The 144,179-nt window shown below is 40.1% G+C and overlaps 3 protein-coding genes and 1 long non-coding RNA gene across 4 annotated transcripts in view; 2 read left to right on the top strand and 2 right to left on the bottom strand.

Moving 5' to 3' along the window:
- ATP6V1B2 (ATPase H+ transporting V1 subunit B2) overlaps positions 1 to 11,199 on the bottom strand; it is a 19,690-nt gene extending 8,491 nt beyond the window's left edge. The window contains exons 1-8 of the mRNA XM_037496251.2: positions 11,038 to 11,199; positions 6,088 to 6,143; positions 4,099 to 4,197; positions 2,623 to 2,716; positions 2,416 to 2,493; positions 1,506 to 1,645; positions 1,067 to 1,168; positions 622 to 719 (exon numbers count right to left, since the gene is read on the bottom strand). Of these exons, the coding sequence (XP_037352148.1) occupies positions 622 to 719; positions 1,067 to 1,168; positions 1,506 to 1,645; positions 2,416 to 2,493; positions 2,623 to 2,716; positions 4,099 to 4,197; positions 6,088 to 6,143; positions 11,038 to 11,173 (803 nt within the window). The 5' untranslated portion in view covers positions 11,174 to 11,199. The remainder of the gene's footprint in view (positions 1 to 621; positions 720 to 1,066; positions 1,169 to 1,505; positions 1,646 to 2,415; positions 2,494 to 2,622; positions 2,717 to 4,098; positions 4,198 to 6,087; positions 6,144 to 11,037) is intronic.
- Positions 11,200 to 32,770: 21,571 nt separating this feature from the next.
- SLC18A1 (solute carrier family 18 member A1) lies at positions 32,771 to 53,288 on the top strand. The gene is made up of 18 exons (XM_037495976.2): positions 32,771 to 32,878; positions 33,628 to 33,792; positions 34,639 to 34,856; positions 36,874 to 37,084; positions 38,647 to 39,010; positions 39,582 to 39,640; positions 41,104 to 41,187; positions 42,049 to 42,141; positions 43,037 to 43,126; positions 43,647 to 43,690; positions 44,417 to 44,477; positions 44,560 to 44,655; positions 48,893 to 48,971; positions 49,475 to 49,526; positions 50,903 to 50,966; positions 51,231 to 51,350; positions 51,569 to 51,702; positions 52,484 to 53,288. Exons 4-18 carry the CDS (start codon positions 36,961 to 36,963, stop codon positions 52,595 to 52,597), a joined length of 1,578 nt encoding a protein of 525 aa, XP_037351873.1. The 5' UTR covers positions 32,771 to 32,878; positions 33,628 to 33,792; positions 34,639 to 34,856; positions 36,874 to 36,960; the 3' UTR covers positions 52,598 to 53,288.
- Positions 53,289 to 61,360: 8,072 nt separating this feature from the next.
- Positions 61,361 to 103,510, top strand: LOC129144995 (uncharacterized). Its single transcript, XR_008549943.1, has 3 exons — positions 61,361 to 61,462; positions 91,915 to 92,075; positions 102,882 to 103,510. It is a non-coding gene; the product is annotated as an uncharacterized LOC129144995 (long non-coding RNA).
- Positions 103,511 to 137,247: 33,737 nt separating this feature from the next.
- Positions 137,248 to 137,731, bottom strand: LOC119233978 (cytochrome c oxidase subunit NDUFA4). Its single transcript, XM_037496716.2, has one exon. It carries the CDS (start codon positions 137,652 to 137,654, stop codon positions 137,406 to 137,408), a length of 249 nt encoding a protein of 82 aa, XP_037352613.1. The 5' UTR covers positions 137,655 to 137,731; the 3' UTR covers positions 137,248 to 137,405.
- Between the last annotated feature and the right edge of the window lie 6,448 nt (positions 137,732 to 144,179).

Genomic DNA, 144,179 nt, shown 5'->3' with positions numbered 1-144,179 from the left:
AAAAAGGGACAGGGAGGGAGGGATAGAATAGGGGCTCAATTTCTCATGAGAGAAAAAAGATCATTTATTGAGTATCCACTGTGTTAGGTATTTTATACATAGCAGCTTATTAAATAAATATGCACAACAACCTATGAGACAAGTATTATTTGTCACATTAAAGAGTAAATGATTTGCCCAAAGCCAAATTAACTATTAGGAAGAAGTAGGGGGCACCTCCCTGGTGGTGCAAGGGGTTAAGCCTCAGCACTACGAAGCTTCCCGCAGCCACTGCAGCATGAGTTCGATTCCCAGGCAGGGAGGTGACCCACATGGCCCAGCAGACCTCTCCTGACACACCTGCTGCTTCCCTTAGCAGTGTATTTCAGTAGATACACCTGATCTGGTCCCCACTGTTTCTGGTGAATCCTCTCACCCAGTGTTCCTCTGGCCTGCACCTCAGCTCTTGTATGCATAAATAAATCTTTAAAAAAAAAAAAGTAGTAGTAGGTGTGGAATTTAAACAAAGAGTTACAGTACTCCTGGGACCATGTTGCTTTCACTAATGCATTTTTACATCCCTATCTTAGGTGACATTTTTGAGCAGAAGCCTGGGTGAAAAAAAAGAAATTATTTACTTACGTTGGGTCATTAGCCAAGTTCAAAAAGAGGCAGACATTGTCCATTGAGCCATTTTCTTCAAAGTCAGATTTGAAGAACCGAGCAGTTTCCATGTTTACCTAAATAGTAATGAGTTCATCAGCGTTGGGAAAAGAAAAATTCTCAATATTCATATTGAGAAAGGCAAGTTATGGATCTACATAGTTCCTTCTCTTAAAGTTTGAAATGCCCCGAATTTTTTCACAAAAGCCAACAGAGAAAATAGCTTACTTTGGGCACAAAAGAGAACTGTTCTAAAATTTCAGTCAAATAACAAATCCTTAGTTTGCCCAAAATGCCAAACTGCAACTACTCTACCTAGAGATAAATTCAACAATACACATGTATTTTTCAACACTGTTCTAGTAACATACACAATTATTAAGTGTCATTATTTTTAAAACAACAACAAAAAAAATATACTTACACCCATAGCAGCAAAAACAATTGCAAAATTTTCCTCACTATAGTCCACTACATCTTTGGATTTCTTTACCAAACCAGCCTGGCGACAGATTTGAGCTGCAATCTGATGAATAATACAAAAGAATCGCAATGAAATCTAAAATAACATTTCTATAACAAAGTAACTTTTATTCTATACTTTTTGGAATTGCAATTACAAATGAAACGGGGATGTTTTAGAGGATTTTATTCAACAAAACTATTCTGTACTTTTTGCAAAGCTTTTTAAGAGTAAATAAAAAGACACATCATGCATGACAAAGATTCAATGTAACTGGATTACAGAAACAATAATATTGCATAGAGAATAACACTGGGTATCTATTTTGAAAGCCCTTGACTGATACAAAGCATTTAGGAAATCTTGTTAAATTTTACACCAAACAGATCCTAGTCCTTACCTCGTTGTGTGGTAAGCCAGCAGCAGAGAAGATTGGAATTTTCTGCCCCCTAGCAATACTGTTCATGCCATCTATGGCTGAAATGCCGGTCTGAATCATCTCCTCTGGGTAGATTCGACACTGAGGATTGATTGGCTGGCCTAATGCATTTCCAAAAGGGTAAATTTTAGTATGTCTGTATATATAAAGTAATTCTTTCTACTCTAAAAAAAATCAGTTATTTTTGAAAGCTGAAATTGCTTAAACTTTCCATTTATCTTGCATAGATTCATGAAATACAGGGTAGCAGAATTCAAGTTCTAAAGTGAAATAAATATATAGCAAATAAGAGAGAAATCCTAATTTCAAGGCTGTGGCTTTACTATTTACATTTCAGATAAACACTAGTGATATTTTATAATGCTCAAAGATATTTTGGGGCTCCCTGGTGGTGCAAGGGGTTAAGATGCAGCCCTATGAAGCTATGCGCAGTCACTGCAGCACAAGTTCAATACCCAGCCAGGGAGGTGACCCACATGGCCCAGCAGACCTCTCCTGACACACCCAATGCTCCCCTCAGCAGTGTATTTCAGTCAGTCTGCCTGTTCTGTTCCCCACTCTGTCTCTGGTGAATCCTCTCACCACTCCCCCACACCCCTGACCCGTACCCCAGTTCCTGTATGCATAAATAAATCTTTAAAAAAATTACTTAAGATATTTTATGTAAATTTTAGGATAACCTGTATAAAAATAATTTTATTAAATTATAATTACTGCTCACTTCGGCAGCATGCATACTAAATGATAATTAACTAAATATGGATAATGTTGGTTATCTACTTAAACCATCAAAACATCACTATCTGGTAGAGGTATAGGACAAACAGATGCTATTTTCCCTCAAACAAACAAATCCATTTACTGCCCTTACCCATGATATCAAGGAAGTCTTCAGCCAGTACAACAGGGCCTCTATCAATGGGTTTTCCTGATCCATTGAATACTCGACCTATGAAACAGTAACAAGATATGAGTGTAGATAGTAACTTTTAAATATTTGAAGTTTTTAAAAAAATTATGGGAATACATTAAAAAGAAAACAGATTTCTGTTAAGAATGAATAACAAAATCTATTTACCAAGCATATCTTCAGACACTGGCGTTCGGAGAATATCTCCAGTAAACTCACAGGATGTTTTCTTGGCATCTATACCTGAGGTTCCTTCAAATACCTATTGTGGAAGAGAAGTAATGACAAAGGTAAAAGGAATTTTAATAAATATGCACTGAAATTCTGTCTGTTAAGAGCTTATAAAAAGTAAAATATACAAGGGTATGCTATTTCTAACATAAAAAAATGTTCACAGTGACAAACCAAATCCTCAATCTCTAGACCAAAGGTTATTCACACTTGCAAGCTAAATCCATCAAGCAAGCTAAAATATTTTATCCCTTTTTTCCCCCCAAAAAGAAAGGAAACAAAGGAAGAAGAATATGCCTCAGAGCCCTTAGGTGGCCCCACAAAGCCAAAAAAAGAATTTACCATAAGAATTTACCTTTATGGAAGTTTTGCTGACTCTTTTAGGGGAATGTTTTGATTGAGAAAAATGGCATTTACCATAATCAGTGACATTAAAAACCAGAATTTATAAGAGAAAATTTAAAGGAACTGACTTAGATGTAGTTTGGGTTTCATTCCATAATTGGTGAATTCTGCTTTCCATTTCTCTATGTGACTGGCTCCCTCATTTTTATTCATAAAAAAAAAAAAAAAAAAAAGGCAGCTATTTTACTAGCAACACTATTGGGCTAGAATGGCTTTTTTAAAATATTTATTTATTTATATATATTTTAAAGCATATTTATATATATTTTAAATCATAGTTCATTTCTGTATAATGTTTGTATAATGTTTGCTTTCTCTTCTCAGGTGTAGTCGCCTTAAAATTCCCACCACCAATTCACCCGTGCACCATCTCCATAGTCCCTTGTGCTCTTCCCTCCCCTATTTCTATCTTTTCCCCTTCCCTTTCACTAAAGAATGTCTCTGATTTATAGCTGCCTGTTAATTTTGGTTTTTTACTTCTTCTTATGATTTCCCTGACCCCTTATTTGGTTGCCCTATATTCCTCCTATAAGTGAAACCATCTGATATTAGAGTGGCTTTATAAATGGCTCACATTTGGCAAAATAACATGCAAAAATAAATTTTCCCCTCACTGACAATACTCAATCTCCAAATACATACTTATCCAACGATCCAATGTTCCTTGTATTTTTTTTTTTGATTTATTTTTATTTATTTATACAAGCACTGGGTACAGTCAGAAGCGTGGGAGGGTGAGAGAATTCACCAGAGCCAGAGCGGGGAGCAGAGCAGGCAGACTGAAGTACACTGCTGAGGGGAGCAGTGGGCGGCAGGAGAGGTCTGTGCGCCATGTGGGACCCTCCTCCGGTGGCCTGGGAGCAGCTGGGGATCGAACCGGCACTGCAGAGGCTGTAGGCAGCCTCGCAACCCAGTGCTCAACCGCTGCGCCACCAGGGAGGCCCAGTTCCTTGTATTTTTGTGATAAGGAAAAACTTTAGCTGGCCAGGTTTTGAAAGTGATACTTACTTGAACCACTGCTTTGGATCCACTCACTTCGAGAACTTGCCCACTTCTCTTTGTGCCATCTGGTAATGTCAAATGGACAATCTCAGCATATCTGGGAAACTAAGTAGGAAAAAATTAATGGTTCAACATTAATTAAAAGTTTACCCCAAATACTGTACATGCTCTAACTCTATCATAGAATAGATGCATAAGCAATGCCCCACCTCCCCAACAGAGGTTGCAAGCACAAAGACAAATACATAGTGGTAATGACTATAAGTATCCTCATCTTGTTTTGATTTAAATGGAAAAGTTTCTACAGTCTCTTTTTTAGTTATATTATTTGCTACAGACTGCAGTAGACAGGCTTTAAGAGGAAAAATTTTATTCTATTCCTTTTCAAGAGGCCTTTTTTTTTAAAAGAAATGAGTACATTTAAATTAAAAAAATTTTAAATATAGTACTGAAAACAGTTAAAAATATTTGTTTCAATTATGTAAAGTACTAAGCTCAGCACAGAAAATGTGATAGTGAACAGTGGGTGGACCCACCCTTCATGGAGCCTTTTGAGGTGTAGAAGCAGGTACAGTACAGTAATAAGTGAAGGATAAATGCAAGATGCGATGAAAGGCAAAACAGGAAAGACTTAGTAAATATATGAGGAAGTAATTTAACAGAGCTAAAATATTTCACTGAATGTTTAGAGTACAGCTTCAATTGAGAAAAACCCATTTTAGTGTGTTTTTTTTTTTTAGTTTTTGACTTTTAAAATTTTTAAAATTTTAAGATGAGTACAAAAATGTTATAGTTATAAAGAATATAATTAATATTTACAATTAATAGTTATAAAGAATATAGAAAAAAGGGAAGATATACACAATAATGAAGCTAAAAAAGCATCCTGTATTTTCCTCAAAAAATAAAAGAGTAGACTCCATTCATTCACAAAACACTGGTGGGCCACCTTCCTAAACCTTGTATACGGTTTCAGTTCTATACATAGAGGCTTAAATGAAATGAGACTAGTACGAAATTGTGGCCAGAATGTAAGCCTGCTATGCTTATTCCCCATATTAGTTTAAACATGCACTTTGTCATATACAAAAATATTAGTGATAACGGTGAAGAGACAATGCACTTTGTCCTTTTTATGAAATGTTTTCAACTTATTTTTTGCTTCCTGGGGGGGTCACATGCCAAACATACTTCTGCCATTACTTCTACCAACAAATTATAGTTATTGTGTGCTTCCCCCCATTCCCCTCACCCCAGCTCCACCCCAACACTAACCAACTAATGTAGAATTACTGTTCTAGAAAGCATATTATAAAAATTATTTTCTCTGATGTATTCTGATCATACATAAGTCTCAGGAAGGAGACTTAGCCTAGTGTATTCAATTGCAGAATATATTCTACACATTCTTTTGTAAGGTAACACTAATAGTTTTATAATTCTTCTGCACAGATATATTAAAAACATATAACTAAAGATTTTTATAACAAACTGAATATGTAAAAACTAATCTTTAGTTACCACTGGGATAATTACTTCGTTATTCATTATTTGAACCAGTGGCAGGCCGTCAAAGATATAAGCAACATTGTCTCACTCAGAAATCCTTAAACTTAAGTAAAGAATACAAATATTAACACATAGCAGTCTACAGTATGAGTTATAAGATACCATATATTTATGATACCTGACAGATTATAAAAGTCACAAATATTATTGCTTCATTTTGTTCCTAATAAACCCGTGGCTAGAGTTGACTTTTTTTTTTCTGTAGACAAGGGATTCTAGGCCAAAAACAGAATTCAACAGTATATCTAGTACTAAAATCCTGTCTTAAAGACTATTGATCTAAAACTCTTGTATCCTACATAGCACTGATATTCAGGCGAAAGAATGCTTAAAAAATCAAAATGTAAAATTAAAGTATAATAAATAGAATTTAGTGTCACATTTTCAATTTCATAAATGTTTAAAACATAATGGCAGTTGTATTACCTTCACATGATCTAAGATCACTAGTGGACCATTGACTCCTGAAACTGTCTTGTATGCTGGAAAAAAACATAGAAGAGTCAGTTTTAGTCAAATAGGACATCGGCCTAAATTATCTCTGGTATTATCAAAAAACTTCTCTCTGCTCTATCATACTTATTACATTATGCAACAAACAACTATAAACTTTTTCATGGAATTAAGTAACTTGCTGTATATCTCACTTCATAATCCACCCTTATCCAAGCAAAACATTTTGAATCATTAACATAAGTCGCATTGTTTTAAGAATCCAGGATATAAAAACAATTAAGGCACAGAGAGACAAAGCCCGCCTTCAAGAGCTCAGTTTTACAAGGAGAAGCTGGAGGGCTCTAACAGAAGTATACAGAGGGCTTGTGAAAGCACAGGAGAAACCTACCTCAAAGAGAAAGGAGGGAGTGAGATCAAAGCAAGGGCGGGTGGGAATTGCATGGAGACTATAACCAAGATGAAAATGCATACATTGTGCAAAAATGAAAAATGATGTAAAAATATATAATATTTAAAAAAAATAAACATAAAAAAGATTGTTTGATTTTCTGCTTTTCTGAAAATCCTCCCCACTGTTTTAACATAATCTCATACTTTTGAAAATTTCTACTCTTAAAAATTTTCCTCACTGTACTCTTTGAAAGAAAGAATCCAAACATTCTGTTTTACAATGACTCTCTAAAATTATCATTTGTAAATGCAAAATGAGTTACATTGGAAATGTTTTCTTAGAACCCAGATTTTAAAAACAGAAACATGGACCTTTACAAAAAAATTAAACTGCTGTGGATGGGAGGGAGCAGGTCGGAGGACATGGAGGGGGAACTAGACTTGAGATTTACAGGTAACTCATTTTTTGAATAAAATGTCATATCAATAATATCCCTCAGGTTCTCAAAATTCCATTTACTTTTTCACAAGACTTGTATCTCCTTTGAACCTCTAACCATTACAACCACAATGTTTCAGAATCTCGTGTTTAATTTCAAGCTCATTCAAAATTAGGAAGTTCAGTCAGTCACAAGCAAAACGGCATGACCCAGAAAAAAACATTAGTCACTGCTTTTCCAGGAAACAAGAAATAAAACTAATTTCTGTAACAGAAGACAAGATTCTACATCCCATCAAAAGCGTATCTTTTTTTAAAAAAAAAAAATGCAGGCCTCTCTCTTAGCAAACCTATCCCTTTCAGGGAAGCCCTTTCTGCCCCTTTGTGTCTATGCAAGTGTCCTTTATTCTTCTCTCCCTTTTATAATAAACTTGCCCCTTTGGATGTAACTAACATCTCTGTATGGTGGAGAAACTCACCTGAGAACCTTCCCTCCTGCTGCTGAAAGGGAGCTCTGCTGAAACCTTTCCCAGAGTGAACCCAAGGACCCTGCCCTCTGAACCCAACAACTCCAAAAAATGACAGCACAAACACCACTTGTGCAGTTAATAAGATTGGTTTGTTGGTTTCCCGCTTCCCACTCCTAATTCTAAGGCTGGTACTCTAGAACCCTGTATTTCTGCAAGCAGTCTCCAGAATAATTAAAAGATATGACAGTGGGCCTCCCTGGTGGCACAGGTGGTTGAGTGCCGCACTGTGAATATGTCCGCAGCCTCTGCAGCGTGGGTTCAATCCTGGCCGGCTGGCGAGAATCCCACATGGCAAAGAAGACCTATCCTATCTCGCGCGCTGCTCCCCTCAGCAGTGTATTTCATCAGTCTGCCTGTTCTGTTCCCCGCTCTGTCTCTGCTGAATCCTTTCACCCTCCCGCGAATCTGGCCTGTACCCCGGTTCTTGCATAAAAATAAATAAATCTTTAAAAAAAAGATATGACAGAGTTCCTAGAAGTTGGATTACATATAGGTACTAGAGGACAGTTTAAATACAAACTGGAACTCTTTTCCATGATAGTAAAACTATTTGAGGAAAAAAAAAAAGGCAGAAAAAATGATATCAACAACCACCTTTCATCTGTCAGCAATATTTCTCAGTCGTCCTCACCATAACCATTAACAGCCCAAAGCAGATACCAGTTTGTATTACGGCAGCCAAAGACATTAAGATGTGCATTTAAAAAAAAAAAAAAGTCAAAATCCATTCACAAATTACATAAACAGTTTTATTTACCAAAACAATGGCCACTCTAAACAAGAACCTGAATGCAAGAATTCACCTGACAAGAACTTGAATCTGCAGGTGATGAGCAAGCACTTTTCACAACAGAGCAGATGCGTGTTTACATTACACACTGAACACATATTACAACCAAAAGTCATATCTTTGATTCTGGTCTACGAAACAGGCAATAAATACAGAGCAACATTTAAAAACCAAGATCTGCAAAGATTTTAAGCAGCACATATTTAGATGACATCCTCTTCCTCCTGCAGGATATGAGATTGTTCAACACTAGAATGGCACTTCGCGATTGTGAAATTTTCAAAGAAAAAATTTGACAGCCATTGCACAACAAGGGATCTATTCCTTTAGCCTCCACCTTATGTTGTGTAAGAATAGTAGAGACCCACACCCTGAACAGTGAGTGGTTACTCGGGTTCTATAAAACGGCAGGCCAGTGATTCCTTTGACTTCTTTGTTGGACTAGTTCTGCTTTATAAGAAGTCAGTTGATCCAGCTGCTCTAGAACAATGGACACTATGTAATTCAAAATGTTTAGCACATAAAATTCTATGTATATTATTGAACTTTGCTTAAAGTTTAAAAGAAAGTCAAGTATTCTTTTCTGTGACTTTAAAAGTTCAACTAAAGTGCACTCAAGATTATTTCAAACCTACATATTTCAGTTTTCAAGTCTTATTAATGGCTCTATAATTCTGTTTTAAAACTGGATTCAACTTATACAGAGGAACTGCCAATATTACTCCATCCTTTTGTTCAAAAAAAGCACACACTAAGCAACTATGATAACAGATAATACCTAAATGGTATTATCAGCCTTCAACTAGACCAATATTTATTCAGAAGCATTTAAAATTATTTACTGGAGTCTAGATGTGGCAAAATAGGAAAAAGATGATACTCAAATGTAATCATTATAAGAAGTATGGCATCATCGATGCCTTTTAGAATAACCAAAATACTGAAAGGAAACTCAGTCAAGTATCCCAATTCCCTACTCTGATTTCACCCATTTTAAGAATCTATGTTATTAAAACAAGGGGCTTAAACACAAGTTATAAAACAATTACAAGACACCCTCTGGGTTCAGCACTAAGGATACAAAAAAGGATTCCTCCTCTAAAGTTTGCACACCTCAGTTTTAAGCATTATGTTGCAACAATTCTGTCAGAAGGAACCTCATCTGGAGTTCTACACTCACAGGCTAAGCACACACAGAGCATTAAGAAATCATACCCATTTCCCTTAAGGGTTTACAACCTTAACTGTGGAGTGCCGTGTAAACTGTTATTATTTCAGTGGATACTCTCTGAATTGACAATGAATGAAAACATGAAAACCCACTATTAAACTCATATACTATTTTCTTAGAAGCACCATTAATGTTTGTATTCTACCCAAAGAAAAGCACACAAGTGTGATTCATGAAAGAGAATCTGTAATTGTTAGGTATAAAGTTATTATCAAAATCTATAAGAATGCAACATCTATTCATTTCCTATGAGATTTACTTCAGTGGGTAAAAATGCCCAACAGGAGTAAAGTCAGATGACTTCTAGTAAAAAAGCACCAACTCTGGTTCAAACATTCTCCTTTGCTCTCACCCTGCATTGCTATCACATGACCCAGTGACAGATTAGGATAGGATTAGTCAGACTGGAGAGCACCCAGACATTTCATCTGAAATTCTTTTTAACCAATGAGCCACCCACAAGCAGGCTCTCTGGCAATTAACCAGTGCAAATATAGTGCCGCCACCCAGAGAAATATAGGTTGCTTTCCCAAGTTTCAAAGAGTGTCTATTTTCAAACCTCACACCCAATTGCCAAGAATGCTGTGAAGCGGTCTGATGCTACACAATGATACTGTGTAGTATCAAGAACCTTTTCAGAACTGCTGAGCAGTGACTTAAACCTGGATTTTTAAGGCCCTTTATAAAATCACACATATGCATATATGTTTTGAATATACACTTATAATATGGTGAAAGATGCTTGGTTTCGTCCAAGGTAGTCTTCCATTCAGACAACTTAGGTTAACTGGTCAGTAAAAGAGTAATGGCAGAATAAGCCCAATGAGAATTAAGAACCCTGGAATTTCAGTTTTTCCTCTGCTAATAATAATTAGGTGCCTAAAGCCTTCACAAGTCCTGTCCCTCCCAGAACCTTAGGCTTCTCAGTGTAAAATGAGAGGGTTAGACTAGATGATCTAAAGGGTACTTTTCAGTCCCAGCGTTCTTTGATATCTGGGTGTCGTTCTGCAGAGCAGCCCCCCCAGGAAAGAAGTCGCATCTCCCCCTGGCTGCTGGCCTGACCTCCATGCACCATAGGCCTCACACGTCAGCGATGGCACTACCTGGGGGAGTGGCAGACCGGCCCAGAGGTCCACAGCAGGAGGAGGGGATGGGAAGGGGCGTTCCCTCGCCCCCTGGATAACCAAATGCGATCAGAAGAAGGCTAACATCGGGGTGACAAGGGGTGGCTCTCCCGCAGGGACAGGCATCAAGTGCTCGAGATGGCTCCAGTCTAGCCAAGTTGGAGGCCGCACTGTAGTCAGGAGCCCCCCAAGCCCTGGGAAACGTTTCGGTGGGTGCTTTCGCCCTCGGCCCACATATGTCCCGGAAATGAAAAGGACACGTACATCCCTTTCTCCAGAGCGCTATGTGGGCAAAGGACAGACAGCGAGACGACCGCAGCCCTCCCCCCACCAACCCGCAGGCTAAGCAGGTGAGTGGGAGCAAAGGGCTGCACTAATCAGCAGAGACAGGCTACGTCTCGCCCCCTGATACTCACTGAGGCGAGGCTGGGAGAGGTAGTTGCGGCTCACTGCCAGCGCCTGCTCCCGAGACCCCGCCACAGGCCCGCTGGAGGGCACGGGGAGCTCGGGCGCGGCCCCGTTCACGATCCCTCGCATCGCTCGCAGCGCCATCTTGTCTCCTCCGTCCCGACCGGCCCCGCAGCAGCGGCGCCGCGCAGGCGCAGATATAACAGGGATGGCCCGCGCACGCGGCCCCACCCATTGGCGCAGCGGAGACCCCGCCCCTCGCCGCGGAGACCCCGCCCCTCGCCGCGGAGACCCCGCCCCTCGCCCGGCGCGCCGCCCGCTGTCTCGTGACCCGGCTCCGCGGGGCGGGCGGAGCCGGCGCGCGGCCGGAGGAGCTGACCAGCGTGCTGGGAGGGAGGGCTGGGGCTCCAGAGAGGGAGATGCCAAAGAGGAACGATAAATAAAGGCAAGATGTAAGGCAGAAAGACAAGAAAGGAGGGGGCAGGGACGCAGATAAAGGGAGGAAAGGGGGCGAGGGCTCTCTGGTGGCGCAAGGGGTTAAGCAACGCACTATGAAGCAAGCCACAGCCTCTGCAGCACGAGTTCGATCCCAGGCCACGGAGCTGACCCACGTGGTGCGGCAGACCTCTCCTGTTTCTCCCTCTGCTCCCCTCAGCAGTGTGTTTCAGTCAGTCTGCTTGTTCTGCTCCCCGCTCTGTCTCTGGTGAATCCACTCACCCCCGCATCTCTGGCCCGTACCCCAGCTCTTGTATGCATAAATACATAAATCTTTAAAAAAAGGGTGGGGGGAGGAAAGGGGAAGAAACAAGACATGCACAAGGACAGGTGAACTAATGGCCACTTCATAGTGGCATTTGTTTGCTTCATTTCACTGTCTTTTATCCAATTCAACCACTCATGTTGCCATTAAAAAATATATTGGACTATTTAGGGGGATGGGAGTCATGTGAAAGACAAATTGGAACCTATCTGAAAACTATTTAAGAGTTGGAGTTAGGGCCTCCGTGGTGGAGCAAGGGTTAAGACGCAGCCCATGAAGCAATCCGGAGCCACTGCAGCATGAGTTCGATTCCTGGCCAGCCAGGGAACAACCCACATGGCACAGCAGACCTCTCCTGTCTCTCCTGCTGCTCCCTTCAGCAGTGTATTTCAGTAGATCTGCCTGTTCTGCTCCCCACTCTGTCTCTTGTGAATCCTCTCACTCCACCCCACAAATGTGGCCTGTACCCCAGCTCTTGTATGCATAAATAGTGCATAAATAGATAATTTTTTTTTAAAGATTTATTTATTTATTTATACAAGCACTGGGTACAGTCAGAAGCACGGGAGGGTGAGAGAATTCACCAGAGCCAGAGCGGAGAACAGAACAGGCAGACCGACAAAATACACTGCTGAGGGGAGCAGCGGGCTGCAGGAGAGGTCTGCGTGCCATGTGGGACCCTCGCCGGTGGCCGGGGATTGAACTGGTGCTGCAGAGGCTGCGGGCAGCTCTGCAGCCCAGCGCTCAACCGCTGCGCCACCAGGGGAGGCCCTAGATAAATCTTTTTTTTTTTAAAAAAAGAGTTGGAGTTAATACATGAATGAATGACCGGAAGCGAATAGCCCAGCCCTGGGCCTAAAATTGAATTTATTGTCGTGCTATTTACAGGGTATAGAATAGAAAAGGAAAACTTTTGCTAGTGGTGGAGGAGGAAAAGAGAAAAACTACTGGCTGAGTTTTAGTCTAGTCTTCTATCTGTTGTGCCTAGTAAGGTAACTTGCACATAGTACTTAATATCTATTAGATAAATAAAAATGTGCTGCTCTGATCCTAAGGATGAAACGTTCCTCCAATCCATCTGGAAGATGTTTTCCTAAGGAACACCTACCCTACCCTTCACACAATTTGTTCAACTCTTGTCTTTACTCCCAAAGAATGCAAGACTTACCAGTCCCAGCAAAAGGGAACGTGTTTGGAACATGAGACTAGGAATCGCCAGCCTCAGTCTCAGGACTGATGGTCTCCTTATGCACACTGTGACTTTGGACCAGTCCTTAATCCCTTCTGCCTCTGTCAGTCAGGAAGATTTCTTTTCATAGTTCTCAAGGATTTAAAATAAGACTTCCAGAAATCAATAGCTCAGACAGAAACGAAAAATGCTTATTCTTTTATTACAAATGATAATTGGGGAAGAAAATTAGAAAAGGGAAGGGGGAAGAATGGCTCATTCCAGTGACCTCATTTTCCCCATGTAATGTGCATTTTTCTTAATTTGCTGGAAAATCTTGATGAAGGAAAAGTATAAGAAAAACCATAGCAGATTAACTAAATAGATCTGTATATGTCTATATGGCAAGGCATAAACCTGTATAAAATCATTAATATAAAAATTTCAGCATGAAATGGGAGAAAAGCAAATTAATTCACATGTATATATATATCACATGTATACACATGTATACACATATATGTGATATCACATGTATCACATATATACATTCACATGTATATATATCTTTGTTGTTATGTTGATTATTTTCTAATTCTATTCATCACAAGCAGGCAGAACATTGCACTTTGGCCTCCTGAAAATGGAGATCTCTGGTTCAATTTCATATTATTTTCCTTAACGTCAGTAAGATCACTAATGTGTTACAGAAAGAGAGGGAACAGCAGAGGGCCCCCGATGATCAGGGCAGTTGGCTACTAAGTGAATAGTGCAGATGTTTAAACATGCAAACCCTGATATCTACTGTAAAGTTGCCTGGTAGTGAAGAAGTGAGAAAACGTAGTTGAAATTCCAGGTACCCTTTATCAAAGATTTTCTTTTGTTGCCAGGTTAAGACAAACCTCTCTCTTTCCAGATGTTCTAAGCAAAAGGAAATCAGTTGGATAAGATGCATCAACTAATGCATTTATTTTAGAGAATATTATTCAGCCACTAAGACAGTCAGAAAAGAATGTTAAACAACTAAAATTTATCACAATACAGTATTAAGTAAAAATTCTGTATGATATGGCACACAAAGTATAATCTCTATTATCTATATGTGTCCAGATATTCTCTGAGAAAATATTGGAAAGGAATATATGCTACTGTTTGCAGTAACTATCTGGAAACTATTACTCTAAATGTACTGCATGTAAAATAAGTGGGATAGTCTCATGAGTGAGTGGTAATGAAAACTAAAATACGCAAGAGATGCTTTTTCTTGAGTGATGTGGCTGCTCGGCTCAGAAAATGTAGCCCCAACTATAATTACCAGCCAGCATCATACCTCCTCAGTGCCCATTTGGGATTTAGCTATGCAGGAGTTGGTTAAGACCAAAATGAGCCAAAAGCCAGAATCATAGATATAATATTGGATGACTTGTAGCACTTCCTTGAATTATAGTTTCTGCTTCTGACTATAAGTTGCTTAAAGCTGGGGCTTTTATCTCGCTCATCTTTGTACACCACACAGCACCTGGGATTTGAGCCAGCAGAGGCACAAATACCTACTTGTTGTTGTTGTTGTTGGTGGTGGTGGTGACTGTCTGAGGACAACATGAGACTCACAAAGGCATTGGAAGCCCTCATTGAAACTTGTACTTTCCCAGAATCTCATTGCTTAAGAATGTGAATAAGGAACTTTTACCTTCTATTTGGAATTTAGTTCCCAAGGCCGTACATCCTTGACTGTGAGCAGAATTCCACAAACAGAACTGAGTGTTTTGAAATCTGCCGTTGGGATCTGAGTCTCAGCCCTGGCTCCTTCTTAGCTTTAGTAAAGGACCAGAGATGGAAATCTACATTCCACAATTCATTGCTCTGGTCAGTGAGACTGGAAATACTCATGACTTCAATAGGGTATGAAATGTCAGTCGTATTATCTTTTTGGAACAAAGGCCATGTTTTCTAAAAACATTGCTCTACAAATACCAGAAAATAGATGTAAGACACCTGAATTAGTAGGGTTTGGGTCCTGGTCTGCTACTTACTAGCTGTGAGACTTTGGACAAACTATTTCTCTATGCTTCAGTTTGCTGACTTAAACAGTTCTTGCAAAGAGTCAACGATTAAATTAATAATATGCTCCTAGAAGAGTGCCTTGTACATAGTAGGTACATAATATTGGAACCTGCCATTCTGGAAAAAAAAAAAACTGTCTAATGGCTGGCATTTTGTCCTCTTTAGATTGGCAGCCTTGCCCCAGTTCCAAACATGTTAGTTCCTAGATTCTATCGAGAAAAGTGTAAAAGTTAAGTAAGAACTTACTATTAAGGAACGTTAATAAAAACATGCTCTTCTATAATGAGAGACTTTTCTAAGCTCAAAATGACCCTCTGAAAGTTGTTTATTCTTTTTTGTTTTGTTTTGTTTTGTTTTGTTTTTTTAATAGAGGCATGTTTATTTATTTGTTTGTTTGTTTGTTTGTTTGTTCTGTTTACACATGCACTGGGTACAGTCAGAAGCACTGGAGGGTGAGAGAATTCACCAGAGCCAGAGCGGGGAGCAGAGCAGGCAGAAGGACTGAAGTACACTGCTGAGGGGAGCAGCGGGCGGCAGGAGAGGTCTGCGCGCCTAAAAGTTGTTTATTCTTTACAAGCGAACTAGTCCCATTAATAGATGGCCTGTCACTACCACTGCCATTTCATGAGAAGTCTTTTGGTTTGTTACACCGCACAAGTCTATCTGCAAACTCCCAGAACTTCTAGCAATGGAAACTTCAACCAAAAGGACACCACGAACCTGCATTATTCAAGGGGATATCTGCCTGCATTATTTACAAATCGCTTTGCTATCACCGTTGACATCATAAAGAGGGGTGTGGAGGAAATATCTATCAGCCAAGAGTTTCTCTTGATTTAAATGATTTCTTATAAGTGGATTCTTTTAGCTTTGCATGCTCAGTGTAATTAGTGCATATGGTCCAGCTGTGAAGAAATAGCTGCAGACCCCTAACTTATTATTAATTAGGCTCATTAAAATGCAAGTAAGAGAACGTTGGCTAGGTAAACAATACCTTATCTCAAAAAGTCATTACTTGACAAGAGCTAGTCTTCCTAACTAAAGTCATTACTGATTTGTTGTGGAGGGTTTTTTTCAAGCACTGTGGGTGCCAGTTAACTACTTTTGGCTGACATCAAGGACAGACATGCCGCACGGGAAGGAGCCCCTGGTACAACACAGCAATTCTATTCACATCATTTCAAAATACTTCTGGGGGAGGTTAAAGGTTGACAGCCCAATGACAGGCCTTCTTCAATTGCTGCGGGGTCGCAGCAGGAGCACATCAGGAAAATTTCCTCGGCCCCTCTGAATTTCTTTTATGTTCACATTTCTTTTCCTATCTCACAAGTAGGGAGGGATTGGCAGCTTGGTGACAAACACCTGGGAAAGAGAAATGTGCATTGTCCCTCTTAGGACCTAGGGGGGCAAGGAGGGGAAAAGGCACCTGTGTTCAAGGGGGACGCTCTCCTGATATCTGACCAAATCAGAGGGCAGGGCCAGCTGGACGGGACTAGGGATGTACGGTGACGGCCCCATCTCCTCTAGTTTGGGAACTTTCCCAAGGGGGTGCGTAAGTTAGCTGCAGCCTTTGATCCCTAGAAATGTGGCTCCATAACCTGGTAACTCACGAGTTAGTTCAGGTAACTTGGTGGAGGGCTACCCTGTCTGAGGGGGGCCAGAGCACAGGTCACAGAAGATCAAGGAATGGCCGCTGGGGAGAACCATCCTCAGGTCCCGGAGAGCTCACAGCTTCAGGGTCAGGTGCTGCAGTGTGATCTTTGAGGGTCCTGGGTATTAGTCTCCAGGCACACTCTCTCTGGCACTCATTGCTTGAGAGCAGTAGAAAGAGCAGTACCTCGCCAGCTGCTTTCCAGAGTTCTAGAAATGCTTTCCTGTCTTTGTAAGTCTGTGCACGCTTCGGTATAAATCACGACGGGGATGCAGGCTCTGGTCTAAATGGATCAAAAGAGGCTATTGACAGATGCTGAAATGAGTGTCTACCTTTAACACCAGGTCAATTGATAAGTGTCTGCCCTAGACTTTTGACTGACATGAAGAGCTGTCAAAGGAACCGTCTTTCCCGGGGATGACAATGAGGCAGGAGGAAAGAAGAGAGGAAAGGGAAACCCAGCGCAGGACCTGGCTCCCAGGTGACCCTCTCATGTCCTCGCTGGTGCACCCCTGCAGCTGCAGGTTGGAGATGACATTCAGCACCTGGGCTGGCTCAAGGATTAGAGACAGACATTTACATCTGAGAGTTCCAGGGGTGGGACTTAGGAGAAATTAAAATTGGTCTCTAACCAATAGAACCTTATCACTAATTTATTTTTAATCCTATTTCAAAATGATTGAAAGATAAACCTAAAATGGAAAACAACAAACAACTTTTCCCCCCATGTGATCCTATAGGGAAATGTGTACCTTAATAGAATTAGGCACAAGAAGGGCGTCAAGGGGAATACTGTGGAGTGTATCTTATTTTTGCAATTTCATTTGTTCCATATTTTCATCTGATGAGTATCTGCAGAGTTATTTCATTGAGGTGCTTTCATTTGTCCGGAAGCTGGAATTATAAAGTTCAGAATTTCACTTCTGACAGGCAGTAGATTCAATTGTTAAAGCTCAACTCTGCCCCAACCCGGCCTGCATTTGCCTTAGGGGCCACAGCCACTGCTCCACGGAGATGCCTCTTCCCTTACTGGAACCCATGCTCCCTGACTTTCTCACAGGAAGACCCCCGGTCCTCGCCACTACCTTTTGAGGTGGATATTGTCACCCCTGCAGACGAGGAGACTGTGGCTCACAGGTTCTCAGTAACTGGCTCAAGGGCAATGGAACACTTGTTTTTTAATATAATTGGAATGAAAGAAACTATGCTAAAAGGAGTGATTTGGAAAGAAATTTACCAAAATGCCAAGGACATTTGTTGCTTACTATACTTCATTCAAGATGATTTTGAAAGTCTGTCATACTTTTCACCTAAAAGACACCTAAACATCCAGGCAGGACTGGATGTTTACATGCAGTGATAGATGCTTAATTTTGATAATAATGATGATGAAGACTGTGGTTGTGAAACTACTTTTAAAACTGTAGTCAGTTTATGCACCATAGCCGTGAAATAGCTACTTTCCTAATAGGATACTAGTAGATGATTGACAGCTCCTTATAGACATCTGCAGGATATTCAGAAAATTGAAGTGTTGTATGGATGAATTATTTAGAAATATTTCCATTAATAGATTAGTTTTTACTGCCATTTGTCTGGGGTTGGAAAGGAGGGTTCCAGAGACTGACATCAGCAAGAAATATTCTTTTTTTTTTTTCTTTATTGTCTCTTTTGCTTTATTAGAGTCTATACCATACTTACAGATAGATGAAGTGTCTTTTTTTATTTTTTATATAAATTTTTTTTTATTTTTATATTCCCCATACAATTGCGACCCCCTTATTTTGACCCAATCACTCCCCTCCCCGCCCCCCACCCCCCCTGGAGTGTCTCTGGCTCATAGTTGTTTGTTGATTTTGATTTTTACCTTCTTATAGTTATTCATTTTCCTGGTCCCTTATTTAGGTTTTCTAGATTCCTGCTATGAGTGAGACCATCCGGTATTTTTCTTTTTCTTTCTGGCTTATTTTGCTGAACATGATCCCTTCCAGCTCCATCCATGTTGCTGCAAATTGCATGAGTTTATCTTTTTTGAATGCTGAATATTCCATGGTGCATATATACCACATCTTCTTGATCCAGTCATCTATTTTTGGGCATTTGGGCTGTTCCCAAAGCTTAGCTATTGTAAATAGTGCTGCTATAAACATAGGGGTGCAGGTGCTCTTTGGAATTGATGTTTCTGTGTCCTTTGGGTAAATACCTAGGAGTGGAATTGCTGGATCATATGGAAGCTCTATGTTTAGTAGGTCCAGAAATCTCCACACAGCTCTCCATAGTGGTCAGCAAGAAATATTCTATTTGCCCAATGTGTGTTACTGCTTGAATGTATTTTAAAATTTTTTTAATTGTATTATTTCTTATCACGGTCATGTTGGTTTAAAACACTGTGTGTGATTCAGGGGTATAGGATCCCACCTCTTCAGATGTAGGTTATCACACCACACCCACCACCGTGGCAGCCACAATCCTCCAACATAGTCCATCGGCCTCCCTACTCCCTTTCCTGCCCACCTTCCACTTTCCCTTTCTATGAGCCTCAATCCTGCAGCAGATTTCTAGAATTTGCTTAGCTTAGTGTGTTCCTTTGATTGTTTCTTTATATTGCACATGTGCATAAAATCCTCCACTATTTGCCTGTCTTCTGCCTAATTTCATAATCCCCTCCTGTTCTATTCATGCTGTCACAAATGGCAAGCTTTCATCTGTTTTTGCTTTTAATAGCTGAGTAGATTTCCCCTGTGTATATACATCCCATCTTCCCAGGTCACTTATCAGCATTGGACGCTTAGGTTGTTTTCATAACTTGGCTATTGTAAATGAACACAGGAGTGCATGTATCCCTTTGAATTAGTCATTTTGATTTCTTTGGGTAAACACCTGGGAGTGGAATTGCTGGATCCTGTGGTAGATCTCCTTTTTAGTATCTTGAGGAATCTCCATACTGTTTTCTATAGGGCCTGGACCATCAACAGTGCACAGGTGTTCCTTTTTCTCCACACCCTTGCCGAAACTGGCGGCTTCTGGTCTGCTTGATATGGGCAAGTATAATTTGATCCTCAATCTGATTCATGTTCTTCATTTGCTCCCCCATTTAAGACCAAGAGAGTAAAGCTACTGTCAAGATATTCAGATTCTGAGTAGCCACAGAGGCAAATTTTAATGAAAATCAACCCTGAGAAGCTTATTAACCAAAATTGAATGGTGGGGGGAGGGAAGGAGGATAATGGAGAAGGAGCAGGGTGTCTGAGGAGGACTTATTCCAGATTTCAGTTTCTTTTCCTTTTATTTCAAGACTCTGATGATCTGTGCACATTTGGGAACATAGAAGTGAAATTACTAGTAAGATTCACCGAAAGGGAAACTTGCAAGGAGAGTACTTAGAAAAGCCAAGCTGGCAGCACCTGCAGGAGGTCATGGGTGAGCTGGGAGCAGCAGCAGAGTAAGGGTGGGGCAGGGAAATCCTGTCTCATTAAGCTCTTGAAAAGCTCTCCTTTTCAAAACCTGATGTTCTAGGAAAGGAAGTTTCAAATCACAATATAAAGATGCACAAAAAATGCCAGACTATTTCCTAGTCAAAGATATATCTTTTTTTCATGCCCATATTATAGCTGAAGAAATGAGACTAAAGTTAACAATTTTCCCGAAGTTGCATAGTGGCAGAAATTGAAAGTAGCAAGGGACCATGGGCCTGAAGCTTCAGGGTGAACCTGGCAGCCCATGACAGTGGCAGGGGCAGGCAGCACGCACACGGCAGACCTCTTCTCGGTGTCTCTGCCTGCCCTCTCTTCTCACGAGGGGCCAGTCACTGGATGCAGGGCCCACCCGACTCCAGTATAGCCTGGTCTATATACACATATAAAGAGTCTGCATATTTGCCTCAGGGAAGATAGCTAGTTAATTAGTTTTAAAATGTGAAGTCGAGGGGCCTCCCTGGTGGCGCAAGTGGTCAAGGTGCAACCTATGAAGCTGTCTGTAGCCTCTGCAGCATGAGTTCAATCCCTGACCAGCCAGGGAGCAACCCACATGGCGCAGCAGACCTCTCCTGTCTCACCTGCTGCTCCCCTCAGCAGTGTATTTCAGTCAGTCTGCCTGCTCTGTTCCCCACTCTGTCTCTGGTGAATTCTCTCACCCCCCACACCTCTGGCCTGTACCCCAGCTCTTGTGTGCATAAATAAATAAATCTTAAAATAAAATAAAATAAAATAAAATGTGAAGTCGAGAGATGCCAAGTTTAAGAACCATTTACCAAAGCAGTAACCAAACCATCATGACAACGGGGAAACTCTTGCTCTATTTGGAGTTAAAAGGGTTCAAATGAGAATGTAGAGACAAGAACAGTTTGCTTCAGGCCTGCACAGAGAGCCAGTCACCAGAGCTACCTGATTTCCTGGCCGAGGCGCCTCAACCAATGTGCTCATTTTCAGACAATAAGTGTTCAGTAATTGAGAATTGCTTCCACTTTAGCTGACATCTTTCTCTGTTTGTGCATAAACTGTTTGTGATTTTATCCCAGAGAAAGGAAAGTACCTTCAAAAGGCCTCACCTAACTTTCCTCTGAGCTAAAAAGGTACAATTTTCACCAGGCTAAAAGCTACTTCTCCACTCAAATCTGCTATCTTTCCCCTTGTGTTTCAGGGCCGCCAAGTGTTATCAAAATGCCTCCCTGACCTTCTCCTTCCCTTTCCACCGCACTCTGACACATCCAGCCTAAATCTGCGTCTTGTATCACCTCAGGAAACTCATGGCTAATTTCATTATTTGGGAGAACAAAAATGCAAATGAATCCAGACAACTGGTGATTTCCTCGAGGCGGAGAGTGATGGAGGGCTGAGGCCCACCTCGTCACAGGCCTCACACCCTCCTGCTCAGACAGGCCCTGGCAAGAGGAGGGCAGAGAGGCTGCAGGAGCAGCGGGAACAGATGGCTGGGAGGGGAACAAGATGGAGGAGCCCAACTTGTGGGAGAGACCAGGGAAATGGGTGTCAGTTGTGTGGCCAGTCAGAGGGGGCACGCAGAACAGGGACTGTGCCCTTACCAGCATCCCAAAACACCAGGCACATCTAGGCACACGCACCTGGGCCACCTCACACACAGGCAACCCATGTTCCTCTGCTCTGGCCCACAGGGCTGGGTCTCTCCATTTTCTGTTTCTGTGAAATCAACATCTGCTTTCCCCACAAAAGTAGATATCTATCTATCTATCTATCTATCTATCTATCTATCTATCTATCTATCTATCTATCATCTATCTATCTATCTATCTATCTATCTATCTATCTATCTATCTATCTATCTATCTTCTTAGAGAGAGAAAAGCTGGGAAAGTTCACTTCTTTTACCCTGAATGATTCTCAGTTTGCAGCCCAAGGGAGTAAGACTTCAACTTTATTTGTCCATAACGGATCTTTTGTTTCCTGGTCCTACTTTGCCAGCTGGATGGAAACTCTCTCATCTGTACCCTCCCTTCCTCTAGAGCATCACTGAAAGCGAGAGAATGTAGAAAGTCCCAGAGTGGGGCTTTAGTGCCCTTCTGTCCACATTGCTCTCCACTGAGGCAGCCATCTTTCCTGTCAGTCCTTGACCTTTGGGCCAACTTTACAGCTGAAAAGGTCATTTCTTCTTCTCCCTCCATGTCCTTCCAGCACACATGGCGCTAAGTCTAGTGTTCCCTGGGCCATGCCAGGTTGGGAAAGCCTCGTGCATCATCTCAAGCTAGGTTAGCATTTTGACACTGAGTTCATGGGGGTCATGTGTTGCTGCCTCTTTTTCTTAAAAGCCTGTCAGGGGGCAGGTTCCTACAGCTCCCTCATACCCTTCACTTCCCTGCTAAGCCTCCTTAGAGAACCTTCACCTACTCTGGGCCAGAAACCTGCCTCTTTCCCACTCTGGATTCTCCTAAGATTTCAACCAAGAGCTGAGACTAAGGAAAAAGCAAGACAGCCCCACCTTCCACTAACAAAACAACAGTAGCTAGAATTTCTAAGACATCGACTTATCACTCAGAAGGGAAGAAAATATGGGTGTGCCAATGGAAGCCTCCAGTTAAATCTCATTGGGATGGATTAGGGACTCAACATCTCCTTGAGTTATTCCATTAGCTGACAGATATTTTAGGTTAGGTGAGGCCACCCTAGTGGCCTTCACTCCAGTCTTCTGTGTCATCAATTACCTCTGAGACTGTTTGGTCCTGGAAATTCGAATGACGTTCTGGTCAGAAGATCAGGGTGGGTTTCCGGTGTCTCATGTTCACTGACACAGGCACCTAAAGTCCTAGAAATGTGGACGGGGTCTGAACTGTGGAGAGGACAGTGTTGGGAAGGTAGAGAGAGGGACGGTGGAGGAGCTTGATGCTCAGATTTAATCATGACCTTCAAATCAGCCCATTGATTACAGCAAGCCTGAGAGGGCTTGCTGGCAACTCATAATCATTCCTCTCTCGAGTACGGGGCTTGTCACATTTCCTAACACTCCTGCTTTATTCTCTTGCTTTGAGCTCACAAAATCTTTGCAAAATTGGATTATATTATTTTCACTCTCTGTCCGAGTCCACAGGTCACTGTCCCAAAGCTTCCTGGCTCCTAAGGACACAGCCACAGTCCAAGCAGGGCTTATGTAGGCTCTGCCGGTGCCACCACAGTGGCTCTCTGTGGAGTTAGAGCCAGAGGCCACAGCCACCTGCAGAGGGAAACCCCAGTGGTTTTTCAGCTTTAACTAGAAAGCTACTGCCAAGAGGTGTGTTTATAGGACTTACTAGAGATCGAAATGTACCCAGTTAACGACAACCCGTAGAATGCTCGAGAGGCCGTGTCATTTGTACTGAGAAATCCTGTCCCAGGTTTTGGCTTTTCAAGATCTCCCCATACTGTCACTGCCTTAGTCTCTGATGCGTCCCAAAATGACAGGACACCATCAACTGACATCATAAACGACACAACGTCGTGAGCATGAGACTCAACACAGTCCGTTCTTCGCATCCTAACATTGAAAACTCTCTGGGACATGGTTTCCCTCCATTTTTGCCCGTGAGCTGAGCGTGCCCATGGGCCACGTCACAGGCCAGAGGCAGGGGCGGCTGTGGCAGGCGGGCAGATGCAGTAAAGCTCGGCCAGTGGGGTCCCTCTTCCCTGTGTCTGCTGCTCTCCTGTCTTGCCTGCTAGTGCCAGGGCACAGCCCCTCCCTCCCTGTCAAGAGTGTGGCCAGCAGCACGACACGGGGTGTGTGTCCGTCACGCGGTGCTGCCTGCCACGGTGGCCCATGCGGTGGGGACACCCTCTGACCTGACTCAGCTGGGGCTGGGGGCAGCTGGGGGTGGTCAGCTCCCACTGAGATTTCTGGCTTAGAAATATCTGCTGCTTGCTCCAGCTGGGGGTTGGGGGGGCGGGTTGGTTGGCAAAGGACGGGTCCAGGCGCTGTGACCCTGAGCCCTGCCAGGAATTACCTGGCATCTGGAAGTGGTGGGTTCAGGTGAACAATGGGGGTTCTGTTGCCACTCAGGCTGCAGGTTCCTTTCACCCTCCAAGCCTACTCTGCTCACTCCCAGTATCAGCTGAGGACCGAGTCTCTCCTGAGCAGCCTGGAGCACAATCAGAGCCCCAAAGCTCAGCAGCATTGGCTCAGGGGTGTGGGGACTGATATTGCTCCAGGGCCTCTTTTCCCAGGTCTGGAGGGCGGAGGGTTTGATTTGGCTCAGGGCGTGAGGACACACAGGGCAGGCTTCCCTCTGGTCCGTCTGCCCGTGGGGAGCCTGACCCATCAATGGCTTTGAGAGGTTGTGCTGCTCCCTCTGCTGAGCTGCCTTGGAGAGCGAGTTATGGCCACCCATCCCCTCCCCAACTTGGTGCTTCAGTTCTATAGTCAGCTCTCAGGGTTAGTTTGTTTTTTTTTTTTAAAGATTTATTTATTTTTATATAACAACCGGGGTACAGGCCAGATGTGCGTGGGAGGGTGAGAGGATTCGCCAGAGACAGAGTGGGGAACAGAACAGGCATACTGACTGAAATACACTGCTGAGGGGAGCAGCAGGCGAGACAGGAGAGGTCTGCTTTGCCATGTGGGGTCTTGCCAGCTGGCTGTGATCGAACCTGCGCTGCAGAAGCTAAGGACAGATTCACAGTGCGGTGCTCAACCGCCTGTGCCACCAAGGAGGCCCTCTCAGGGTTAGTTTTTAAGCTTGTCTTGACGTGATTATTAATTTAGTTACTTTATATTCCACATATTAGTGGCACCATTCAATATTTATTTTTTTATCCTTCCGTTTATTTCACTTAGCATTATCCCTTCAAGCTCCATCCATGTTGCCAAAAATGGTATAAGTTTATCTTTTTTGATTGCTGAGTAATATTCCTTTGTTTATATGTATCACATCTTCTTGAACCGCTTATCTGTCCTGGTGCATTTAGATTGTTTCCATATCTTGGCTAGTATTGATAGTGCTGCTATAAACACAGTTGTGCGGGTTTCCTTTAGAACTAGTATTTTTGTGCTCTTTGGATAAATATCTCGGAATGGAATTGCTGGGCCATATGGTAAATTCACTTTTAGTCTCTTGAGGAATCTCCACGCTTTTTTTCCATAGAAGTTGGATTACTACATTCCCACCAACAATGTAATAGGGTTCCTTTCTCTGCATATCTTCAGCAGCACTTGTTGTTTGTGTTGTTGTTGTTTTTAATATGGGTCAATCTTACAGGTGTGAAGTATTATTATTATTTTTTTAAGATTTTATTTATTTATTTATTTATTTATTTATTTATTTATTTATTTATTTATTTATTTATTTATACAAGCACTGGGTACAGTCAGAAGCGCAGGAGGGTGAGAGAATTCACCAGAGCCAGAGCGGGGAGCAGAGCAGGCAGAAGGACCGAAGTACACTGCTGAGGGGAGCAGCGGGCGGCAGGAGAGGTCTGCGTGCCATGTGGGACCCTCCTCCGGTGGCTGGGGAGCAGCCAGGGATCAAACCAGTGCTGCAGAGGCTTCGGGCAGCTTCGCAACCCAGTGCTCAACCGCTGCGCCACCGGGGAGGCCCATGTGAAGTATTATTTTATTGTAAGTGCACCAGTCTGTTCGGGTACTGGTGTGGATCTTGAGGGAAGTCACAAGACCTCTGTTGTTCCAGGCAGGCACTGGCGGGGTCCCCTAGAAGGTCACAAGTCCTCTCACTCCTCTGGCATCCTTCTATTTTGCATCTGGTGTCTCACTGGTTTGGGGGCTGGAAGGAGCTGCCAGGATGTAAGTTAATATTTTAAATATGTATTGTTCATTAAATTTCCCTCTGCCCGTATTAATAGCACATCACTTATTTGTTCCAAGTTATACTGGAAACTGACTCTTTTATCCAAGAATATGTCATAAGAATAAGAAAGAAATGCTAATACTCCCACTGACTGTCAATAAAGGTATGTCGATGTTATTAATTTCATAATTAATAACTTCACTAGTTTATGTTTCATAGTTAATTTCAGATGACCTGAGCTAAGATAACATAAATACAAAGAAAGCTGACATTTTGGCCAAGTGGTAGCCTTATAAAATGTGACATGATTTCCAAATCCTGGAAAGACACTTCGTCTCCAAACTTGTACATTATTTACTAAATTCCTTTTCCCAGCTTCCTCACTTTATGAAATTTCAAGTTGACAATCTTTCATCTCTTCCATATTTCCTGAATTTCATTCTTCAGGATCTTCCAAACTCTCTTATTCCAACATTTATTCCAAAACATATAAAATGCAAATAGCTTCAGGGAGAAATAACAGCCACTGACACTTTGGTTTATTTGGTTTTCTTTTGGTTTATTTATTTTTTTACTTATTTAGTTATTTGTTTTTGTTCAAAAATGGTTAATTTTTATTTAGAGTTCCAAGGCATCCTGCAGAGGAGGAGGAGGGAGAGGGATCAGAGGGAGGGAGGGAGGAGCCCAGGGGACTGAGGTGATGGTGCACGGGTGCATTGGGGAAGGAAACTCTATGGGGACTACACCTGAGGGGGTGGGGGGAAGCAAATATTGTTTAAAAATGAGCAATGGATGATGTAAAAAAATAATATATAAAAAATAGAAATAAAAAAAAGAAAAAAATGGTTAATTTTTATTTAGAGTTCCAAGGCATTGTACCAACAGAGGTTCACTTATGTCTTACTCAATTATAAGACTGAATAAGATTTCTATCTCTTGTTGAAAGATTTTGATAAGTGACAATAGATAAAAAACTGCACATTAAAGGGAGGAAGACCTGGAAGTATGTCTGGAGTGAGAACATTGGAAGAATAAGCTAACAATTCAAAAGTATTTGAGCCATGGAATAATGCATGGTATAAATACCCAGAAACACCAAACAAGTTGGATTTATTATTAAGGTTGTAAATCTAGTAGAATTCTTTTTCAGGTAACTTAGCTACATATGTGATATAAATTTTTCAAAATTTCCCATTAAATCTAATAAATAAATTTTGATTTGCAATATCATTTAACCATTGATTTTTTTTTTCTTATTTTCATGGGAATAGGCTAAAAGAATTTCATTGCATTTTCACAGGAAAAGAAATTTTTCAGAGATCTTTTAAATGTAATTAAGAGCTCTGGTCAAAGCCTTGGGAAAGGTTTACCAAGACTGTCACTGCAAGTTTCTGAGGTAATCATCTGTATCATCTTGTTCTGCTACAATCCTCACAGATCTTAAAATAGTGACTATGCCTAAGAGAATGGAGACCAAGCTGGGGTCATCCCAATGGTCTACAGGTGATGCACTTGGTTTTCTTTTGGTTTATTTATTTTTTTTTACTTATTTAGCTATTTGTTTTAGCTATTTATTTTAGTTATTTTATTTTTATTTCTTTGTTTTTTCTTATTTTCCTTTATTGTTTTTATTTGCTTATTTTTTCTGCTTTTTCTTTCTTTTTTATTTTCCTTTATTGTTTTATTATTTGCTTATTTTTTCATTTTCTTTTTATTCTTTCAATTTTCAAATTTTTTATTTCCAATCTTTTCCTCATATTTTATCACAACTATGTTTAAGAATGCCATAATCTTTCCAGTATCAACTGAAAGGAAATATTTTTGTGGATATGTCTTTCAAATTTATATATACTCAAGCATCCATTTCTATATAGTATTGGAGCACCACACCCCCCCCCCCCCCCCCCCCCGCCGTCTCTGGCCTGTAACCCAGCTCTTGTATGCATAAATAAGTAGATCTTTAACAATAAAATAAAATAGAAGAACCACACAGTGGTGGAAGTCTAGTCACCAGTCCTCCTTTGTGGCTCAGCTTGGCTCCTGGGTCTCCTGGTTCCCAGACAGGATCCTCTTTTTGTCTCCACCCTCCCAGCGCACACTGACCATGTTCCCTTAGTATCATTATACTAGTTTGTACGGGAATGCTTTGGCATGACCTTGTAATCTCCTACAACAGCCAACCAAATCCTTCTGGCCCCTGGTCCTGCCCCGTAGGTGCTGATAGTACTTTGCCTCTGTTAAATCCTTGAGTGCTTTCAGTTCTTCCTGTTCATTAAATATAATGCAAGTGACTCTGGTCTTTGAGAAACTGAGCTGGACACCGAGAGACAGTGCCCTTCTGTCTTTTGAGGAAACAAAGTGGAAATGATCCTGTTAATTGACTCTTTTCAGAACCCAGTCTGAGTAAAATATAAATGCTTGCAGGCGTCTTCATATGCAAACTGCAGTTTCTCCAAAATGACCTCCCATTCAAAAATCGAATGCTTTTGAGCTGTATTAATCCTGACAATATCCAGGAGGGAGAAACTGAGGCCCACCAGATGCTTTGGCTGAAAGTCTTAAGTCTTGGAAAAAGCCAGAACTCTCAAATTCATTTGTCTTAGTTTACAGAGATGCTGTTTTGCTTTTAAATACTTTTCCCTTTCATATGCATCCTTTGGCCTGATGGCTGACCAGGGATTGTATTACCATGACTTGCTTTCTCCAGGGGAGGACAGGGAGGCTCTGAAAGATGAAGGAGGTACCAGCCTGCAGGGGCTCCCCAGTGCACTCTCACCCCATGCAGGAGCAGCATCAGGGCCCATTTCTGAGCTGTGCTCAGTGGGCCGATGCCTCCTTTTCAGGGAAGAGCAGCTGCAGCGAAGTTCTGCAAATACTGTAATAGAATTTGTTAACCACTTCCACAGGATTTTTAAAGTAAATGTCACACTGCATTGTAACAGGGAGCTAACAACACATTCGTGCTTCTCATTCTCATTTAATTCATTTTCCAAATACTGAAGTCTCTGCGATGCCTGTGAGAGGGCCGCATTCAGTGAATTACTCGGCAGCTGGGCCATTAATTTCTTCCCTTCTCCCCGGCTGCCTCCCTGGGTAGCTTGTGAAGTTTAGTTATTGCTAGGCTGCCTCTCACGTTGCTCTCCTAGAGACAGTGCAGCCATGGGGCTACAGACTGCTAGGTCTGTGTCCGGGCCACTGGAGTAGAAAGTGACCCCACTTTGGCCTGGACTCTCTAGGCCCCCCACCACCTTTGCCTGTGGCCATAGGCAGAGCTGGGCATGTAGGATGCAGGGGGCTCTCCCCTTGCTATATCCGAGGCAGTTATCGGTTGAATGTGTGTTCCCAAAATGCCAGGGCTGAAGGTTTAGCTCCCAGGACCTCAGAATGTGATCTCATTTGGAAACAGGGTCATCGCGGATGTAATTAGTCAGATGAGTTCATGCTGAAGTTGTGTGAGCATAAACCCACTGAGAGAGTGGACTAGAAACAGAGTTTTTGACACATTCTATGATCTGACCCACACTTCTCTCCATTTCTCCCACCCATAGCACAGACTTCAAGGGTGGGCTTTCTGCTTGCTTAGCCCATGCCCAGCACTGGAGACTCTCCAAAGGGGGTAAACTCTGGGATTCTTTTGGGTAGGAAAGAAGGTCTTAGAGGAGCACATGTTTACCAAGTTATGTCTATGTCTACACAGCCTGCACTGCCCAGTATAGACACTTAAGACAACAAGGGACTTGAGGGGATTCCATAGATACCCCATCTGTGCTCTGGAAACCCTTGCATAGTCAGGCAATAGATTCTGCTCTGTCTCCAGACTCCCAGTTAGGAGTGTGCAGTAGTGATGGTACCTAGGTAGTATTTCACTGGGTTTGTCCCAATAACAATAACAACAACAACAACAATGATAGTAATAATGATGATGTCAACAACCACTACTGTGACTCAGTACACACCCAAACCAGACTTGATCCCTTACCTTGTGATCCTGGGCAGTTCATTTAATCTCTCTATTCCTCAGAGTTTGATAATTTGTAAAAGAGGGCAATAATATTGAAACCATTAAAAGTGTTATTCTTCCTTATTACTAATATCACAGACAAGCTAGGTAAAATCATGCTACTTCAAAGGTGTAGAAGTTGAGGCTAGGGAAGGGTGAGCAACGTGTCTAAGTTCACCAATGAGCAAGTGACACCTGTTGCCACCTCCAAAAGTGACATCACCCCTTGTGAAGCAGAGCGAAGGGCTTAACAAGGCTATCACCAGGAACAGTAGCCGCAGAATGTCACCATACTGCATGGTTGGCAGGTTCCCAAGAAAGATATGACTTACGAGGCACTGAATGGAGCACGTTCACTCATGTAGAAAAGAGACAGAGCAAGGTCAGTGTCAGTGGAAATGGAAATGTATAAAAAGAACCTAATAGATCAGATTAAATATTTGCAGGAGTAATAAGATCATAGGCTTAGGGGCATTTGCGGAACACACACTGTGTGAGCAATCTCACATCAGGTGAGACTGAGAGGTGTTTTCTGAGGAGACACAGGCAGGTAGGTTTGGGGAAATCATCAACTCACTTGTAAATACACACACACGCACAGAGTATAACACAAATGTGCACAGTCGTTTTCACATATATTTGGCAGCTGAACTGACAGCAAGTTAGAGAGATGTACACACATGCGGCTGCCACAGAAACAAAATGCTTGCTTTGTCATAAGAGATGTAGCCTTGTTTTTCCTTCTTAATTAATTGAAGACAATCAAGGAGGACAATAGACTTTAGAAGCATGTACCTCTGAGTTTGCATGAGTTTTACCATTTGCTATTTGCATGTGGCTGGATTAATTAATTTCTCTAAGTCTCAGTCTCCTTATCTGTAAAATGGGATCATATTTATTCAAGGGATTATTATCAGGGTTAGATATGTCCATAGTAAAATTTTCAACAAATAACATTTTATGCATCCTTTCGAATAGCTGCTGTATTACATAATATGTGATGTGTATTGCTGGTTATAAATGTAGCACATACTCAATACAAACAATTTAAAAAATGGTTGGATCCTATGCATTAATTTATCAGAAAAATAAACCTGTGAAACATTAACACTGCTCTTACTGAACTGCTCTATTTGTTGGTAGGAATTTCCAAGCACTAATTTAGATACAAGGTACACACCTGATAGAGATGATACACCCAGATAATCAGGGAAGATGACCAAGCTGAAACTTGATAGTAAAGGAGCATTTTTGAAAAGACATACTGAGAGGCAAGAAAAAACTAGAAGGAAGGGAGGAAAATCACTGGGGCAGAAGAGATTAAACAAGTTGAAATCAGGGAGAAAGTATGAGACAGGAGTGTGAACATGAGGCTTAGACATCCCCCCAACCCCACCCAGAGTAAACCTTACCAGGGCAACCTACTGTCAGTTATGTGGTTTAATGGGACAGACTTCCCCTGGTAGCCCTGGCTGAAGGATAGGCAGACTGAATTTGAAGGGACCTGACTCAGGATAAGGAAGCTAGTTTCATAGAAGTTTCGTTTTGGGATTTAAATATGTTTGGGTCTGGTATCTCCCTAGGCAAGGCTATCTCCTTCAGAGGACTGGGGCTGCTGAAAGGATGCTGATTAGGGATCAGGCTGAATTTCCCAGTCTACATATGTATTGCTGAATTTGCCACCATGTGGCATCGCGATCATTCAGTGGGGTTCTAACTTATTATGTGTTTGGTTTTGAATATGCCTCATCTCTCTGGATCTGAAGCAAATTCTCCCCTCACTTTACCAGGCATGGCAATTCTCTACATTAGTGGACACCCATTCATTCCTGCAGGGTTCACAAAGCCAGGTAGATCACAGGCATTAAGTTGCATACTCCTAGCCTTCTTTTCAGAAACCTGCGACAGAAACTAAACCTCTCCAGACCAGAGCTAAACACTGACATATGCTTGATACGTGAGGGAGTCTGAACTGATTGTTAAATATTTGAACAGTGAAAGAAACAGGAAGTAATGAGAAACAAAAGCACTCTCCAGGTCTGAGTCACAGACCTGTTTACCCCAGCAGACCATGCCAGCCATAGCCAGAGCTGGGCCTAATTAGTTATACATATTTTTGGGTTTGGGGGAAAAAACTGTCTGCTAAGATCCATGTGCCAGCTGCTGAAACTAGTGTGGTAACAGACCACTGTCAAGGAGTCTCTAACTTCCACTTCAGTCTCCGATTGCTCTCAACAGGCTTTTCTGGGTAGAGATTACTAGTCCTTATCAAGAGCTCAGAGTCCACCAAGCTGTATACTTGTTTGTTGAGCTGTTACTTTTTACTGGTAACTTTTTATTTAATTTTTTTTCTGCTGGAATTTGGATAATTCAAAAATATGCATAATTTAGCATAGCCATTAACATAAGTTAGGTATATCGGTAATATGTATCTGGAGTTTTGACAGGCATATAATTTCATAGTACAGAATTAGAAAATTGCAGTACAATGTACCTAACATAAAACTTATTCCCTCAACCATTTTTTAAGTGTGCAGTTCATTAGTATTAAGTATAGTCAACCAATCTCCACAAGTTTTTTGGTTTGTAAAACTGAAACTGTATAACCATTAAGCAGCAACTCCTTACTTCCTCCTCACTCAGACCATGGAAACCTCAGTTTACGTTCTGTTTCTATGAATTATGTACTTCATTTAAGTGGAATCAAACAATATTCGTCCATTTGCGACAGACTTATTTTGCTTAGAATAATGTCTTTATAGTTCATCCATGTTGTACCCAGAATTTCTTTCCTTTTTTATTTCTTTTCTTTTAAAAAAGATTTATTTATTTATTTATACAAGCACTGGGTACAGTCAGAAGCGCAGGAGGGTGAGAGGATTCACCAGAACCAGAGCCAGAGCGGGGAGCAGAACAGACAGACTGACGAAACACTTTGCTGAGGGGAGCAGCGGGCGCTGCAGGAAAGGTATGCTGCTCCATGTGGGACCCTTGCCGGAGGCTGGGGATCAAACTGGTGCTGCAGAGGCTGCAGACAGCTTTGCAGCCCAGTGCTCAACCGCTGCACCACCAGGGGAGGCCCTTCTATCCTTTTTAAAAGCTGGATAATATCCATTGCATATACAGTCATGCCTGGCTTAATGACAAGTCAGTCTGTGATAGACTCATTTATGTCAGTGGTCCCAATAGATTTTTCCATATAAGCTAGGTGTGTAATAGTCTATAACATCTAGGTCTGTTTAATTATAATGCATAAATTTGCACACAGTGAAATCACCTAATGGCACAATTCTCAGAATGTACAGAAAGTATCCCCATCAGTGAGCAACCCATGTTTGTGTGTGTGTGTGTGTGTGAGCTTTTGTTTATCTATTCATCCACCATGAATATTTGGGTTGTTTCCATATTTTGGCAATTAATATATAATGCTGCTATGAATGTACATAAAGTTTTATATCCATCTTTTCATTTTCCATTAACATCTCTGTGTATGCATATTCAATTTTTTCAAGGTTGGTATGTCTCTAGAAGGATCACAGCTGTGTTGACACCTTGATTTTTAGTTCAGTATTATACCTATTTGGGTTTCTGGCCTCCAGAATGCTAAATAATAAGGCTGTGTTAAGTCATTTAGTTTATGGCAAATGTTACAACAGCAATAAGAAATGCATGCACTCCTCTCATGTCCTTGTCCCCTACTCCCATTTCTCTTTCTAGGCTTCCTTGCAAGTGCCAAATTGAAAGTTTGGCCAGAGAGCTCTGAGGAACCACAGCTGGAGCCAGCCTCAGTGGACCTGGAGGCACACTGCACCTCAGCGGAGCTAGTTTGTCAATTCAGGGGGCCTGCAGCACTGCTGGGACACTGGTTCCTGTAACTGCAGGGTGGGCTGCTATTAGGACTCTGCCATATTTTCCCGGGTCCCATGGGCCTCTCTCCCTGTAACTTCCAGCTGCAAAACCAGGCTAACCTAGCAAGGCCCAATCCTCTTCTTGGTGGCCCCAAACCAGGAGCCACAGGATTGAGGGGCAACCTCTACTGCTGGAGCCCTGTTGTTAGCCTGGGAGCAGCTGTTATGCAGCCCGGGCCTAAATCCGTCACCCAAGGGCCAGTCATTGTCATCAGAGCAGTCTGGGTGCTGCTTGCAGGCAATAGGCTGAGGCAGCTGGGCACCTCAGAGCCAACAAAGCCACTGTCATGGCCTGCAGGCTCTGGCACTGCGGGGATCTGGATTCACATTCGTTCATCAGTACAAGAAATATTTACTAGAGGCTACTATGTACTAGGCATTAAACAAGTATTGGCATGCAAAGATGGCAGTGCATAATCTATGCACAATCAAAGGCCATCTCTGTGGCACTTTTATATGTGAGAACAACATATAAATATATAAATACATATATACATATACACACACACTATATATATATATATATATATATATATATATACACACACACACGTATACACACACACACATACACATGTATGTCCTGTGGGTATTCTACGACTGGTTTCTGTCCAGAAAGCAGCAGTTGGGTTACATTCTGACTCTTGGCTAAGCAGCAAGGGACAGGAACAACAGGCATGGATTCTATTTTGTCCTTCAATTTATATTCAGAACCAGGCAAGAGTTAAAGAGTTTGATGATAGATAAGCACAAATGGAAAACATTGCAGTGAGTGCCTCTTTGCTTAGGATAATGTCCACCCTCTCTTTATTCCCTCCAGTTCTGCTTTTCTGCCTCTGACGCAGGGAGCTCAGGGTCTAAACGAAACCCGTTGGAGGTACCAATTAAATCTTTATGGACAAAGAGTACACATGCCATCCTCAGATAACAGGTGGCAATAAATCCATCAGCACATCCACTTTCAGAGAACAGAATCCCTGCTGAACAGTTAACGACTGCCAGGGCCCCGCGGAGTACCCCACGCAGATGGGCTATAAGGTAAGCTGCTTCTCTCTGGGCAAATTTAATCCTTTCTTCTAATTTGTGGTTTTCAACTAAAATTTGCTGTTAGTTTTGGCAAATTCATGATTTGTTTTGCCTTTTTTTTTGTCTGTTGTTATAGTATACTTATTTCATTCCATTTTACATATTAGTTTTCCATTGCTGGCTTATTTTCTTTTATATACATTTCTTATGGGTCCTAAGTAAATTTGTCATTAGAAATGCCTTATTTACACAGGAAATGAAGGATGTTAAATTATTGCATGTATTTTCTGTTTAGAGCTTGTCTGGAGATTTGGTTCAATGGAGACCCCATAGCCAGGTGGACTTTCAGTATGAGTGTCTTCCCCTAACCCTGGCCTTACAACAGAGTAGCTCAGTATTTGGGGTATTTCCAACATTTCAGGCTGGCTATTAAATATTGAACCCTAGTGTAATTATTTGAAATTGTTTACTCCTTTTATTATGAAAGTAGTTAGCTATAGAATATTTAAGAATTACAGAAAAGGAAAAAAAGATACTTTAAGTCACTGATTATAAAAAATGGCATTTTGGCATGTATCTGTCAAGTCTTTTAAAATAAAAATGTGCACATATATTTAGTTTTTATACCACTGAGGTCAGCTATAAGCACAATTGAATAAACTTTTTAAACACTTAACATTATTTTAAGACTATTTTAAGTCCTTGAAATTATTTGAAAATATTATTTTTGAAAACTACTTTTATTTCACCATTGAAATGTTTCATTTTTGTACTAATATAAGTAATTTGGCAATTAATAGTTTTGAACATAAATCTTTGGCTGTACTTCTGATCAGTTCTTTATATTAGGTTCTTAGAAGTAGAGTTATCAAATCAAAGAGTATACAATTTTTAGATCCTGATACATTTTATGACTGTAAACTGTTTGAAAATTTATATGATTGGTATTGTTGATACCACCACAGAAACCACAAAAAAGAAAGTGAAGTTCTTTCTCGAAACAACTCTTGCTTGAAATTTAACAAGCTACAGAGACTGCAGGCTGACTAGTGTCATGAAATCTTAGGTAGAAACTAATCCTGAAAGTCAGTGATTAATTTACACCAAGTAACATCTTTTTGAGCAGGGGTTTATAGCTTACACAAAAGGAAAGAAGTGCTTCCAGGACTACAGTGCACAGGAATATGGTGGCATATGACCCTGCAAGTTAGAAAAACTTAGGATTTTGTTCTAATTTGATACTAATTGTGTGATCCAGACAATATCTCTGCCTCCTGAGTTCAGATATCTCATCTATGAGATGAAAGGGATGATCTAAGTTAGTGTTTCTCAGTGGGCAGATGAGAAACACTTGCAGTACATGAGTTATTTTTGGGTGGCACATGGACATAGACCATAATTTTTTCAGACACCACACATAAACAGCAGTATTCCAATTTTTAAAAAGAGTGGTTCTTGAGGATAAACAAAGTAAATGATAGTACAAGTAGACCTCAGAGATGATGTAAATCATCAAGGTCATAGACAAAGGTCTGACATTTGAGAAACATGAGTTCCAGATATAAAAAAACTGGTAAGCTCGGGTTTTCAAAAGGCGATCTTGGAATCAGGTAGAGTTATTGGGTACTGAGATGTGTAAGAAATGAATAGACACAGACATGGAAAGGTTCCAAACACCATCCTACTACTTGCAACTTTCTACACTTTCATTTCATTTTATTTTTAAAAAATATTTATTTATTTATGCATACAAGAACTGGGGTATAGGCCAGAGGTGCAGGGTGAGGTGAGAGGATTCACCAGAGATAGAGTGGGGAACAGAATAGGCGGATTGACTGAAATACACTGCTCAGTGGAGCAGCAGGCAAGGCAGGAGAGGTCTGCGCACCATGTGGGTAGTTTCCTGGCCAGGGATCGAACTCGTGCTGCAGTGGATGACAATAGCCTCATAGTGCTGTGACTTAACCCCTAGGCCACCAGGGAGGCCCCTGCTTTTCATTTTAATAGTGAGTTTCACCTTTCTGGGCAGACTTTCTTCCCCCTTCTATAACGGCTGAGAAGACCTGAGGCTGTAACAAGACTATCCCAAAGAACTTGGAGAAGACCAGCTCTCGCCATGCTCAGAGCAGTTTGGGGTGCTCCCCAGTGGCTGCTGAGGGAGGGGAGAGAGTCCCGGAAACTGGTGCTGGTGGTGGTGTTTGTTGCTCTGCTCCTGGACAACATGCTGCTTACTGTGGTGGGTACGTTTGCGGGTCTTTTTGTTGAGGGCTAATTTTCTCTGGTCCCTGGATGGCAGCGCACATCTAGCTAGGTTTCAGCAGTGAACTACCTTGAGGGGTTTTTTTTCCCTATGCTTGCAAATATGCAGAGGTTGTTGGGAGTTCAAGGAAACAGCAAGAAATGGAGTCCTAAACTTGCTAACCATTGCAAAGATGCCAGAGGTACAAAGAGAAGGAGGCTCAGGGAGTGTCTGAGTGACCACTGGGACAGTAGACATATTCCCAAAGTGGTGCCTTTCCAGCCTCTGCACCACTAAAGTAACATGCTCTATATGTCTTACCAAAGCCTTCTTTTCTTTTGGTTCATTCCTTCAGTCCTGATTTTTCTAGTTGACAGTCTATTAATCTTTGCATTCAGTTATGCCAGTACATAAAATGGGTGCTAACATATTGCCCCTCTGGGTAAAATGAAAGAAATATAAGAAATCTTTTTTAAAAGAACTTTTAAATAAGAGCCTTCTTGAGACAAATTGTTATTACAATTTGTCAATTCTCATTATTCATTGCATCTATGTTCTATAAAGTTGCTGCAAACAATGAATTTAGCCAATACTGAATCATTGCTCTTATGGGAAATATGCAAAACACACACCCACCCACCCACCCACCACACACACACACACAATATAGAGTATAATTTTAAATCCTGAAAACATCTCACCCTGGTAGATTCTATTTTTTTCTTTTCTATTTTTTCACAAAAGAGAAAATGGGCTTCAGTGTGTTGTGTGATTACCTTGAGGCCACCCCACTGACTGGTACCAGGAGTTGAGATTCAAGCTCTGTCCAACTAGACCCAGAACTGAAGCTCTTGCAGGACACTGTCCTGCCCCTGCTGTCTCCAGGTTCTGCCATCTCTGTATGAAAGCTGAAGGAACTGGGAACATGAGCATACAGTAACTCAAAATTTTCCCTGCTGGGCATATGTTCAAGAAAAATTGCAGCAGCTCCATGAGCATTGATATTGTAGTTTAAGTAAATTTTACTGAATAGGCCAATAAATAAAAAATGTCTGTGAGTAAAAAGGACCAATTGTATAATGGTTGGAGTTTAGGTATTTTAGCTAATAGGATAATTGGGCAGGCTCAGCCTTTTTTTTTTTTTTTTTGAGATTTATTTATTTATGCATACAAGAACTGGGGTACAGGCCAGAGGTGCAGAGGGTGAGATGATTCACCAGACACAGAATGGGGAGCAGGCCCGGTAGACTGACTGAAATACATGGCTGAGGGAAGCAGTGGTGAGACAGGAGAGGTCTGCTGAGCCAGGAGAGGTCTGGTAGCTCTCTGGCTGGCTGGGATCGATCTCATGCTGCAGTGGCTGCAGATAGCTTCATAGTGCTGTGCTAAACCCCTTGTGCCCTTGTGCCACCAGGGGACCCAGGCTCAGTCTCTTAGTAGACTTCAAATCATGTTATTTAGACACCTTCCTCAAGCATGAATCTCATAATAATGCCCCTGAGCTCACTAGAGGTAAAATACAACCTGTCTTTAGCCCTCATCATTCATCTTCTTGGCTTTCAGTGCCCATTGTGCCCACCTTCCTATATGACACGGAGTTCAAAGAAATCAACACTTCTCTTCACCTGGGCCCCACCATGACTTTCCAGCATGCCCTCACTTCTCCTGCCTTTTCAACCATCTTGTCCTTTTTTGATAACACCACCATGGCTGTTGAAGAAAGCGCACCCAATGGCACAGCTTGGACAAATGCTACTTCTGGCACCATCCCTTCTCCAGTCCCTGATGGCATCTCAGCACATAAAAACAACTGCTTGCAAGGCACAGAGTTCTTGGAGGAAGAGAACATATGGGTTGGGCTACTATTTGCTTCAAAGGCTCTGATGCAACTTCTGGTCAATCCATTTGTGGGGCCTCTCACCAACAGGTATTTCAAAAGATTCCTGGCCTTACCAGGTACTCAGGAGCCCAGGAATAGGAGGAAAATTCACTTGGTTGGATCCCAGGGTAATAGTCTTCTTGGAAAGTTGGTTACCCCAAAGTATCACAGAAAGCTGGTGAAATGTCAAGGGCTTCAGATTTTCTTAGTAATGTATGACTACTGAGTACCAATAAGAAATCCGATGAATAGTACACTGTTGATGTTATTTCAGTGCCCTGGAACTACATCTGTGATGGAATGAGGGTGGGAATGAGACCTAATGCAATCTAGAGCACTGGCTTCTTAGTAATTGTGTTTGGTTTATATAGCCAGATTACCCTTTCTGGTAAAGTGGATTACCCTTTCTGGTAAAGTGGATTCCGGTGCTGCCTTGTAGGTAAATTTGCATGCTGGCTTACTTGCTTTCATGTGACATGTCCTATCTTTATACCTGCATTGAGAGATGTTTTACCATGTACACAGATAACTACATTTCTGTTCCCAGTTAAATGAAAAACATATAATTCAAGTATAAGAATGTCTGCTAGAGATTTATCTTTTTTAAATTCACTTTTAGGATTGGATATCACATTCCTATGTTTGCTGGTTTTGTTATCCTGTTTATCTCCACAGTTAGTAAGTAATTTGCTTCTGCTTTTCTTTCTTTCACTCCTTACCTTTACTTCTATCACATGCCTAAGTAATTAGGCATCAGACTGAGTAGTATATGATAATGATTTAAATACTTTGCACTAGTGCAGTTGTGGTAACTGAAGTCTAGTTGGAAGTTGTATCTCCTGCTATAGAGAATAAATACGTTCAATCAGCTGGAGATAAGTTTGAGGGCTGTTTTAATACACATATAGTTGTAGGTGTGTTTGTATGTATGTATCTGTAATCCCTAAGGGGATTTAGTACAGATGTTCCACCTCTGGGAAGAGGTCATCTTATTTTGATATGCAAAAGGGGATCTAATAAAAAATCCTAACAAGAATCAAATTTGGACAATAACAACTGGAAAATTTTAAAATGTCTACTGCCTTAAGTAATGACATTAAAGGATATAGCTTAGGAAAGCAAATTTACTAAAGAAATAAGAAAGAGAAAGAGAAATAGTCTTTCCAATATCACATAAATGTTGCCAAGAAAATGAAGATGAACTAAAAACAGTAAGTGAAAAAAAGGCTGAGAGAGGGCAGTGGAGGCCCAGCAAGGAAATACCAAGAATATGCATGTTTAGGAGACAGTGTGATTATCTCAGGAAATAATGGGAGGAGATTATAAGCACAACCCAAGACATCTATAATAAATAGGCAAAGGAATTCATATTCTCCTGACTCAAATACTTAGGTAGGGAGTCTTCTCTGTTTGGGGTCATTGTCTTGGAATTGGAGGTGAGACATGTCTGTACTTACCAACACTCTGTAATTTAGTTTTTGATGACATATGCCTGTTTGGTTCTCAGTTTTTTGTATGTGAGTCTCTAGCAGGCTGAACTTCTTGAAGGGCAGGAACTGGATATTTGCTGTCTATTTCAATCGGGTACAGAAACTAGCATAGCTCCATGTTGAACATTACTTAGTAAATACTCACAGATTTGTCTCAAAAGCTTCTAATATAAGTGAAGGGGAAGAATTTGACTAGATCACAAGGTCTTATTTTCTATTGATTGCCTACTGTCCTTGAAATGCATGACTTTTGTTTCCATTATACAGGTGACTCCATGATTAAATTGAATGTTGCATAGGGAAGAGTCATAAATAGGGTTTAAGGATAGAATATTACACTTCATAGAAAATCCTGAATCCAGTGAGCAGGATGTAGGACTTTTGGTGGGAAGTAGGAAACCCACAATCCCATCCACTGTGTGGTGAATAGATTTTTGCTTCTGTGGTTTCTCAGTCTTCATGATAATGAAAATGCAGCCCCATTAAGGGGTGAGAGATTAGAAAGAGCACTAAAAAGAGTTATCTGTAATCATGCTTTATTAAAACATATGCACAATGGATCATATCTGCTATACTGTGTACATTTTCTGGTGGCTGGGGAACAAAAAGCAATTTGTGAACTGAATGATTCTCGCTATTCTCTTTGTTCAGTGTTTGCATTTTCTGGCACCTACACCCTGCTCTTTTTGGCCCGCACCCTTCAAGGCATTGGATCTTCATTTTCATCCGTTGCAGGTAACACTGAGGTCTCCAGCATACAAATACACAAGCACACTTCTCTTACCATATTTTACTAATGTCATACCCTATAAGATTTATACGAAGAGCTTAAGAAAAGTATCATCCTAAAAGGCAGAATTTGTGTTTCAGAAACTAGATAAATGTATATTTCTTAGCAGGGTCTGTAAATGCCTAAGCGTAAGAGAACGTCTTCTGCTTGTATTTAGATGCAGCCAGCTCATATCAGAGCAAGCCCAAGTTGAAACCATGATGTTTGGATTTTATTTAGTGCTACTCTATGGTACTTTTGTCTATTCCTCTCAACATTTTCTAGGAACAGTGATGTTAATAATGCTAGTAGCATTCTCACTCTTTGCAAAATATTGTCAAGTACAAGATTTAGAGCAATCCTATAAAGTATATATTTTATGCCATTTTCCACATGAGTAAATAGAGACGAGATCACAGCCCACAATTTCTTCCAGGTGTCCTGCCTTCCATACTCTCTCAGGCAAGCCCCTTGAGTAGAACAGGCCTTTGTGTTCATAGATTTTCCTTTACTTCACCTACTCCATATCCCATCATTTAGGAAAAAGTGCTAAGAAGTGATGCAATGATATGAAATATAGTATCATTGGTATTCTGTGCCTCCTTTCCCAGAGATATTTTCTCCTCCAACAATATTCTGAATAGAGAGCCTGACTAATGTGGGACTTTGGGGTACCTGTAGGGGCAGTATTTGTAAAATACTGTAGTTTAGGTTTTAAAATCCCCTCAAACTAAAACTAAGATCCTTGAAGATAAAATAGACATAGATAGAGACCATGGACCTTTGCAGAAATTTCCAGTATGCTAACTCCATCTGTCACTGTTCAGGTCTTGGGATGCTAGCCAGTGTCTACACTGATGACTATGAGAGAGGACGTGCCATGGGAATTGCGCTGGGAGGCTTAGCTTTAGGAGTGTTGGGTAAGTGGCACCTGGCCTCATATTTGGGTTCATGAAGCTGGGGTACCACACACTCTCCAAAGATGGCTCCAGGAGAAAGGTGTTCCTGAGGTCATGGGAAAAAAGTATTTTCCTTCTGTCTCTGCTCAACATATTTTGAATACTCCTGGAAATTTTTCCAGGAAAAGACAAAAACTTCTTTCTCCTTAAGAAGCTGACCAGATCATAAGGGGGCAGGGGAAGGTCCAGAAACCTATTCTATTCGAGAGAAGCTCCCCATGTCTGCAGCACTGATTACCTCTGCTTCTGTCTATGGTCAGGGCTCTTAGCAAGAGAACTTGCTCTTTGTCAGACTCTGTGCTAAACACATGATAGACATAATGTCCTTTAATCCTCCTTACCACTTTATAAAAAAGGAGTGATTGCCTCAGTGATAGAGATGAGGATAAGAAAGTTTAAGTATAAGTTGTCATAGACCTGGCCAAGGTCATACTGCCAGGAAATGACAGAAACCAGGATGCTTAGACTTTCTGAGTTTAAATCCCAAGCTCCAAACTATAAGGTTGTATTCTCATTGAGATCCATCTCTCACATGTCTTCACTAACTACCCCTGCAGCTTCCTGAACTTTCTGACTCTCTCTGCTGTGCGTGAATAGCACTTTTTAGATAGAAATTTTACTGTTGAACTTGACATTTTGCCATGTTCTAATAATTTGTGCCTCCTCCTCTCCATTTCCTTCAGTAGAAAGTGAGCCCCTTGGATCCAGGTCTTCTCTGTCTCTGAATCACCATAATCATGTGGAGCTCAGTCCTTAGTAGACATCAGTAAATACTCTTTGGGTAAATGTGGAAAAATTGCACTGGTTGGGGATCAGGCCTTGCCTCTGGAATCTGAGCCTGCCTTGCCTTTCCCAGTGGGAGCTCCCTTTGGAAGTGTGATGTATGGATTTGTTGGGAAGTCTGCACCCTTCCTCATCTTGGCCTTCCTGGCACTCCTGGATGGAGGTAAGTCTCTGTGAGAGGGCCTCACTTGTGGCTCAAGGGGTTAAGCACAGCTCTTTGAAGCAATCTGCAGCCTCTGCAGCACGAGTTCGAACCCTGGCTGGCCAGGGAGCAGCCCACATGGTGCAGCAGACCTCTCCTGTCTTGCCCGCTGCTCCCTTCAGCAGTATATTTCCGTCAGTCTGCCTGTTGTGTTCCCTAGTCTGTCTCTGGTGAATCCTTTCACCCCCCCACCCCACGCCTCTGGCCTATACCCCAGTTCTTGTGTGCATAAATAAATAAATCTTAAAAAAAAGGTCTCTGTGAGACCACCAGACAGGCAACGGTCTAGGGCAAGCTGAGAATAATTATTCTGTGGTGTCAGTCTTGACATTCTTGAATGAATTAAGGACTGTCCCATCTTAAGAAAGAAGGAGGAAACGTAGAGTCAGATCGGTGGTAGCAGGGAAGGAGCAATGTGCCTGTTACTGAGGCTGTAGCTGGTCAGTGGACAAATGGAACGGTTTCTCTCTCTCTATCTTAGCACTCCAACTTTGCATCCTACAACCTTCCAAAGTCTCTCCTGAGGTAAGTAGACACCAAGCTCCTTTGCCAAGAGATACACAGAATGTCTAAATGCAGGGGCCCCGCTGTCACTAGATCCTCCCCGTCAAACCATAAGAAGAAAGTGCAGGGGAGCAGAGTGAGGGGGAATGAGGACTACACTTGGATTATTAGGTAAGATCCTATCTAGGGTGGTGTGGGGCATGTCCAGGGAGTCTGACTTGATGTAGGACAATCATGAAGGAAGGGTCTCCATCTTTGAAGAATCAAAGAAACCTCAGAGAAGGTATACATGTCAATCAAAATCAGAAGACAGTCCAGTAAGACCCAACATGGTCAGAACAAAGAATTCAGGAGGCTTGAGCTGTCCTCACCTTTGAGCACTGCCTGTGGTTCTGTCAGGATGAGCATTACTGCCAGTGAGATCTATCAGAAGGCCTGAGACAGGAGTCCAGACACCTGTGCTCAATGCAGGCCTCTCTCACAATCCACTCTGATCTGGCTCACAGTTGTTTGAAGGCAAGAATCTGGAATACATTGTTCCAGTCTTTGTATGTCCTACAGCGCCTGCCTTGCACACAGGTGTTCACTCTCTCTGTGATACCGAGCAAATCACTCTTGGCTGGGGTGTTAGTCTCTATAGTAAAGAAGCTGACATAGATGGTCTCCAATGTCCTATCAGCACATTTTCAGAATCTACAAAAATAGTAGAAAGGTATATATTGTACAGTGGGAGTTTGTTGTTCTCAGAGTGCCAAGGGGACTCCACTGCTCATACTTCTCAAAGACCCTTATATTCTGGTGGCTGCAGGTAAGCTGGTAATGCCTCCCTTTGTGCTGAGAAGGTTTGGGCTTCTGGGCAATCACAGTGACTCACAGAACTTTCTCCCCAGGCTCCATCTGCTTTGCCAACATGGGAGTGGCCATGCTGGAACCCACGCTGCCCATCTGGATGATGAAGACCATGTGCTCCCCTGAGTGGCAGCTCGGTAAGTGACTTCGGTCCCCAGCTCAGGCTTGGACATGTGTGCCATGGCCTTTTTCAGGTAACTGAGATGCATCATCCAGTCCTGGTTTTCAGGGTCACAGAGGAAAAATATGTGTCCTTCATAGAATTACTTTCCAGGCCTGTACATGTAAATCAAACCCAGTTGAGAAGCTGCCCCAAAAGGACAGCGTGGGAGGGGGTAAACACAGCTGTGGTGTGGCCACATACCTGGCTGTGTGGTAAGATGATTAAGGATTTGTAGTCAAAAGACAGGTTTTTGTTTTGGCTTCACTGACTGTCTGTGCAAGCTTGGGCAAATCATATAAACTTTCTTTTTTTAAAAATTTTTTTTTAATTTAAGATTTATTTGTTTATGCATATAAGAGCTGGGGTACAGGCCAGAGATGCGGGGGGTGAGAGGGGAGCAGAACAGGCAGACTGACTGAAATACACTGCTGAGGGGAGCAGCGGGTGAGACAGGAGAGGTCTGCTTCGCCATGTGGGTTGCTCCCTGCCTGGCCAGGGATTGAACTCATGCTGCAGAGGCCTCGGATTGCTTCATAGTGTGGTGCTTAACCCTTTGCGCCACCAGGGAGGCCCATATAAACTTTCTGAGCCTGACTTTCCTCACCTCTAAACTGGGCAATCAGAAAACTATCTAGTCCTAAGATTAAATTAAAGAATTAGTGATATAACATGAGGAAATGCTCTGTATTTGTGGAATATTAAATTGCCATCCACACTTTTTTCTCTTCCATCCCCTTTCCCCAAGCTACTATTGTGCTAGTTTTTTGCCTCTAAAAAGGAGCTGGTGGAGTGTGTTGTTCTGAGAAGGGCTTCCAGCCTTCTGTGCCCTGAAGAGCGGTCACCATGACTGATCTGAGCTTAGAAAGGAGACTCCTGCTCTTTCCAGAAAGCCTGAGGAAAAGGGACAGGGAAGGCTACCTGCCAATTGCTCAGTTATCACAGGGAAGAGAGGTTTATGGGACCAGAAGGGACGCTGATAAGGACCTAATATAACTCAGCATGCAATAAAATTAGCACTAAATCTAATTTTTTAGAGAACAGTTCTAAGCAAGGCTCCCAGGCGCACTCCAACTCCCAAATTTAATTTTTTTCTGGGCTGCAGCTGCCTCTGACCATGACAGTTAATTGAATTAGTTGGCGCTTGCTGCAAATGAGGCCCCCCGCCCCAAGGCTGGGCCATACAAAGCTCCTGATGCAGCTGGATACCTACCCAGCTGTCTTTTCCCAGCCCTTCTTTATCAACAGGAGAGAATATTGTTAACTTTGGCTTTGTTTGGAATTCCCAGGTTCCTATCAGGCAACACCGTTTCCTCTAGGCATGGAGAGGCAGAGAGAAACTATTGAGACCCAAAGATAGTCGGTAGGCCGATTGCAGGAAGCCCCTTTAATGGATCAGGGTCAGTAGAAAGTCCTCAGGAGAGGAAGCCAGAGCATGGAGAAGGTTTTATCTCCTGCTGGCTCTTAGAACTTTCCTCAGTGCTGTCTGCATCTTCAGAGGTTCTCTGTCACCTGGAGAGCTTCTTAAAACTCAGATTGCTGGACTCCACCCAGTAGGTACAAGTTTGCATTGCTCTAAGTTTCCCGATGATGTGATAGCAACCAACCACACTTTGAAAATCAGTGTTCTAAATGCAGAACTCCTCCCAAGGGTGTTGGGAGGAGCAAGGAGAGCACTTTGGAGTCTGTGATCCAGCACTTTCTAAGTGGCTCATAGTCTGTCCAGTATTCTCCAGACTAGAGGAAACAGGCCCCCTAGATTTGGATCCTCACTGACTAATTGTGACCTTGGATAGGTCATTTAACCTCTCTGAACTCTACTGTTTTCATTTGTAAATAAGAAGATACTTGTAAATGCAGAGATAATTTTCAGCATTGTTTTGAGGATTTGATAGATCTATGTATGATAAAGAGAATAGCACGTGCATGGAATACAGGATATAATCAGTAAATAAAAATTATTGCTATTTTCATTAATTGTTTTGCTTAAACCGTATTGACAGTCACAGTGATGCGCAATCCCTCACTCCTTGAAGATATACTGTAAAAAATATGTGTCCGTAAACATATAGTCTAGAACACCTATTTTGCACAAAATATCTCTGAAATTCAAGCTATAATATGTTCTAAAGGACCAGGCACATTCACTGAAGAAAATCTCATTCAAGAAATTCTACATCATTTAAAATGTCACGGAGATGTATCTAGGAAGCTAGTGGATTTCCTCAAGGTGCGGCTTCTCCCTATCAGGTACACCATTGAGTAGCTATAACTTCTAAATGTTTAAAGCAGTTAAGCATAAACAAATTGGTACAGTTTGAAATAGATTGCTACCTCATACAGACAGGCTAGGCAAATACACAGAGGTGTGCTTCTCTTTCATCCCATAGATGAGAATATTAAAAGCAAACAAGCTGTCACCCAGTAACTGATGAATTGTTGACTTTGGGTTTAACTGGAATCTTCATTACAGTTTCTATTAGGTAGTACTGTTTATTTTGGAAACAGAAGCAGGGAAGCTGGTGAGACCCCAAGAACTACGTGGATTGTGCCTACGTAGTCCCTTGTACCAGCAGAGCCATCTGTGCTGCCACATTGGTGGTGTGGAAAAGTGGGGACACCTGGAGGCAGATTGAGAAGGCGTGTGTTCAAGTCCTGCCCTGCTACTCACTGGTTGTAATGATAATAGTTAAGGTTGCTACTCAGGACTTTTAATCTGTGCCAAGCACTGTGCAAAATGGTTGATCTGTGATATCTCATATAGCCTCACAACCAGCCTATCTGGTGAAATTATTTGTATTATAATAAATAGGAATATTAGATTATTTTTATTACAATAAATAGGAATACAAGTGGTCATTATTAACATTTCAGAGATTTCTTATTCTGACCCAATTTCCAATTGCCCAAATCCTGGGCCTCATGGAACTCTCTGATCCTTGTCAAGTGAGCCTATGTCCTCAGCCTCTTCTTTGAACATTTCCTGTGAACACAGTTTTCCTACAGTCTTCTTGATGGAAGTACATGTTTTTTCAGACTTTTCTATTCTCACCTACTTCAGCCTGATTTCTTCTTCATTCTACAAGGAGCCCCAACTCCTTTGAGACTCAATCCCTTTTCATTGCAGTCATCTGCCCACTTCCAAGTTATGAATTTTCTATCATTTTACTTTACTAATTGTGTTTTATCCACACAGACATCTTTTCTATTGCTCAACAGACTGTTTTTTTTTAAATGTCTTTGTATTTGCATTAGATTTTATTTAATTAATCAAATTTAATTTAGTTAAATAAATGTATTTATTTAATTTAGGTGTCAGCTTAAATATCACCTCATCAAAGATGCCTTCCCTATCCCTTACATCTAAATTAGCCCCTATTCTTGGTCCTTCTGCCAAATCGCCACAACTTATCACTGTAATTTTTTTCATCTTTTTCATTTATTTATTTGTTTTTTACCTGTCACCTCTCCTGACATTTAAACTCCAAAGAGCTAGGATTTTGTCTATTCTATTCATCCCTTATTACTAGCTGCTAGAGTACCTGTACCTAGCAAAAGTGCATGGAAAGTACTGAATGAATAATTGACACGCAGGGTAAGTAAATTTCCCATGGTCATAGAGCTAACAAACGGCCAAGCCATAAGTGTGTGGATCCAAAACCCATGATCCAGAACATATGACTCAACTGTCACAGAAAGCAACATGACCAGGCCTTCAGTTTACAAATACTTTTACACATGTTATCTAGTTTGCTCCTTAGAGTAAGCCTGTATGATAGAATCATACTTTATTTATCCCAGATGTGAACACCAAAGCTCAGAAATGATTAGTGCCTTAGCCAAGGTCACCACCAGATCAATGGAGATCAGTAGAAAACAAAAGTAGAAAACAAAAATGTCTTTCTTTAAAGCTCATGTCCTTATGTTGATTTAATATTTTATATGTGAGAATGGCTCATCAGAGCCAGTTGTCAGGAAGCCTAGGGGAAGCTGGAAGCACATGAAACACATTGAAGCTAAACCAAGCTCTGCTCCTGAGGAAAGCAGAGTTGTGGGGCCCAACATCATCTGCTGTGGGTTTACACAAAGCTCTCTAGGCCACAATGTGCTTTGGGATCCTTGAAGGTAGCAGGGGCACTTTACTGTCTTGTGGAAAACATGACATTTAGAGTAAGCTGGACATGTCCAAGGTGAGGTCCTCTGTCTCTCCACAGGTCTGGCCTTCTTGCCTGCCAGTATGTCCTACCTCATTGGCACCAACCTCTTTGGTGTGTTGGCCAACAAGATGGGTCGGTAGGTAACCTGGAGATCTGGAAAGAGCAATGGGAATGTAAGATGGGCAGGCCTTGAAGGATGTTGCTGGACTCAGGACATTCTAGATATCTTTACCATCCTAGATTCTTTAGCACTCAAAGTTTAGGACAAGTACACACTGATACAATCTGCCCATGGGGAGGATGGGGCGGTGAGTGATGAGGGCAGCAGTGAGTGTGGTAAAATGATGGCCCTGACCTGATCACTGAGCCAGCTTTTTCCTATTTCTAAGGGTAGGAAGGATATGTCCTACTGCACCTTCCTGTCTTTACTCTGGAAATGGGTACAGAGCCAGGGAAGAAGATAAAGGACAAGGAAAGGGCAAGGACAGGACTGATTCGTGCAGAAATACCTTCATCTTCTCCCATACCAATGGGTTCCTGGAATTAGGGGCAGTAGGACAGGCCAGTGTGGTGGTGATGGCCTCACAGGTGGAAGGATCTCTCCTCTGAGCCATATTTATAACAACTGTTTCCTCCCAGGTGGCTGTGCTCTCTGATTGGGATGTTGGTCATAGGTACCAGCTTGCTCTGTGTAAGTATTCTTGGTTCTAGGAGAGAGAGAGAGAGAGAGAGAGAGAGAGACTTTAAAATGAGCAGAAGGTTGACTCGGCAAGGACTGTCTGGCCATTTCTGCATAGGAAGGAATTTAGCCTTGTGGGAGATGCTATCGGTCACCCTACTAAACAGAGGTGAGGAAGGAGAAGAGAGCAATGGAGCAGCTGGAATCAGCAGTCTCAGACTGCTAGGCATATGAAGCAATACATATCTCTTGGTATCTATTTCTGGGGTCAGCAAAATGGTGCATTTTATTTTATTTATTCATCCTTCCTGACAGGACCCCATAAACCAATAGAGGAATCACCCCCTATGTCTCAGTCTCTGGCATCAGAATGTTTGGACAGGGAAAGAAAGAGCTCACTAAATTCTCATTTTCTCCCTGTCCTGGGAGTCTTAAGCACCCTTGCCTCCCAAGCTTGTGGGAGAGGCAGACAGGGCTGTGAAGCCTTGAGCACAGGGCTCAAGAAAGTCCCGAGGCCCTGACGAGGAGAAACAGCTCCAGTTTCAGTCCCAGCTTTGCCATTTGCTGCTCATGTGACTTTGAGCTCATTCCATCACCACCTCTGTCCATGCACTCATCTGTGTAGAGAGGCTTCTGAGAGTGTCTGCATTGTCAAGATAATTCACATAAACCCCAGCAGCATCTGGCACATAATGGGTCTGCAGTAAATCTTGGTCAACGTTATTGACAAAATACAAATACCCCTTGAGGAATCAGCCCTAAAATGGTAATTGACCACCAGCATCTATATGGTATGTTGAACTTCGGAGGGTGAGTGTTGGGGTGGCAGGCTTGGGCACCATGCCCAGGGAGGGAGAGAAGGAACAAGCAAAAGTGAAGCTTTCGGCGAAGGATTTGGAAGGATAATGAGAATTCATTTCTTGTTTGCTGACGTGGCGCCCCAAACCATGCCCCTTCTCATCCCCCTGCCCCCATCCCTTCCACATCGTGGGTGATTGATTGTCCTTGTCTCCTCTATGTCTTCTTCCCTCAGTGGCTACTTAGGGTTTAAGTAAAACCTTTAGATGATGTTGCTAGTGAAAAAGAAAAGAAACCGTATTCAGTAAAGAATGAGGACAGAAGTGTGTGTTCAGGTGGGGGAAGGGTATAGAGTTCATGCAACAGAAAAGGATCATTTTTATGGAATAATGGAGTCAAATCTGAGGTTCAGACATGATCTTGCTACTTATTAGCTCTGTAACTTTTGCTAGAATATCATAAAGGGAATTCCAGATAATCTATCAGTAGCACGTGGTTAATTAATGCATTCCATATGAAAATTCTTTGTTTTTCTGCTGCCCTCACTTGATCCAGCTGGATATTTGATGAGCTCTTTCTCCCTGCTGCAGGTTCCTCTGGCTCATACTATTTTTGGTCTCATTGGCCCCAATGCAGGTCTTGGCTTTGCCATAGGTAAGAAGTGCCCTTAAGGGAAATAGGAAGTCCCCGAATGTTGCTTTGGGTCAGTTAAGAGGAGGTGTATGGAAAAGCAGAAGGTGGCTCCCAGGCATATGCAAACTTGAGCTCATAGTTTCTACCTGAAATGTGTGTTGGTGCTGAGTGGGAAGACAGTAAGCAAAAGTTGTAGAGCAAGGGGAGGAAGAGGAAGAAGGTGCCACAGACTGTGTGAAGGGGACTGTGCATAGAACTGACAGGCTGTGTTTGCTCTCGCCTCAGGCATGGTGGATTCTGCTATGATGCCAATCATGGGCTACCTGGTTGACCTGCGCCACACCTCGGTGTATGGGAGTGTCTATTCCATCGCTGATGTGGCTTTCTGCATGGGCTTTGCTATAGGTATGTTAATGAGGGGAGATGGGAACAGCCAGGACCTGGTGTCCCATTCTCTCTTACCTACTGTTTGCCACCTGAAAGTGGAGCCAGGAGGCTGACGCTCCTAGAGTTCTGGAGATATTTGTCCCTGGGACAACCTCTGGATAACCCATGGCCCCTGGCATGATGTCTTAAGTCTGAGCAAGGTTTAATAAACACTGTATTTGATTTATTTCTCACAGGCCCATCCACTGGAGGTGCCATTGTGCATGCCATCGGCTTCCCCTGGCTCATGGTCATCATTGGGGTCATCAACATCTGCTATGCCCCTCTCTGCTACTCCCTGAGGAACCCCCCAGCCAAGGAGGAGAAGCTTGTGAGGGCTCTTATTACCGTCACAGAAAAAAAAGTCTTCTGTTTCTTTCTGTGTTTCTCTCATTCTTTCTTATTTTGTGATTTTCTTTCCCTCTCTTTGGTAGTCTCTGTGCTTTGCCATGCTTTCTGATCTCCATTTCATCTGTATCTTTCATTTGTATCTTTATCTTCCCTTCTCTGTATAACCACATTCCCTCTTACCCTGGGTTGTTGGGAGCGGTCCCCTGTAAAGAAGGGCAGTTGGTATAGAGTCACCAAAGGTATCCTGTAGGTCCTGTAGTTACTAGTAAAGTGTAAGTCACTTGACTGTTTCCCCCAAATTGTCAGAATTTCACTGCACCAATTCATTCATTCAACTTGTCTGCCATTATCTTTACCAGGTCATCTCTTAAAGTACAGAATGCAGGGGTAAGATAACTCTAACACACTAGTCAATAAGGCACTTTCCTCTTACTGCATCATGAACACCCTGAGGATGTGGGTGCATTCGGGGCAGATGTGAAGTCTGTTCAGGGGAACAAAAGAAGGCAGGAAGGTCTGACAGGGGAGGGTGCTGATTTCAGCAGGTCCCCAGCTACAGCTTGCACTACCACTGTTAGTATTCAGTTAAAACCATACCAGATGTTTGTTTGGACTGGCTCCTAACCTAGGTGCCCCGTGAGCCAGAAGCAGAGAGGGTCTGTGCTTATTTCTTGAGCCCGTCCTGAACACTAGACATGGAGGAAAGGACAGGAGTCTAGTAAAAGATGTGCAGTGATTTCTCTTCCTCTCTCTTACTGCAGGCAATTCTAAGCCAGGACTGTCCCATGGAGACCCGGATGTATGTAACTCAGAAGCCCAGGAGGGACTTTCCTCTAAGTGGGGACAGTGATGAAGAGGCTGGTAGTGAGGAGTAGCAGCAGAAGGTGTCCCCGAGCCTTGTCACAGATGGACCCACGAGGCTTGGACTTCAGCCACCACCTCTTGCCCTGGAACCAGATCACCTTTGGCTTCACTGCCCCCTCCCCTGGGAATCTCCTTCCTTCCCTTCTCACAGGACCCACCCCCTATTCTCTCCTTCCGCTGTGTAACCTGTGCCTCTCCCTCTACACCCAGATGCCTCAGGCAGCCCCTCTGTGGGAGGACAGAGTGATGCTTCCTCCTAGGTTTCCACAAGACGAATTAAACTTGAGCTGTGATGGGTTCTGCAGGGGGTGACTCATTTCATGGGAGAGGCAGCGAATGCAATCTGCCTCTGATACCAGCGGGGCTACTGGCAACCCCCATTTCATCTGTTATCTGATTTTCCTTGGCCTATTCCCAGCAGACCATAGGAGCTGTGTCCTCTGTTCCCCACTCAGCCCTCCTGCATTCTCCTACCTGTGTAGAGATGAAACCCTCAGTGTTGCACTGCTGCCAATGGCCAATCTGGGATATGTTTTGCCTCTTTTTTATAAACTAAGTGGCTTTTCTTTCACAAAGCCTACAGCTGCTAACATGACTTGGCATCAGTGAGTGGAGGGTTCCTATTTTCTTCATTAGCAGACAGGAAAAGAAAGAGTCTGGTTCTCTTACGCTTGACTTAGTGACTTTCTCACTATTTCCCCTTTGGACTTCTACTTTTTTTTTTTTAATTTTTAAACTCTTAGAAATAAAAGAAGGAGGAAAGAAGGGCAGTGTAGTAACACCAGATATGCTGTGTTCAAGCATGAAGAAGCAGGGAAGATTCTGGTTTGGGTGAGGATAAGGGCAAAGATGGAGGCAGAGGCAGGAATGGAATGACCTCCAGGTGCAGGCTGTGAGTTGCCGCGATGTAAGATTGGGGTGTTCAGACTTTGCTGTGTAATGATGCTGGCTCTGATCATTGTGGTCTTCTTTGGGAATTTGGTGGGTTCAGCACAAGCCCCCAATCATCAGAATATATTCAGCTGAACCTCAATGAACCCTTACCACTTGGATAATGCATGTCTGATTTATCAATATGTTTTTAAAGGATTGCCTGATTTTCAAAGTCAGATGTATTTATATTGCCTTTTAGTGAGGATGGTTTTTTGTCTCAGATTTTGAAGGAGCCCAAGATAAAATTTGAAAATAATTTTATCTGACTCTCACATCCAAGAATTTTTTTAAAGAAAAAAGAAGAAATTTTTTTAAAAGTTACTTGTCTTTGAGGGCCTCCCTCAAAGATGAGGTTAAGCATCTCATGAGGCGCAGGAGGTTAAGCACCACACTATGAAGCAATCCGCAGCCTCTGCAGCATGAGTTCGATCCCCGGCAGGCCAGGAAGCTACCCACATGACGAAGCAGACCTCTCCTGTCTCGCCCGCTGCTCCCCTCAGCAGTGTATTTCAGTCACTCTGCCTGTTCTGTTCCCTGCTCTGTCTCTGGTGAATCCTCTCACCCCCCACACCTCTGGCCTGTACCCCAGTTCTTGTATGCATAAATAAATACATCTTTTAAAAAAAAAGTAGACAGGCCTAGTCTCAATGTTCTAGTTCTAGCCCTGCCACTGACAGTTGTGTGGCCTGGGACAGCTCATTTCACATCTCTGGGGTTTAGCATCGCTCTCTCTCTAGGTCTGGCTTTCTGTGCTTCCATCCCACCGCCATCTCATTCTGGAGCAGCCTTCAGGGAGAGTCAGATGCAGGACGTGTGTGAGGAGCCAAAGTCAAAGCTGATAGGTCAGTCCAATGCTCCATCATCACCTCTGAAACACAAATGTAACTAGGGGTTTGCTTTCTTGTTGCTTCTCCTCCCTCCTCCTCCTCCTTTGCTCCCCTTCTTTTATGCTCTTTCTCATTACTTTTCTCTTTTTGCAGAGCGAAGAGCACAATTTAGCAGAGGGGAGAGGAGTGGTCTAGGTCTATCTGCATTTATCCTTCAAAGTGATCCATTATACAGTCTCCTGAAGTCAGAGGAGAGTGAGGTTTTTGGGTCAAATCTTGCTTGCTTTGGTAGCTCACACTTGCCCCAGGTCAATAACTGACACTGCTTTTATTTTTTATTTATTTTTTTTAGAAGATGAAAATAGTTTCAATTATAACTTTTAGGCCAAGGCTTTGTCATGATCAAAAGTTATTTGATGTAGATTTTATCACTCCAAACTCATCACTTTTAATTCACATGATTTGAAGTGCACAAATAACTTATTTTACATAAGACTTTGGTTTTGAAAGTTGTCATTTAAATAAATAGATCATTTCAAGATGTGAACAGAATCTTAGAATAGCCAGTCCATGAACACATCTATCAAATCTTGTCAAATGTGAAGAGCTGGCTGAACAGAACAGAAGCAGATCTTATTTTAATTGCTGCCATATAACCATTATTAATTACATCTCACTTATTTACAGCAAGAGATAATTATCAGGCAAAAGCAAAAGTAGATTTAAAAAGATGCTTTGGTTTTATGTCAATAATTAGATTAGAAAAAATAAATAGAAAGGTTCACTTCTTGTGATTGTTGTTGGTTGAGATAAGATAATTCACAGCTCTTACCACTGGGAAATCATAAGTAAGCAAAATAATTATATTCATTAAAATAAACAAAAATCTTTTATATTTAAGTAATCGTTGCCAAACCGGTATGCAAATCTCGATACTAGACTTGATTAAGAATCCTTTGTTAAGTTTACATATCTTCATTTCTAATGTTCTGGAAATTTCTGTATTTATAAAAATAATCTGGTGTTTGCTTGAATATTTGTTTTATCTGACACTGTTTTTAAAGGGAGAATTGAAATGTCTCGGATGTACTGAGGGGAAGCCAGATGGTCGGAGTTAAGAACAGGTTGCCAAGCAGATCTTCACAGGACAACAAGAATCTTTGTGTGTAGAGGTGTAGCACAATATGGTAGTGTGACAATGTTAGGTAGTGTTCAACCTAGATCTACCATGGAATCATGAAATGTTTGGGATCTGGGAGAGGGTAGCAAAGCAGATGGCAGAACTCCACCACATGCAAACAGTCGGGCAATGAAAACTTCCTTATTTGTAAAATGGAAATAATAGTAATACCAGGACTGTAATAAAGAGTAAATGAAAGTAAATAAATAAGAATACATTTGACAAACAACAAAGTCCTATCCAAATGTAACTTTCCATTATCACACAACTATAATGGGGCACATCCTGTGTACACATCTGTTACCAGGTAGATGATATGCAAATATTTTCTTGCCTTTTGTGGGTTCTTTCACCCTCTTGGTGGTGGCCTTCAGCACACAAAGGATTGCTATTTTGATGACAACTGTGTATATATTTTTTTTGCTTCTGGTTTTGGCCTCAAAACTATCAAACCATTGCCTACTGCATGGCTGTGAAGATCTATACCTCTTGTCTTCTAATAGCTTTAGGTTTTGCTCTTATGTTTAGGTCGTTAACCCATTTGAATTCATTTTTGTCTGTGGTTGAGGCAGAGGTCTCCCTTAGTCTTTCATGTGTGAATATTCAGTTGTCCCAGAACCACTTATTGAAAGGATTGTTCTTCCCTTATTGAAATTTCTCAGCACCCCCTTTGAATGTCAACTGAATGTAAATGGGAAGATTACAGTTAGTAATCACTACCTGCTCTATTTTAATCTATACGTTAACCCATATGCCAGTATCTCTCTATCTTGGTTAATATAACTGTATATTAAGTTATAAAATCAGATAGTTAAATAATCCCTCATGTGTATGAGAAAAAAAGCAACAACCTTTGAAAACTATCATCCACTTTCAAATTTTTATTCATTTTTCTTCAGAAAAAAGTTTTGCAGATCGCATCATTAAAAGGTTGCAGAGAGACCCACAACATGGCAGAAGACAGAGGGTGGGGTCACCCTTTCCCTTAAAAATAACTATAAAAAGCATTTGCTCATCCATTCTTTTTTATAGGAGTCATCCTCTCAGGGGTGAGGTGGTATCTCAGTGTGGTTTTAATTTGCCTTTTTCTTATAGTAAGTGATTTGAACTTTTTTTGATAAGTCTGTAGGGTATCTGAATGTCTTATATAAAGAAGGGTTTATCAAGGTCCTTCGCCCACGTTTTAATTGGGTTGTTTGTTTCTTTGTTGTTGGATTGTGTGGATTTTGGAGATCAATCCACCAGCAGAACCTACCTTGGCATGAGGCTGAATCACAGAAACATATGCATTCAAATATATGCCCTGTTGAATAGCTTTGTTTATTATTATGAGTGCTATGAATTTGTACAAATCTTAACAAATCTAATATGGAACAGTATCTTATACTTGATTACATTGCTCCACATCATTTTTGTACCATTACAAAATTTATTTTTTTTGTTGTTGGTGAGATATTCAATACTAAAGGCTTAGAAAATCATTAAAAGATGCAAGGGACAGAGATTATTCCTTAAAAGCACTGGGCACACATTGTGGATATTAAAAACCTAAACTATGTAGTTCTGGTGTGTGCAGTGAGTCTCTTGATAGACATGCCTCAAACACCACAGACATTGGGAAGATTTCCCACTTTTCCAGAATATCGTTGGTTTTCTGGAGACTAGATTTGAACCCAGAGGTGGAATGAATGGTGGGGAGAAGGAGATACCCTGAGAACAGAGTGGGTTCGTTTATCAACAGCACCTGGCATTGAGTGAGCTGCAGAGAACTGATGATCTGAATCTTGCTTTAGGATACAAGGACAGGGAAGGAGGAAAAGTCACAAATTCAAAGGCTGACCTAATCACATAAACCATTTGATAAGTCACTTGATAAGTCATTTGATAAGTCCCCTTGGGACAGGGGACGCTGGCTCCACCTGACCCTTCTGATGGATGTGTTGGTAGAAGGCAGGACACAGGAGCAGCATACACCAGTGCACATTTCCAAGCCTTAGCGTCCTTGTGCTGTTGTGAAGTCAGGACTCACTTGGTACACTCCACTCGGCGTCCACGCGGACACTGCATGCTTGCACTTGCACAGGCCGCCTGGAGAACCCAAGGAGAGCATGAGTCACATGCAAGTATCATGCAGCTGCTGTATTAACCAAAGACGGTGAAGAGGATGCAGGACAAGAACCAGCCTTTGTCCTGAGATACCTCAGAGTCCAGTTGAGACCATCAGGCCACAGCAAATAAAATTCAGAAGAATAATTCAGACAACTTTCTGTTTACTCTGGTGAAACCAATCCCCTCAGAGTGGACTGTAAGGTGAGAATGGTATATTCGCCACTGCTGCCTAAGCAGTGGGAACTGTTGGAAAAACGTGGTGGTTTTCCCGCAGGCCCAAAAAGGTGCTGCCTGTGGGCTGCCCCGCCCCAGGCGCCCACCAGTCTCTCCAATTGGTCACTTAGAATTAAATTTGGTCCAATCAGGTGTGTGGGGGGGGGCGGGGACCCTGAAAGAGGCTATAAGGCCGTGCAGGCGCCAGCCGGTCACTCCTGGTCACTTCTGTTTCTGGCCACGGCTGCTGCCGGCCTGTGGTGCGGGACAGAGCTCCTGGCCAGGTGACGGCTGTAGGCCCGGCACCGCCTCCGCACGGCCGCCTGTGCTGCCGTCGGGTCCAGCGTCCGTGCCGTCCACCCCGCCCTTCGGGCGGTGGCCGCTGCGGCGTCATCTCAGGGGCCCGCTGGGAGCTGCCCCAGCTGCGGCCGGGTGGTTCCCGCCCTGCTTGCCCGAGGCCGCGCACGGCAGGTGCTCGTGGACAGGAGGGCGCCATCTTGGGTAAGTGACCTTTGGGGGGGACTTCTGGACACCCTGGACGCTAGCTGAGGTGCGAGACGGGCCATCGGTGGCCTTGGAAACTCTGTTTGCTGTTTGTTAAGTAAACCTTGTTATTGTTTCCCTGAGCCCGACTGGGTTGCAGTTGTGCGCGTGGGTGAAGAGTCCACGGTGACCTGTCCTGTACCTGGGCTCTGTCCCGGCATGGCTCTAGCCGCCCTGTGGAGAGGGGACGCTGGTCCGCCTGACCCTTCTGATGAACGTGTTGGTAGAAGGCAGGACGCGGGAGCAGCATACACCATGCACATTTGCAAGCCTTAGAGTCCTTGTGCTGTTGTGAAGTCAGGACCCACTTCACACACGCCCCTCGGTGTCCACGCGGACACTGCATGCTTGTGGACACTGCATGCTATAGCTGCCCTGTGTGTGGCTCATTTTCACTAGGACAAATCATGTAACCTTTCAGGGCCTGTGGTTGTTTTATAATCATCATCATCATCATCATCATAAAATCAATAATAATAATTATGAATAATATTATAATAGTAATATAATTATCAATAATATAATAATATTGTATTATTATATTAATATCATCATATCAATATTATTAATATGTATTATTAATAATATATTATAATATATTATATAAATATAATAATATATAATTATATATTATGCTATTAAAGTATATAATAAATATTATATAATAAATATTATATTACATATTATACATTAATATATAATAATCATTATAATAATATATAAATTATTAATAATACATAATTGTCATGTATTATTAATAATTTATATAATTATATCATTTATATAAAATTTATATAAAATTTATATATAATATATATATAATTTATTATATAATTTATATATGATTTATATATTATTATTATTGAAGTGTCATAGTTTTACACCTTTGTCAGTGTTTTGACAGCACAGGATTCCCCCCCTCCGGTGTAGACACCTGGCACTCCTACCATGTCCTCCCACAGGCCACTGTGGTCTCTCCCTCCCTCCACCCCCTCTTCTCTCTCCTTCCCTCTCCTCTCCCTCTGGATGCCCCTGGGGAACTTCTACTTTCCACAACGAGTCACAAGCACTGGCAGAGACCTGAGGGGTCTGTTAGGCCAACCTCCCCCTCCTTCAACCTCCTTTCTACCAGGGTCTAGACAAGTGGTCCTCCCACTTCTGCTTACATCCCTCCTTTCCTAGAACCCTCACCACCTCTTCGGCTTCCCATTCTCATGTGGGGCAGCTCTAATAATTAACATGCCATTTCTTATGTTAGGAAGAGGATTTAATATTCAGGAAGATCAGGCAAAGCTGGGCACTAAATCCAGGGAAACAGGGTGTCCCTAGCTGGCATCCCTCTGTGCTGATGGCTCATGCTAGGGAAGAAGCTGCAGTGGCAGCGTCAGTTCCCTCCCTAGAGCTATGAGCGAGCTGAGTGTCCTCGCTTCGTGGTTTATCCCCAGTGGCTATGCTATTTCTTCAGACTGGAATGAATTTCCCCTAACATCAGATAGACAATTTATCATACTTTAAGGTCTCACTCAAATGTCCTCTTTTTCATGAAGTTTTCCTTGAATTATCCAGGCTGAGTCACTCTTCTCTGCGTAAACTGAACACTAAGCATTTGCCTCTGTGGTAGCAGGTGAACATAAAGCAATAGTGCTGCAGACTGTTGTAATCCATGCAATTTGAAATAAACCAAATATGAAAGAGACCTTCTTGACAATTTGTTGTGAATTAATTTCTGGTCATCGCTTTAAGTTTGGGGGCTAGAAAGAGCTTATATTTCATCACCTGTGGTTCATGCCTTGTTCCACGAAATCCAGAGAGGGTTTTGGCAATCCAGCCAGCAGGGGGCACCCCGACCTCATCACAGTTCAGAAGAGGCTATGTACCCAAGAAAACCTAGGGCTCAATCAGAGCAGAGCCCTATTTTCCTACTAATATGGTCTATATCCTGCTCTCACCTTTCTGTAAAGGTGAAGAATCTTGCACTTCTCTGGAGTTCCAGTTAGGGTAACCTTACTAATCTCTACCAGTGGGGATCTCATGGACATCCTGCCACCACTATTTAACAGTACTATTTGGAATTACATTCTCTGTTCTTTTCTTTTCAGTGTAATTACACCAGGGATAACATATCTCCCTGGTCCAGCCCCAAAATGAGCACCAACTTTCAATGTAAAATAACCATGCATGTTAACAGTGTTTACTCTCTGAGTCTCGGTTTGCATCTTTGCTTGATTTAAGTCAGGGATTGTCACTTGTCTACACCTGTCCAGGTGTTTCACCTGCACCTTTTTAGTGCAGAAAGTTCATGGATTTGGATGGCAAAGTTTGGGGTTACTCAAAAGTATTCACCTAAAACCTATTGTAAATAAAGCATTCTGTTTAAACATGCATGAAGTTGGGAAACACTGTGCTTGATGATCTCTGGATTCCCCCGTGAGCCTCTTGCTTTGAAGGATAGATAACCCCCATAATTTCCAATAGACCCTTCCAAGATGTTCAGAACAGGACTTCCCAAGAGTACCATTTTGACATGTGGAATTTTTTGAGCTGAAGTTAATTGAGGCCCTGCAGGCTCATGAGAAACTTGTACCATTTGCTTAACTACTTAGAAGAATGAAAATCGGGGCTGTTATCCAAAATTAGGATTTTTAGAATACATAACCTGTCTAGTGCAGAAACCCATCTAAATGGCAGGGTAAACATCTAACTATATCTCATCATCATGAGTCACCTTCTCCCGATCATGTAAATTCCACTCCTGTCTTTTGGAAGCCCCAGGCCCCTGTACCATTTCTTAGCTCATGCTATATAACCCCATTTTGCCTCCTTGACTTTAGAATCTATATCCATGTAGATTATCCTTATTTTTATAATTAAACATGTTCTTTTCTGCTACTAACCTTCCTGATATAAATTGATTTACTAGACCAAGAAAACCCAGAGGGATAAGGGGTTCCTCTCCTCCTGGACATTTGGACAACCATGAAGGGATCTGCTTTATCAGCTGGACACTGCTCACCCCTGGATAGGTGCTGCACAGGAAGACCCTGGGACTCCTGACAATAATGAGACAAAAGGTAAACATTTTTACCATGTCAGCCTCTGGGATCACTAGCTGTGGAATCTGATCTTTTTCTTTCTTCTAAAATCAAAATTAGCAGGAGAAAATGCTGATAGAACTAGTTTTGTAAGGCTGGTGAGGTTGATTTTATTTTTATTTTATATATTTTTTTACATCATTTTAAATTTTTGTACAATGTATGCATTTTCATCTTGGTTATATTCCCTGTAAAATTCCCACCACCCTTGTTTTGATCCTACTCCCTTCTCCCCCCACCCACCCCCCGCCCCTGGTGAGGTTGATTTTGGTAATTTTGGTTTGAGTACTTGGTTTTGAACCTCTTCCTCCCAGAAAAGGTCTTTGATTTTCTTGTCTCCATTTTCTGTGATGTTTGTATATTGGGGGGAGGGGTTATGAACCCCTCATTGTTCTTTTCTTTCTTGGGCTAAAACTCCAAGATCAGAGTTTATTGATCTATGAGATCTGAGATCTATGTTTATTGGATTGGGTAATAAATTATTGAAATAAATAAATATCTATATTTGAAGTCATTTTAGAGAATTCATCATCAATTTCTATCATATCGGTACCTATAGGAAGATTTAATCAGAAAAGAAGAATATAAAGTATATTGTTTAGTCTCATAGAATCTCTTAATAAGATGAAAGAATAGAAATCAGACTTAAAAGAAAAATAAAAATTACATCATCTAACATAATTACCCCCTTCTAACAAAAACTATAGCCCATTCTCTTGAAAAATCTTGTCTTGCTGGGCAGGCAACACCAAAGATTGTTTTAAATTACAGTTGTGTTTATCTTGTAGCTGCTGTGTCAGGGCATGGGGTAGAGGCCTGGAGTGGTCCAGACCCTGGTGGGAGTGTGGTCAGGAGACTGGCTTGTGCCTGTGGCACCACTGATATTCCCTGACTTTGGAATTACATTTCTGAGTCTCTGTGGACTGCAAGTTGTTAGTGAATTCCACAAGCAATCAGTGGCTCAGAAACAGAAGGAGGCCCCAGTCGGGGTCACCCCTCCCAGGTGCTCCCCGGTCACCCTCAGGAGGTACCCTTAACCTCTGTCTCAGACACTAGCACCTTGGGAGCAGATGCAGGACCCAGGCCACAGAGAGAACTGCTCTTCAGCCATGGCCTTTAGCATTGGGGATGGCACACACTACAGTCCGGGCCACACAGGTCTCAACTGATATCAGTAACCCTCAGCTGTCCTTTAGGAAGCACCACCAACCTCAGAATGACCCACTAGCACCTTGGGAATTGGTATAAACCCTGGTCAGGGCCACATAGGGCCCTGCCTGACAGCAGCAACCCTCAGCTGCCCTCTAGTTAGTTCCCTGACCCAGTGTGGGAAGGGTGGGGTATGCCTAGCAGAGGAAAACTCACAGCAGTGAGGGCCTCAAAAAAAAAGGGGGGCAGGGGAAACAGAATAACAGAACTAATGGCATCAGAAATCTGAAGGGGATTTAGCACCAATGTTGAGAACATATTCCAGTCACAGAAACATGGATGATCTGTTCCTTCTATAGATACAGAATTTAAGTTTGCCATCAACTAGACCATCTCACATCATACAACTCAAAAATGGATAAAATACATGGATGCAAGACCTAAAGCTGTAAAATACATAAAAGAAAACAGGCAAAACACTCCATGACATAAACTTTAGAAAAATATTTGTGGATTTGTTCCCAGCAGCAAGGAAAACAAGGGAGAATATAAACAACTGGGACTACACCTGAGAAGCTTCTATTCAGCAAAAAAGTCAGTAACTAAGACAAAGACACCCACTGAATGGGAAAAATATTTGCACACCATACATCTGACAATGGATTGATATTGAAGATCTACAAAGAGCTCATACAGCTCAACAAAAAGAAACCAAACAATCCAATCAAAAATGGGCAGAAGAACCAAATAGGCATTTCTCCAATGAAGACATACAGATGGCCAACAGACACATGAAAAAATATTCATCATCACTTATCATCAGGGGAATGCAAATCAAAACAATGAAATACCACCTCATACCTGTGAGAATGGCCCATATTAAAAATCCAGGAACAAAAAGTGCTGGTGAGGGTGTAGAGGAAAAGGTACCCTCTTACACTGTTGGTGGGATTATAGATTGGTTCCAGCCCCTACGGAACTCTGTGTGGAGGTTCCTTAAAAGACTAAAATGGAACTACCATATGACCCAGGTGTTTCACTCCTAGGTATCCAAAGGACACAAAAACACTAATTCAAAAGGAAACCTGCACTCCTATATTTATTTCAGCACTATTCACAGTAGCCAATACTATGGAAACTAAATGCTGAAAAACAGATGCTTGAACCAAGAAGATGTGGCATATAACACAATGGGATACTGCCCAATGGCCACAAATGATGAACTCATGCCATTTGCAGCAAATGGAGCTGGAAGAGAGACTGCTAAGTGAAATAAGTCAGAAGGAGAAAGATAAATACCAGATCATGTCACTTACATGTGAAATATAGAGAAACCAAACAGAGAGGACCAAATAAAGACACACTTTAAAACTGACCCTTGAAAACTGACGATTGGTCTGAGGCATCCAAGAGGGAAGAGAGTGGGGGAAGATAAGAATGTGGGAGACGGGAATATACAACAGACTATGGTGGAGGCCTATGGGTGCTCTGATGTTGGCAAAGCTGGGGTGACCACACAGATTTCTAGGGCTCGTTACAGGTTTGGCAGTGTGCGACTCTGAAACCACCACATGAGGGCAGTCATCATGCATCCTTAGGTGGCACGAAGTTCTCCCGTTGAACTTGGCTAGAATCACACAGGACCATCAGAATGATTGTTGACTGCTCCCTCTTGTACATCTCCACCCCAACTCTTCCCTTTCCATTCAGTTTTGAGTCCCAGCTGAGAAGGAGCTTAGGAATCCCTGCTTATGTGCAACACCATTTCATGGCTCCTCCTGGTCCTAACCATCGTTTCCTGACTCTGTTTTGAGCTGGCGGTATTTCGTCCATGCACGAGCTCTCTTCTGTTCAATAGTGATGTGAGAAGTGCTGGAAGAACACTGTGGGGCCCCACATGGTTCCCCGCCCACGCTCCTGTTTGCTAATGTTTCAGAGTCCTTAGCAAAAGATAAAGCTTCTGTCCAGGAAACAGAGATATGGAGGAGGCAATGAAAAAATAACAATGAGTTTGGAAAACTTGGGTTTTAGTCCTCGTTCCCAGCTTTGCTGTTTATCACTTGCCCTCCAGAGTTCTTTAATGCTCACAGTGACAGGTTTTGCTTGTTTAAAGAAGGGATAGCAATATTTGCTGTGGATGTCAAAGGGCCTGCTTTGATTGTTTAATGACCAAACATGTAAGCCATGTGTACGTGAGGTTGTGTTGTTGTCACAAAAGCTGATGGCCAAAAGTACTCATTTCTGGGAAAGGGAAATGATTCAAATTAAACAATCAGGAATTATTTTTATTATGAAGCAATATTTATATATATCATGGATACCACCTACAAAAAGCGCAATATGATTGGTCCTTTCTTTTGCATTCCATGAAACTTAGATGACAGACCAAGCAAAGAAGAATACATTTCCCTTTGGCCCTGACTTCATTGCTCTCTTGTTTATGATTATGGAGTGCCAGGTAATTTTCAGATATTAATTCCTGTACTGGTCAGGGACCAACCAGGGAACAGATATTTCACAGTCAGGTGCACAGAGAAAGTTTAATAAAAAGAGTTATTGACTATAGCAGAGCATTGAAAATATTGTGAAATGGTTAGTGAGGAGGAGAGTTCTAAAGAATATAGGATTTGTACATAGGAAAAATAGTCACTATCTATAAGATTGAGCACTAGACTTTCTTGAGAGCTCACTAGGTGGCCATGAAGTTGCTTAGGTAATATGTTGACAGAATTTGCTGAAAACCTATTTTCTGGGATCCCAGGGAGAGCTGTTCACAGGGAAGTGCCTGCCTCTGTAAATGCTGTAAAGCTTCCCAAGGAGGTTCAGAGGGGACTGTTGGCCCAAGGTGGGACTGTTGGCCACTGAGTCCTGTAGGCGCTAAACACTAAAGAGGCTACTCACTGCAGGCATCAGGTGTTGGGTAGACCATGCACTGCTAGACTTGGAGAAAGGGGCACTCTGGGACCAGGAAGAGAAAATCCCTCCAGCACTCCATGTAACAAAGTTTAACATTGTGCCAGTTTTTAAAATATATTTATTTATAGAATCCACTTATAGTTGCACATGATAGATGGATTTTAAGGCAAGGGGAAATACATTGATAATTAAAAAGGACTGTGATGTATTACAAGAAGCATCAGGCAATAGAGCCCACCCTGTGACTCACTGTACATAGGACCTCAGACAGGTCCCACATCATGAGTACAGAATGGGAGCCTAGATGCTTATCCCTCAAGGTCATTTCCACAATACCATAAGATAGAGATTAGGAAATGTGTGCCTTTTTTTTTTTTTAAAGATTTATTTATTAATGCATACAAGAACTGGGCTGTAAGCCAGAGGTGCAGGGGGTGAGAGGATTCACAGAGTGGGGAACAGAACAGGCGAATCTACTGAAATACACTGCTGAGGGGAACAGTGGGTGAGACAGGAGAGGTCTGCTATGCCTTGTGGGCTGCCCCCTGGCCAGCCAGGGATTGAACTCGTGCTGCAGTGGCTGGCGATAGCTTGATAGCACTGTCTTCAACCTTGCGCCACCAGGGAGGCCCAAGTGTGTGTCTGTATTAAGAGGAACAGCAGTCTCAATATAGCCTAGTGTTTAAAATGATGGGTTCTGGTGACAGATCGCCAGAGTCCCTGCTCTTCCCTGACTGGGTAAATGGGCAGAGGAGTTATCCACTGACCCTCTGACCTTATCCCCTAATGTGTAATGATGGCCTCTACCTATCACCTTATTTTCATGAGGAGTCAATGAGATAATGCCCTTAGTGTATCCACACGTTTAGTGTTAGTTGTTTTTCACTGATATTGTTGTATTACTTCAAACAAAATATCAATAGCTATATGTTCACTTTTCCCTTACTATATACTCAAGCTCCTTTATGATTTCCGTATTTGTATGTGTTATGATAAATATTGCTTTCGAGGTACAGGAACAGAGGACACTTTAAGAAGTGGGTAGAATAACAATTTCAGTAATGTGATTCTTTTTTTTTTAAAGATTTATTTATTTATACAAGAACCGGGGTACAGGCCAGATGCTCAAAAGGGTGAGAGGATTCACCAGAGACAGAGTGGGGAACAGAACAAGCAGACTGAAGAAATACACTGCTGAGGGGAGCAGCGGGCGAGACAGGAGAGGTCTGCTGGCCATCTGGGAATCTAACTGGCTGGCCGGAATCAAACCCACACTGCAGAGGCTGCGGACAGCCTCACAGTGCAGCGCTCAACCACCAGCGCCACCAGGGAGGCCCAGTAATGTGATTCTTTAGAAGGAAATACTTTTCATTTTTCTCAGACTGTGGACTTCTAGTGAGTCCTGACCCGCGACGGTAAAGGAAATCAGACATGGGGGACTGTCATGTCCAGCATGCAGCAAACCTTTATTGTCTTAGTGCTTATTATATACTATTTTAATGGTAGCAGGTGTAACATCAAAGCATACCACATAATGATAACACGTATGAATGATTAGTCTATTTTCTTACTATTATCTATTTACTTCAGACAGTAGGATACAGGCGGTTAGTTCTCACACACATAATCTTATCGCCTCCTAGCCTGAGCCTGGGAAGTTCGCTCATTATTTTGTTGTTGTCAATCTGTGGAGATGCACGCAGTTCACTTGCAGGCTCTCAACACCAAGTCCTGTCACCCAGAGGTTTTCCTCCGAGACACATGTGTTTTCACATGCCTTAGGGACTCAGGTCAAGGCCCTTCTGCTTACTGCGCAGGATCTCTTCATTTTATTATTCTCAGGCTGTGGAGATGTACAAGCCCGACTCCACGCAGGTCACTTTCCAGGCTCTCAACACCAAGTCCTGTCACTCAGAGGTTTTCCTCCGAGACGCATGTGTTTTCACATGCCTTAGAGACTCGGGTCAAGGCCCTTCCGCTTACTACGCAGGGTGGCCGCCTCCAACATCTCCCCCTTTTGTCTTTAATAATTTAAGAATCAATTTAGCTGAGTCGAACCGGAGGCTTGTCCATCGTCGGAGGCAGTAGTACCCTATTCCAAACAACAAAGTACATATTATTATCGCTATAATTCCACTCCCAATACTATGAGTCAGACTTTGATTAAATGAACGAGGGTCCATACCCTTTAGAGCATTGGCAATACCCTCAGCCAATCCATCAATAGAATTTGTAGGCAATTTTTTAGAAAAGTATTGAAGTACTTGATTTTGCAAAGACTTTACATCCAAAGACAAATTACCGTGAACACAGTTAAGGTGATGCTGAATTTGAGACCATGAAGTAGAAACATTATTAAATTGCACAGGAGTTACACAATAAGTACTAACATTCCAATCACAATGTAACAATTTGTTATTGCAAAGTTATAAATTGATCACCCAATTATTGAATAGTTTGTTGTAACTCTCCCACTCGTTTTTGTAAATCTTCATCAATGTGGACTTGTTGTTGCCAGAGGAGTCGAGAGTCATGAGGCCAATTAGCAACAAAATCATGAGTCCGTACTGCAGTATGAAGTGCCCCTCCTGCAACCGCTGCCATAGTTGTGATTGCAATCAGTCCACTTATGGCAAGCACAAGCCATTCCACAAAACATCTAGTGCGGCGGAGGAGTTTCCCAATCACCTTAAGTAATGTCCCAGTCACTGGAGACTCCTCTCAGGGTCGAGTCAGGTTCACAGGCAGCCACAAATGTGTTCTAGCTTTTAACACAATGAGAGTGTCGGCTAAGATGAGTTAACACAGGAGTATAAAGAGCAGTCATTACATGTTACAGTTTTAAATTTTTCATCAAAGGAAACAGTGCCAATAGCTATTACATAAGGGAATCGAACACAGGCTTCTATATAGAAACTGGTATTATATATAAAGTGATAATGAGACACAGAATGTGATGTTCCCGAGAAGTTGCCTTTCCAAAATTGCATAAGGGTGGTGGCGACTATTAGCTTCCAAAAGTCCCATTGTTCAGGTCCCCACCATCCAGAAGCAAGCGACAAGCGAGGTCTCGGGGGTGCCATACCTCCATCATGCCAAGTCATGAGTCCATATTGGTGAAGACGACAGGCCCAATGTGTCCCCATTCCACCACCTGTAGCAATGGGGGGTGTGGAATGTATGCCCAATATACATATGTATAGTTGGCACCTACCACAGAGGTGCATGTGATAACTGCCACCATAGCAAGGAACATATTTTCCGGGTTAATTGGAGCTCCCTGGTTGCGGAGAACTTGTTCACCGTGATTGCTGAGTGCTTTGACACTGCCCCATGTAATGGGTGCAACAGGACTATTGGTGGCCTTCCTTTTTCTTTTCATTGAAAGACGGGCCATGCCTTGGATCAATGGCTTCTGTGTCTCCCATTGTAGTGGCTGAGAAGTGGCCGGAGGGTCTCTCATGGTATTGTCATCCAGAGTCTGGGGTGGTCTCTTGGATGGCCGGGATCCGGGACCGGACAAGCCAAAGAGGTGTCCAAATTGTTTCACAGGATCCATCTAAAATGACAGAAGCATAGCCTTTTCCCTTTAAAATCATCACCCCTGCCTCCCACTCATTTGTTTCTGGGGTTTTTAACCATACTGGTTCTTGCACACTGCGTGCTGGTTGAGCGGCAAAATGCTTACTGCTGTGTGTTACAGGGTCCCCCTGTGGTAAATTCAGTAAGCTTAAAGTAAAAAGAGCTGATAACAGGGTTTCTTGTATCCAGTGATGTCATCCTCCCTGTGCTCCCCCTTTTCTGTTTATAATTAAAGAGGAAAGCAATGTTTTTAAAGTACGATGAGAACGTTAAACAACGGCTTGGCCACGAGGATTGTAAGGAATGCCTGTAAGATGAAGAATCTGCCATTCCCTGCAAAAATCAAAGAAACGACGCGAAGTGTAAGAAGGACCATTGTCTGTTTTGAGTTTCGTGGGAAGGCCCATAACAGCAAAGCAAGAAAATAAATGAGTTTGAACATGAACAAAGGCTTCCCCTGACTGGACTGTTGCCCACAAAAACCCTGAAAAGGTATCAACAGTAACATGTAAATATGATAAAGGGCGAAAAGCAGGGAAATGGGTGACATCCATCTGCCAGATCTGATTAGGGCACAAACTGCATGGGTTACTTCCAGCTGGAGAGGTCCGGCATAGATATGGTGCACAGGCAGAACATCTCTGGAGGATACAAAGAGCTTGATGTAAAGGAATATGATAGGCAGAAGGTAACCGAAAAGCATTGGAGTGTAGAACAGCATGCTCTTTTTCTGGGGAAGAAAACACGGGAAAAATTTGTGTGGTTAATGCATCAGCTGTTTCATTGCCTCAAGATAGAGGTCCAGGGAGGCCAGAATGTGCACGAATATGTGCAATATGGAGAGGATAATCGTAAGATCGCAGCGCTGATCGAAGCTGCTGTAACAAAGAGGCAAGAACAGGGTGTTTAGAATGTAAAGTACCTGTAACAAGACGAGGAACCAATTGGGCAACATATAAAGAGTCAGTAATAATGTTAGCTGGGCCAGGAGGCAGTTGCTGCAAAAAATGAAATATAGCAATTAATTCAACTTGTTGAGCCGATGAATAAGGGTGTGGACTGAAAATTAAATTTGTGGTCCCACAGCAGCTGCAATACCGGAAGAAGAGCCATCTACAAAATAAACAGGAGCTCCAGGTATAGGCTCAAGAACAACAGTATCAGAAATTATCCATTTGGTAGACTTGAGAAAATCCCATAATTTTCCAGCAGGGTAGTGACATCCAATGTCATTAGGATAATCAGCCAATGCAAGCTGCAGTGTATCTGACAAGGGAAAAAATTCGTTGAAACCAAGAGGAAGAAAATGGCAAAATAATAACAGAGGGGTCAAAGCCCCATATAGATTTAACACGGAGCCTTCCTTTAACAATAATTTCAGCAATGAGTTCAATATATGGAGTTACAGTTTGATAATTTGAATTTTTAATATATATCCATTCTAGTGGCTTGTCCTGTTGTGCAGTTATTGCTGTAGGACTTTTAGGAGTGCCAAAAATCAATAAATTAAGTGGCAAATCAGGCTGGTATCGATAAACAAACTGTTTTTTAATTTGTTGCTCCACAAAAGAAAGTTGTGCTTGGGCCTCAGGGGTTAAATGCCTAGGGCTTTGTAAATCTGAATCGCCCTCTATCTTTTGAAAAAGATGGGTTAAAGCATAATTAGGGATGCCCAATGTAGGGTGTAACCAGTTAAAATCTCCAAGTAACTTTTGAAAATCATTTAAGGTTTTTAAATGCTTTTGTTGCAGTTTCATGCATTGAGGTCGCACAGTCTGCCGGTCAACAAGGCTACCGAGATATTTAAAAGGTGATAAGGTTTGAATTTTCTCGGAAGCTATTAAAAGACCAAACTTTGGAAGTCCCATTAATAAAAACTGTACAACTTGAGAAAGGACAGAGTTACTGTCAGCAGCTATTAAAATATCATCCATATAATGTAAAATGCGAGCATCTGGAAATCGCTGCCGTGAACTAACTAGAGCCTTGTCAACATAAAACTGACACATAGTAGGAGAATTTGCCATGCCCTGAGGCAGCACCTTCCATTGATATCACTGGGCAGGCTGTTCATTATTTAAAGAGGGCACCTTAAAGGCAAATCAAACAGTGTCCTGTAGAAAAATACAAGCATAGCCTCTCCCACAAGTTAAATGAATTAAAAAATTTTTTGAAGGCAAAGGAGGTGTAATCAGGTGCATTATTTGTCTTAATAGTTTATGCTTTTCTGCACAAGCAAAGCAAAACATTAAATCTTGAGACACATTTTTAAAGGCTTTTCCGGTGTTCGCTGTAGCCATAATCAAATGAGAAAAGGTGTCTACAGAAACATGTACATAACTTAATTTTTTTAAAGCTGGGAACATAAGGTTTCAGGAGGAGCTGCAGCATTAGGAGAATTCGTTTCTCTAGAAGCGATTTCTGATTTCCGAGGGGAATTTACTGAAATGGCCTGTGTGGCCACATGAAAGCAGGCTTCAGTAATAATTAGTCCTTTTCTATCCAATGAATAAATTGATCAAATAATGCAATACAGTTAAATTTTCAACACATATCATTGTTTCTCTTCAAGCCCATTATTTGGGTTTTATAAACCAAGGCAAATAAAATTAACTTTCCCTCAAACCTTTTACCACTTACTACATACCCTTAATTTTAGCTTTTTCTCTGTTTTTTACATTCAACAAATTATGATGGTGGTTTCTTTTCAGTAGTTCAGAACACAAGAAGGTGCTTTGTGTGTTTGTCACCCCAAAATGCTACTTTAAACATTGCAGATTTTTAAAATTGACTTAAAAACAGTATAGCTGAGTTTCACTTGGTAAAGTTAATATGACAAAAAATTTATATATGTAAGTATATACACACACACACACACACACCTTTTTTCAGTCAAGAAAAGAAAAGCACTTTAAAGATACATTTAAGCAGTAAATTATTAATATTTAACATAACCTTAATGCATATATACTTGGAATTATATTATAAAATTTGAACTAGTTTTTGTATATCAAAAATTTTGGATCATGATCTCAAAATTTGTTTTTATGAGAACTTACATAGGCGCCATTTATGATTAGTCCTCCGGAGGTAAAAAACAAAACAAAACAAAACAAAAACACAAAAGCAGACACAAACAGACACAGAGATCTTTTGATATACATTTAAAATTTTGGCCATGTGTATATGTTTTAAAACATAGTTATTTTACCAATATGTGTGAAGATACTGAGGTTTTTAATGAGTTAACAGCTAAAATCTGTACACAGAATAAGTATCTAATCTTAATTATTACCAAAGACCTTGGGCTCGAGACCACAGCAGTCACGGCAGTTTTTACTAACTTTTTTGATGAGAAAATATTTTGGGAGTTTATATTTTTAAGAAATGATTTTTTGGCTTTAGGTTGTTAACACATTATCTCGCTGGGAACGGGCATATTTTAAAACATAAAAGAACACTGTTATCTTGAGAACAGGAGAAGAGGTAAAGTTTTACAGTCTGCCTGTTTGTAGGCTTTTATCAAAATTTGAGGTTTAGAATTTAGCTCAAAAATGTCTGTATTAATACTGTATATTTTACCAGGTTCATTAGTTTTAACAAGAAACATAACCTTTTATAGGTCTAATAAGTAAATTTAAAAGCTTTTTTTACCAATAAACATTTTGTATAGTTTGTTTGCAAGTCCAAAGTTACTCCACAGTTTTTACCTTAAACAATGTAGACTTTAAAATGAGAAACACCCAGGGAAATAGAACTTTCTTTTTCTAGAATGAACCAAAATAGTTTGTTAAGGTGGACAAAAGGAAAGTCCAGTCCTCCACAATGGGAAGGCAGTAGAGACCTGCCAGTGATCCCAACACTGGAAAAAAAAATCCAGGCAGCTGCTTGTTGAGACCAGGGGCAGCCCCCACCTGCCTGCCGCAGTGGGCTTATACTATTTTAATAAAAACCTTTTAGTCATATTATAGTCATATAGTCTCATATAGTCAAATTTAACCGTTTTCTTTCACTTTAACAATTGTGAATGAACTTTGAATACTATTATTTAGAAAGACCTTTTTTCTTTTTCTTTTTTCTTAAAAGGAGCAAATGGCAAAACTCTAGTGGGGGGAACCTAGCCTCCTCCCCAGTGTCAGGTAAAGACACATCCTCAGGCCGAATTTCATGAGACCTTGTTGTTTTTATTTCCTCCTCCTCATGAAGAAGGACGGGAGACCTGATTTGAAGTCCCTGAGAAGTTGAACCCCCTAAAGTAAACTCTCATAAATTCTCCACAGCTGATTTGAGACCTGAGCACTGTCTTCGACCCTGTTTAAGGGAAGGCTGCAACATTGAACACCACTCCTCTGGTGACATATTTGAAAAAGGTTTGGCAGAATTATTAGCAGGAGCTACAACAAAAGGCTGAGCCCCTTGATCACCCTTATTGGATTCTTGCAAAGGAACATCATCACCACAATCTTCTAGAGATTGCTGAACAGCTTGAGCTGCCTTAGCCAGAGTGTCATCATCAAGGTCATACTTATGTAAAGATTCCTGTGCCGTTTGAACCAAAACGGCTGCGTCAGGACGGAGTTTTCCATCGACAGCTAACATAGCTACTCTAAGTATAGCCCATGTGGACCAAAACTTTACAGGGATCTGCTCCCCCTGCTTATGTTTCCGGACCATTGTCTCTTGGACCTGGTCCCTTGTTTCAATATCAAAAGTACCAGTATCAGGAAACCAAAAATTAAATTCAGTCACAACATTCAAATATTCAAGAATTTGAGAGAGTGGGACTTTTGCCCCATTTTCAGCCAATAAATATTTCAACAGAGAAGCAAAAGTAGGAAGATGAGAAGAAGAATACCCCATTCTGTTATTTTCCCCTTGTTTACTCACCACCTTTTGTAAACTATCACCCGCCGCTGCCACCACCTCGTCACTCTGGGTGGGAGGTATTAACTTCAGGCCACCTCGTCACTCCGGGTGGGAGGTATTAACTTCAGGCCACCTTGTCACTCTAGGTGGGAGGTATTAACTTCATGCCACCTCGTCACTCCAGGTGGGAGGTATTAACTTCAAGCCACCTTGTCACTCTCGGTGGGAGGTATTAACTTCAGGTCCCTGTATTCGGGCGCCACTTGTGGACTTCTAGTGAGTCCTGACCCGCGACGGTGAAGGAAATCAGACATGGGGGACTGTCATGTCCAGCATGCAGCAAATCTTTATTGTCTTAGTGCTTATAATATACTATTTTAATGGTAGCAGGTGTAACATCAAAGCATACCACATAATGATAACACGTATGAATGATTAGTCTATTTTCTTACTATTATCTATTTACTTCAGACAGTAGGATACAGGCGGTTAGTTCTCACACACATAATCTTATCGCCTCCTAGCCTGAGCCTGGGAAGTTCGCTCATTATTTTGTTGTTGTCAATCTGTGGAGATGTACGCAGTTCACTTGCAGGCTCTCAACACCAAGTCCTGTCACCCAGAGGTTTTCCTCCGAGACACATGTGTTTTCACATGCCTTAGGGACTCAGGTCAAGGCCCTTCTGCTTACTGCGCAGGATCTCTCCATTTTATTATTCTCAGGCTGTGGAGATGTACAAGCCCGACTCCACGCAGGTCACTTTCCAGGCTCTCAACACCAAGTCCTGTCACTCAGAGGTTTTCCTCCGAGACGCATGTGTTTTCACATGCCTTAGAGACTCGGGTCAAGGCCCTTCTGCTTACTACACAGGGTGGCCGCCTCCAACATCAGACCTGAGAAGCCATCCATATTCACTTGCATTTTGATTCTTCTAAAATTAGCCCAGCGTGATTTCCCTTATCCTGAGCACTTAAGCTAAAGAAGTATGCACTCTCTCTGTCTCTCTATACATGTAAATATTGATATGCCATATATATGGTGCATCTGTTTATTTTTTTCTTTATTGAGGCAATCTTGTTTTATAAGACTGCATATAACTTAGGGGCATCCATTCACAGCTCCTGAGATGTATATTACCACACTGCACCCACTATCAAATCTTTTATTTTTTAGACAGTTTTGCAGCATGAATTTCTTAAAACATTTTCTGAATGAAATGATTCTTTCTATGTGTTTTACTTAATGTAGCTAAGTATGAAGTATGCAAGCCACTGAAATCAATTCTTTTGCAAGGAGTGGGAATAAGAGGCAAATCAGGACCCTCTGGGCTTTGCTGGCTCCATGCAGCTTTTGCACAACAGTGCTGAGAGCAAGGGGTCAACGGGAATTTCATCAAGGCCTGAGCAGAGCTGGCTGTACTTACTCTGGCTTTTTAAATTGTTATTTTGATTGTGGTCTCTTTATGCTTCAGTTCTTCTAGTGAAGGAATTCTTAACCCCGGCACCAGAGATATTTTGGGTTAGATAATCCTGTATTGAGGGGAGCTGTCCTCTATATTGTAGGGTGCTTAGCATTCCAGGGCAGTATCACTCGATACCATCTAGAAGAGCTAGAAGATACTAGATCGCTAGTATCTTTTCCTCCACTCTGACAAACAAAAATGTCTCCAGAAGTTGTCAAATGCTTTCTTGGAACAAATCATCCCTGTTTGAGAACCACTAGTTCCCCTAAAGAAACTTTCTGGAGCGGGCCTTCCTGGTGGCTCAAGGGGTTAAGCACAGCACTAAGAAGCAATCTGAAGCCACTGCAGCACAAGTTTGATCCCAAGCCAGGGAGCTAATCACATGGCACAGCAGGCCTCTCCTGTCTCTCCTTCTTCTCCCCTCTGCAGTGCATTTCATTCAGTCTACCTGATCTGTTCTCCACTCTGTCTCTGGTGAATCCTCTCACCCCCCACACCTCTGGCCTGTACTCCAGTTCTTGGATGCATAAATAAATAAATCTTTTTTTTTTTTTAAAGAAACTTTCTGGAACTAGCCTGTTACCAGCTTGAATCAAGTCTACATGTTTTAAAGTGGTGTTAGGGTGGGTGTCTTCAACAACCTACCTCCTTCTCTACCTTCCAGTCTTGTTTACTCTCTTTTTAGCTCTAAACAATAGATCTGCTAGGGATCCCAGAGTGTTTCTACAGCAAGTACTTCACTCTGACTGTTCTTTCCTTACATTTTCATTTCAATCCTATGTGACATTCAAGGAAGATTTGAATAAACAGAAAGGTATAACCTGTTTTGGGATAGAAAAATCAAATATTGTAAACAGTTTAGATCTTCTTAAAACAACTTATAATTAATATGATCCAAGTAAAATGCAAAAAAAAAAACCTGTTTTCAGAAAATAGACTGATATTTCTTCAAAATTTTAATATAGAAATAAGTATGTGGGAATTACTAGAAAAATGCTGAAGAGGTATAGAGAGTATTTAGTTACTAAAATATATAATAAAGATATAGCAATTGAACAGTGTCATACCATATCATTATAACTGAATTGGTAAGATGAAATATTTCAGATATATGACCTAATGCACATATGAATTTAATGCATTATAAAGCATCTCAAATCACTAGAGGGATGAGTTATACATAAACAACTTGTAGATAGTAAGCTAACCACATAGAAAAAGAAATCCCTACCTTTTAATACTATTTCCTGATAAATCATAAATATAAACTATACATAAAAATACATAAAACATAAAAAAAAGAAACCACAAACATCTAAGAGAAGATGGAAATATTTTGCTGGTAATGTCTAAGTAAGATACAAAGTTCATATATAATTGTTCACAGATTTCTGTTCTCCCCGTTTTAATTGTCAATTTTTTAAAACTTCTGTGCAGTCCCTATGACACCAGCATAAAGTCTTTAAAATAATGTTCTCAAATGTTATGTTTCATGGATTATGATCACTAATTAATAAAATAATAAGGTTAAGCTCTGAAATAATCAAATACTTCATAATATTAGGTACTTAGAGACTAGAAATTGAAAGAAAATGATGGTAGGAAAAATAAAATACCAGAAATGGAAACCATATAATCACTTTGCAGAGAAGAAAGTAAGGTCCAAAGAGATGAAACAAGTTCCCCAGATTACCCAATCAGTTTATGGCAGGGTTGAAATTCAGGTCTCAAATCACAAGAGCAAAAACAATAATAAGAACAGCAAAACAATCTCTATTCTGAGAAGGCAAACTTGTAAAGGACAAATTTGTAAAATAATTCTAAAGGGAATATTTTGTACAATTTTAAAGTACTATCAGGTGAACAAGTATCTTATATTTCTGCAGTCTTCTCCCTCTTATAAAGTACATCTCCTATTACCATTTCCCAAATTTATCTAAGAATTACTTAATTTTCTGAAAATTTCAGGAATATGGGTAATTGGTATTTTTTTAAAAATAAGCATTTTAAGTAAATTTTATATAATTTTAAAAAAGATTTATTTATTTATGCATACAAGAGTTGGGGTACAGGCCAGAGGTACAGGGGGTGAGAAGATTCACCAGAGACAGAGTGGGGAACAGAACAGGGAGATTAACTGAAATATGCTGCTGAGGGGAGCAGCAGGTGAGTCAGGAGAGGTCTGCTGCACCATGTGGGTAGCTCCCTGCCCGGGGATCAAACTGGTGCTCAGTGGCTGCAGATAGCTTCATAGGTTGCATCTTAACCCTTTGCACCATCAGGGAGGCCCGTGAATCTTATATAATTAATCCACCTATGAAACACTGCTCATTTCACCCTCCATATAAACCTGTAAGATAGATTAAAAAGTATTTATTTCAGCTCCATTTTACAGGTAAGGAAACTGAGACTCACTGAGTTTAAGTGACTTTCCTTTAACTATAGAGTAACTTCTCTGAGTTCCAACATTTCTTTTTTGGTGAATATATCTTTTTTTCTGTTTTATAATCTAAGTTACTTTCAGCTATTAAAGGGAAAATATAGTGTGAATGCTAAAATATCAATATCCTAATTAAAGTTGGCACTCATCGGGTACCATTGGATGAAACCAGGTCAAGAGGAATTGAAATTGTATGGGGGTGGACATGAACCAAAGTTGAAATGCTTACATAAATTCCACCTAACTCTTCCTATTCTAGGATATAAACAGAATGAAAAGGAGAAGGGAGAATTTTGCAAGTCAATAAGTAACCAGAGCCTGCCACTAAATTGCTGTAGGAAGCACTTTTTTTTTTTCCATTTAGAAGGCTTTTTTAAAAGATATTGTGGGTGGAAGAAGTAATTGTATGAATCATGCTGCTTCTTGCTTAAAAGTCAAAAATAATTTAAGGGGAAGTAATGCCTTGAACTTACATATATTCACCAGAAAGTGAGTCAGAGGTTACAGGTGACACTTGTTCAGGGTACCTACCCAGGAGAAAGCTCCCTCTTGTGGAGTCATTCAATTTTTAATGCTCAGGACCCTAAGTAATTAGCTGTCTGAGGGCCAATTTGTAGTTTAATATCTGACAGTCTAGTTCTCTGTGCAGCAAAACATGAACATATTCTAGCCTTTTTGGATATATATCAACTTACAATATGCTATTGCTGCATTTTGAACAGACTAAACTACCTTTTTCATATTACAAAGGGAGATCAGGAGAAGTATCAATTCTGGTAGGTTCTGTGACAATAGTGATTCACTCTGGGTCTAAGAAATATATTTGAAATTATAGAGATGATCCTTTTATCCCTAAAATTATTGATTGATTTTAAGTTAATATGCCTAATTTTTAAAATTTTTTTTAGGGGCCTCCCCGGTGGCACAGCGGTTGAGCGCTGGGTTGCGAAGCTGCCAGCAGCCTCTGCAGCGCCGGTTCGATCCCCGGCTGCTCCCCAGCCACCGGAGGAGGGTCCCACATGGCGCGCAGACCTCTCCTGGCGCCCGCTGCTCCCCTCAGCAGTGTACTTCGGTCCTTCTGCCTGCTCTGCTCCCCGCTCTGGCTCTGGTGAATTCTCTCACCCTCCCGCGCTTCTGACTGTACCCAGTGCATGTATAAACAAAAACAAACAAATGAATAAATAAATAAATAAATAAAAACATGCCTCTATTTAAAAAAAAAAAAAAAATTTTTTTTAAAGATTTATTTATTTATGCATACAAGAGCTGGGGCACAGGCCAGAGATGCGGGGTCGGGTGGGGGGTGAGAGGATCCACCAGAGACAGAGTGGGGAACAGAACAGGCAGACTGACTGAAATACATTGCTGAGGGGAGCAGCGGGTGAGACAGGAGACGTCTGCCGTGCCATGTGGGTCAGCTCCCTGGCTGGCCGGGGATCAAACTCATGCTGCAGAGGCTGCGGATTGCTTCATAGTACTTAACCCCTTGCGCCGCCAGGGAGGCCAATATGCCTAATTTTTAAGTATTTTTAAAGTTTTTAGTATAATGTTGTGAATTGTTAGCAATATTTGTAACTTGTTATGATGTCATTTTAGAACTTTGAAAATTAAAAAAAATAACATGATTAAAATTTTATTATATTCTAAAAGTGCAAATCTGTCACATAATGCATTCATTTTTGGTTCTGGTCTATTTTGTTTTGTGTTTAGTTTTTCCTATATTTCTGAATACCTAGTTTTTAAAGAAGTATTTATTTAATTTTTTAATTGAGGATATATAGGCTTATATTGGTATTGGTATTTGAAGTACAAGATCCCCCATTCAGGTGTAGTTACCATAGTGCACCTGCCAACAAAGCACCCATAGTCCACCCCATAGTTCATTTGTTCCCTCTTCCTCCCCTTCTGGATGTTTCAATTCTATAGTCAGATTTTAAGGATTTTTTTGTTGTTTTATTTTTCAATGATTTATTTTATTTTATTTTATTTTTTTGCATTATTTTTCATTTTTGTACAATGTATGCATTTTCACCTTGGTTATATTCCCCATGCAATTCCCATCCCCCTTATTTTGACCCTAATCCCTCCTCCCCGCCCCATACCCTGTAGTGTGTCTCTGGTTTATAGTTGCTTGTTGATTTTGATTTTTACTTTATTATAATTAGTCTTTTTCCTGGTCCCTTATTTAGGTTTTCTAAATCCCTGCTATGAGTTGAGACCATCCAGTATTTTTCTTTTTCTTCCTGGCTTATTTCTCTGAGCATGATCCCTTCCAGCTCCATCCACGTTGCTGCAAATTGCATGAGTTTATCTTTTTTGATTGCTGAGAAATAGTCCATTGTGTATATGTACCACATCTTCTTGATCCACTCATCTATTTTTGGGCATTTGGGTTGTTTCCATAGCTTACCTATTGTAAATAGCACTGCTATAAACATAGGGGTGCAGGCGCCCTTTTGAATTAGTGTTTCTGTGTCCTTTGGGTAAATACCTAGGAGTGGAATTGCTGGATCATAAAGAAGCTCCATCTTTAGCAGGTTGAGGAATCTCCACACAGCTTTCCATAGTGGACCATTTTGCACTCCCACCAGCAGTGTAGGAGAGTTCCTTTTTCTCCACATCCTCGCCAACATTTGTTGTAGCTATTTTTTTTAATATGTGCCATTCTCACTGGTGTAAGATGGTATCTCATTGTAGTTTTGATTTGCATTCCCCTGATTACAAGTGATGCTGAACATTTTTTCATATGCCTGTTGGCCATTTGCATTTCCTCTTTGAAGACGTTCTCAAGGGTTAGTTTTTAAGCTTGTCTTTATGCAACCATTTGTTTGGCTTCTCTATATTATGCATATAAGTGACATAATCTACTATTGTCTTTCTCCTTCTGGCTTGTTTCACTTAGCATAATCCCTTCCAGTTCCATCATGTTGCTGCAAAAGGCATGATTTTCTTTTTGATTGCTAAATAATTTTCCACTGTGTGGAAATACAGATATATATATATATATATATATATATATATATATATATATATATATATATATAGTATAGATGGATGGATGGATGAATGAATAGATAGATAGATAGATAGATAGATCACATCTTCTTGATACACTCCTGTGTTGGGGCACTTAGGTTATTTTGATAGTTTAAATATTAATCCTGTCAACTCATCCCTGAAAGAATACTTATATAATTGAACCTCTTTTATTTTTGTTTAAAATGTTTTAAAGGCTAAAAGACATGTTCTAGAGAATAAGTAGAATATATTCTTGACTTGGTAGCAAGTATAATTTTTACCAAGGAGGCAAAATTGCTCCTGTACGGGGGCGTGAATATTTATGCATATGTGCATGTGTGATCCCTTAAATTCCAGGGTACTCCATTTGCAGTTGATTTCTGGTTACATGATATTTCTAAATTGGGTTCTCCTTAGAAGTGATGCAGTATAGACTGATCTATAGCAGAGGCATCCCTAAAAGGCCTCAGGATCTCAAAGTCATCATTAGAAAATGTGGTTACAAAAAACATATTGGGGTCATCTACTGTTATTATTCAGATGAAATATGAACAATAAAATTATGAAAACTTTAGAAAGTATATGACTCAGTGGTTATGTGAGTCTAAATTCATTCACATTCTCATTCAGCTAATTTTGAACAGTTCTAGGCACTTGGGATATAGCAAGAACACAACACAGAAAGATCCCTGCCATGTAGGGCTTATAGTACAACGGGAGGTAAAGAATTATAAGAGAAGTCCAGAAGGAAAGAACTATAATAAATGAGCCAACTCTTGTAAGTTGATGATAAGGGCCTTGAAAAAATTTGGCTGGGTAAAAGAACAAAGAGAGATGTTATTTTAGGAAGTGTGATCAAGGAAGTATTTTTTAAGATGTATCTGAATAGAGAACATGGTAAAGGCAAGGAGTAGCCAAGCTGATGTCCAGGGAATGGCATCAGGGCAGAGAGAAGAGCGTGTAGAAAGACTCCAAAGTGGGAGCTTGCTTGGAATGGCCAGTGATTCTGCTAATATAATTATATTCCCTTTCCCCCAATAATCCCCATTAAAAGTGTAACATGTATCTGTGGTAAGTGACCAGTCATAGTGATTGTTTCTGAGTGGAGTAAGATGAACAGAAGGTGGAGACATGGAAATGAGGTTAGCAAGACGGTGGGGACAAGATCATGGAAAGGTGCGTCTTGTTTTATTTAAAGTGAAGTGGGAGACCTCTGGGGACTCTTGTGATGAAGTGATATCTTTTGACTAATGTATTATAAAGTTTGAATGTTCGCTTTTAGTCTATGGGAAGGATAAACTAAAGGTGCAAGCAGGGAGGCCATTAGAAGGGTATTGAAATAATTTAGTTCGAGTTAATGGTGGTTTGTACTAGGATGTTGGAGTGAGAATAGAGAGAATGATTTGAATTTATTCTGGATGTATTCAAAAATAGAACAAAAAAGATGTTGGTTGAATGAATGCAGGATATGAAAAAGAAAAATCAAGCTTGATTTTAAGGTTTTTAGATTGAGTGGCTTGCAGAATAGTGTTGCTATTTTCTGTGACTGGGAAGATGAGAATGGAAATGTAATGGGGAGGTTATTTTAAACTTCAATTAGTGGATGTTGCTTTAGATGTCAGATGTCTAAATGCATGTCAAGTGGAAAGTTGCTATAGGTGTCTGGAGTTTGGTGGAGAGGTCAAGATTATGAAGCTGGAAATCATCAACATATAGATGGTATTTGAAACTACTGAATAGAATAATATCACTGGGAAGTGAGTGTAAAGAGAAGTCATTTGAAGACAGCATACCATGGAGATTTCAGTTCTTTTATTCAGATCTTGAATCAACTTTGAATTAACTTTTGTGCATGGAGTTAAATATGGATCTAGTTTCATTTTTTTTTTTTTTTGCATATGGCTATCCATGTTTCCCAATATCATCTGTTAAAAAGGCTTTCCTTTTTCCATTGTATGGCCTTGGATCTTTTGTCAAAGATGAACTGTCCATATTTATGTGGGTTTATCTCCGGGCTTTCTTTTCTATTGTAGTCTATTGTATTCTATTCTATTGGTGTTATTATCGGTTTTGTTCCCAGTATCACACTGTTTGATTACTATTTCTGCGGGGTTAGTAATAGACTCAGGTTTATTACCAAAAAAACTATTGTGTGGGATAAAGATGTCAATATGATAGGGCAAACATTTAATTACAGACCATCTGGTCATCATCAGATGAGTCACCCTGACCTTGTCATGCGAGTCCCTTCCTCTCTCTTTGAAACCCCAGACCTTTATCCATTTCTTAGCTAATGATAGATACCCTCATGTCCCTTGCTATATTTAAAATCTTCATTTTCTATGTAGATTTCCCATGCATAAATAATTAAATTATTTGTTTCTCCTTCTACTCAGTCTGATGCTGTTTTGATTACTCAACAGCCTGAGAAAAACCTAGAGGGTTAGGGGGAAATGTCTCCTCTACCCAAACAACTCTGTGGATTTTCCCCTATGCTATTCAGATGGTTGTGCACTTAGCAAGGCAGGCACAGGAAGCTTAAAGAGTGCTTGCCGTTAGATCAACTAACAGAGAGTATGAGGAAAGTGGAAGCATGTCATCTTTTTCCTCTGTTAATAATGGAAAAGGAAATGTAGTCATAGAAACTGACATGATCAAATTTACATGATGAATATTTTAATACATTTAAAGTCCTTAAAATAGTCCCTAGGTGCTTAGTAAAAAGTTCATAAAAATTAGGGGGGAAATAAAAAGATATCTCTAAAAACACTTTTTACTTCAGTGTATCAGTGTGAAAAAATATCTTGCAAAGATGAGAGGTAGTTGAAAAAACTACTTTGTTTACCCACCAGATATTTTTTCCTGGATCTCTTGGGATGATGAACAAATTCTGTGATTTAGAGTGTTCTCAGGATAGCTGTTTATATATATAAAAATATTCCCACAAATATGTTTAGAAAGATCTGTGATCCAGAGAATATTTCCAGAACTCTGCTTAGCTGAAAACACAAACAGAACACACAAAGAGATGTGCCACTGAGCTCAGATCCTTTCAACTTGCCCGAGTTAGGGCTTTACTGGTTTGTGTTGTGGTATCATTTAATAGAGTTAAAACTCGATCTCTGCACTTTGCTCAGCTAAACAAATGCTGGAAGACGTAAAGTATATAAGAAAGGGAAGCCAACAGAATTGCCATGGGAATCTGGCTGTGGGTCCTCATGTCCAATAAAGGACTATAGAGAATTCTGAGAAATGCATAATCAGGGCAAACAGAACTTGGTGGAAGGCCCACAGAAATCTGATGCCCCAGCAGATGGCAACTGGCAGAGACTGACTTCCATTCATTAAAAAGCCCACAAAACAGGCTATAAATGATTGCCCCAAATCCTTCTTCCCAAAGACAATCCTTCCCAGCTCACCCCCTGCTACCTTGCAAGATATTCAATAAATCTGCCTTTTCTGTTCTCCATTCATGAATCCTTTTATCTCTGAACCTCTAACCCTCAGCCCAATATTAGACCACTCACTCCAGTTCAGAACTTCTCTCTCTCAGGTTTTCTCTTTTTCTTTATCCTTCTTCATGATTGATCCCAGCAGAATTCTGTGAAAGGATCACTTCATGGGAAGGAGACCCAAGAAAAGGCACCTCATGTGTTGAAGTTTCTTGTTGAATGCAATGAGGTAAAATAAAGTTTATGTTTGCTTTGGAAATAATCTGGGCTATACATTGAGAAATTAGTGTTTACTCTGTGGGGAGTACTGTGCTTGACCCTTTCACGTATAATGTTATTTTTATGACAATTCTGTGGGGTAGATCACGTGAGTATAAAGATTTTATAGATGAGGATGAATTTAGGAAGTGACTTAATCTAAGGCCTCAGAGTTGGTGGCAGAGGTGGGATTTAAAGTCACCTTGTCTCCAACAGAATCTTCCTCTCACTTAAATGCTGTGACCTCTATCCTTTCTTCCATTCAGAGTAGGCAGTAAGTTTCTGTGAACAGGAAATGTCCCAAGTATCCTCCTAAGTGCTTGCTTCCTCTTAAATCTGTCATCAAGGGAGGGGGAAGGGACCTTTAGTTAAATATACTCTCAGCAGCTCATCAGCCACATCATCATCTATGTCCCAGCACTCAAATGTCGCAAGAGTTGGAAGTCCAAAGAGATGCTTTCTTCCCAAATGGATTTGCCCCATGTACCCAAACTCTGCTGTTTCTGTGTTTCTCATCTTCCTTTGTTTACTTCAGGAGCAGGAAGTAGGGAAATCACTGACCTTAGAAAAAGGGTCTTTGTGGAAGTAATTAAAGATCTTGAGATAAGGAGATCCATCCTGGATTACCTGGGTGGACCCTGAATACAGTCATAAGTATTCTTGTAAAAGATATGCAGAAATTTTACCCACAATAAAGGCTTTTGCCCACAATTTCCACATACCTTTTGCCTTCAGACCAACCTCATGCTTATTACCCTTGTTTTGTCTCCCAGTCTCCAGCATGGTTGTACCCCGAGGGATCTGTGAGTACAAAAACCTGTATTTTTAATGACAGTCATTTACTAATCTGTTGGACTTGTTGTACTAAAATAATAACCAAAACTATATTTAAAATATTGGTGCAGTGAGCAGGGTAGTTTGGCTGAGCTCAGGATAGAATGGCGTAGCTTAGACTGTTCATGGCCTACTAATTGGTTCCACTGGATGGCAGCAGCAGCCTGGGAAGGTGTCCTGTATGGTCTGAACTTGTGCTGCAGCTAGAATGCTCTTTGTTGCACTTGCCAGGTGTTCCCTTTGACTCTCATTCCAAACTTGAAGCTCAAAAGCAGAGTCTTCCCCAGCAGTCCTGCCTGAGCTTCTTACTTACCTAAATGCCTGGGTGATGCCCTGCCCTGTCCTGCTTCCCTTCTTATTGACTAGCTGGACTTACCACAGGGCCCTCTGAAGAGAACCAGCGATGACTTCTTCCAAGTGCCAGGGGAAGGAGTGATCAACCAGGCAGCATTTGTATACAGTGAGGCAAAGTAAGTTGTTATCTTCCCCTACACTTCAGCCTGCGCTGCCTACAGGGAGCGTGCCCTTCATATTGGGGCAGCTGGTGTGAGGACATCCACCTGAGAAAACATGGCACACTGTGGACGATATTGTTTTGGGCTGAAACTTTGTGTTATTGCCTGTATTATTGTTGTTGCAATTTATTCCTTTACCACAGTGTGAATAACACATCATTTGAGACAGGTGGTAAAATGCTTAATAAAAAAAAGGAATTGGGAATACTTTACTCTTGTCCCAAATGAGACCGTGAGGAGATCATACAGTTGATCTGGGCATATAAAATAACAACTAGGATAATGGACTCCTGTGGGCCAGTACACCTTATGCTCAAAAATACTGGTAAGGTCACGGTCACTCTCCTTGGAAATAGATCTATACCCACCTGAGGTCATGGGGACACCTAGTAAAAACAGTCGGGCAGAGATAGGAGACCACAGAGAATGCAAGGAAAAGGGACTTTGGACAGGGTGATTGATGTGCCGTCCCAGGGGAAAACTGCTATTGCTCTTTCCGAGCAGGCACCAGGGACTGGTGAAGTCCAGGGGAGAGGGGCTGCTGCCTGTAAGGAAGGCTTCAGGTTGCTTCACACTCCCTATTTCCTCTAGCTGGTTAAAAACCCACACCAAGTCATTCTTCTGATAGCAAAAAGCAGAAATAAAACAAAAGATAAAAGACAGACCCCAACAAAAAAACCAAAATATATGTATATACATATTTAATGATCCAATTGGAAATCTAAAATTTTGTCCTAAAATTTATATACTAAAAATGTATATAAAAACAATTATATTTGTTATTTGTATATAAAAATTATATTTGTATATAAAAACAATTATATTTGTTATAAATAACAAATATACATGCTAACTAAATTTGTATAACAGGGAAAAAATGGTGCTTGTTCACATTTGTGACTCTATAGCCCAGTGTCTCATTATGACGTGTGGCGGCGGGACAAAAATGGATTACTCGGAGTCCATGTCCAGAACAATGAGAAACCTAAAGGGACTGCACCAAGAAAGTGCAGCCCAGCTCCAAGGGCTGTCTCATTTTTATTTAGAATCAGAAAAAGAAAAGATCAAAGAAGCGAGCAGGCAAATGCACAAGTATATGGGGGATGCATAACCAGTTGTACCAGCCAAGGTTGAGAAGTAAGGAGAAAGCCAAGGAAAGTCTCAGTGCTTGTGCTACTCCATAACACCTACTTCTGTTTCTGGACATGCTGTTTTCAGCATGTATAGACCTTCATACCAGGACTTTTGCCCTGAGAGAATCCTTATCAACTTTCCCTGTTTCTACACACTGAGGGGCACAGAACAGTCAAAGCAAAGGATAATCAAGGCAAAGACACAGAATAGTTGAGGCACTTAATAATACAAGTTCCTCCAAGACTGACTTAATTCTAGCACTGGCTAAAATGAGCTCAATTGACGCAGCTTCATAGATTAATCCATGCTGGGCCACAAGTTGTATCTGGAGAGGCCACTAAATTTAAAAGTATACCCTTTAAGATCTTTTTCATGGTTTTTTTTTTTTTTTTAAGGATTTATTTATTTATTTATTTTATTTATTTATACAAGCACTGGGTACAGTCAGAAGCGCGGGAGGGTGAGAGGATTCACCAGAGCCAGAGCGGGGAGAGCAGAGCAGGCAGAAGGACCGAAGTACACTGCTGAGGGGAGCAGCGGGTGGCAGGAGAGGTCTGCGCACCATGTGGGACCCTCCTCTGGTGGCCGGGGATCGAACCGGCGCTGCAGAGGCTGCGGGCAGCTTTGCAGCCCAGCGCTCAACCGCTGTGCCACCGGGGAGGCCCTACCCTTTAAGATCTTAAGCGTGTAACTAAGTAACTAAAAGCAAAACAATGGAAAAATATATATTTCTCACTTTAACAGTAGCTTTGCCTACATTTTCCACAGGATTAGTACCTATTGCTCTGAAATGTCCCATAGTGGGCATAGAGGTTTTAACACAGTGAAATTAAATCAAGTCATTGGTACCTACATGTTGACTTGATAAAGTGAAACCCCATGGATTCCCACTTAAAATAGTTAATATGGACTATATAACTTAAAACATAGCACCCAAAAATTAAAATTTACTATATAAAATCTATTTGATAAAAGGGTGTTTACTCCCACTAGTTCATTTAAAAATTCAGCTTTTCTGGATCTTAAGCCTGGAAAAGAATGGTACCTGTTGGTGAATTATAACCTTAATACTGTGGTTCCATACCTTAATTTCCTATACCATACTCATATTGTTAAAATTACTGACCCCATGTAATCAAATGCTAAATATTTTTGCTATCGTAGATTTGGTTAATATGGCTGCTCCGTGCCTATTTTAACAACCTCTCAGTTGCAATTCGCCTTCTTCTCCATAACCTTCATCTCTAATCGCCTACATCTCTATAACAATGCACTTTTCTAGGCAACCCGTAAGATGCTTCAACATTTGCCAGGGCACATAATCTCTCCAGAAAAGATCTGAACTGTGTTCTGCAGTGATGTTGCACTGCCAACACTGGCCCCCAAGGATATTTATTTGACCAACTCATTAAGGACATACAAGTTCAACATCTTTCAGTTTTTTCTTTCTGGTGACAACATATTTCTTATTTACAAATTTTACTTAATTTCACTGTTGCTACTTTATCAGTGCACTTTAAATGGGGCTTCCTCAAAAAAAGTGCTGTAAAATCTGTCCAAATAAGATCATCAGGTACCCCTGTTCGTGCCTCAGAGATTCTTTTACAGCAGAGGTTTTGACAACTTTTTCTTACTGGAATCCTTGGACTACCTCTGATGGCCATAAATTGACCAAAGCCTTCTCATGCAAGAAGCAACCCCCTTGTTATACACCAGTAAAAGAACAAATGATGGACTATTGAGCAGTTCTGGAAACAGAGGCTATCATAGGCCCTGACCTCTAACCCAGTTGCCCATTATGCTGTGCATCATGGAAACAGCACCCCTCACCGGCTCAGCATGTCTGTCAAGGGCTTTTTAATAAATAATGGAGCTAAACATGGACCCTGTGTCATATTCCACCTGCAGCAGGATTCGCCGCTCAGTCCCTTTCCGTATATCACAGTCCTGGAGGAGGTCACCACTGCCCTAGACCCCCTTGGGATTAACTGAGTGAATATCAATGGGTGTTTGTTTACTACATAAATGGCACTGCTGTCAGGAACAGTGGAGCTCAGTGGCCCTTGCTGATGGGACAACACTATCTTGAATAACTGACATTTTTGGGTGGGGGGGACTTCTGGACACTGTGGACACTGACTTGAGAGAGCTGGCCACTTGTGGCCTTAGAAATTATTTGCTTCCCCAAATCTCCTGTTTGTTAAATAAACCCTGTTGTTATTGTACCCTGAGCCTGATGGTCTTGCAATTGTGTGCATAGGTGAGAACCCATTGACATTGACATGTTCCCGCACTTTGGACACTTATAGGTGGAGCATAGAAAATCAAAACAGAGGGTCAGGAAAAAGACTCCCTGTGTTCTTGACCAACCCTGCTGCTGTTGTTTCCATATCTTAGCTATTGTAAATAGTGCTGCAATAAGCATGGGTGGGCAGGTTACCTTTTGAATTAGTGTTTTTGTGTCCTTTGGGTAAATTCCTAGTAGTGGTATCACTGGATCATAAGTTAGGTCCATTTTTAGTGTTTTGATAGACTTGAGGCAAACAGCAAGAGGGAAAGAGTCAAAAGGGAGGAAGAGCACAAGGGACTATGGAGATGTGTGCTATGGTAGTGCAGAACTACAGGGACTACACTGGAGGGGAGAACAATGATGTAAGAAAATAAATAAATAAATATATAAATAAATAAATAAATAATATATATATATATTTAAAAAAGAACACAGCAAGTGGGGTAAAATATGGACAAGAGACTTTATTGTGATTTCCATTGGATGTAATATGCGAGTCACTATAAATGGTCTTTATTGACTGGATTGAATGATTTAAGTGGGCTGTGGGGCATAAAGGGCTGTCTGGAGTTGTCCAGTACCTGGTTCTGGGGTGGAGTGGAGTGTGAGAAGTTTATAAAAGAGACAATTGCAGGTGTGGTCTCTGGATTGGTTAGCTTGTATTTACAAAATTTGCTTGAGGCCCACTGCCTCCTTGTATGACCCACTTTGACATAATATGCCCTCTTCTGTTGGGCTCTGTAAGTATAACAAACTGTCTTTTTAATGGTACTGATATTTTGGTCTTAATGTACCTTCAAAATAAAACCTATTTTTTAAAATATCCCAGTCATAAATATCTGGCTACCTTACTTGTCATCAAATGGAGAAGAGCCACATATGGCTCTGTTCAAGACGGTTATGAGCCATCTGTACTATGCTGAGGTCCACTGATGGTTTTTCTGCCTTTTCTCAGACCCCGTGTATCCTTCTCTTCTACCTCAGTAACACCACACTACCTGGAGTACAATATACCGGCCTAGGAAGTGTTCCTTCCTCCTACTGTTCTGAAGATGGTTTCAAGATGGATTCAACTGTGTGTTGTTCACAGTGAGCTCATTTGTCTAGTTTCTCTTTTGTAAAAGAGAAAGTTGAATTGGAGGAAAGGGATTCTTTTCACTTATGGTTTAATCTTTAAACAAATGAATACACTGGCACTGTATGTCTCATCTCTTCCAATTTAGAAGTCCTGGTTAGCAGGATTGGTTAGTGGCAGAGGCTGACATTTTTTGTTGTCATTACTATTTCTGCCAATCATGGTGCTAATTTTTTTTTAATTAAATTTTTTTCTTTCTGTCTGTAGCTTTTTTTCTTATTGAGGTAACAATAGCTTATAATAGTGTATGTGATTTAGGGGAACAAGTTCAGACCTCCTTAGATGTTTGTTACCACATCACCTCTACCACCAAAGCACCCATAATCTTCCACCATAGTCCATTGGGTCTCTTTCTCTCTTAGAAATGCGCCCTCTCCCCCTTTACTAGTTTCTTCTTACTCTCTATTAACCTCAAGTATGCACTCATACTTCTAGGGTTTGTTAAATACTCCTTTATTGTTTATTTATTCTCTTGAGATATCTAATGGCAATGTGAAGAAAGTACTGATGATGCAAAGAATCCATCTTCCCATGGGGCAACCAGTACATCTGTCAGGACCTTATAGCTACATTCTTCACCCCTAGTAGGAGATAAAAATAATGTGCATGCGTGTATGTGCCTGTTTTACTCACTCAGTCTTGCCTGCTTGTTAATGGAATGAGACAACTTTGTTTCTGGTCAAGGGAAAACTAAGTTAGGCAAAGTGTGAAAATTAGAGGGATGACCACCACATGCCTACAACTGCAAGATGGAAAGGCAGGAGGTCTCTCCATCCCTAATGATGTGAATTCACCACAGCAGACAATGGTGGGAAACAGTTAAATTCCTGGTCAGACTATTCCTGTCCTTGCAATTGGGTTGTGGTCTTTGAAAATGACTAAAAATTTAGGTTTTTATCATTTTAACAATATCCCAGATTATCTCTAATTATCTTATTATAAAAACTCTAAAAGTATCAACACTAAATTAATTTTAGCCCTTTGGAATTTTAGTGTGGATTGGACCAACTCAAAATTATTCCTGTCTTACACTGGTCATCATGGGTCCTTCAGTACTGGAGTACTGATTTTATATTCATTATTGACAGAAGTTCCTCTTTTTCCTTTATGTATGCTCAAATATTATGTGCCCAATAATGTTTAAATTTATATGAGGTATTGGCTCTTATCAATTCAAATAAATGTAACTGGTTATAACATCTGATGTAGCTTCAGGTTAAAATCATATAATAAAGTCAATGGGTCAAGGATTTCTCAATTCAGTTAAGAAATTGGGTTTATGCCAAAAAATGTTGATGTAAAAAACAAAAACAAAAACACAATCAGGCATACGTTCATTTTACACATTTGTATCCTTATGAATGTTATCATTGTTTTAGGGCTGATCTCCTAATGCCTCTGCTCAGAATGGCCTGAGCAAGAAATGGCAAGAGACAGGCTCTCCTGTTTCTCAACCCACAACTGATGCAAACTTTCTGTTAGGCAACCAAATTGGAAAACCAGCCACAGATGATCCAAAAGAAAATCCATTAACCCAGAGGTAAGTGTGAACAAGTTTTCTGATGATTTTTGTTCACTGGTTTTACTCACATCTTTACCACTTGGTCTCCAGATTCATGCTGTTCAGAGTATAATCAATGAACTAGCAGCCTTGACCTCCTCTAGAATGTTGTTGGAAATGCAGTCTTTCAGATCTCCTAACCCCAGACCCACAGAGTCAAAATCTGAAGCTTAGTAAGATCCCAAAATTCTATATATACTGATTAAGTTAGAGGAGCTCTGCATTAGGAAAACTAAAATGAAGACTCCATTTTCACCTCGTGTGGGTTTTGTTGTTTAGGGATTTTTTTCCCTCCCAACAAATTTTGGAAAAGATATAGTTTTTCAGCACTGGAAAAAAAAGTAACTCATTTGAGTTGTTGATTCTAATCAGAGGTAAGTCAAGAGTAGCTTTCTGGTATGCACTTTTCCCTGCAAAGACTGAGAAAAATAAAAAAGATTGGGTCTGTATTTCAACAAACACCAATAACGTGGAAAAAGAAAATATAAAATCAAATGATGAAGGATCCCAATATCCAAGAAGATACTTCCCTTTTCTGTTGGATCAGCAGACCTTTATTGAGAATGTTAAGTTCTGCAAGTGTAAAAATAAATAAAATGTCTTCCAAGACTTGAAAGCTGACCATCTAGTTGAAATTCAAATAAATAATATGAGACAGAGTGTGTGTCAGCTATTTCAAGACTAGGAAGAGCCTATCAGTTCTTCTTTTTTTTTTTTTTTTGTGGGACCCTCACCTGTGGCCGGGGATTGAACTGGCACTGCAGGCAGCCTCGCAACCCAGCGCTCAACCACTGCGCCACCCAGGGGAGGCCCAAGAGCCTGTCTGTTCTGACCAGTAATATCTCACAGAGGGGCTGTCTCTGGGGTGAGTAGAATGCATCTCTCAGTTGGGGAGATGATGACAGAAGAAGCATAGGGGTGTGAGAACTCATACCTCACTGGTATGAATGGTAGCGTTTGTCATGCTAGAAGCAGTTGGGTAATGAATAATAAGGGAAGAGCTAGTTTTGGGATAAATTAATGCTACTTTTCACTAGTGTGTGCATTTTCATCCTGTGCAGATTTTGTTGTTTAGGGATTTTTTTCTCCTCCCCAAAACATTGAATTACTAATGAGGATGAAGTCAGACAAATTTTGTTCAAATTTTCTGATTTTATAATGTAATATATATAAGACATCTGAGTTACTGGGAGGGAATGGTATATTGTGCCCTCCCATCTGATATTTAATTATTTGAGGGCCTAAGACATCTTTGCTTTTTTTTTTTTTTTTTTTTTGATGGGAACATTAATTTATTTGAATGGACATGACTTGACAATGCCATAAAGAGGTATTGGTATAGCTTTTTTTTTTTTAATAATAAATTTTATTTTTATATTCCCCATACAATTGCAGCCCCCCCCCCATTCTGACCCCAATCCCTCCCCTCCCGTCCCCGCCCCCCTAAAAGTGTCTCTGGTTCATAGTTTTTTGTTGATTTTGATTTTCACTTTCTTATAGTTATTCATTTTCCTGATCCCTTATTTAAGTTTTCTAGATTCTTGCTATGAGTGAGACCATCCGGTATTTTTCTTTTTCTTTCTGGCTTATTTCGCTGAGCATGATCCCTTCCAGCGCCATCCATGTTGCTGCAAATTGCATGTGTTTATCTTTTTTGAATGCTGAGTAATATTCCATGGTATATATGTACCACATCTTCTTGATCCAGTCATCTATTTTTGGGCATTTGGGTTGTTTCCAAAGCTTAGCTATTGTAAACAGTGCTGCTATAAACATAGGGGTGCAGGTGTTCTTTGGAATTGATGTTTCTGTGTCCTTTGGGTAAATACCTAGGAGTGGAATTGCTGGATCATATGGAAGCTCTATGTTTAGTAGGTCCAGAAATCTCCACACAGCTCTCCACAGTGGTTGGACCAGTTTGCACTCCCACCAACAGTGCAGAAGAGTTCCTTTTTCTCCACACCCTCGCCAACATTTGTTGTTGCTAGTTTTTTTAATATGTGCCATTCTCACTGGTGAAAGATGGTATCTCATGGTAGTTTTGATTTGCATTTCCCTGATGACAAGTGATGTTGAACATTTTTTCATATGCCTGTTGGCCATTTGCATTTCCTCTTCAGAGAAGTTTCTTTTTAGCTCTTCTGCCCATTTTTTGACTGGGTTATTTTCTTTGTTGTTGTTGAGTTTCATCAGCTCTTTGCAGATTTTTGTGATCAGTCCTTTATCATTAGTGTTGGGTGCAAAAATGTTCTCCCAGTTGGTGGGGTTTCTCTTTGTTTTTGTTATTGTCTCTTTTGCTGTGCAGAAGCTCTTTAATTTGATGTAGTCCCAGCTGTTTATCTTTGCCTTCACTATCACTGCTTTGGGTGATGTGTCTGTAAAGAAGACATCTTTGCTTTCTAATTCTTAATTTCCTCATCTGTAAAATGGTTATAGTGGTATACACTATAGTAATTATACCAGTATAACTATATATGTTATGATTGTATATACTATGTATACTATACTATCCTCTATTACATACTTGTCTTATTGGTCACTGAGTATGTGTTCCCCTTTCTTCAGGAAATCACCCATTTATATTTAGTCTTAATTGAATGATTAATCCACATTCTCTGCTATCTCTTAAACAAGGGCACATAGTTGAAAGAAACTGTGATTTAAGTTAGGCCAATCTAACAGTATCTCTCTATTGATGTATAACAGACCATTTCCAAATTTAGTGATTAAACAACAATACTTTGTCATTTCTTACACTTCTGGGATGAATGGAGTATTTCTGCTGATTTCATCAGAGTTCACTCGTGACAAAATTTAACTGTTGGGTTGGAAAAGAATGAGATTTTGTTGGCAGCTTAGCTCAAGCATCAGGACCTCAGCAGACAGAGTTGACCTTCTTTCTTTTGAGATCTCTTTCCTTCTATGGGATTTGTTATATTCAAGACCATCCTGGGCCTTGTCTCAGTACAGCGATATCAGGTTTCAAAAGGGTAAAGGCTGAAGTTGCAAGGCCTCTTGAAGCCTTGCCCTGGTATTTGCACAATACTACCTTGGCCACATCCTCTCACTAAAATCAGTCACAGTTCAGTTTCCCAGAGTGAGGAAATAAGCTCTAACTTTTGATGGGAAGGATTCCAAATAATTTGTGGCGATGTGTAATCTATCACATCCATCTCTTCTCTTGTGGGACTCGGAATCTGGAATAGAATGATATTTAAAAAAAAAATGATGGAACAAAGCTGGAGTCAATTCATCTCATAGGGTAAATTCCAGCAAGAAAGCCTATTAATTAGTTACTCCCCAGACCTTACATGTTCTTTCCTATCCTTACTAAACTTCTTTCTTCATCAATTTGTTGCATTTGGTGAACTACCACAACTTTGTTATAAATTCTCTTTATGCTTGGCTTTCATAGAGTTAGTGTCTATTACCTACCTTTAAAGAATGCTAATATGACTAGCTCTGTCATGGAGTTCCTTCAAATGAGATAATGTAAATGAAACACTTAGCAAAGTGTAGGCTCATGAAAACAACTCTCAATATGTTTAATTATTATAATTAAAGTGATTTAAATTTGGAGGGGTTATTAGAGAGAAAACGGACAAGAAAGGATGAATAATATTAAAAAGATTCTTGTCCTTTTCCCAGGAATGCCAGGAGGTTTGAAATAGGCAACATTTGGCTCCATGCATGGGTGGGGCTCAGAACTCTTTCTACAACTGCTATAAACAGGTACAAAGGGTCTCAGTCATTGAAAGATTTTAAAGTTATTTTTTATGTGATTTCATAATGAAATTACTCTCTAAAAACAGAATTATACCTGCACAGAGACTGCCACTTTCTTTTATCTCAGTTTCTCCAGAACACTAAATAGAAATTAAAGAAAAAGCGTCAGGAATAGGGAGCAGAATCATATTTATGATACTGATTTTGACAAGTTATCATGCTCTTCTTGCTACCCCTTTAATAATGCACTTTCTGGTGGATTTGCTTTTTGAAAGTTCTGGTTATCAAAGATCTGGCATAGTCTCCCGGCATCTCAAAGTCAATGGAGAAAAGTACTGAGTGATCATTTAGTAGTAAAAGTGCTAGATCTATGCCTTAATCACACTCTCATAAAAATTCCAGATTAACCCAATGTTGAAATGCAAAAATAAAAAGAAATTTATTAAAGGATAATTTATGTCTTTGGAATGGAAAAGTCTTTCTAACCATGACTCAAAAGTGATAAAACATAAAATGTTGATAAATTTGGCAACATAAAAATTTAAAGAATTCTGGATGCTAAAGCATACACACATGTATACCACAGACAAATTCAAAAGACAAATGGCAAATTGAAAAAAAAATTCAAATATTTTAAATATATATCACATGATTTATATATATATGAGATTAAACTTAGATCTATTTAAACTTAGGTTTAATATATATATAAAACCTTATATATATCATGTATATAAACCTCTAGAAATTAATAAGAAATAAAAATAATGACTTACTGGAAAAATAAGATAATTTAGTAAAAAGAAAATGATAAGTGATTCAGTGACAGCATTCATTTAGTAACATATTTGTTAAATACATACACATACAACTTAAAACTATACTGAGATAGCATTTTTACCTCTCAGATTGGCAAAACTTCTAAGATTTGATAACATGCTTGGTTGACAAAGGTGTTGTAGGGAAATGGGTACTCTCATATTTCTCCATGCAGAAATTATACTTTTAGGAAATTGTCTTACACTTACATATGAAATAGTTTGTAATAGCAAATTTTCATCAGACAACTGTCCTATTTATACAATAGAGCTCATTCAAAAAGAAGAATTGAAGAAAGAAATGAGAGAGCTTTTTGTGTGCTTATGTAGTATTTCTCCAAGATTTATTAAAGGATAAAAGCAAAGTAGAGAACATGGGTATAGTGTGTCACCATTTGTGGTTAAACAGGGAGAAGGTAGAGGAGAGTGGATTTTGGTTGTGTAAATGTCTTTGATTGCATTCATTCCAAAGCTCTGAGAGTTTACACACAAAAGAAGGAAGGAAGGAAGGAAGGAAGCAGAATCTTCTAATAGGAAAGGGTAGAAATTTGAAGATGAGGAAGGAAAATCGTTCACTATTATGCTTTCGTATGTTTTTTTTTTAATTTTGAATTACTTTAATTCATTGTTTAGTAATGATTAAAACAACAACATCACGTCTCCCTGGTGGTGCAGGGGTTAAGTCTCAGCGCTGTCAAGCTATCTCCAGCCACTGCCACATGAGTTTGATCCCTGGCCAGGGAGCAGCCCACATGGCACAGGAGACCGCTCCTGTCTCGCCCTCTGCTCCTCTCAGCAGTGTATTTCAGTGGATCCGCCTGTTCTGCTCCCCACTCTGTCTCTGGTGAATCCTCTCACCCTCTCCCCTGCACCTCTGGCCTACACCCCAGTTCTTGTATACATAAATAAAATAAACCTTAAAAAATTTTTAAAAAGTTAATGAAGTTGATGTATATTGGAGAAGACTCAGGAATTTAAGGCCTTTCTTATGTTGAAGTTCTAATAAGAAGAAATGCTTGACTAACAATTATAGAACTTGTAAGCTTTACAAAGTACTTTCCTCCTTACTCTTTTATATTGTACTGGATCTCCCCACTCTGTAACTGATCTCTCAATACTGTATTTGCCTCCTTAATTCTTTTTTTTTCATTGCCCCCTTAATTTTTTTTTTAAAGATTTATTTATTTATACAAGCACTGGGTACAGTCAGAAGCGTGGGAGGGTGAGAGAATTCACCAGAGTCAGAGTGGAGAGCAGAACAGGCAGAAGGACCAAAGTACACTGCTGAGGGGAGCAGCAGGAGGCAGGAGAGGTCTGCGTGCCATGTGGGACCCTCGCGCGCAGCCGGTGGCCGGGGATTGAACCGTCACTGCAGAGGCTGCAGGCAGCTTCGCAGCCCGGCGCTCAACTGCTGCACCACCAGGGGAGGCCCGCCCCCTTAATTCTTAAAACACTATGGATTTGGTTTTGTTATCTCTACTTAGTAGCTAAGAAAACTGAACCTCCAGGATTCACCAATGCCCAGATCTCACATACAACACAGAGTTGGAACATAAACCCAAGTCTCTTCCCTCCAGGCTGACTGCTTTCTACCATGCCATCATGGCTTGAGGCACTTGCCTTGACTGTTGGCATGGGTCGCTGCACTGAAAATGTGGCCATTTCCTGTGGAATACACAGTCCAAACTGTTTCTGTGAGATAGCACAGATGCTGTGTTGGCCCTGCTCAAAACTAAGACTCATGGATTCTTCTTTCTCTGTAAAAGCACGATGTCTTCACAGACATACTAATATTGTGGCATGATAAACCCCTGGTTTCAAAACCAAACTCCTAGCAAAGAGCAGCTAATTGAGATAGCCATGTACACTTGGACAGGTCCATAATTTCTGCCAAGAGCGAAGTCATAAAACCTGAAAAATGAAGTGGGAGAATGGGTGGTCACAAAGGAATAGAGCCAGTAGTGGGAAACTGTCACATGGGGAGTGTCCTAAAAGATTCACAAGGTATTAATTCTGGAAAGAATTTGGAGATGGTCTATTTTACCAAGGGTAATGGGGAGTTTTTAATAGGCCTATGTTAATCTAATTAAATTAAATTAATTGAGGTCTCCCTGGGGGCACAGTGGGTTGAGCGCAGCACTGTGAAGCTGTCTGCAGCCTCTGCAGTGCGAGTTTGATTCCCAGCGAGCTAGGGAGATACCCACATGGTGTGGCAGACCTCTCCTGTCTCGCCCGCTGCTCCCCTCAGCAGTGTTTTCCATCCATCTGCCTGTTCTGCTTCCTGCTTTATCTCTGGTGAATCCTCTCATCCTCCTGTGCATCTGACCTGTACCCCAGCTCTTGTATAAATAAATAAATCATTAAAATATAAACTAATTTAATACTCATATCAACCTTATGCAGTAGATACTATTGTTTATGTCTTTTTTAAACATATGGATAAACTGAGGCATAGAAAATTTAAGTATCTCATTAAGATCAAATGGTAGAGCAGGCTAGTCCAGTCAGAGAAATTGGTTCTGAGTATACTTTCTTAACTATTACACACTGAGGTATAATGATTTGTACAACTGAACTAGTGAGTGAGCCAAACTTGTGCTAGTGCATAGGTTTTTTACAGTGAGCTCCAGAGAACATCCATTGTCGACCCACATAGGAATTGTGTGGCGAGGATAGCCCTGATAGATAAGGAAGGAGAGGAGGGGAGGGAGCAAGAAAGGATCGTGTTCTTGTTCTCAGCTTCCGTAGTCCAAGTTCCATAGGTTTCCGTCTGTTCATCTGCAGACCAAAAGCTTGGGTGGTCCAGTCTAAAATGCTCTAAAAAGGGTTCCAAATAGTGATGATATTTTGTTGCTTTTTCCAAAGTTTCACCCTGTGACTATTATAACCCTAACTGCACCCTCTTCCTGATTATTATTGTTTCTCTCATAAATTATGGGGAAATTGCCATAGTTAACAAATTTTTGGAAGCATAAGAACTCTTTGCAAGCACATTCTGTTGACTTCCTTATGCACATTTTCTTATTTTATTGTTATTCCCACTTTAACAATAAGAAAATTGATATTCAAGTAAGTTTTCTCAAAGCTATACAGCTGATGAGTAGAAGGATTACATTTTGGATGCAAGATTGATTTTTTTCTTAGAAGAAATTGAATGCTTTTCTAGTGCTCTTGTATTACTTTGATTTGCCATTCTGAGTTTTCTTTGATCTCTTTGTGCTTACTTATTATATCACTTCTGAATTTTCTGTCTTATAGGGAAATATAATCTATCTTGTGGGTTTCAATTCTGGGAGTTGTTCACCTTGTAATGTCATGATCCCTTGAGTTCTCATAGTTCCATGTGTTATATTATTTGTCTATCCATTTTGTTACTTGAAGTCTCCCTGCTTTATTTTTGTTTTTAATACTTTTAGCAGAAACTTATGGGGTTAAACTCCTTTACAGTGCAAAATGATTTGCACCAACATATTGGCAAATAACTGGTCCAAACCTAGCCTCATCTCGAGATCTTGTCTGGCATCATATGCCCAATGGGCATATTAGTCTTTATTGTTCCCTTCTATCCCTCATTCCCATGCTCAGAGAGAGATAGAAACAAGTTCCTTTCTTCGACCATTTATTTAGCCTTGAGAAAATCATCTCACCCCTTTAGACTGTTAGTATTTATCTTTGATTCTTGTATTCATTTCAAACTTCACCAATTTCTGAATGTAAGTTTTTTTCTTTAAGCTAGGCAGGGTCTTTGACAGGCTTTTTCACAAATCACTAAGCCTGAGCCAATTTGATGAATGGAGTCTTCAGAAATGGACACTCATTAAACAAACACATCAGCTAAGTTAATAAACTTTGTTATGAGCTAAGCAAATTTCTTCTTATGTAATCTTCACTCATGGTGGTTAACTATGCTGCAGAGGAAAGAAGTTGCTTTCTCAGAGGGCTTTGTGTCCTCTGTCATAGCCACAATTTACAGAGAAATGACCACAACCACATACTTTCCCACGCCCACCTCTTATCTTCTTGGTTTGCACAATGTGAAAATTCTGTAGAAGAGAGAGGCCTCTGGAAATAGATTGCTTCTGTGTCTTCAGTCATCATGAAATCTTGTTTCTGAAAATGCATCTTAAGTCTCCAATGAAGACTTCAATTAAGTCTCTAATCATCCAGTCCTGAATTCCTTTTGATCATATTTTTCTCTTTACCTAGAGCCAGTAAGCTTCCTTGGTTACCTGAGAAAGTACTGTGACTACTTATTTGGGGGTTAATTCTAAAAAAGTTAATTCTAAAAAAGATTATAGGAGAACGTAAAAGAGTTTAGTATTCACTTATTAATATCAATAACAAAAGTTAAAAAAAAAGCTATAACAATAAAACAATAGGATAGTAGCAAAGTATCAGGCAATAGAAAGATGGAACATAATGGAAAACCCCAAAATCTTACCTTCACCTGTGTTGGAATATGATAATCAGTAGAGAAAAACACAAATATAATTACAATCCTGAGGGAAAAAAAACTTTAAGAAATGGTAAGAAAATTATTTATTTATGTAAAAAATCCTATTTCATATTACCATATTAAAAAATACTTGCTTTAGATGGACTGAAGACATAAAATGCATAGCAAAACTGAGACGAAAATATTTATGACATAATGTATGAATGTTTTAAGAATATCAGTAGGTTTAACTTATATTCATATTTAAGATTTCTATGAAAATATAAACAAAGTGTAAAAGATAATTGTACATATGGAGGCTACAAAGGGTTCTTATTTTCATTAATAAAGAATGTTTTTAAATTAGGAGGAAAAAGACAAACAGCTCAAGTATGGAAGGAAATTTCACTGAAAAGAAAATCTTAAGAGAGAATAAATCTACAAAGGGGCTCAACTTCATTAATAACCAGGGAAATGTAAACTTATACCATAATGAGATATCATTTCACATCCATCAGATTTGTGAGACTATAGAAGTCTGGAGCAAGTAAGCACTTCTGAGTGTATGAATAAAAGGAATCACTCATACACTACTGGTTAACTCAAAGTACAAATTGGATTTCAAGTCCAGTAATCCAAGATGATCTCATCTCAAGATCTTTAACTTAATTACACGTGTAAGACCCATCATCCAATAAAGTCACATTCATAGGACACAGGGATTTGACATGGACATTTCTTTCCCTTTAGAGTGATACTATGTTCATCACTCACTGCATTCTCATATATATGTTTTTTTGTTTTTGTTTTTAACTTGGGAGCTAAAGTGATCCCTTGACCTTAAAGTTATATTTAAAAAATAATCGCCCAAGGAAAATAAAAACAGGATTTTTGAAGTGATATATGCGATACATGTTTATTATAACATTACTCACCATAGGCAAGATATTGAAACAACCTATGTGCCCATCTTACTGGATGAATGATACACAATGAGATATTATTCAGCCTTGAGAAAGGAGGGCATTTGGTCATTTGTGACAACAAGGCCGAAACTTGAGGCCTTTATGCAAAGTAAGTTAAGTGAGACAGACAAGGACAGGTGCTGAATTATATCACTTATATGTGGAATTTTAAAAAGTCTAACTTATAAAACAGAATAAAGTGATGATTACTAGGACAGGGCAGGAAAGATATGAAGGGTGTAAACTTATTATGAGTAGAAAACAAATCCTAGAGATCTAATAACAGTTTAATAAAAATAGACAACAAAATTGTATCATAGTAATCAACCTTGCTAAGAGGATAGAATTTAATTATTTTAAGGGCCTCCCCGGTGGCGCAGCGGGTTGAGCACAGTGCTGTGAAGCTATCCACAGCCTCTGCAATGCAGGTTCGATTCCCGGCAGGTCAGGGAGATTCCCACATGGTGCAGCAGACCTCTCCTGTCTTGCCCGCTGCTCCCCTCAGCAGTGTATTTCAGTGGATCTGCCTGTTCTGTTCCCCACTCTGTCTCTGGTGAATCCTCTCACCCTCCCGCACATCTGGCCTGGTCCCCTGCCTTCTATACATAAATAAAGAAATGTTTTTTAAAAAGAATTTAATTATTTAAATTGCTAAAAGTAAAGGATAATTCTGTAACATGGTAAAGGGCCAATTATCACTACAGTGACAAGCAGAACAATACATAAATGTGGCAAATTACCATGTTGCACAACTTCACAGTTTATACAATGTTATATGTCAAATATATTTCAATAAAACAAATAAATAGACAAACTTACATCCTTTTGTCTCTATTCAAAGGACCTTATTTCCCAGAGCCCATATAAGTCCCAAGCTGGAGTGAAGAAAGAAAAATGTGTTACGGAAGAGCTTTTGGATGCCAAGGGAGAGCAAAGCTGCTCTTATCCAACTATTGAGAAAAACTCCACATTATATCATCTGTTTCATCATTGTCATGGCTTCATGAGGATTTGTGGAAGCGGGTATGAAGAGATTATAAAATTTTATGGAACTTTTCCCTTCCCAGCAGGCCAGAGAGCAAAGTCCTCTTCTCAGATTATACCCTGTAGGCAGGAATCTATTGTCTGAAGATAATGCCAGTCTTTTCACACTCATTGCTGACCAAGGATCTAGACAAAAATTTAATAATTGGTATCCTGCCTTTGATTCTCTGCAGTGCACTCTTGTAGGGTAAGGAAAAATGTCAGGCTTTTCTGCCCTCCCGCCATCAGGATAGATGATGGATCCTTGTGGTCCTGAATGCATGCCTGATGGCAGGCACCTGGAGTAGGGTGTGGGCATAGGTAGATGGGATTCACCTGGGCTGAGATGGGGCTTTTAAGGGTGGCATCATGGGGACGCCAGGAGAAGCCGAGGAGAAGCCGAAAGAGAAGCAAAGAAGCAGAAGTAGAGATCACCGGAGAGCCCAGATAGAGTGAGGATTTGCTGGGGGCTGGGAGGACTGCCAGGCTCCGGGCCCCTCAGCACCCCTGCCTGCTGTGTACCGGGTAAATCCCAATAAAAAAACCTGCAAAAAGCCACTAAGGACTCTGACTCCTCCTTCACCCGGTCTGCATGGGATCAGAAAACCTGCTCAGTGGTCATTCCTGCATCTACAATTCCCGCCTCTACAATTCCTGCCTCTACATTCCTGCCTCAGTCCACCACTGAGGACCCTGACTCCTCCTTTACCCTGTCTGCTGGATATTAGAAAACCTGCACTGTGTCCCTTCCTGACCTCTACAACTCTTAAAAATTTTTTTTATTTTAATTTGTTTATACATACAAGAACTGGGGTGTAGGCCAGAGGTGCAGGGGTGAGAGGGGTGGTGAGAGGATTCACCAGAGGCAGAGTGAAGCAGAACAGGTGGATCCACTGAAATACACTGCTGAGAGGAGCAGCAGACAAGACAGGAAAGGTCTGCTGTGCCATGTGGGTTAGCTCCCTGGCCCGGGATCTAACTCAGGCCAAAGTGGCAATAGCGTGCTAGTGCTGAGACTTAATCCCTGCGACACCAGGAGGCCCTGCAATAAATTCTTTAGGAAGGAAGAAATGAAATTCTACATTGCCTTCCTCTAGTGTCAGCATATATTTATGTCAGGACGTCTTAGAACTAAAAAATCCCTTCTATCAAGAATTTATATTCTTAATATCAATGATTTGCTGTTCCTACCTATATAAATTAAATTTAAATGCATGTTTATTGGAACAGCTCTCAGTAAAATCTATTAGATTGTTCCCTCGGTTTTTTAAAAAAACATTTATTTATTTATGCATACAAGAGTTGGGGTACAGGCCAGAGATGGGGGGGGGTGAGAGGATTCACCAGAGACAGATTGGGGAACATAACAGGCAGGCTGACTGAGGTGCACTGCTGAGGGGAGCAGCAGGCAAGTCAGGGGTGGTCTGCTGTGCCATGTGGGTTGCTCCCTGGCCTGCCAGGGATGGAACTCGTGCTGCAGAAGCTGTGAATTGCTTCATAATGCAGTGCTTAACCCCTTGTGCCACCAGGGAGGCCCCCTTCTCCCTGGGTTTTAATACTCACTTTATCTAATAAACTCTTTGTCTAACCATCATTAAAATTTATTTTTAGTAAACACAGGAAATTCTTAATTCAAGAAACAATCAATGAACACCAGCTCCATTCGACTTATACGTAATGTGCTGTAGGAGATTTAAAAGAGACAAAGTATGGACTTATCCCTGGAAAACCAGTTATTCAAGTCACAGTACTGCCTTTGTCATTCCATTGGAAAAATTTTCACAATTTTTTCCTCTCTTCACCTAGACTTTATCTATGTATTAATGAATTTAATCCCCCATATCTGGAACCAGCTCTTTTAAGACTTTCTTGTGGAGTACACAAACATTCAATTCATAACAACACCCCACATCACCTGGCACAACGTTAAATTACACATATAATGTAGACAAGCAACAGGTACTTGTTAAATTGAATTGAGTTACAAAGTGTTGATTACCGTAAGTTTTATTGGTCTCTGGCAATTGTTACCAGATTTTCCTTTTATTCAGCTGTCATGAGAAATCTTCAATTCTTACCACGAAGGAGTTCCATTCTAGGAAAGGAAAAGAAAATATACATAAATTAATATTAAAAATCAAATGAGCCTTGTAGGATAAGGTAAAAAGTATCAGGCTTTTCTGCCCTCCCGCCATTAGGATAGATGACGGAACCCTGTGGTCCCGAATGCATGCCTGATGGCGGGCACCTGGAGTAGGGTGTGGGCAGATGTAGATGGGGTTCACCTGGGCTGAGAGAGTGTGCTTATAAGGGCGGCATCATGGAGATGCCAGCAGAACCAAGGAAGCAGAGAAGTAGAGAGAATGCGAGAGAATGCCGGAGAGCCTAGGTAGAGTGAAGACTTCCTGGGGGCTGGGAGGCCTGCCAGCCTGCCCCAGCACCCCTGCAAAAGCCACTAAGGGCTCCAGGACTCTCCTTTACCCATCTGCTGGATCAGAAAACCTGCTCTGTGCCCCTTCCTGCCCCTACAAGCCTGTTGTAAGGTAAATGGAAGTTATCAGGTTTTTCCTGCCCTCCTGCCATTAGCAGGACCACACCTGTGGTCTTATATGCATGCCTGATGGCACCTGGGGTGTGGTGTGGTCGTGCATGAGTGGGCACACCTGAGCCAAGAGACTGAGTATATAAGGGTGGCAGCAGAGGATGAGGGAGGCAAAGGACTGTGCGGCAGAATGCGGTGGAGACCAGAGGAGAGAAGCCAGAGAGCCCAGGAAGAGTAAAAATTTGCCAGGGGCTGGGAAGCCTGCCAGTCTCCTGGCCCCCAGGTCTCCCTGCCTGCCCTGTACCTGGTTGCCTCACTATAAATAATGAAGAAAGATCATTAAAAGCCTGAAAAAGCCACTGAGGATTCCAGGACTCACCTTTACCCATCTGCCCGGATGGATCCATAGAGAACCGCTCATGCCTTGCTGGCGCTACACTGTGAAAAGGTATGGTGTGCTCCAGAATGGTGGTGGTGAGAGCAATGCAGTACCATGCACATGAGCTTTGTCTCTTGTCACCCTGCCCTTGGCCCTTGGTTAATATTTTGATGGACCAGTCCAGATGTTGTAATTTTTGCAGTAACTACAACAAATCATGATATGACATAAGAAAAGTTTGTGGAGTGAATGAACCAACTCTCAAGTTACAGTTTAGACCTGAGATTAGTGCCCTTCCAGGCCAGGGAGCAGCACATGTGGTGGGCATTCTTGTTTCTCTTATTCACTCAGTTGGAGAGCAGGGCCCCCCAGCATGGGCTACAGGGTAAGACTAGCATTTCCCCACAACCACCTAAGGCATTTTTACTGCCAGCACCAGAAGTTGCTGCCTGTGGGCACTGCTCCCTGGGGACCAGCCAGGTTTGGGCATAGAGCCCCAGCTGGAGTTTCTCCCTTGCTGCCTCTGGGCAGCACCGAGGTTGTCCTGCAGCCTCCAGGCCCTTGCTGGCGGGTGTCTGGCCTGTGGCTGGCCTTTTTCTATTTGGTGCTGGATGCAGAATGAACCAATGAGGAGGCCAGCAAAATGCACAGGTGGTGTTCATCAACTCATTAGCTGCTGTCCTTCCAGGCCCTTAGACTGTGGCTGGAGCTGGGGCTGGGGCTGCTGCGGTGTCATCTCAGTGCTTGCCTGTGAGCAGCTCCAGCTGCCATGAGGTGGCTCCTGTCAGCTGCTTGTTCCAGGCCCTCGCTGACAGGACAGCACCATCTTGAATAAGTCACATTTTGGTGGGGATTTCTGGACATTGTGGACCCTGAGGTGAGAGAGCTGGCCACCTCTGGCCTTAGAAACTCTGTTTCCCCTTTACTGAATAAACCCCATTGTTGTTTCCTGAACCTGAGTGTTCTTGCAGTTGTGTGTATGGATGAAGACCCCACAGACCTGTTCTCTACTTGGGCACTGTCCTATTCACCCACTATAGCCCCCCTATAGCCCTGTTTCAAGTTGACTCTACAGCAATAATTTGCCTTTGTGAGGTTGGGTCAGGATTTGTTCCTGTGCAAGGAAATTTGGATTCTGTTGTGAACTCATCACATTTCTATTAAGAGAAAACATGTCCTGAATCATCAGGAATCTACTCAGAAAACTGCATCCCTGGGGAGCAGAACACTGTTCCCACTGGAGGTCCCAAATATGATCTAGTTTGTCAGTAGATGGAGCTCCTGAAGCGTCTGCTCGTGTGCCCATGTCCACCAACCCAGTGGCTTTCTTTGAAGTTCTGGGACAGCTGAGAAGCCTTGGACAGAATGGGGTAGGTGACTTCCTTACCCAAGAATGTCTTGCATCTTAAGAAGGAAATGATTTATCCCCTACTTGGACACTTTCTGATAGTCTAGAAAGGACACTGGAAGGAGAACCAGGAGATACCACATCTGGGTGCTCCCATTAGCTCACTGCATGACCCTACGCAAATCACACTGTGGGTTTGTTTTCTCTGTAAAACTAACATTACCTAGCTATTTTCTGATCTTCTAGTTTAAGCATTCCATTTATGATTTCACCATGTTCTTCTACCTATTTGGTATCAGTTTCTAGGCATCAGTGAATGCTTGTCTCAAACTGCTATCCAGGTGGATAATACTTGTTCTGATTACTCAATGTTCTAACTAATTTCTCATTATTCTCTGAATCTTTATGATTTCTAGAAAATACTAGTGTTTGTTTCCATATGTCTTGTTTCTAAAGCATACACTTAGTCTCTACTATATTTCAACTTTTATATTTCAGAATCAACCTCAGTTATCCAGACTTTCTCCTTATGGTCCTAAACATTATCAAAGGGACTTTCATAATTAGAATAATCTTTTAATATCTGAACTCACTGGAGTTCAGAGAGGTCAAAACTATTGAAGCCCTAATTACTCATACCTTGAGGTCTCCAAGGTCACCTGGACTAGAATATAGTTGGTAATTTTAGAAACTGATATAGAGTTACTACTGAGAAATGTGAGTGTGATAAAATTACTTACAGCAGTGTTTGTTGGCTGAACTGTATAATCCTGAAGGCTGTTTCGTGTTACGGTGACAAAATAAAAAAAGTGTATCAGAATGTAGGATTTGGTGCATTCAAAGTTTATTTTCCCCATTAATTTCTGGATGGATTTGATCACAAACACTGAAAGAACATAAACCCTCTCTTAGGCATGTCTATGTTATTTTGGTGACTTGACAACTGCAGCATTAGGGGTACTAGATTCTCAGTCTTGTTTCTCAGGAAGATTCCTCCTTGATGTATTTAATGGCAGAAAAGGTGGCCATGCCAGCAGTGAGAAAGAGGGAAGTCTTGGTGCAGCTGCTGGTCTCAGGAGTAGGTAAGGGACATGGAGATGTGAGGCTATGAGGATCTACAAGTCTATTTAGGTGTTCATAAGTTAATATGTTATAAGGTCTTATAGAAAATTTCATGAAACGTTAATTAGGAGACTTGATTTATTGGAATTGCTTTTGTTTTATTGAGTTGTTTTTTTTTTTTTGAGACCATCTTTCAGGGAATCCAAACTCCCATTATTAATCATATTAATGACTACTACCTGTTGAGGACCCATCATAGTCTAGACATGTGATGTCTAATATAGTTGCTACATGGAACCATTTACATTTAAATAAAATTTAAAAATTAAGAATTTAGTTTCTCATTGTAAATGCTCACTAGTCACTTATGAATAAAAGCTACCATCTAAGGGAGGGCAGAATAGGAAATTTCCACTATTGCAGAATGTTCTATTAGACAGTGCTGTGGGGACTCTCTAAATGTCTTATGAGAATTATTTGTAATTCTAACACTTCCTATGGTAGATATTATTACCTTATTTTTATTGCAAGTAAATCAGATGTCAAAGAGGTTCTAGTAATTTGGCCAATTTATATACAGTTAAGAACCAGAAGTAGGACACATTAAATTTGGTCCAATTCCTAAGCCTCTTTGTACCATGTTTCTTTCTTTTTTATTTTTAAGATTTTATTTTATTTATACAAACACTGGGGTAGAGGTCAGAGGCACAGGAGGGTGAGAGAATTCACCAGAGACAGAGCAGGGAGCAGAACAGGCAGACACTGCTGAGGGGAACAGTGGGCGAGGCAGGAGAGGTCTGCCGCACCATGTGGGAATCTCCCTGGCCAGCCGGGAATCAAACCCGTGCTGCAGAGGCCGCGGACAGCTTCACAGCACTGTGCTCAACTCGCTGTGCCACCGGGGAGGCCGTGTACCATGTTTCTTAATTACAATTTCTCATCATAGTATCTTCTTTTTCAAAAATACTTGCAAAAGAAAATTAAATTTTGTCATTAAGCTTTTTAGAAATTAAATAGTTCCAACAAACCACCAATGTGAAGGACTTAAGCTGTCAGAAAAATGGTGTAGGAGCTTCAGTATGGTTATTTGTAAATGTATTCAATACTTTTATCATATTTTGGCATTAATAATTAAAATTAAATTAGATTTATAAATTAGATTTGGAAGCAGTTAAACTATACAAGATAGTTCAAAGATGAAGTAATATACATGGACATCCTTGAACACAATGTTCCAATGTGCTCTAAAATTCAACAAGCATCAACTGGCCATTGGATATCACCTATACAGATGGAAAATAGCATAAAATATGACTCCAGTTTAAAAAAGATCATGTTTTCTCAAAAGCAGAAACTGTGTATAGTTCTATAATGTACCTCAAGAAAGTCTTTTAAAAAACTGGATAGAACAACTTCATGTATGGGAAACTACATTAATTAGTGAAATAGATAATCTTTAGGTGAAGGGAGAATAAAAATAGGAGAGCTTTTGCCAATGAAATGATAAAAGAGGTTTGGAGTATCTGGTTGCTATGATTCTCAAGGCAAGGCTAGGCTTTGTTTTGTTTTTTAAATCTCCCACAGCATGTTACAAATATCTTGCACAGAGTTGTTACTCATTTTTTCTTAAATTGAGCCAAATGTAAGAATTTTTTTGCTTGTACAAATACTGGTGAAATTATGAGAATTATGATCGAGAATACAATGTGGAATTTTTGACAATTTTTGGAGAAGAGCAGTTTTGTTCTCTATTGACATCATATTTTCTTTACAGTACATTTATCTTTGATATTGTACTCATTTTATGTGCTCAACAGTAATCACAGGTTATCTTAACAAATTCACTGTGAGAAGACAAACTTCCTACACCTCAGATGTGCAGCTCTTCCTAAATCAGCAAACCTCAGCTTCAGGATCTCAACTCGGATGCCCATGAGATGGTCTGAGTAAGGACTGTGAGCCTTTGAATCTTGGTTGTCTATCCTGGAAGGATATTTGGACAGAGATGATACCAACTGACTCAGACAGAAGAGAGGACAACTTGTTTATGATACAGGGTTAGGAAGCTAGCCAGAGGGCAGTGGAGGGAATGGAGTGGCCAGAGGTACACACTCTCTCCTGCCAACATTTTTCTCTGGGCAAGAGGTCATCTTCAAAGCCACTTCTTGTCAAGGTTAAAGTGATAGAAGGCAGATTCTGTCTTACCCCTTCGTGCCTTGGATTCCCATACTTTATATTAATAGGACATTATCAACCCAGGTGTCAGGTTCTGTGACACATGAGGGAACACAATGGTGGCATGTGTTGGTTGCTTGCTAAATTTCCAACAGCTCCAAATTCCAGAGTTAGGAGTTTCAGCTCTTAGCATGGTCAAGAAAGTTTTATTGAACTTTCTTTTTTGAGAATGTCTGCCTAAAGTCTCAGAAAAGAACCCTATAACTGTTTCTCCAAGTCAAGTCATTAAGGTTCATGCCTGGGGATTGATCAAGTAGTGACTCAACAAATCCCTGTAATTTGGGATAAAGAGCCATGTATAAAGAAGTATCATTAGTAGTGCAGAGAATGTTATTAGAATGAGAAGGAAATAAAGTGCTCCTTAGCAACTCTTGGTCTCTTGTTTGTTTCTGAACTTCTCCAAGCGAGTGCTGTGTGCCAGAGCAGTACATTCAGCAAGCTGTCTAGTCTTGTTGGAAGTGGTGTTGCAATTCAATTAACAAATATTGAGCATTTATTGAATAGTGTCTGCCTATGAGGGGCCTATGTGAGTACAAAGGAGGGTGTCTAAACTAAACTGGGGCAGGGAGTGAAAAATATGCCCCTCAAGGGAAAGATTTCAGAGATTAGATATGAACAATGATAACAATTAGATAAAAAAAATTAGGGGAAGGTGTTCTGTGCCATGGGAGTAGAATGCACAAAAGTCTGTAGATGAGTTAGAGCATGAATATTCAGAAGAGGATTATGACTGGAGCATAAACCATAAAATGGGAGCAATATGGATGACAATGGAGGATGGAAAGAGCCAGATAAAGCCCTATAGAACACATCAACCCAGCAACTCACATCAGGTGACTACTAATATGAATCCCACACTGTTTTATGTATATGATTTTAGTTACTATTCACAGCAGCCCCAGTAAGTAATTAATATTAATTCTCCCAATTTTAAAAATGACTAACTGGGGCTTAATGAATTTGGATGAATTCATTTTTCTGAGAATATTATTCTGAGATTAACTAATGAAGGCATCAGAATTTGAACCCCACAGTCTGTCACCAGAGAGGTCTACATTTAGGGTGATTATCAATATGTTGGGCTGTATTACTGCTCTCCTATCTTTAGTTCTCTAATTGTTTTAATTTTCTGTTGTCCCCACCTCCCTTCCCCCTACTTCCTTGTATTTCTCCCTGCCCTTCCATTTGGAATTGTTTTCCCTGGTTAATCTCTCTTTTTTTTTTTTTCTCCTTCATTTTTATCCTATGTGCCTCTTTTCCCATTTTTGTTTTGTGGTTACAATGTGGGCAGTGATACTTTTAACTCTTAATACATCAATAGTATTAGAACTAGAGTAAATAATTTGGAGATAGTAAGAGAGGAATTCTGAATTTAGTGGAGTGGGAAAAAAATAAGGTGGAAACGCAAGTATCAGTTTGCATTACTTTGCACTTCAAAGTCTATTTGTGACTATTTTAAGCAAACTTAAATTTGATTTATTAATGTAATTATTTAAAAATGCTAGCTCTGTTTTTAAACTTAGTTGAACATGAAGCTTTGATTTCATTTTCTTTATAATTGCAGTAAATTTTATAATCATTTAAAGGAAGCTGTTGATTACATTGATTGTGCTGAACAAAATATCCAACCCTATTTACAACTTATATTTTCACAAAAATCTGTAACTGATTTTGTAAGTATAATATTTGAAGCATCTGGAAAGTCTAACCTAAATAGCAAAACCTCTTTTACCTAAATCCTCTTCCTAAATCTAAATACTATTCCCTTAAACATTCTAATATTGCCTACAATACATTATTTTCCTTTGTTTAATAACTCAAGTCAAAAATAATTACACATTTGATTTTGGATTACAAGAGGGCGGAGCAACATGGCGGCGAGGAGACGCTGCGAGTAAGATCTCCCATTAAAAAAAGTTAATAGGGAGGAAAAGCGGCAGGTCCCAGTGAGAACTGGGACACGGAAGATAAACGGACGACTCCAGCAAACTGCCCGAAGAAGAAAGTTGCCATAAAAGAGGACGAGAAGGGAGGGAAGCGCAGAACCCTGCTCCCCTCCCCCGCCCACAAAGTCGGCACTCTCCGAACGGCAGAGAGGAGGAAACAACAAACCAAAACGGCCAACAAGAAAAACGGACACAGCAAGCGGGACTGTGAGTGGAAAGGAACTATTGCAGCCACCACACCCCGTGAACGGGAGCTGAGGCGAACCCTGCAGGATCCGCCGCGGAGGTGAGCTCCAGACGCCATTAAAGAGAGCCCCGCCCCCCAGGAGGAGGCCAGCACCAGCACACAGCCCCGGCCGCCCGGCTGCTTGAAACTGACAGATGACTCCTGGAAGAACCAGAGGGGAACAGAGAAGCCCACCCAAGATGCCGGCCAGTCCCAACAACACAGTGTCCCAACGCATACGGCAAATTAGAAAACAGACAGTAGGGAGGAGAAGAACCACACGCAACCTAGCAACTCTCCAGAGAAAAAGCACACCACAAAAAGAAAGCCAGCCCCCAGATTGCAAAGACAATAACTTGGAAGAATTTCTGAGCCTTCCAGAAAGAGAATTTAAAATTGCCGTGATTAAAAAACTGACAGAAGTCATAAAGGAAAACAATGATAAGGGAAAAATAATCAACGATCAGAAGAATGCAATTGAGTCCCTAGAGAGGGAAAACAATGGTCAGAAGAAAGAAATTGAGTCCCTAAAGAGGGAAGTAAAAGAAATGCAGGAGATCAAAGAATTAATGGAAGAACTAAAGAATTCTGGGAAAAGCAATGAAAGCAGAATAGATGAAATGGAAGAACGAATAAGTAATCTTGAAGACACAGAAATAAAAAGAACCAAAACAGAAAAGGAAAGAGAAGTACGAAGGAAAAAGAACGAAGAAAGACTTCGGGAACTATCTGACTCCATGAGGAAAGGAAATATAAGAGTTATAGGAATACCAGAAGGAGAGGAGAGAGATGTAGGAACAGAGAAAATATTCAAAGAGATAATTGAAGAGAACTTCCCAAATGTGAAGAAGGAGCTGAAAATTGATATACAAGAAGCAAGAAGAACACCAAACTTCCACGACGAAAGGAAAAATACAGCAAGACACATAATAGTAAAGCTCCCAAGAATCCAGGACAAGGAAAAAATAATGAAGCTGGCAAGAGGGAAGAAACAGATAACATTCAAAGGAAAACCAATCAGGCTGACATCAGACTTCTCCGAAGAAACACTACGGGCAAGGAGAGAGTGGAGGGACATAGTCAACAGACTCCAAGAAAACAGATGCCAACCAAGAATACTCTATCCCGCAAAGCTCTCCTTCCTCTTTGAAGAAAGAATATGGACCTTCCCAGACAAACAGAAACTCCGGAATTTCATTGCAACTAAACCCCCACTCCAAAAAATACTACAAGGAATCCTAAAGCCAGAACCTCAGAGGGACGAATAACAATGAAAGAAGGCCAAAAAAAAAAAAAAGTTATTAAAAGAATAAATAAATAAAATCAAAGGAAAGACAAACACAATGGCAAATACAGATGTTAACATATCAATATTAACTCTAAATGTAAATGGACTAAACTCTTCAATAAAAAGACACAGAGTGGCAGCCTGGATTAAGAAACAAAACCCAACCTTTTGCTGTCTCCAGGAAACACATTTAGCTACAAAAGATAAAAATAGGCTCAAAGTTAAAGGATGGAAAACAATCCTACAAGCAAATGGACCAAAAAAGAAAGCAGGAACAGCTATACTTATATCAGATAAAACAGATTTCAAACTCAAAAAGATAAAAAGAGACCCCAATGGTCACTACATTATGATCAAGGGGACAATACTTCAAGAAGAAATAACACTCATTAACATATACTCACCAAACGAAGGAGCACCAAAATATATCAGACAACTGTTGTCCTCTCTGAAAACAGACATCAGAGAAAACACATACGTAGTGGGAGACTTCAACACACCACTATCAACAATGGATAGATCAACAAGACAAAAAATAAGTAAAGAAACCAAAGCTCTAAATAAGGACCTAGAGCAATTAGGCTTAACAGACATCTATAGAACACTAAACCCCAAAAAAACGGAGTACACATTTTTCTCAAGCGCACACGGATCATTCTCCAGGATCGATCACATACTGGGGCACAAGACAAACATCAACAGATACACCAAGATTGAAATCATATCAACCATCTTTTCTGACCATGAAGGCATCAAACTAGAAATAAACCATAAAAAGAAGGCAAGGAACTTTCCTACCTCATGGAGATTAAAAACCACACTACTGGAAGACCATTGGACTAATGAGGAGATCAAAGAAGAAATTAAAAAATTTTTTGAATTGAACGACAAGGAGGACACTAATATCCTAAATGTATGGGATGCAGCAAAAGCAGTAATAAGAGGAAAATATATAGCAATAGAAGCTCACATCAAGAAACAAGAAAGAACGCAAAGAAACAACCTCATCTCGAAGCTCAAAGATCTAGAAAAAGAACAACAAAAAAACCCCAAAACCAGTAGAAGAAAAGAAATAATAAAAACCAAAGCAGAAATAAATGAAATTGAAACTAAAAAAACAATCCAAAAGATCAATGAAACCAAGAGCTGGTTTTTTGAAAAAATCAATAAAATAGACAAACCCCTAGCCAGGCTCACAAAGGAAAAAAGGGAGAAAGCACAAATAAACAGGATCATCAATGAAAGAGGAGAAATCACAACGGACACAGCAGAAATCAAAAGAATAATCAGTAACTACTATGAACAGTTATATGGAAACAAGTTTAACAATCTAGAGGAGATGGACAAATTCCTACAACTCTACAATCACCCAAAGCTAGATAAAGAAGAAATAGAACACCTAAACAGACCAATTACAATTAGCGAAATTGAAATGGTAATAAAAAACCTCCCCAAAAACAAAAGCCCAGGACCTGATGGATTTACAAATGAATTCTACCAAACATTCAGAGATGAATTAGTGCCTATCCTTCACAAACTCTTCCAAAAAATTGAGAAGGAAGGGACAATACCAAACACGTTTTATGAAGCCAACATTACACTAATACCAAAACCGAACAAGGACAACACAAAAAAGGAAAACTACAGGCCAATCTCCCTAATGAACACTGATGCAAAAATCCTCAATAAAATTTTAGCTATCAGAATCCAACAATGTATCCATAAGATAATTCACCACGACCAAGTTGGATTCATTCCAGGGGCACAAGGATGGTTTAACATCCGAAAATCAATCAACGTTATCCAACACATCAACAAAAAGAAATATAAAAACCATATGATAATATCAATAGATGCTGAGAAAGCTTTCGACAAAGTGCAACACCCATTCATGATAAAAGCCCTTGAAATTCTGGGGATACAAGGAACATACCTCAACATCATAAAGGCCATCTATGACAAGCCAACAGCCAGTATCATTCTCAATGGTGAAAAGCTGAAAGCAATTCCATTAAGATCTGGAACAAGACAAGGATGTCCACTCTCACCATTGCTTTTCAATATAATACTGGAAGTCCTAGCCAGGGCAATAAGACAAGAGAAAGACATCCAAGGAATCCAAATAGGAAAAGAAGAAGTCAAACTATCACTATTTGCAGACGATATGATATTGTACATAGAGAACCCCAAAAACTCCACAGAAAAGCTAATTCAACTCATCAATCAGTTCAGTAAAGTGGCAGGATACAAAATCAACACGCAAAAGTCAGTAGCCTTCCTATACACAAACAATAAATCTGAAGAAGAAGAAATCAAAAAGACCATCCCTTTTGTTATTGAAACAAAAAAAATCAATATTTGGGAATAAATCTAACAAAAGAGGTAAAGGACCTATACAAAGAAAACTATAAAACACTGTTAAAAGAAATAGAAGAAGACACAAAGAAATGGAGAGACGTCCCCTGCTCATGGATTGGAAGAATAAACATTATTAAAATGGCCATCCTACCAAAAGCAATATACAGATTCAATGCTATTCCAATCAAAATTTCAATGTCATTCTTCAAAGAAATAGAACAATTATTGATGAAATTCATATGGAATCACCAAAAACCCCGAATAGCCAAAGCTCTCCTGAAAAAAAAAGAAGGGAATGGAGGCATCAGACTCCCAGACTTCAAACTATACTACAAAGCCATAATCATCAAAACTGCATGGTATTGGAACAAGAACAGACATACAGACCAATGGAATCGAATAGAAAATCCAGAAATAAACCCACAGATTTATGGTCAACTAATCTTTGACAAAGGAGCAAAGAATATGCATTGGAGCAAAGAAAGTTTGTTCAATAAATGGTGCTGGGAAAACTGGGTCGCTACATGCAAAAGAATGAAGCTTGACCACCACCTCACACCATACACAAAAATCAACTCAAAATGGATTAAAGAACTAGACATAAGACCTGAAACCATAAAATATATAGAAGGAAATATAGGCGAAACACTACGTGATTTGCACATCAAAGACATCTTTACAGACACATCACCCAAAGCAGTGATAGTGAAGGCAAAGATAAACAGCTGGGACTACATCAAATTAAAGAGCTTTTGCACAGCAAAAGAGACAATAACAAAAACAAAGAGAAACCCCACCAACTGGGAGAACATTTTTGCACCCAACACTAATGATAAAGGACTGATCACAAAAATCTGCAAAGAGCTGATGAGACTCAACAACAACAAAGAAAATAATCCAGTCAAAAAATGGCAGAAGAGCTTAAAAGAAACTTCTCTGAAGAGGAAATGCAAATGGCCAACAGGCATATGAAAAAATGTTCAACATCACTTGTCATCAGGGAAATGCAAATCAAAACTACCATGAGATACCATCTTACACCAGTGAGAATGGCACATATTAAAAAAACTAGCAACAACAAATGTTGGCGAGGGTGTGGAGAAAAAGGAACTCTTCTGCACTGTTGGTGGGAGTGCAAACTGGTCCAACCACTGTGGAAAGCTGTATGGAGATTTCTGGACCTACTAAACATAGAGCTTCCATATGATCCAGCAATTCCACTCCTAGGTATTTACCCAAAGGACACAGAAACATCAATTCCAAAGAACACCTGCACCCCTATGTTTATAGCAGCACTGTTTACAATAGCTAAGCTTTGGAAACAACCCAAATGCCCAAAAATAGATGACTGGATCAAGAAGATGTGGTACATATATACCATGGAATATTACTCAGCATTCAAAAAAGATAAACACATGCAATTTGCAGCAACATGGATGGCGCTGGAAGGGATCATGCTCAGCGAAATAAGCCAAAAAGAAAAAGAAAAATACCGGATGGTCTCACTCATAGCAGGAATCTAGAAAACTTAAATAAGGGACCAGGAAAATGAATAACTATAAGAAAGTGAAAATCAAAATCAACAAAAAACTATGAACCAGAGACACTTTTAGTGGGGCGGGGGTGGGAGGGGAGGGATTGGGGTCAGAATGGGGGGGCTGCAATTGTATGGGGAATATAACAATAAAATTTATTAAAAATAAAATAAAAAAAAAAAAAAAAAAACAAAAATAATTACACATTGTAAATCAGAATCACAAAGTTAATTTGTTAGGTAAACAAATATGACAAATTCTTCAAACAAAATACAAAGAATATAAACTATTCCTGAATTTAGCTGAATATATTATTGCTGGATATGTGGTTTATTTTATTATTTGTTTATTAACAATTTTAAGTCTTTCTAGGATTAGAAATTGGACTATCCCTGGGAAATTTGTATTGCTATCCCCAGGAAATGAGGTGTTCACTAGTCATAGACTTTCAAATAAGAAAGTTGGTGGTGTTCTAATTTGATTCCTTTAATGAAACATGCTGCTTGGAATCCACAGTCATGTGTCATTCCTCCTCTCCTTTGAGATTTCCTTATAACCAAAGAATGTGACAGAATAAAGTCCTGTTGCTCCCCCCAAAAAAATATATTTGACCATTCACTAGGAAGAAAGTTGGTGCCATGTGAATTTAATTACCCTGAGCTCACCACCTTGCCAAGGAAAATCCTAAATTAGCCACAAAGATGTTGTATGTGACTAGAGATACATAGCTACAACATTTTCAAGTATAAAAACAGCAAGTTGATTTTTGAAGTCACTAAATTTGGGGGTAGTTTGTTACACAAATAGATAAGTGGAACATCTGTAGAGTGATTGGGCAACTAATTAAATGCTGAATTTCTTTTTATGATTTTTATAACATGTATTCCCAGCGTATCTCTTTTATTTAGAATCACATTATACTGGCTTACATTCTTCCCCAGCCCTTCCATTTACTTTGAGTCATTCAGCGCAGTATGATGGTTAAACAACTTTCTTCTTCGTTTGAGTTAATCTTGATTTTTGTTGGTTTTCTTTCATGTAGTCTGGGCTAAAACTTTCAAAGAAATAACATCTGATTAGATTCTGAATTTTTTTCTTTGTCAGGTTTCATAATCAGCATTAAAATTGTGTAAAGATGTGTCTCTAACATTGTGTAGATTCCCTAAGGTAGATCGTCTTTGCTTCAATAACTATCCACTGCTGCCTTCATCCCAGACAGCTGGAGGGCTGCCTTGCTCTAAATGCACTAGAATTTCAGTGTATAGCAATTTAAAGTTTGCTTAAGGACTATAGAGTATATTATTAGATACAAAATATGCTAAGAAAACTTCAAAATCAAGATGGAAAAATATTTAAATTTCCACAGATACATGTTAACCTCATTAAACACAGAATTCCATTACATTTAAACACAATTTATTAATCTTTTTTCACTGTAGAAGAATTCCTGAGGCTATAGAATGAGTGAGTGCAAAAACATCAATTGTAAATTACTCAAAAAAGTGAAAATGGAAATATACATTAATTTTTTTTAATAAAAAGTATATTTAAGGTGGCTTAAGGGTATATTCTGTTATTTTCATGAGATAGGTAGGCATTTCACAAATAGCAATATGAAATCTCCACATACTCATGGAGAACTGGTTAGTTTGCTTTAAAAACTATGGCCTGCATCTATTTCATACAGTCATTCCCCTTCTAATATTCTCTGTTGTTCTTGATTGTGTGCTTTTCCTTCACTATATCTCCTATAGAATTATAACCTAAATGATCCTACAGAAATTTACTCCTACCCTTTGTTAGCGCATTAGCACCACTTTTTATAAATAAGTCAAAAATATAAATGATTTGTACAACTTTCACAGTCGGTAGAGAGAAGAGGCCAAGAATAGAGTTCATGTTTTCTGACTCCAGCACTATTTTCCCTCTTATCTTTCCCCTCAGAACTCTTATAACAGTCATTTTACTCACATGTTGAAAACCATTGTTGGTGCAGGAAAGATATCCCCTAGTCCCAGTCTTCTGGGACACGGCTCTACACCAATTGGCAAAGAACTGTGCTTTGAAAACAATGGACAAAAATCGAGAAAGGCTATACAGGGAAGGAAGAAAAGAAGACTTTGATGAAGCACAAATGACAACAAGAAACAAAAACTACTTCATATTTCCTGAAGTCAGTTCTATACTTAACAAGAGTCCTGGGTGGGATTTAGGTCGGAGACTGGAGGGTATATACCAGATTGGGTTTCTGTGACTGGATCTTGGGGAGGTGGGAGACAAAGGGAACAGAATTCTAGAGATAAATTTGATATTTGGGGGGAAATATATACTTTTTCTTTCTTCAAATAAAGCCCTGTTCCGAGAAAATGATCTGCTCTTGGTCACTTGCACAATCTGAGTCATAATGACCTCCCTGAGGGGCATTTGCCTTTCATTCCTTATTTTGAATGAAAGAAATAGAATTGAATTTTGGCCCACTTTTACTAAATCATGTAGGACTTCAAGTCATATCTTTGACTTGCTTTTGTGTTGAAATTTGGTCTTCATTTTCCTTTCCACTAAATTGTTTCTTACAAAACATATTTTAAGATATGTTAAAATTGTTTTTCAATTGTTAAGCAGAGTAAAATTTATTACATTGAGAAATGATCGCTTCCCTTAAGGATCTTTTACTTTTTAAGTCACACCATTTAGTCATATAGTCCTGGCCTATACCCATATCAGTGGAAGAAACTGTCTTGCTCTCACCACCCCAAAGATGTTACAGAAGCACCCCCTTCATAGGAATTGTTTTCTGGAAACTAAGAAAACACCCAGTGGTATTGGGAATTTAGAGAAAATCAAGCCAAGAAGCAGGGAAATAAAAGCAAAGGCCTTCAAAAAATTTAGAGGTGAAGAAAAATCTTCTTTTTAATAGTTTGATAAACTTAAAGAATTCCAAATATCATCCGGAAGTGGATTTACCTTGCCTTCAGGTTAATTTTCTGATAATGTACTAACTGATAATGCACTAACTCTCCCTCCACTGCTTTCTCACTTGTGAAATTCATTCCCTGAATTTCTACTCTCAAACCTTCTTGCAGGAGGTTATCTCCAGCCCACACGTGCCACTGTGTGCCCGGGGCCCTCCCAGCTTCCCTTCCATCGGAGGCCATGGTGACTGGAGCAGCCAGTGCTGAGTCCTACTGTCAGGAGACCGGCCTGCCAATGCCTGTTGCCCCACAGTGACCGTAAGTGCCCTTCACTGCCCTGCAATAACCCCATCCAGCTCTCTGGTGTCAGAACAATCAGAGAAACAATCACTTGTTATGTGTTTTGTGGAGATGACAGACAGATAGGATGGTGACCGGATAGACCATTAAGCAACTCTCCTAGAAGAGCCTGATCCAGTGACCTAGTTAGCCCTAGAGCCTGGAGCTCTTTAAAGATCTTACTTTTCCCAACTCCAGTTCCTTCTGCCCTATTTCCTCTGTTGCAGGCTGAGCCACAGATGAAACACAGCTGTTTGTCATTATTTTCTGCTCCAGTATTTTTCATGTAATTGAAAACAACTACTTCAGACTTCCCTTCCCTTCCTTATATGAAAAGTTGCCAAATCCATAAATATTTCTTCCATGTTCCATTTTCCAACTGTAATCATTTCTGTTGCAAGCATTTCATTTGGGGACTTGACCCAAAAATCTTTCTTCAAGGCAAATGTTCAAATCAGATCATTTTAAATTATTATTTTTGTTCATGTGTAACAAAAAAAAAAATGCATGTTTAACCAAATGTAAAAGGTGACCAGGGGAAGAGAGTGCAAAGACAGACTCTTGCCTACCTGTGTCCCACAGCACCATGTATTTTATTTATTTATTTGTTTGTTTCACTGCTTCTCACTTTATTTTTTTATTTTTTATTTTTTAAAATTTTTAAATTTCATGTATTTTTTACATCATTTTTCATTTTTGCACAATGTATGCATTTTCTTTTTTTTCAGATTTCATTTAAATTTTATTTTTTATATTCCCCATACCATTACAACCCCCTTATTTTGACCCCAAGCCCTCCTTTCCCCGTCCCCCAGCCCCCATAAAGTGTCTCTGGTTCATAGTTGTTTGTTGATTTTGATATTTTCTTTCTTATAGTTATTCTTTTTCCTGGTCCTTATTTAAGTTTTCTAGATTCCTGCTATGAGTGAGACCATCTGGTATTTTTCTTTTTCTTTCTGGCTTATTTCGCTGAGCATGATCCCTTCCAGCTCCATCCATGTTGCTGCAAAGTGCATGTGTTTATCTTTTTTGAATGCTGAGTAATATTCCATAGCACCATGTATTTTAGAGCTTACATGACTTTATATAAATTCCTCCCACATAAATAGTACAGATATGTAATGTTCTGCAATTATTTCACTTATATATTTTAAATATTCCCATATCAATACTACATAAAATGCTACATGTTTTAGATGTTAGGGTAAGTAACAGTGCTAGTGACAAAATTTTTAATTCCTTACTATAATAATTTGTATGGAAGACATTATTATAACAACAATGCTATAGTTAATAATATGTGCATTTATTACTTTGCACAAGTAAGAATTTCATAAAATAAATGTTTAGAACTATTGCTAGGCCCATTTTTTTTTTTAAAGATTTATTTATTTATACGAGAGCTGGGGTACAGGCCAGATGCGTGGGAGGGTGAGAGGATTCACCAGAGACATAGTGGGGAACAGAACAGGCAGACTGATGAAGTACACTGCTGAGGGGAGCAGTGGGCGAGACAGGAGAGGTGTGCTGCGCCATGTGGGATTCTCGCCCGGCGGCTGGGATCAAATCCGCACTGCAGAGGCTGTGGACAGCTTCACGGTGTGGCGCTCAACCGCCTGCACCACCAGAGAGGCCCTAGGCCAATTTTTAATTCTAAAAATACACTGTATACTCCAACTTCCCTCCAGAGCTGATACCAATATAGCCCCGTTTTGTGAGAGTCAATCCCCCCACACTGGTATAGACACTATTTTTATTAAAATTTCCTTTTTTAAAAATGTCACCTCATTGTATTTTTTATTTGCATTCCTATTATTAAGATAAATCTGAGGTTGAACAACTTTTCATAAGTTTTAAAACTGTTCATGTTAAGTTGTGAATATCTGGTCATACCTTTGCTGCTCTTCCAATAACTCTGCAGGTGCTCCTATATTAAGTTGTGGTGTTCAGGATGTTAACTCTAATTTTATGATATTTTCTTGCCATAGAATAAATGTGTTAATCTGATGGATTGCATTTTAAATCTTTTTTATGGCTTCTGGGTTCTTGCCAACTCCAAGAATGTTTAAAGAAAAGCTTTCCCATATTTCCGCTTAACATTTTTATAGTTTAATTTTTTTATGTTTAAGTCTTTTAAGCCATGTGGAATTGTTTTGGTGTAAGAAGTGAAATAGCCATCACTTTATTTTCCCAGCTGACTACTCAGTTGATCTAATATTAAACATTTTTTTCTGCTTATCACTTTTGATAAAGTCTAATTTTTTATTTCCTATGGAGTTTGCTGTACGAATATGAATGACATTTAATAACTGTTAGATTTTTTTGTGTTAGATTTTGCTTTTTATGATTAAAAGTTATCTTTGTCTTGGGCCTCCCTGGTGGCACAAGGGGTTAAGCACAGCACTATGAAGCAATCCGCAGCCTCTGCAGCACGAGTTCGATCCCCCACCAGCCAGGGAGCAACCCACATGGCAAGGCAGACCTCTCCTGTCTCTCCTGCTGCTCCCCTCAGCAGTGTGTTTCAGTCAGTCTGCCTGTTCTGTTCCCTACTCTGTCTCCGGCGAATCCTCTTAACCCCCCACAACTCTGGCCTGCACCCCAGCTCTTGTAAAAAAAGAAAGTTATCTTTGTCTCAGTGCTTTTGGTTCTGAAAATAACTTGGTCTGATTAAACTTTATTATTCTGCATTTTTTACTTAATTGTATGGGCATGCTTTTGGCAACTTTTGTATTGTAAATACAATTGAATTCTTTTGCTTTAAACATTTCTCAAGTATACTGCTATATAAGTATATATATACATAGAATACTGCAAATTGAATTTTACTTTGTGACCAAGCTGAGTAGCATGTTTTAAAAAGATGTTTGTATCAAGTATTTGCCTTTACTCAAGTAAAGTAAAAAAACTTTATAAAAAATGTTTTTATAAAAATATTCAAACTTTTGCAGTGTAGGAGGTATGACAGGTCAGTAGTAAAATTTTTACCCAAAATTTGTGAACAATTTTGACATATTTGAAAACAAGAATTCTAAGGCATATTCCTGTTCAGTTTTCTGATGTTTAAGAAAAAGTTAGATGTTTTAAAACATCTCATAAGTTAAATGAGATGTGAGATGTGTTGTCATGTCTATTGATAGATGTATTTGTTTACTTCTTTTCCCTGTTTGGAATCCTTTTATCACTTTCTTTTGCCTAATTGATCTACCTAGGACTTCTAATACAGTGTTGAATAGTAGTGGTGAGAGTGACTATCATTGTGTTATTCCAGATCTTAGTAGAAATGTTTTCAGTTTTTCACCATTGAGAAAGATACTGTGTGTTTGTCATATATGGCTTTTATTATGTTAAGATATATTCCATTTATCCCCAGTTTTTCAAGAGTTCGCATCATAAATGGATGCTGGACCTTATCAAATGTTCTCTTGTCATCAACTGATATGGTCACATGGTTTTTACTTTTCTTTTTGTTGATGTGGTGAAGTACATTGATTGCTTTTTGGATGATGAAACATCCTCGTATTCCTTGTATAAACGCTGCTTGGTCATAGTGAATAATCTTTTTAATGCATTGTTGGATTAAGTTTGATAAGTTTTATTTAGGATTTTTGCATCTGTTTTAATTAAGGGAATTTGTCTTTAGTCTTCTTAATTTTTGTTGTCTTTGTTTGGTTTTGGAATTAACATCATGTTGGCCTCATTAAATGTGCTTAGAGTATTCTTTCTTTTTTTGATTCTTTGAAAGAGTCTGAGCACGATGGGCTTTAGTTCCTCTTTTAAAGCTTGGTGAATGCTTTTCTGAAACCATCTGGCTCTGAACTTTTGTTTTTTTGGAAGAGTTTTGATTGCTATTTCATGGCCTTGCTTGTGGTTGGTTTGTCCAGGTTTTTTCTTTCTTCCTTATTTAGTCTCATGATTGTAAAATTCTAAAACTCTGTCCATCTTGTCTAGGTTGTTGAATTTGTTTGCATATAAATGATCATGGTAATCTATTATTATCCTCTGATTTTCTACAGTATTTATTGTAACTTCCCCTCTTTAATTTTTGATGCTATTTATTTTAACTTTCTACCTCTTTCTTTTTTTAAATGAGCCTTGTTTGAGATTTGTTTATTTTGTATATTTTTTCAAAGAAATTGCTTTTGGTTTCATTGATCTTTTAGACTGTCTTTTCAATTTGTATTTCATTTGTACACTAATTCTTATTATTTCTTCTACCTTTTTTTTTTCTCCTAATTCTTGAGGTGAGAGACAAAGTCGTTTATTCGGATTCTTTCCAGTTTCTCAGTGCAGGCCTGATTGCTGTGTACTCTCCTCTCAGTGCTGTTTTTGCTTATGTCACATCTGTTCTGAAAGATCGTGTCTACCTAGCATTTGTCTCAAGGTATTTTTAATGAATTTTTTTATGTCTTCATTAACCTATTTGTCATTCAGTAGTCTGTTGTTAAGTATACATGTATTATATTAATTCCTTGTTTAATTTTGGTGGTTAACTTCTAGTTCAACGCATTTATAGTCAAAGAAGATAAGATGTATGATTTCAGTCTTGATGAATTTGTGTTGTGACTCAGTATGTGGTCAAGAGTGACCCATGTGCCCTTAGAAAAATATATATTCAGCTTATTGGAGATGAAGTGCCCTAAAAATAGCTATTAAACCTATGCAGTCTAGTTCTTTCTTTAGGGCAATTATGACCTTATTTATTTTGTTTTGCTGATCTGTCTATTGGTGAGAGCTGGATGCTGAAGTCTCCAAACACATAAGTGTTTTCTCCAATACCTGTTTTCAAATTCAAGAGTAATTATCTTATCTATTTTGGTGCTCATTATTTTGGTGAGTATATATTTTGATGAGTGTGATATCTTCCCAGTGTACTCTTCCCTTAATCAACATATACTGTCTATCCCTGTCTCTTATTACCTTTCTAGCTGGAAATTTATCTAAGTATGGCTATCCCTGCCTTCCTTGGGATGCTATTCTCTTGTAGAGTTGTTTTTCAGTCTGTGTTTATCCTTTGAACTTAGGTGTGTTTCATTGTTTCCTGGAGGTAGCAGAAGATTGGATTATGTTTTCTAACCCAGCTAGATAATACTTTGTGTGTTTTTATTGGTGATTCCAGTCCATTGAAGTTTAGAGTGATTATTGATATATAAAGGTCTGCTACCGCCATTTTCCACCTTTGTTTTGTGGTTCTGTTTAATTGTTTGTTCCATTCTTTGTGTTTATTCCTCTCTTTGGTTTAAATTCTTTTTTTTAAAAGATTTATTTATTTATTTTATACAAGAACCGGGGTACAGGCCAGATGCGCGGGAGGGTGAGAGGATTCACCAGAGACAATGGGGAACAGAACAGGCAGACTGACAAAATACACTGCTGAGGGGAGCAGCAGGAGTGACAGGAGAGGTCTGCCGTGCCATGTGGGATCCTCACTGGCTGGCCAGGATCGAACTGGCGCTGCAGAGACTGCGGAAAGCTTCACAGCGCTGCACTCAACCGCCTGCGCCATCAGGGGAGACCCTCTTTGGTTTAAATTCTAAAGCTCCTTTTTAATATTACTTGGAGGGGGCTGAGTGGTTGCAAACTCCCTAAGATTCTGTTTGTCTAAGAGGGCCTTTATTTCTTTATCATATCTGAAGGTGAGCTATGTAGGATAGAGTATTTTGGGCTGGAAAATTTTTTCTTGAATTATTTTGAACATGTCACTCCATTCTCACCTTGCCCATAGTGTTTCTTCAGAGCAGACTGACATTAGCATAATCAGTACTTCTTTGTAGGTTATCTGCTTAAACCCCCTTATTTAGCATCATTGTTTTTTCTTTACATCGGACTCTTGGAAGTTTTAAATTTTACTGCTATGTGACGTGCTGCAGGCGTTCTATTGTTTAGGTTACTTGGAATTCTTTTAGCTTCTGTATTTCTATGTTCAGCTCCTTCTTCAAATTTGGGGAATATTATTCCATTATTTCTAGTCATTTTACAGTTCTCTTCTCTCTTTTCCTTCTGGGATGCCTGAATTTTGTATTTCCTCTCCTCATGGTGACAGATAAATCTCAAAGTGTTGTTTTACATTTTTTCCCTTTGTATCTCTTTCTCACTTTTGCTTCTTTCCTCCTTTGCATCTTGGAGATCATCAATTTGCTTTTCCAGTTGGTTTATTCTACTTTTGATTTTCTCCAGAATTTTTCATCTCCTCCCTTGATCTTTCCACATCCTGTAACTCCATAATTTCCGTTGAGTGTTTCATTTTCCATTTCCTGTTCCTTGATTGTGTTTTTCATGGCATCCATTTACTTTTCTGAGTTTTCTTTCAAACTCCAAACCGTTTTTCTGACTTTTCCTTGTATTATTCCAACTTTACAATGATAGGTAAAAAAGTTCTTCCATAGCTTTGTGATTTGGTTGTGAAGTTTTGTTTTCTCTCTATGGTATATTGCTCCCCAGGGGACTTGCTTAGCCATTTCTTTTTTATTTGTATTTTTTGTTTGTTTTGGGTTTGCTCTGTTGAAGTTAGGGTGTTTTGCTTGTGTGGGTCCTGTCCTCCTGTTTGCCATTTACTACTTGAAATGCTTTCACCCCAATTCTATTGAAAATCTTTCACACTAGGAGTCTGCATATTTTTGCCTTTGTGTGGTGGGTGACTTGACCCCATTTAGAGCATGCACCCCTTAACAGTTTGAGAGCCCTGGATACCCCTTGGTAGCATGCTAACAAAAGGTTCTTGGCTTTTGTTTTGAGTAACATGGGGGACCTGGGAGGGCTTTTATTGAAGCAGTGGCATGATCTGAGTTGGGTTAAAAAAATAATTACTTTGATGGTTGTGGCGGGCAAGTACAGAGGAAGAAAGCCCAATTGGGGAGAGTATTAGATTTCTAGGACCACCTAACTAATTGACAGGGGGAAAAAATCTGAGTAGCTAAAAACTAGAGAAATTTAGTCTTTCATAGTTCTGGAGGCAAACATCCGAAATCAGGGTGATAGTATAGTTGTCTCCTTCTGGAGCTCAGAGGAGAAACCAACCCCCCACCTCTGTTTCTAGTGGTAGCCTATAATCCTTGGCATTCCTGGGATTGCATCCTTATTGTTCTAGCTTCTGCCTCCCTCTTCACATGGCCTTTCTCTCTGTTAGTATCTCTCATTCTATCTTTTATTCAGAGGCTCATGGTTTTAACACTATTTTTGCTCAGGCTACATTTTAAGACCCTTAATTACACTGGTAAAGATTATTACACCAAGTAAAATCACATGCTGAGATTTTTGGTGAACATATATTTGGGGGACCACTATTCAATCCAGTACAGGGGGAGTGTGAATAATTCAGATAAAAAATGTTAGGGTACAATGGGGGCCTCCCTGGTGGTGCAGGGGGTTAAGACACAACTTTTGAAGCTATCCACAGCCACTGCAGCATGAATTCGATTCCCCGGCTGGCCAGGGAGCTCCCCACATGGTGCAGCAGACCTCTCCTGACTTGCCCGCTGCTCCCCTCAGCAGTGTGTTTCAGCCAATCTGCCTGTTCTGTTCCCCACTCTGTGTCTGGTGAATCCTCTCACCCCCCACACCTTTGGCTTGTGCCCTAGTTCTTATATGCATAAATAAATAAGTCTTTACAAACATGTTAGGCTACAATGAGGATAACTCTCATTCTGAGATCCTTGAAGGCAAAGTGGGGGGTATATCTATTTGATTATTTTATATGCCCCCAAATAACCCCTGGTACATGTGAGGGACTCAATAAACGTTTGGTGAAATAACCTGTGTTACAGCCACCACTCATCAGAAGACATCAGCAATAGACCAAGGTTAGGAAATCCCCTTGCTGCACTGTGGTATGTCAGCCTAGCACAGACCCTTCAGTCTATGCTGGACCCTCAGTGACTTCTCCTTCCCACATCTAGCCTCAAATAACCCTGTCACTTCTCAAGTTCACACTTATAGTGCTAGCTTAATTCTCTACAAGAGCTCATTATCCTAAACTTTTTATCAATTTACCAACTCCCAGAGGAACATTTCCAATTGTATTCAACACAATAAAAAATTGTTAGCATAGGGCCTCCCTGGTGGCTCAAGGTGTTAAGACACAACCTATGAAGCTGTCCGCAGCCACTGCAGCACAAGTTCAATCCCTGGCCAGGGAGCTACCCACATGGCACACTGACTCTCCTGACTCGCCCGCTGCTCCCCTCAGCAGTGTACTTTGGTCAATCTGCCTGTTCTGTTACCTACTCTGTCTCTGGTGAATCCTCTTCCCCTACCCACACCTCTGGCCTATACCCCAGCTCTTGTATGCATAAATAAATAAATCTTTAAAAAATCATTAGCATACTGCAGCTATAATACCTCCATATTTTAATTGAATAATGTGTATTGTCTGAATACCCTAAAACTCATTAGGAAGCTAAGGATATTTTATCTTCCTAATTGTGCTTGTCTGGGGCTAACAATAAAGTTATAGTTATAATCTACGCTGAAGTTTCTTTCCCTCTCATTTGTGGTTTCTCTCTGAATTGGGGGAGAGCCCATTCCATCCCTTAATTCCATAAAGAATCCATGTTTTTTATTCAGAATCATCATTTCTGGAGGTCCCTCTCAGGAAAAAAGTTCTCAGACTTGACTGCATATAGGAATCCCCTGGGGGATTTTAAAAGTACAGATTCCTGAGACCTGTCTTAGAGATTTTGATATGCTTTAAATGGGATGTTACTGAGAATGTGCATTTGTCAAAACTCTCATGATTCTAAAATGCAGTGAAGTTTGAGAACCAATGTCTTTGTAGAGCATGAAGGACAAGCTTCAGCTTATATCAATTATTGATTTTAGAGAGGCCCTTTGTTTGTGTCTGCACTTTTTGTGTGTGAAAAAAAACATTAAGCTAGAAAATTCTACAGGGAACTCCCCAATGCCAAACCCACAAGTTACTTTAGGGCCAGCTGTTGTCATATACAAATCACAGTCAGGAATTATAAGAAGGAATTTGTCCGAAAGTAACCTTTCCCCACCCCACCACCCAACTTGGAATTTTATGGTTTTAGCACAATTTTTGCTCAGGCTACAATAAGTGACTTTTTCAGTTTCAGAAGAGATGGCATGCAAAAATTAAAGTAGCCTGACAATATTTTTCATTACACAAACTTTAGATAGGATAAGACTGTACTTTTAAAGTTAAGTTCTTATGGCACATATTAAAAAAACTAGCAACAACAAATGTTGGCGAGGGTGTGGAGAAAAAGGAACTCTCCTGCACTGTTGGTGGGAGTGCAAACTGGTCCAGCCACTGTGGAGAGCTGTGTGGAGATTTCTGGACCTACTAAACATAGAGCTTCCATATGATCCAGCAATTCCACTCCTAGGTATTTACCCAAAGGACACAGAAACATCAATTCCAAAGAACACCTGCTCCCCTATGTTTATAGCAGCACTATTTACAATAGCTAAGCTTTGGAAACAACCCAAATGCCCAAAAATAGATGACTGGATCAAGAAGATGTGGTACATAGACACCATGGAATATTACTCAGCATTCAAAAAAGATAAACACATGCAATTTGCAGCAACATGGATGGCACTGGAAGGGATCATGCTCAGCGAAATAAGCCAAAAAGAAAAAGAAAAATACCGGATGGTCTCACTCATAGCAGGAATCTAGAAAACTTAAATAAGGGACCAGGAAAACGAATAACTATAAGAAAGTGAAAATCAAAATCAACAAAAAACTACGAACCAGAGACACTTTTAGGGGGGCGGGGGTGGGAGGGGAGGGATTGGGGTCAGAATGGGGGAGCTGCAATTGTATGGGGAATATAAAAATAAAATTTATTATTAAAAAAAAATAAATAAAGTTAAGTTCTTAGATCAAGGAATAGTTAGATCTGCCAATTATGGCCATTTCTAATTTTCTTCAGACATTTAAATGTAGTGGTACCTAGAAACTTGTGCTTCTTAGCACAAATGTACCAAGATTCTTAGAAAGAGGGATGGGAGAGTCTGGCATGTGTCTACCAGAGAATACTGAAATTCAGTAGTATGTGGGATGCCAATGGAATTTCATAGTTTCAAGGTTTCCAGGTACTACAAAGTGCCCTCAAGTACAAAACAATTATGTCAGCTGTGGCTTTCTATTAATAACTCTTTTTAAATAAAATTGGACACAAATTAACCAAAGCAAATGTTAGGAATTTTCCAATTGTTCTGGATATACCTAATTAGTCAAGAAATCATGTGGCACAATTCCCAGTCTCAATCAGGGGCTCTAACTCTCGGGGTTCTGCTAGGCTCATGAAGACCTCACTAGCCTCAGCATGGAAGACACTGTGCCTTTAAGAGTTTAAATGGTCACCTTAGGAGGTGCCCTTGTTCCTCATCAACCCTGGGGGATCTGTGATGTAGGAACTACCCATAAAAATTTGCAGTGTAGGCCAGAGGTGCAAGGGTGAAAGAATTCAGCAGAAACAGTGGAAAACTGAAAGGGGGGTGGGGGGTGTATTGAAATACACTGCTGAGAGGTAAGGCAGGAAAGACCATCTACCCTGAGAGAGAGTCCTGGAGACTATATTCTCCACATCAGGGCTTGGTAAGAATATCTAGCCTTGGGGGTGTCCTGACTCAAGATCCAGATCATCTACTAAGATCTGGTTCCCATGGCCATCCATCCATTCCCCTTATCCATTCAAGCCTCCCAAACTTACCTGCTGGGCAAAGAGTGGAGGCTTAACTTTTAACTTTAGTAATGATATCATGATACACAAGTGTTAATTTGCCATTGATGATAATTCAGTCAATTTAAAGTCCTAAATCCCTCTCAGGTTAATTCTTTCCTTCAAAATTTCTTCCCTTCCCTTCCCAGTGAGTATAGTGCCCATCCTCATAGAATTGGGGTGGGAGTTGGGGGCTAGTTTGTGTGTTGGATTTTCCTGCTGGCTGCTGTAGGCCTTGTGGGGAATGGAAGATAATGATATGTCTTGGTATAAGTTGTTTTGCATGGAAAAATGTTGGTGTTCTCTCTACTTCTTACATTCATACTTAATTCATTCCTTAGGTTTGGGAAATTCTCAAATTATTTCTTTGGATAGGGTTTCTGCTCCTTTCTCTCTCTTTCTCTTCCCTATCTGGAGTAATTATTACATCCTTATGTTTCCTCTTCTAATTGAGTCTGCTATTTCTCATAGAGATTCCTCATTTTTCCTATGTCTTTTTTCTCTCTAATTGGGTGACTTTTACATTTGAGTCTTCTATTCCTGAAATTCTTTTTTCTGCCACTTTAATTCTATTTAAAGTGTTTTCTGTATTTGTCTTCATTTCAGTCTCTTTTTGCGTTCTTCTAATATTCCAGTCTCTGATGAAAAACTCTTTGTTCCTGTCTTTCCTTTCAGAGATCTGCTTACCTGCCTGTGTCTGACCTACTCATTCATTTAGTATTTTTAATAGTGTTGTTTTGAAGTCTTTAACTGAGAGCTCTTCTATTTCTTTATCATTTATGTTTGTCCCAGGTTTTCTGTCCTTTTCATTTTGCTTTCTCATTTCTGTGTTCCTTGCTTCCTAGGCATGTGTGTTGCCATAATTGCTTTATTGTGGCTGGTTCACTGCGGGAAGGGGGAGTTTAATTTTGTTTTGTTTTGTTTTTCTCTTCTTAGTTTACTTTGGCATGAGATGTGGGCAGAAGAGCAGCCTGGGGCTTAAATACCACATTTCAGTGTGAGGAGTGTAGATGATCACTTCTGCCTGCTCTTATTTCTCTCTACAGCAAGTTGTTGGCTGCTTTGGTTGTCTTAACTTCCCACTCCACCTCTTCATTTTGGTTCCTATCTTTTTGCTGTGCAGAAGATTTTTAGTTTGATATACTCCTCATTGTTTATATTTTTGTTTGTTTCCTTGGTGCTTGGAATGAAAACACAAAGAAATTTTTTGAAGTTTATGCCATGGAGTATTTTGCCTATGTTTTCTTCTATGCATTTTATAGTTTCGGGTCTTAAATTCAAGTCTTACCAATTTTGATTTGATTTTTATGTGTAGCATGAGATAATGGTCTCATTGTTTCCTTTTGCATGTGGCAGTCCAGTTTTCCAAATATATTCATTGAAGAGGCTGTCTTTGCTCCATTGCTTATATATTCTTCCTCCTTTGTATAGATTAGTTGTTCATTTATGTGTGATTTTATTTCTGTTCTTCCAACTCCATTCCATTGGTATCTGTCTTTTTTTGTTGCAGTATTATGCTGTTTTGATTATTATGGCTTTACAGTATAGTTGGAAGTCTGAAGTGTGATACCACCATTTCCCCCCTTTGTAAGCAGAAGAGCTTTTGCTATTTGGGCTCTTTTGTTGTTCCATATGAATTTCAGTAATATTTGTTCCATTTCTTTGAAGAATACCATTGATATTTTTATTGGGATTGTGTTAAATTTGTCAATTTGGATAGATGACCATTTTGACAATGTTGACTCTTCCAACCCAAGAGCAAGGAATATCTTTTCATTTTTTTGTGTATTCTTCTATTGCTTTTAATAATGTTTTATAGTTTTCCTTATATAGGTCCTTCACCTCCTTTGTTAGGTTTATTTCCAGGTATTCATTTTTGTTATGTGAGACTTTAAATGGAATGGTTTGTTTTATTCTTCTTCTGGCTCATTGTTTGTATACAGAAAGACAATTGATTCTTATTTTTTTTATTCCTTTTTTTAATTTTAAATTTATATAATTTTACATCATTGTTCATTTATATGTATTTTTTACATTATTGTTCATTTTTAAACAATATTTTCTTCCCTCCCCTCCAAGTGTAGTCCTGATAGAATTTCCTTCACCAATGCACCTGTGCACCATCACCTCAGTCCCCTGTGCTCCTCCCTCCCTCTGATCTCTCTCCCTCCTCTTCTCCTGCAGGAGTCTCTGGTCTATAATTGCCCATTTTTGTTTTGTTGTGTTTTGTATTGTTATTATTTTTTCTTCTGATGTCTTATTTGGTTCCCCTATATTCTTGCTATAAGTGAAATCATCTAATATTTTTCTTTTCCTTCTGACTTATTTCACTGAGCAATAATTCCATCTAGCTCCATCCATGACAACTGATTCTTATTTATGTTGATTTTGTAGCCTGCTATTTTGCTGAATAAATTTATTTCTTTAGTTACTTTTCCCATAGAGTCTTTTGGGTTCTCTATGTAAATTATCATGTAATCTGCAAATAATGATAATTCCAATTCTTTCATAATTTGGATTCCTCGTACAGTTTTCTCTTGCTTAATTGCTCTAGTTAGAATTTCTAATATTATGTTGAATAGTAATGGTGAGAGTGGACATACTTGCCTTGTACCAGATCCAGTGGAAAGGCTTTCAGTTTTTCACCATTGAGAATGATACTCTGTGTTTATTATATATGGTTTTTATTATGTAAAATATCTTTCATTAATTCCCAGATTTTTAAGGGTTTTCCTCATAAATAGATTCTGAATCTTATGAAATGTTTTCTTGGCATATACTAATATGATCATATGGTTTTTATCTTCCTTTTGTTGATGTGATGATTTAAATTGATTGATTTTCAGATGTTGAATCATTCTTGTGTCCCTGGAATAAATCCCAATTGGTCATGGTGTGGAATCCTTTTAATGAATTGTTGGATTCATTTTGCAAATGTTTTATTGAGGATTTTAGCATCTGTCCATCAGGGAGATTGGCCTTTAGTTTAGTTTATTGTTGTGTTGTCATTGTTTGTTTTTGGTATTTGTGTAATGTTTACCTCATACACGTGGATATTGGGACATATGTATTTGGACATATTCCTTCTTTCTCAATTCTGTGAAATAGCTTGAGCAGGATAGGTATTAGTTAATCCTTGAAAGTTTGGTAGAACTCACTTGTGATGCCATCTGGTCCTGGACTTTTTTTTTTTTATGATTTACCTATTTATGCATACAAGAACTGGGATGTAGGCCAGAAGTGCAGTGGGTGAGAGGATTCACCAGAGACAGAGTGGGGAACACAACAGGCAGATCTATTGAAATACACTGCTGAGGGGAGCAGCAGGTGAGACAGGAGAGGTCTGCTGTGCCATGTGGGTTAGCTCCCTGGCTGGGAATCCAACTCATGCCGCAGAGGCTGGCAATCGATTGATAGCACTGACACTTAACCCCTTGCACCACCAGGGAAACCCTGGACTTATATTTTTTTAAGGAGACTTTTGATTATTCTTATAATTAACATTTTTGTGATTAGTCTGTTCAGGTTTTCTATTTTTTCCCTATTCAGTCTTAGGTGGTTTTATAATTCTAAGAATTTGTCATTCTCATATAAGTTGTTGAACTGGTATGCATATAAATGTTTATAGTAATCTGTTATTACCTTGTGAATGTCTTCAGTGTCTGTTGTAACCTCTCTCTTTTTTTTCAATCCTACTTAATGAGTCGTCCCCCCCCCCCAGCTTTTTTTCTTAGTGATGCTAGCTAGAGATTTGTTTATTTTGTTTATTTTTTTCAAAGAACCAGCTTCTGGTTTCACTAAACTTTTGGGCTCTTTTTTATTTATATTTACTTGTGCTATAATTTTTTTTATTATTTCCTCCTTTTTACTGGCTTTGTATTTTCTCATTCATCTTTTTCTAGTACCTTGAGCTGAGAGACTTGAGGTCTGTTTGGCTTTTTATTGAGGCTCTTTCTTGATGTGGATTTTTCTTGTTGTCAGTCTGTGTTGCTATATACTTACCTCTTAGTACTGCTTTTGCTGCATCCTTTGTTTTCTGGAAGGCTGTGTCCTCACTGTCATTTCTCCTGAGGTATTTTTTGATTTCTTAGATTTCCTTGTTGATCCAGTGTTCTTTCAGTACTGTGTTTATAAGTCTGCATGATTAGATGCTTTTTCCTGCTTTTTAAAGTTGATTTCCAGTTTGATATCTTTATTTTCTGTGAAGATACTTCATATGATTTCAGTCTTCATGGAATTTGTTATTTGTCTTATGACCCAATATTTAGTCAAATGTGGAGAATATCCTATGTGCACCTGAAAAAAATGTGTATTCTAATTTTCTGGGTCCTATAGGTGTCTATTAGGTGCATATGGTATTATTCTTTTTTTAAACCTGTTATGTCCCTTTTTTATTTTGTCTCATTGATTAGTCCATTTGGTGAGAGTTGGGTATTGAAGTCTTATTCCACAAATGTGTTATTTCCAAGGTTTGTTTTCACTGTTGCCTAATGAATTTTGTTGCTCCTTCATTTGATAAGCATAATTTGATGAGTCTTATGTCCTCCTGATGTTTTGTTCCCTTAGTCATTATGTTGTGTCCATCCCTGTATCCTGTTAATGTTTTTAACTAGAAATCTATTTTTTATGATGCAATTATGGTGTCCTGACCTACTTTGGGTCCCATTAACTTGTAGGATTGTTTTCTAATTCTTTACCTTGAGCCTATGTTTATCTTTGGAGCTCAGGTAAATATCCTAGACACAGCAGAATATTGGTTTCTGTTTTCTAATCCAACCAGATATTCTTTTATTTGGTGAGTTTAGTCTGTTAACATTTAGAACAATTATTGGTAAATGAAAGGCTGTTGCTTCTATTTTGTCTTTAGTTTTGTGGTTGTCTTATTTCTTTTTTCAGGGGTGTGTGTGTGTGTGTGTATGTGTGTGTTTCTCCATTTACCTTAGGTATTAGAGTTCCTTTTAACAGTTATTGGAGGGAAGGGTCTAGTTTTTGCAAACAACTTCAGTTATTTATTTTTTCTGAGGAGCCCTTATTTCTGCCTCATATATAGTGAAGAACCTTGCGAAATAGAATATTCATGGTTGACAATTTTTATTTTGAACTTTTTCAATCATGTCTTTCTAGTCTCTCCTTGCCTGCAGTGTTTCTTCTGAGAAGTCTAATGTTAGCCTGATCTGGATTACTTTATTGGTTATTTGCTTCTTCCCTCTCACCAACTTCAATATTTTCTTTCTTAGCCTAGAACTCTAGGACGTTTCATCACTCATTTTGTTTAGGTACCCTGTTGTTTTTACTTCCTTGATTTATATATATATTTTTTTTTTCAAGTTTCAGATACATTTATTAATCAGTGTAAACCCCTACAGAATACACCAACATGATTTCGTGCATTTAGAGGGAAGTATTTCCTGGTTAAGTGGAAAATTGTGCGGACAGCTTCTGGAAGACCTTCATTTTAAGCAGCTTTATAGTGAAATATTTCATTTAGAAGTCTGGACCTTCTTTCTTCAGTTTGCTGTAATCTACATTCACTGAATAGAACTTGTATTGATCATTGGGACCCAATTTGTTCCAGGGTTCTGGGTTATTCTTTCTGTCCCAACTGACATCTGGATTGAACAAAGCCAGACGCATGACATAGAGCGCTGCGCCAGTACCTCCCGCTCCAATAAACACGAAGAGTGGGATCAAGCTAGGGTGCTTCCTGGCCTGATTGAAGATCTGGCGGAGCATGGCTGCGGGAGAGGCCTTGGGCCGGGAAGATGAGAACAAGCCTGCAAGGCCGATCGAAGTCACCGCTCCTAGTCAGTGCGGACCTGATTTATATATTTATTTTCTTTACCAGGAAGTTTTCTTTTATTATTTCTTTAAATGTGTTTTCTGTCCCTTTTTGTCTGCCTTCCACTTCTGGAATACCTGTTATTATTATACCGCCTTTCCACATAGTTTAAGATAGTTTATGAAGTGTTTCTTCTTTTTTTCTTACTTTATTTCTGTTTTTCTTCTTGTATCTTTCTTCTTTGTAAATTCCTATCCTCAAGTTCATTGATTTTCACTCTTCCATCTGTTTTATTCTACTTACATAGCTTGCTTGCTTTTCTTTTCTTCCTTCCTTCCTTCCTTCTTTCCTTCTTTCTTTCTTTCTAAAGGTTAACAAAAGGTTTATTTACAAGGGAAGGGTAGAAAAGAGGGAGATAAACAGGTTCTCTCAACCTTGATCCCAAATTGTTTCAATAGCAAATCTACTTTTAAACCATAGTACCTATTTTTGCATAAAATCACAGGGCAGAATAACTAAACAGCAATTTTAGCTGGCTTTGTTGGAATAATCCATAAAGGATCAGAGCGAACTCTTGACATCCAGTCCTTGTAGGCTTCAAGAACAAAGTTGGTCTTATCAGATTCCACCTGGGCTTCCTCTTCTCAAGGGTAGCAGGGCTTTTTCCAGGTTGTACAGTCCTCCCCATGGAGGCAGCTTCCTCACCTCCCTTGGAGGTCTCTGGAACCTATGGACAAAACAACAGGTTCTCCTCTTCTTGGTTCGGCTCTGTTTCAACTTCCTGGAAGATTCCATTCAACTTCCAATGGAATCTTCCATTTCAACTTCCTGGAAGATTCCATTCAGTGGAATCCATTGAATTCCATTGAATTCCATTCCATTCAAAGCCACACAATGACACTCATGTCCAATTGTTTTAGCTTAAGCAAACAAAATCTGTATACTTCCATAGCTTTCTATAGTGTTTTTCATCACCTCTTTTAATCTTTTTCCATCCAGGAACTCCTTTATTTCCTTCTTTAGAATGTCATTTCAATCTTCTGTTTGTTGATTTTGTTTCTCAGGACATCCATTTGTTTCTCTGAATTTTCTTGCATAACCTTAATCTGCTTTTCTGCACCATCTCTGAGTAGTTCGAATTTCTTTAGGATGGCCAACTTGAATTCTATCTCTGATAGTTGGATCAGATCATCTCTGTCTTTATGGTTGGCTTCTGGAGATATATTCTCTCACTGTGGTGTTATATTTCCTTTAAGACTTCTGGGGCCATTGGTTGTGTTATTTCATCTCCCCATTTTTGTTTTTTTTTCAGGACTCATTGCTATGGGTTTGACCTCTGCTAAGCATGTCTCCATCTCTCCCACACTGGACTGGGGCACTCACTGGGGGGCAGAGGTCATATTATTGGAAAGGACCCTCTGTAGCCAACATTGGGGCCTTCACTGAATCCCGAGGCATAAATAGGTGAGCCTAGGATAAGGATTTCTTCCAAGAAAGTGACTGCATATTTCTCTGATAGATGGGCCCCTGCATGGCTAGGACTGGGATATCCGCTGTCTTTCAAAGTTATGGTGGCTGGTTCCAGGGTCAGGGCACTTTCAAGAATGTGAATGAGGTTCACTGATGTTAGGCAAGACTGCATGCAGCCCAAACTGGTATGTGTGCCTGCTCTTCAGGCACTGATAGCTGGACCCAGGGTCAGAGGAGCTTTTTGTAGTGTGGGCTAAAGATCACTGTTGACACGCATGCCTCTGGATAGCCCAGACTGTGCTGTGTGCCAACTCAGCACACAGCAACACCAATGGCTGAGCCCATGGCTTAGAGTCTGCTATGTTGGAGGCGGCCACCCTGCGTAGTAAGCAGAAGGGCCTTGACCCGAGTCTCTAAGGCATGTGAAAACACATGCGTCTCGGAGGAAAACCTCTGAGTGACAGGACTTGGTGTTGAGAGCCTGGAAAGTGACCTGCGTGGAGTCGGGCTTGTACATCTCCACAGCCTGAGAATAATAAAATGGAGAGATCCTGCGCAGTAAGCAGAAGGGCCTTGACCTGAGTCCCTAAGGCATGTGAAAACACATGTGTCTCGGAGGAAAACCTCTGGGTGACAGGACTTGGTGTTGAGAGCCTGAAAGTGAACTGCGTACATCTCCACAGACTGACAACAACAAAATAATGAGCGAACTTCCCAGGCTCAGGCTAGGAGGCGATAAGATTATGTGTGTGAGAACTAACCGCCTGGTATCCTACTGTCTGAAGTAAATAGATAATAGTAAGAAAATAGACTAATCATTCATACGTGTTATCATTATGTGGTATGCTTTGATGTTACACCTGCTACAATTAAAATAGTATATAATAAGCACTAAGACAATAAAGATTCGCTGCATGCTGGACATGACAGTCCCCCATGTCTGATTTCCTTCACCGTCGCGGGTCAGGACTCACTAGAAGTCCACAAGTGGCGCCCGAATACAGGGACCTGAAGTTAATACCTCCCACCGAGAGTGACAAGGTGGCTTGAAGTTAATACCTCCCACCCAGAGTGACGAGGTGGCATGAAGTTAATACCTCCCACCTGGAGTGACGAGGTGGCATGAAGTTAATACCTCCCACCCGGAGTGACGAGGTGGCCTGAAGTTAATACCTCCCACCCAGAGTGACGAGGTGGTGGCAGCGGCGGGTGATAGTTTACAAAAGGTGGTGAGTAAACAAGGGGAAAATAACAGAATTCTTCTTCTCATCTTCCTACTTTTGCTTCTCTGTTGAAATATTTATTGGTTGAAAATGGGGCAAAAGTCCCACTCTCTCAAATTCTTGAATGTTTGAATGTTGTGACTGAATTTAATTTTTGGTTTCCTGATACTGGTACTTTTGATATTGAAACAAGGGACCAGGTCCAAGAGACAATGGTCCGGAAACATAAGCAGGGGGAGCAGATCCCTGTAAAGTTTTGGTCCACATGGGCTATACTTAGAGTAGCTATGTTAGCTGTCGATGGAAAACTCCGTCCTGACGCAGCCGTTTTGGTTCAAACGGCACAGGAATCTTTACATAAGTATGACCTTGATGATGACACTCTGGCTAAGGCAGCTCAAGCTGTTCAGCAATCTCTAGAAGATTGTGGTGATGATATTCCTTTGCAAGAATCCAATAAGGGTGATCAAGGGGCTCAGCCTTTTGTTGTAGCTCCTGCTAATAATTCTGCCAAACCTTTTTCAAATATGTCACCAGAGGAGTGGTGTTCAATGTTGCAGCCTTCCCTTAAACAGGGTCGAAGACAGTGCTCAGGTCTCAAATCAGCTGTGGAGAATTTATGAGAGTTTACTTTAGGGGGTTCAACTTCTCAGGGACTTCAAATCAGGTCTCCCGTCCTTCTTCATGAGGAGGAAGAAATAAAAACAACAAGGTCTCATGAAATTCGGCCTGAGGATGTGTCTTTACCTGACACTGGGGAGGAGGCTAGGTTCCCCCCACTAGAGTTTTGCCATTTGCTCCTTTTAAGAAAAAAGAAAAAGAAAAAAGGTCTTTCTAAATAATGGTATTCAAAGTTCATTCACAATTGTTAAAGTGAAAGAAAACGGTTAAATTTGACTATATGAGACTATATGACTATAATATGACTAAAAGGTTTTTATTAAAATAGTATAAGCCCACTGCGGCAGGCAGGTGGGGGCTGCCCCTGGTCTCAACAAGCAGCTGCCTGGATTTTTTTTTCCAGTGTTGGGATCACTGGCAGGTCTCTACTGCCTTCCCATTGTGGAGGACTGGACTTTCCTTTTGTCCACCTTAACAAACTATTTTGGTTCATTCTAGAAAAAAAAAGTTCTATTTCCCTGGGTGTTTCTCATTTTAAAGTCTACATTGTTTAAGGTAAAAACTGTGGAGTAACTTTGGACTTGCAAACAAACTATACAAAATGTTTATTGGTAAAATAAAAGCTTTTAAATTTACTTATTAGACCTATAAAAGGTTATGTTTCTTGTTAAAACTAATGAACCTGGTAAAATATACAGTATTAATACAGACATTTTTGAGCTAAATTCTCAACCTCAAATTTTGATAAAAGCCTACAAACAGGCAGACTGTAAAACTTTACCTCTTCTCCTGTTCTCAAGATAACAGTGTTCTTTTATGTTTTAAAATATGCCCGTTCTCAGCGAGATAATGTGTTAACAACCTAAAGCCAAAAAATCATTTCTTAAAAATATAAACTCCCAAAATATTTTCTCATCAAAAAAGTTAGTAAAAACTGCCGTGACTGCTGTGGTCTCGAGCCCAAGGTCTTTGGTAATAATTAAGATTAGATACTTATTCTGTGTACAGATTTTAGCTGTTAACTCATTAAAAACCTCAGTATCTTCACACATATTGGTAAAATAACTATGTTTTAAAACATATACACATGGCCAAAATTTTAAATGTATATCAAAAGATCTCTGTGTCTGTTTGTGTCTGCTTTTGTGTTTTTGTTTTGTTTTGTTTTGTTTTTTACCTCCGGAGGACTAATCATAAACGGCGCCTATGTAAGTTCTCATAAAAACAAATTTTGAGATCATGATCCAAAATTTTTGATATACAAAAACTAGTTCAAATTTTATAATATAATTCCAAGCATATATGCATTAAGGTTATGTTAAATATTAATAATTTACTGCTTAAATGTATCTTTAAAGTGCTTTTCTTTTCTTGACTAAAAAAGGTGTGTGTGTGTGTGTGTGTGTGTGTGTGTGTATACTTACATATGTAAATTTTTTGTCATATTAACTTTACCAAGTGAAACTCAGCTATACTGTTTTTAAGTCAATTTTAAAAATCTGCAATGTTTAAAGTAGCATTTTGGGGTGACAAACACACAAAGCACCTTCTTGTGTTCTGAACTACTGAAAAGAAACCACCATCATAATTTGTTGAATGTAAAAAACAGAGAAAAAGCTAAAATTAAGGGTATGTAGTAAGTGGTAAAAGGATTGAGGGAAAGTTAATTTTATTTGCCTTGGTTTATAAAACCCAAATAATGGGCTTGAAGAGAAACAATGATATGTGTTGAAAATTTAACTGTATTGCATTATTTGATCAATTTATTCATTGGATAGAAAAAGACTAATTATTACTGAAGCCTGCTTTCATGTGGCCACACAGGCCATTTCAGTAAATTCCCCTCGGAAATCAGAAATCGCTTCTAGAGAAACGAATTCTCCTAATGCTGCAGCTCCTCCTGAAACCTTATGTTCCCAGCTTTAAAAAAATTAAGTTATGTACATGTTTCTGTAGACACCTTTTCTCATTTGATTATGGCTACAGCGAACACCAGAAAAGCCTTTAAAAATGTGTCTCAAGATTTAATGTTTTGCTTTGCTTGTGCAGAAAAGCATAAACTATTAAGACAAATAATGCACCTGATTACACCTCCTTTGCCTTCAAAAAATTTTTTAATTCATTTAACTTGTGGGAGAGGCTATGCTTGTATTTTTCTACAGGACACTGTTTGATTTGCCTTTAAGGTGCCCTCTTTAAATAATGAACAGCCTGCCCAGCGATATCAATGGAAGGTGCTGCCTCAGGGCATGGCAAATTCTCCTACTATGTGTCAGTTTTATGTTGACAAGGCTCTAGTTAGTTCACGGCAGCGATTTCCAGATGCTTGCATTTTACATTATATGGATGATATTTTAATAGCTGCTGACAGTAACTCTGTCCTTTCTAAGTTGTACAGTTTTTATTAATGGGACTTCCAAAGTTTGGTCTTTTAATAGCTTCCGAGAAAATTCAAACCTTATCACCTTTTAAATATCTCGGTAGCCTTGTTGACCGGCACACTGTGCGACCTCAATGCATGAAACTGCAACAAAAGCATTTAAAAACCTTAAATGATTTTCAAAAGTTACTTGGAGATTTTAACTGGTTACGCCCTACATTGGGCATTCCTAATTATGCTTTAACCCATCTTTTTCAAAAGATAGAGGGCGATTCAGATTTACAAAGCCCCAGGCATTTAACCCCTGAGGCCCAAGCACAACTTTCTTTTGTGGAGCAACAAATTAAAAAACAGTTTATCAATACCAGCCTGATTTGCCACTTAATTTATTGATTTTTGGCACTCCTAAAAGTCCTACAGCAATAATTGCACAACAGGACAAGCCACTAGAATGGATATATATTAAAAATTCAAATTATCAAACTGTAACTCCATATATTGAACTCATTGCTGAAATTATTGTTAAAGGAAGGCTCCGTGTTAAATCTATATGGGGCTTTGACCCCTCTGTTATTATTTTGCCATTTTCTTCCTCTTGGTTTCAAGGAATTTTTTCCCTTGTCAGATACACTGCAGCTTGCATTGGCCGATTATCCTAATGACATTGGATGTCACTACCCTGCTGGAAAGTTATGGGATTTTCTCAAGTCTACCAAATGGATAATTTCTGATACTGTTGTTCTTGAGCCTATACCTGGAGCTCCTGTTTATTTTGTAGATGGCTC

This window comes from Talpa occidentalis, unplaced genomic scaffold (genome assembly GCF_014898055.3).
Source record: "Talpa occidentalis isolate TD23 unplaced genomic scaffold, MPIMG_talOcc4v2.1 talOcc4.8, whole genome shotgun sequence".
NCBI classification, from domain to species: domain Eukaryota; kingdom Metazoa; phylum Chordata; class Mammalia; order Eulipotyphla; family Talpidae; genus Talpa; species Talpa occidentalis.
The sequence above is the reverse complement of the archived record's forward strand: the minus strand, read 5'-3'. Positions and strand labels throughout refer to the sequence as shown.

Bases quoted from the DNA above. Each gene is read 5' to 3' on its own strand.
- SLC18A1 (XM_037495976.2), top strand. From the start codon at position 36,961: ATGCTCAGAGCAGTTTGGGGTGCTCCCCAGTGGCTGCTGAGGGAGGGG. The intron at 43,691-44,416 runs GTAAGTAGACAC...TGTTGTTCTCAG, and splicing joins CTTCCAAAGTCTCTCCTGAG to AGTGCCAAGGGGACTCCACT. The intron at 49,527-50,902 runs GTAAGTATTCTT...TCCCTGCTGCAG, and splicing joins TAGGTACCAGCTTGCTCTGT to GTTCCTCTGGCTCATACTAT.
- LOC119233978 (XM_037496716.2), bottom strand. From the start codon at position 137,654: ATGCTCCGCCAGATCTTCAATCAGGCCAGGAAGCACCCTAGCTTGATC.